Source organism: Podarcis raffonei, chromosome 2 (assembly GCF_027172205.1).
Source record: "Podarcis raffonei isolate rPodRaf1 chromosome 2, rPodRaf1.pri, whole genome shotgun sequence".
Lineage (NCBI taxonomy): Eukaryota > Metazoa > Chordata > Lepidosauria > Squamata > Lacertidae > Podarcis > Podarcis raffonei.
In genome coordinates, this window is record NC_070603.1 from 20557592 (window position 1) to 20674259 (window position 116668).

General features: G+C 44.9%; 1 protein-coding gene across 1 annotated transcript; it reads left to right on the forward strand.

Annotated features, from left to right (window-relative positions):
• Nucleotides 1-722: 722 nt before the first annotated feature.
• LOC128409655 (uncharacterized) lies at nt 723-53609 on the forward strand. The gene is made up of 4 exons (XM_053380219.1): nt 723-740; nt 898-948; nt 5432-6495; nt 52500-53609. Exons 1-3 carry the CDS (start codon nt 723-725, stop codon nt 6389-6391), a joined length of 1029 nt encoding a protein of 342 aa, XP_053236194.1. The 3' UTR covers nt 6392-6495; nt 52500-53609.
• The last annotated feature ends 63059 nt before the right edge of the window (nt 53610-116668 follow it).

Below are 116668 nucleotides of genomic sequence, written 5' to 3' on the forward strand. Positions count from 1 at the left end.
TTAAACCCACATTTAAAGGGAGAAAGATCTAGGACAATACTGGGATGGGGGAGAGTCATGTGGACATGAACAGAGAAGCCACACAAAACCACCCTTTGCTCTGTTGTGGATAAGTCCCCCAATTCATCTCTTTTCTCAGCTGCAACCCACTGGAGTAGCCAAGTCAGAAGCTAGTATCTGCAAAATGGGGATGGCTTTGATTCACAGAGGGATGGTGATGAACTGGGGAAGGGCTTTGCATTGCTTTGCATATGAGACAGAGCTTGATAAATCCTTCAAGCCACTAGTCCTTTCTCATAATATGTCAACAGATACCCAGATCTGTTATACAAATCTTTTGGCAAATGCGTGCAGACTTTCACCTCCTAAATCTGGGTACATTTCTCATTAAAGTCTTATTGACTTAAACCCCCTTTCATTGCCCAAGCACTTAACAATGTCACGCTTTCAAATTACCAAATATATAAAATGCGCAGGGCTTATTTTGGAGACTGAAGCTAATAACGACAGGGAAAAGATGTCACAGGCTCCAAATCCCCAACGGAGAAAATTTGAGTGTGAATAACATGAGCATGTTGAGTTAATCTCCAGGATGTGGGATTACCATGGGATAAAGGGCATTTCCCCACCAACAGCTGTTCACGTCTGTGCAGCGTTATTTGTATATGTAAATTGTTGCTCAAGCTATAATAATTTCAACAGCACACAGAACCGCGTCAACCATGGCCAATGTGTCAATTGTAAGAGCATCTGGCTGAGCGTGTCTGTTCTTCGAAGCAATCGCTGTGAATAACCACAGCTCAGGATGAGAGACCTATATCTTCACAGTGGGGCAGAATGAAATACACCAGGGACTCCCCCTCCCCCCACTTGTGTTAGTTAGTTTGTTCGTTCCAGAATCCTAAGGATATCTGCTCAGAAAAAAGTCCTGCTGGGCATTACTCCCAGGTAAGTGGAGTTAGGTTGCAATCCTAAACCCACATATCCTGGTAGCTTACCCACATAATTCAGTAAGACTCACCTTATTGAGTAGACATGTTTGTTATACTTGAAGGAGCGTCTCCACTCCCATCGTCCACCCCAGACACTGAGGTCCAGCTCTGAGGGCCTTCTGGCGGTTCCCTCACTGTGAATAGCTGTCAACTTTCAGATTTGAAAATAAGGGATCAGCAACCTCGAAAATAAGGGATCAGCAGCCTCACCTGTCCCGGGGACAGTCTACGTCATATCTAACAATCCAGAATAGCAGCGGGAAGCAGCGAGAAACGGTGCTGGAATAAGGGAATTTCCCGCAAAAAAGGGGAAGGTTGACAGCTATGTCACTGAGAAGTGAGGTTACAGGGAACCAGGCAGAGGGCCTTCTCGGTGGTGGCGCCCGCCCTGTGGAACGTCCTCCCATCCGATGTCAAGGAAATAAACAACTATCTGACTTTTAGAAGACATCTGAAAGCAGCCCTGTTTAAGGAAGTTTTTAATGTTTGACTTTTTATCGTGTTTTTAATATTCTGTTGGGAGCCGTCCAGTGTGGCTGGGGAAACCCAGCCAGATGGGCGGGGTATAAATAATAAATAATAATTGTTGTTGTTGTTAGTTAATTTGTTTGTTGCCTATCCTTTGCCCTAAGGTCTCAGGTCTGTTCCAACTAAAAATCAGGAAAAACTTTCTGACAGTAAGAGCTGTTTGACAGTGGAACGGTCTCCCTTGGGAGGTTGTGGACTCTCCTTCCCCAGATTGGGACAGTTTGGCGTGGCCAAAGCTCTACGTCCTGACCCGGGTTCAAATGGGTGGTACTTGGGCAGCAGACGTCCCCATGGTGCTCCAGATTCTACACACTCAGGTGGCCGTGCTCCAGGCGGAAGTTTGAGCCCTGAGGACGTCTGCCACAGCAGCTGCTGCTGGCGAGTTCCGGCTGAAAAAAAGCCCTAAATATACTATTTAGCTCAGAGAGGCTTCCAGCTTGACTTGCACACCTCTCTTTGCCCCATGATGTGGATATCAGGGATGGGCTTGCAGTATCTTGCAAAATCGAAAGATGCAGATAAGAGACAGGGCTCCTTTCCCTTGCTGCAAACTCATTTCAGCCGCAGACTCATGCAAGCCAACCCACTTTTGACACTGAATTGATGTCTGGATGGGAAAGGAGTTCCTGTTGAAGATCTAACCAGAGCCTCCCGTCGTCAGATTCCTGGGCTTAGGTGTGTTCCCCGTCCACACCTGTCAAGCTGCTATTTTCAGTAGCCGGCTAATCCATTGTTCCCTGCCCCTGGGTGTCAAGCAAGTTGCTCATGCGTTAGCCTTTGGACTGTCAATTTGGCACGAATGACATCTTTTTGGTTTTATTTTTAGAGACGTGACAGTGAAGATGTGTCACAACTTGCTGTGGTTGTGATTGCATCTGAAGTGAATGTGCAATTAATCCTGTCTATCATCACCTTCTCCATGCTCCCCTTTCTCCAGTGATCGCAACTGCCAACCTTGCCAACAAAGGTCCGTATAGTAAAAGCTATGGTTTTCCCAGTAGTGATGTATGGAAGTGAGAGCTGGACCATAAAGAAGGCTGATCGCCGAAGAATTGATGCTTTTGAATTATGGTGCTGGAGGAGACTCTTGAGAGTCCCATGGACTGCAAGAAGATCAAACCTATCCATTCTGAAGGAAATCAGCCCTGAGTGCTCACTGGAAGGACAGATCCTGAAGCTGAGACTCCAATACTTTGGCCACCTCATGAGAAGAGAAGACTCCCTGGAAAAGACCCTGATGTTGGGAAAGATGGCGGGCACAACGAGAAGGGGATGACAGAGGATGAGATGGTTAGATGGTGTTCTCAAAGCTACCAGCATGAGTTTGACCAAACTGCAGGAGGCAGTGGAAGACAGAAGTGCCTGGCGTGCTCTGGTCCATGGGGTCACGAAGAGTCGGACACGACTAAACGACTAAACAACAACAACAACATATCAGATGCATGAAGTGTTGTCCCTTCAATCAGCAGATCTCTCTCTCTCTCTCTCTCTCACACACACACACACACACAGACACACACAATGAGGAAGAGCAAACCATTGTCTCAATTCAGGTCCAACTGAATAGAATCAAACCATGTTAATTTGTACCTGCTGGACAGCCCAGTTGGTCAGAGCATGGTGCTGATAATACCAAGGCCGCAAGTTTGATCCAGTTGCATATTCTTACATTGCAGGGGGTTGGACTAGATGATCGTCAGGGTCCCTTCCAACTCTGTGATTCTATCATTCTAATATTCTTATGTAAATTGGTGGCTCATCTATGTATAGCTGCTGAAATCTATCTGAAACACTTTGAGTTGGAGAGGAGGGGCAGTGACAAAAAAAAAGTGGATAGATGTGTCCAGTGGTCATTTTAAACCCTATTTCCATTTCAAGGCTAGGCAATCACATCTGCTTGTATTAGCATTTTAATAGATGAAAGCATTCCCAGACTGGTTCCACTGAGCACTGACTTCAAATCAGTTTCTAGTTTCTAATCGGATTGGAGCTGTCCCCAGTTTAAGGTGGCCAACAGTGAAAATGGAAGGAATCAATGGAAAACAACTGCAAGAATTAAAGCAACTGGCACCAAGGTAAAAAAAGTGGGGGGGGTGTGTGTGTAAAGGACCCCTGGATGGTTTAGTCCAGTCAAAGGCGACTATGGGGTTGCGGCGCTCATCGCACTTTTCAGGCCGAGGGAGCCTGTGTTTGTCCACAGACAACTTTCCCAGTCATGTGGCCAGCATGACTAAACTGCTTCTGGCACAACAGAACACTATGACAAGTGCCAGAGCACACGAAAATGCCATTTACCTTCCCGCCACAGTAGTACCTATTTATCTACTTGCACTGGTGTGCTTTCGAACTGCTAGGTTGGCAGGAGCTGGGACAGAGTAATGGGAGCTCACCCCGTCATGGGGATTCGAACCGCCGACCTGCAGATCAGCAAGCCCAAGAGGCTCAGTGGTTTAGACCACAGCGTCACTGGTTCCCACAAACTGGAACACACCTCTTGACCCTGGTCGTTGACACCTGAGATGTGCGTTTTCAGGGGCCACCCTATTCTATGATTGCAATCTGCTTTATTAATTTTTTTAATATTGAATTATGCATTGTAACACTCTGTGGGACCTTGCTGCTGAAAGGCAAGTAATAAATGCAACAAATGGGGAGCCACTACAGAGAAGGCCCATTCCCATGTTGCCACCCTCTGGACCACACGCCGAGGAGGCACACAAAGAAGGGCTTCAGATGATGAAGGCAGAGTCTGGGATGGTTTATATGGAGAGAGGGGGTCATTGAAAATAAATGAATTCTGGGTTGGCTTGATTGACGATCAAAATCCCAGATGAATAAGACTCTGCCACGTGAGTCCGCCTTCTTTTTGAAGATACGATATGATATCTTTATTGTCATTCTCCCATACAGAACAATGACATTGAAAAATCTACATAAGATGTTAAAAACCCCTAAAAACCCCATTTTAAAACACAATATACTCCTATAGAGACTCCTTATACAGTGGTACCTCGGGTTAAGTACTTAATTCGTTCCGGAGGTCCGTTCTTAACCTGAAATTGTTCTTAACTTCAAGTACCACTTTAACTAATGGGGCCTCCTGCTGCTGCCACACCGCCAGAGCATGATTTCTGTTCTCATCCTGAAGCAAAGTTCTTTACCCGAGGTACTATTTCTGGGTTAGCAGAATCTGTAACCTGAAGCGTATGTAACCTGAAGCATATGTAACCCGAGGTACCACTGTACTGCGTTTAAAACCAAAATTGCATTTGGGTAGAAACTGTTTCTCAGGCGGCTAGTCCTAGTCTTTATAACCCTGTACCTTCTTCCAGAAGGAAGAAGCTGAAAGAGATCATTTCCAGGGTGCGCACTATCCTGCGCTATCTCTGCCGCTTTCTTATGGCACCTGGCAGCATAGATTTGATCCAAGGTGGGAAGAGTGCACCCAATTATTCTCTCTGCAGTCTTTACAACCCTGGACAGCATTGGTATTTTCCCTGGCCGTGCAGCTCCCAAACCACACACAGATACCATAAATTAATACACTCTCCACAGTACAATGGTAAAATGCCATCAACAGGTCCTTTGAGAGATTGTTTTTCCGGAGGATTCTCAGAAAATATAACCTCTGCTGCGCTCTCTTCATCAGGTCTTTGCTGTTTCCTCCCCAGGTTAGAATGCAGTAATATATGCAGGCTCTGGGCATGCATTCACACAACCTTTGTGCACGCCATAAACAAAAGGGGGGAGGAAGTGTCATATTGCACTCCGGTTCCCGTGATTGTCTGTGCTTTAAAAACATGGTGCATGAATCAATCAATCGCACGATATAGATCGACTTTGCTGCTGCTCAGAGGGCGGGGCACGCGATTCCGAGGAGAACCCTAGATCTCCGCAGCTATAACCACTAGGAGGCAACCTCTCCCCTTTCTTGCGACCAAAGCGCGGGTGGGGAGGGTGTGTGGAGAGAGAATCACCCTGCTCTTGAATGCTCAGATGGCAGCATTCAAAGGGGGGCGGGCGAGAGGCGAGAGCGAGCGAGCGGGGAATACTGGAAACACGAAGGTGGTGTCAAGATTCCGCCCTTGGGAGCGCGGCATTCCGACGCGACGGTCCTGCCGGATTCCTGGCGAGGACCCAGCCGTGCGTCTCGCGGAGCGCAGGGCGTGAGCGCAAAGAGGCGCTCCCTTCTTTTGGATGGCGGGCGGGCGGGCGGCTGGCTCCCCTTTGCAAATGTGCCCGGCGGAATTGCACCATCGGAGCGGGCTCCCTGCAGGGGGTGGGGACCCGAGGGCGCTTCCTTAAACAGGCACCAGAAGGAGCGGGCGGAGGCAGGCCAGGCACGCCGCGATCCTCCTTCCTCCTGGGCGGCTGCCGTCGCTGCTGCTGCTGCTGGATTTGCTGCTGTCGCTGCTGCCGTCGCCCAGCCCTGCCCAGCCCAGCCCAGCTGCAGCTCGGGCTTCTCTGCATGTGTCATCGAACACGTGGGGCTCTTTTTGCGCCGCGGAAACTTTCGAGGGATACTTGCTTCCAACTTGGACTCGCGCACGGGCGACATCGGAATGGGGAGGCGCGGGAGAGAGAGAGAGCTCTTAGATCTACTGCACCGATCCAGACGCCTCTTTCCTGGACGTGATCGCCTCGCTGCCTTCCCTTTCTGCTGGCGCTTGGAATTGCGCTCCTGCGTCGTGAAACCACGTCTGGACGCGCCAACCCGCTTCTTCCTCCCTTGCCCTCTTCTTCACGTGTGGGAAATGTGGCATGCGTGTCTTTGGAAGGAATGGGCTCTGGGTGTTGGGGTTTTGCTGCTGTTGTGTGTTTTTTTAGCCCAAGTGGCGAACCTCCGCCCTCCCTGCACCTCCCTCCCTTAGTTCCTTCCTGGGTCCGCTTCACAGTTTCGAGAAGATCTGGAAGGCCATGCTATTGACGGCCAGGAGATCCACTTGGGTTTGCTTCCACCACCCCCGGACCTAAGGTAAGCGGCGAGGGCTGGGGTGGAGGGACAAGAGAGCAACTCCGCCAGCGTGTTTTGCGTGCGCGTGTCAACTTTTCAGCTGCGTGCGCTTCGAGACTAGGCGGTCGCTGTCACCGCCCCGTCGGTCCGTTTCTTCGCTGCAGACGGGGATTAGGGAGACCGGGTCCCTTGCGAAGGGTTGGGCGATCAAGCGTGCGCACGTTCCGACGACCGGGGCGTGAGGAGCCGCGATCGAGGACCGGTGTCTCGTCGGAATGCTCAGGGCGTGCTCGGCGAACCCGCCGCGGACGCGGGTCCTCCTTTCAGAATTAAAAGGACACCAACACACGCCCCTCTCGGACTCTGTCGCAAGAGTGCTCTGCTTTGGAGAGCTGCCCGTGCCAATTCAATTTCGCCCCGAACGCGTTTCCTAAACAGGGAGCTAGCTAGTTAAAAATTAACACGCGTTTGAAACAAACCGAAACGAAAACAGAGTTGACCCCCATAACATCAGTGAGTGGCGCGCGGCTGGAGTTTGACTCAAGTTCTCCAGAAATATCTGGAGTTGGGTCTGTTTGTTTTTCTGGCTTGACTATCTTTCAATCATTAAAAAAAAAAAGAACAAACATGTCCCAAGCCCTCCTGAAGGTGCGTCACGTGTGAACGATCGAGCGGCGGGTGAAATGGGGAGTTTGGGGCTGGGTCTTTGCGGGCGAGATGAGAAGTTTCTGCCTTCAACTGGCCTACAAAGTCCCATTCCTCGGCTCCCAAGTCTGCGCCCTTTTGTGCTGCCAACCTGAGGTCCTCTTCCCTCAGCGGCTGAAAGTTTTAAACGTGCGGAGGTTCCCAATATTACAGGCCGGGGTGAGAGGTGTGCGGGGGGGGGGTGTGATCTAATGCCTCTTTGCAAACGCAGATCCCCAAACGAGATCTCCCAAAGCTGGCAATAGCTTGGCGGGTGTTTCTTCTCCAACCACCCTAACACGGTTTGGGGCAGGGCATATTGACCAAGGAAACGATCCAGCCACCGTGGAGCACTTTTGAGAGCACTTTGGTTTGAGTGAGAAAGCTAAGCTGTCTGATGGTCAGTGGGTTTCCACTGCGCTTCGTTTTTGACTCTAGTTTTAGCAAATGGCCGTAGCTGTAGTGACCGGTTCCAAACCAACATTGAAATCAAAGAAAGTATAAGAACAGATGCCAACATTTCAGAGGTTACACTTAAAACGTTTTTAAAAATATATTAAATTAAACTTGGTCAGAGACCAGACTTGTTTTTTGCCCTGTAATTTGCTATTTAAAATATTAAGTACAGTACCAACAGAGTGTCGCTGTCAATTGAAAGTTCGACGTTGTTTTCCGCTGAAACTGATTTCGCAGGCCCACGAGGAAAGATATTTATGTCTCCTCAATTTGCAAGTCATGCTAATCAAATCTGGTTTAAGGCCTTCATCTCTTTACCTATGCTTTTTTACTCTCTCTTTTAAAGAAATTCTTCTCCATATATATATATATGAAAATAGAGATTAATTACTGCACATGTTGCCTCCATATAGTTCTTTTGGCTTAAAAGCACAAATCAGCTGATGATCTGCACTTTTACGCCCAGAAAAATTAGGCCATCGTAACTTTATATACTGCCTGCGACAATGAATATCTTTTTGCTTACATACATATAACGTAAGTATTTCTAAAACGAAAAACCTAAAAAAGTTAAATTGCTTATTTTAAAGATTGTCTTCTTTTTTTAAGGTTGTCTTTTATCATTTCTATTAAGAACATAAAGACGACTTTTTTAAAATATGCGGCCTGTATTCATAATGATGGTGGCTGTTTCATTTAGGTATGTTTGTGTATCTGGTGCAATTTGGAAAATCTTTTCGCTGAAATGAAGTTACAGGCAACACTTCATTGCTAGGGAGGAAAGGGAAAAGCGGAGTCTATGTGTGTTACGCAGAAGTAAGCCTCTCTGAGTTCAGTAGGGAATAAGTAATTGTGCGTACGACAGTAGCATTTAAAAGCCTCTCTCCGAATTTAAACCCTGAAGCAAAAGCTCTAAATCAGCACAATTAATTATTCTTACCATAACTAATGTGGTCATTATGGTATACTTCTCCAAAGTCCCATGACATGTAACTTACGTTATAGCTTGCTCTTTTCTACATAAACAGGTAGATAGATTGATAAATAAATAAATTTCCTCAGCCTGGGAGTATTCCCTCACCCCACCCGCCTCTTCAGTTAAATATTTCAATTTCCTGCAGATTTAGTCTAAAACAATCTTGATGATTTTTCATTTTCTCCTATATCTTTATGAGCAATGGGGAAAAATCCTGGCCCAATTCCCCCAGATCTGAACTTGCATGTTCAGATTACGCAACGGATGAAATTTGTAGCCAGCCTTTGCTAATTAGATTTAATCTGGTGCGTTATGAATTCATCCACACCCCAATTCATGAATAAAACAAAATTAATGTTTCCCCAGCTTTTCCTCCTGTTTGGCCTTTGCTTACCGTGTGTGTGCAGCTGTTAATCTATTGTAGTCCCACATATCTTTGGGTAAATATATATTTTTTCAAGTCCTACACAGTTCAAGAGAGCCATTTATTGTTGTTATTATTATTATTTGCTAGGAAACGGTTTATAAATGTAAATAATAAATAATATGAACAAGTTAGTTTGCAAAGGCTTTTAAAAACCCATTGGGAGCTTGGGATATGATATTAAGAGTGTCCCATCTTCTGCCCCCCACCATAAGGCAGAGTTCGAGCCAAAGAGCCATAAACCTACAGAACGCCCTCTTTAATTAAGAGACCATCAATGTGACCTTAAGTGGACACGTTTGGAAGACTAGGCCATTGAAATCACAGCAATTTATTTCCAAGTGACACTTCGCCTTTAGGATCAAGGTGCCAGTTTTTGATCCACAGGCTGGAATTTAACGTTCTTGTAACGAAATCATGCCAAACGATTCAAAAGCTCTAGGTTCAGGTAGGCAGCCATTGTTGGTCTGACACAGTCGAAATATATAAAAAAATTGTTCAGTAGCACCTTAGAGACCAACTAAGTTTGTTCTTGGTACAGTGGTACCTCAGGTTACATACGCTTCAGGTTACGTATGCTTCAGGTTACACACTCCGCTAACCAAGAAATATGGCTTCAGGTTAAGAACTTTGCTTCAGGATGAGAACAGAAATCGGACTCCGGCGGTGCAGCAGCAGCAGGAGGCCCCATCAGCTAAAGTGGTGCTTCAGGTTAAGAACAGTTTCAGGTTAAGAACGGACCTCCAGAACAAATTAAGTACTTAACCTGAGGTACCACTGTATAAGCTTTCTTGTGCAGACACACTTCTTCAGATAACAGGTTCAAAAGCTGACTTGGATACAATTTCTACGCTGTTTCTTTGGGCTTCCAAAGAGCTCCATTTTTTTGCAGCTGTTTGTTTCAAGTAACTTCTTCTAAGATACAAACCTTTTACAGTATAACTTGCCATTACAGTGGCACCTCTGGTTACATACGCTTCAGGTTACAGACTCCGCTAACCCAGAAATAGTACCTCGGGTTAAAAACTTTGCTTCAGGATGAGAACAGAAATTGTGCTCTGGCAGCATGGCAGCAGCAGGAGGTCCCACTAGCTAAAGTGGTGTTTCAGGTTAAGAACAGTTTCAGGTTAAGAATGGACCTCTGGAATGAATTAAGTACTTAACCCAAGGTACCACTGTATATCATTACCTTTTTCAGATAAAGAATGCCAAATTGCTTGTAAAAAATTGCCGTATACCTGGGAGCTGGATGTGGCAGATACATGCTTGGAAGAAAACCCCCACTTTAGTCAATGGGACTTGATTCTGAGTAAACTGCCACAGAACGGCAGGCGTGAAGCCCAATTCTATGCATTTTTATTCGGAAACTCCCACCAAGTTCTGTAGGGCAAGATGCTGTCAGCTGCATTTAGGCTTCAATTCTAGCCCTCTTGCCTTGAAGTAAACGCCCTAAAAATTCAACAGGACTCGAGTAGACATGGTTAAGATTGTGCTATTCCTTTGGAATGAGCCCCACTGAATTTATTCAGAAGTTAATAGGCTGGAATGACATTGAAAACATTGCTAGCTAATATATGTTTTCGTCCAGACCCAGCGATATAGGTTTGTTCTTGTTCAGTTGCCGGTCTTCGGCATCACTGGACTGAAAGGCAGCGGGGAAATTTACTTAAATAAATAAATAAAAATATATATAAGTTGGATTTTTTAAAAAATCCAACTTATATACCAAAGCTAAAGCCACTCTGTTCCAGAGTGGTCTGGAAATCTGTATCTTATGATGTCCCAGACTTAAATTATTTCACGCAAGTCATCTTACAGACTGCAACCCAAACTTATTTTCAAAGCCGTTATCGGCATACTTTAGCGACATGATAAATCTGGTTGAAATAATGTGTGTTCACGCAGAGTGTCAATGCACAGAGTTGCATACCGCAAACTTATTGCAAAAGGGTCGCCTAATATGGCCTATGCAAGGATACATTCCAATGTGCATGAAATGTCGACTATTTCCATTCACAGGCCCCCAGCCTCTCCCTGTAGTATGGACTAGGCATACAGGAAAATGACAGGGACTTTTGCTGCTGTCCGAAATAGCCAGACAGCCTCGTAGCAAAATCGTAATAATAATTTCAACTTTAAAAATTCTGTTTCTCTTGCTTTCTTTCCCCTGATTTAAGTTTTGTTGCTTAACGCATAAGTGTTGCAGATGTGCAGAAAGGCAGGGAGTGTGTCAGAGAGAAAACAATACGAACTTGGGACACTGTTGCCGAAACACTTCCAGAAGTGTGGTTTATAAATTCTCTTTAAATCTTTAAGATTTAACATTTATTACATTAGGAATTCTGTTTGGTTCATGCTGTGGTCACAGATAGGGGAAATGTGCCATGGATTGGGCTATTGATCATTATTATTATTACTATTATTATTATTATTATTATTATTATTATTATTACTCAACAAAATAAGGACGTGATGCAGCACACAGTTACCTGTGTTTAAGTTTCTGTTAAAATCGCCTGCACCAAACAGTAGGATCACCAAGGCAAGGTACTGTAAACCACCCTGTGAGGTACATATATTTAATACAGAACACAGTTGTACTTTGGTTGCCAAACGCCTTGGAACTTCTACGTTTCGGCTCCCAAATGATCGAAACCTGGAAGTGAGTGTTCCAGCTTTCGAACGATTTTTGGAAGCCAAACGTCCAGCACGGCTTCCGATTGGCTGCAGGACACTCTTGTGTCCAATCAGAAGCCACGTCTTGGTTTTCAAACGGTTCCGGAAGTCGAACGGACTCCCGGAATGCATTCTGTTCAAGAACCAAGGTACAAATGTAGAATAACCAATAACTGGGTAGTGGTCCGGGGCTCCGCTCCGCAAAATGAGCAGGAGACATCCTCCTCCCCTCCCACCACATATGAAACAAGTCATTTAGGAACATTACCATCTGAGGAGGGGGAATCCTGACACCCAGAGTCGAAAATTTCCTAAGTGCATGACGGACACCAGACCAGAATTCTGTTTTGTGCAGGTTAAGAATGGACCTCCGGAACAAATTAAGTACGTAACCAGAGGTACCACTGTATTTTCTTCAGTGGCATACACACACACACACACACACACACACACATATATATATATATATATATATATATATATATATATAACGTAACCAGAGGTACCACTGTATTATCTTCAGTGGCATATATATATATATATATATATATACACACACACACACACACACACACACACACACACACATATATATATATATATATATATATATATATATATATATATATGCATAGAACTTGCATTTCCAGAAGAGTCAGGAGAAGTTTTGCCCCACCTATTTATTCGATTTCTGAAAGAGAAATAATGGCATTTCATTCCAGTCCTATTTTTCTCAGAAGCCAGTCCCATTGGTTTTGATGGAATGAACGAAGCATGCTTAGCTTTGCAGCCTTATTTTCATTTCCAGTTTATGAGTCAGTTATAATTTGTATGTGAAAAGTGCCTTTCCTTGAAGTCACCGCAGGAGTCCAGCAATGGAGGGGAGGGGGAGTTGCTTGCTAAACTTTAAAGTACTGTGGTACCTCAGGTTAAGAACTTAATTCATTCCGGAGGTCCGTTCTTAACCTGAAACTGTTCTTAACCTGAAGCACCACTTTAGCTAATGGGGCCTCCTGCTGCTGGTGCGCCGCCGGAGCACGATTTCTGTTCTCATCCTGAAGCAAAGTTCTTAACCCGAGGTACTATTTCTGGGTTAGCGGAGTCTGTAACCTGAAGCGTATGTAACCTGAAGCGTATGTAACTCGAGGTACCACTGTAGCCTCTGGTGTTTATACCTTTCCCACCTATGTTGTTTCCCCAGTAAAGATCACCCCCCCCAAAAAATGTATTAAATAGAAATACCGTATGTAGAATCCTCACTGTGAAAAAAATAACCATATTCATTTGGAGTGAAGTCCCTGAGAATGAGAGGACTTCGTGCATATACTATCACTGGATCAGGGCATTTAGGTAGATGGATGATCGATCGATCGATCGATAGATCTCACACGTACAGACAAACATCATTATAACCACCGCTCCAATCAATGGGAGACTCTCTGATGGTCAAAATTACAGAAGATTTATCCTTCCTCAGACCATGGTCTCCCATAGAATAGAAGAGGATCCTCTCCCCTCTCTCAATTATTTCTTTGAAACATTATTTCTTTTCTCCCCTCCAGCCAAAAAGTCTCTCCGGAGCAGCTTACATGAAATCAATAACACGGTCTTGCTCCAGGCTGCTCTTCAGTGTTGGAATCCCTGGCTGGCAAATTTCTCCCTCTATCAGTTTCACACAAGACTCTTAACTGGACTCCAGTGGGTGGGGGTTTTACTTTATTTTATTTTTTAACTTCAGACAGGACAAAGACTTTGGGAGAGCAGGATTTCTGTTTGAGAGAGAAAAAGTTGTCCCGTTCTTAACATGGATGGCATTGTCTTTTGTCTGCTAACGCTGTTGGGCTTAGTTCTTTTTCCGACGAACTGTATGTAAGTTCTGCTTCGAAGTTCTCCGTGTTATTGTTGCCATAGGCATTAAGGTAAAGGGACCCCTGACCATTAGGTTCAGTTGTGACTGACTCTGGGGTTGCGGCGCTCATCTCGCTTTATTGGCTGAGGGAGCTGGCGTACAGCTTCCGGGTCATGTGGCCAGCATGACTAAGCCGCTTCTGGCGAAACCAGAGCAGCGCACGGAAACGCCGTTTACCTTCCCGCCAGAGCGGTACCTATTTATCTACTTGCACTTTGTGCTTTCGAACTGCTAGGTTGGCAGGAGCAGGGACCGAGCAACGGGAGCTCACCCCGTTGCGGGGATTTGAACCGCCGACCTTCTGATCGGCAAGTCCTAGGCTATGTGGTTTAACCCACAGCGCCACCCATAGTCATTGGTTGTAGCTAAAACAGGCTGGTGAACCTGGTGGCACTTTAAAGACTAAGGGTGAGATCCAACGTTGCGCTAGTTGATCCCCCTCCCCTTCATCAACCCCTTGTGACCCCCCCATTCTATCGTGAAGGGTGGCCCCCAACTCTTTAGACCAGATTTTGGGAGCGTAAGTCTGTTTTTGTGCAAAGTGAGACACTACAAATGGACATTACCCTAACAAGTTTTAATATAGCATGAGCTTTGTGGACTGTGGCCCATTTCATCAGATACAGGTAGGATTATAGTTGTTTGCAAGTATAGTGGTACCTTGGTTCTCAAGTGCCTTGGTACTTGAACAACTTGGAACCCAAACACTGCAAACCCAGAAGTAAGTGTTCTGGTTTGTGACACTTTTTTGGAAACCGTACGTGGTCCTTTTTGAGTGCGAAACAACTGTTTTGAGTGGTACACTGAAGTCTGTCTGATTTGCTTTTTATTTTGCATTTTTGTGGCTTTTTTTGTGACTGTGACTGTGTGGAATGCAGTTCGGCTACTGATTGTGTGATTGCAGTACGTTTATTGCTTTCATTTTATGGATCAAGGGTCTCGTTAGATAGTAAATTCATGTTAAATTGCTGTTTTAGGGGGTTGTTTTTAAAAGTCTGGAACGGATTAATCCATTTTGCCTTACTTTCTATGGGAAAGCCTGCCTTGGTTTTGGAATGCTTTGGTTTTGGAACGGACTTCCAGAACAGAATAAGTTTGAGAACCAAGGTACCACTGTATGTGGTTGCAGGAAAGGGGGTTGTACAGAGTAAGGTTTGAAGGAAATTAAATACAGAAAAGGACAGAAGGTGACATTTATGTCATTATCAATGGTCTTCACAAAAGCCAGTTGCTGTTGATAACACAGGTATTCTGGCATCGGTATGTCCATTGACACATGCAGTTTGTGATTTAAAAACAAACAAAAGGCAACCTTTGTCACAATTCCATCCACAAGTGACAGAACTGAACTGCTTGACAAGTTATAGTGCAGTAGTTTCATACAGTAGCTTCATACAGTAGTTTCATACAGTTTTGCTGTTCCAGTATAGCCATTTTAAGATCTGTTACAGGATGGGAGGCTGAAATGTACGGTTCTGACATATCTTTTGATTCATGACATTTCTTTCTATTTCACACACAATATTCCTTTTGATTCGGATTTCGGGGGATAGTCAAACTATTTTTATTCGTCATGTAGTTTTCCTCGGTATACTTTGATTGCTTGTGGCACTTCGGCGTTGCCAAGGCCCAAATATTTTTAAGAAGTATTTTTATATCATGGGTTTACATGTGTTCTATATCACAAGCTGACTTGTCTGTGCAGACTGTGAATGTTTGGACAAAAGAGAAGGCTCTTTCTATTAGGCGAGGTTTGCATGGGGGGAAGGTGCCAAAGGAAATCTGTAAACATACAACAGGGGGCACGTTCCACACACACTGCAGCAACAGTGCTTGCCATAGCTAAACGGGGGTTAAATTAGCATTTTCTGCAGCCAACCGGCAAAGTGTGAAAGGGAGAAGTGTGTTTCTGAACGACTATTGAACATGCCGATTGGGGCAGATGAGAGACAAAGTTCAACTCAAACTAGAGGGCTATGGGATCCTCAACCCTGCAGCTAGCAATACTAGGCTAGATCTGCTTTCCCCAAGGTGACCTCTGTGTCCTCTGCGTGACATTGGACTCCAGGGCCTGTCAGCTCCAGCCAGCATGGCTGGTGGTCAGGGACAGTTTTAGAAACTCAGATATATAAGCCAGGCACCAAATGTCTTCTTAAACCAAAGTTACAGTCGCCAAAATGGAATGTCCAGTTGCCATTTTGGGGTAAGACAGCGGGTAAGACAGCGGGTGGCGCTGTGGTCTAAACCACAGAGCCTCTTGGGCTTGCCAGTCAGAAGGTCAGCAGTTTGAATCCCCGCAACGGGGTGAGCTCCCGTTGCTCCTTCCCAGCTTTTGCCAACCTAGCAGTTCGAAAGCACGCCAGCGCAAGTAGATAAATAGGCACCACTGCGGCGGGAAGGTAAACGGAGTTTCCATGCGCTTTGGTATCCATCATGGTGTTCTGTCGCACCAGAAGAGGTTTAGTCATGCTGGCCACATGACCCAGAAAGCTGTCTGTGGACAAACGGCAGCTCCATCGGCCTAAAGCGAGATGATTGCCACAACCCCATAGTCGCCTTTGACTGGACTTAACTGCCATGGGGTCCTTTGCCTTTTTTACCTTTAAGATGGTTCTAAAGTCTTATTTTTTAACTGACTGATTAATTCTCAGTTAAGCATCTGGCTAGCTCAGATGACAACCTTGAGTTAGGTTAAGAGCTTTGAGAACTTAAAGGAGAAAAGGTGTTCGATCCAGGGTCCACATATATATTGGCCTATCTTTTTCTTAATGGTGACATGGATCATTCATAACGTGAGAATATTCTTCACAACAGGGCAGTGGTGTGGGGGACGTGAAGACAAGCGACAACAATTAACTATAATATTGTTCACCGCTCCTGCTCAGGCTGCACAGAAAAAGTACTGTATTTTCTGGCATATAAGACTACTTTTTAACCCAGGAAAATCTTCTCAAAAGTCGGGGGTCGTCTTATACGCCGGCTACAGCAGCAGCTCCTGCAGCAACTCCCCACCAAAGGACAGAACGACAGCAAATTAAATCAGAGGACACCAAGCTCTCTAGATGAAGCAGAAATACGCTTGAAAACTGGCCCCAGAAGCCCCCCCAATCACCAGCAACAGAATGAGCCTAACCACTCCCAGTAGTAGACCACGTGGCCCAAAATGGCGGCCTCACGTTGCCCCAGCAACTAGACACGTGGCCACTGCCTCAGCCCCAGCAGCCCCTGCAGTAAAAGGAAAGGAAAGGCTCACAACAAAGTCAGGGAACCAACAACAGCATTAAGCGCGCCCCCGGTCACTGGGAAGTGGAGCGGATTTCCGAGCCGGACCAGAGACTGGGTTTTTTTAATTATTATTATTTGGTGTGCATTGGAAGAAGGGTAGTGTTATACGGCAAGTATATCCCAAACTGGAAAAGTTGGGGGTCGTCTTATACGCCCCGTCGTCTTATACGCCGGAAAATACGGTATTTTGGTTCCTGAAATTCTTTCTGATTGTGCAGATAAAATAGAACTGATAGAATTCTACAGGATGGGTTATTAGTGTGTAAAAACAATTGTGATCTAAGGATGCCCAGATGGTGGAGATTTCAGGTGGCATCCTGGCACCTGGGCATCTTCACTTGGTTGCAAGTGGGTGATACCCAGGTGCAAAATGTGCTTGACACCTGGCTAATTTTGAACACTGGTCAGAGGATGATGTGAATGCAAGGTCCACCACTATCTTGTGGGCACCAGGTTGGAGAACATTGGGCTACATAGACAAAAGGTCTGGCAAATAGATTCTTGTCTCTATATCATTGAAGCAATCCCCAAGTAAAGTTGGTGTAGCAGTTAATTTGTCTTTGGACTTTACGAGGCAAACACAGATCAGGCCAGGCTTCCTAGATCTGCGTGCAAGAGGGGTTTGCCTGGGCATGTCTCTCACAATTTCTATATTATCTCTGAGAAATATCAGTATAACACCAGCATGCATGCAGCAGTCATGTCTGCCTTGTAAACGGTGGAGCCATTCTGGAGAGATAGCTTCACTTTGGGTTTCCCTATATCCGGAATTCGTGTCGGTGTGTGTGTGTTGAAAAATTGGCAAAATGTCTGGGGTTTTGCCCACAGAACCAGGTGTTTGAGTATCACTCTTTGCCTTTGGGAGGCAATTTCCCCAAAAATGCTCAACAAGTTTTGGGGTGATTTTCCTCACCAAAATAACTTTTGTGTCTGGATTTTTACTTCTTGAAATGTGGCGACCCTATCTCAGCATGCTAGATGCAGGCTTTAGAGTCACACAGGGCTCTTCCTCAGGTTGCATGCTTTTGAAAGGGGGAGCTCTGAAAGCAGAGGGGATTGGTGGCGACAGTCCTGCTCAGCTATGCAGCATTCATAGATCAGCAAAGTGTCTTGTAGACTGTATAATGGAGAAGCAGCAGCCTTTTTTTAAAAAAAGCTATTCGTTGAGTCAATCAAGCCCCATCACCGGGGTTTCATTTAAAATGAAGCATACTGTGACTCTAGGATGGGGGAAGTTGCGCCTTCTGATATGAATGCCTTTCTGCCTAAGGCTTTAATTGAGACGATGTTTTGCAGGTAGGGGCTGGTTGCAATTTAGGATGGGCACTTTGATGCATGAGCAGAAAATTTGAGCATGCTCATTCGTAAGTACAGAAGACACTTTATTAGTAATAATTACTATAATTGAATAGAAATAAGTCTTTTGCTGTGATGCGGTGACCCATGTGTTTGCTCAATCTGCTCTTTAATCTGCTGCTAACCGTGGACGGGTAACATAAAGACGTCCTCAGCTTTCTCGCTTCTGATGGTTCTTTAGCAGTAGACAGGGACCAAACAGTCCCGCAGATAGAGGACGGTGCGTGGTTATTTGGCAGGGCTACCGACTGACCAGAAAAGAAAGCCATGCATGGCTTTGTTATTCTGCCTCTTGACAGCGCCTTGATGTGCAGAACTCAGCAGGGGGAAACTTTTCACAGTGCGGAGACGCACATTATCAGCGACCGGTGTCTGCACATCAAGCTGCTGTTAAAAGCAGAAGTTGTGAGGGCCAGCTGAAAAATGGCCAGCCCTCAGTCAGCACCAGTTCAGATATACAGTATTAGAAAACTCCTTCAGAGATAGCCGTCTGAGCAGAGCCACAAAGCTTTGAGGAAATGCATGAATATCGAGAGGAGTGGAGATCGGTACACAAGACGTGGCCAATATATGGGCCATGGGTAGGCAAACCAAGGCCCGGGGGCCGGATCCGGCCCAATCGCCTTCTAACTCTGGCCTGTGGACGGTCCAGGAATCAGCATGTTTTTACATGAGTAGAATGTGTGCTTTTATTTAAAATGCATCTCTGGGTTATTTGTGGGGCCTGCCTGGTGTTTTTACATGCATAGAAGGTGTCCTTTTATTTAAAATGCATCTCTGGGTTATTTGTGGGGCATAGGAATTTGTTTACCCCCCCAAAAAAAATATAGCCCACCCCCCCCACACACACAAGGTCTGAGGGACAGTGGACCGGCCTCCTGCTGAAAAGGTTTGCTGACCCCTGGGGCTGTTTGAGCTCCTGCAAACGCTGCCTTTGGGCGGCGCTGCCCTTTGAAATTTGGCTGCATCAGTACAGAATGATGACCTGCCTCTCCTCCTCCCAGTACTGTGCTTTCAAATACAAAATGTGTCATCCTCCAAGGGAATGCAGTCTGCACATGCTCAGAGTGACTTCCCATCATCTGATGAGGCTTCCGTCTTCTGTTTCCAGAACTCCAGCTGTTTAGCTTGAATGCCTTGGCGAATGTGGAATGTGGATCGTTCAGTTGGTTGGAGCATGGCGCTGATAACGCCACGGTTGCGGGTTTGATGCTCGTATGGGACAGCTGCACATTCCAGCATTGCAGGGGGTTGGACTAGATGATCCTCAGGGTCGCTTCCAACTCTACAGTTGCATTTTTCTAAGTTGCCTTGTCCTCTTTGTGATTATAAACAAGCAAACCAACAATGTGCCTGTAAGCTTGTGCAGGGCCTCTTTTCCTTCTGATAAGACGTAGCTGCTTAGCGCATGATGCATTTGAGCATGTGCAGAGTGCATCCTCAAGGTACCATGTTTCTCTTTACTTTAAATGCATCTTGTGGTGGGGGAAAAAAGAAATAAAACCACTAACCAAATTTCCCCCTGGTTCTTCATCTTCCTGGGTATGGCAATCAGACTAGAAAACTGGGAAAATTTAATCAAAATGTTTTATAGATGGTACTTAACACCTGCCAAAGTAGCTAAAATGTATAAAACAAAAGCAAACCTGTGTTGGAGGGGCAGTAAAGCAGAAGGGACACTTATACATATCTGGTGGAGCTGTGAAAAAATCAAAAGCTTCTGGGATATAGTATATGATGAACTTTAAAAAATGTTTAAATATAACTTTGTGGAAAATACAGAAGCTTTCCTATTAGGAATAACAGACACAGGTATAGCAAAAGAAGATCGGAAAATATTCCTTTGTGCCACAGGCGCGGCGAGGACCTTAATTGCCAGAAATTGGAAAGAAGAATTTGTGCCAACAAAAAAGGAATGGCAGGATAAATTATTAGATTACAGTGGTACCTCGGGTTACAGACGCTTCAGGTTACAGACGCTTCAGGTTACAGACGCTTCGGGTTACAGACTCCGCTAACGCAGAAATAGTAACTCGCGTTAAGAACTTTACCTCAGGATGAGAACAGAAATCGCACGGCGGCAGCCAGAGGCCCCATTAGCTAAAGTGGTACCTCAGGTTAAGAACAGTTTCAGGTTAAGAACGGACCTCCAGAACAAATTAAGTTCTTAACCTGAGGTACCACTGTATACTGAATTGGCCAGTTTAACAGAGACAATGAGGGGACAACCCAGATAAGAATTTCAAAAAGAATGGGGAAAATGCAGAGAACACTTTACCAGACAGTGCCCCAGAATATACACCTGGACTTGTTTCGATTAATTTCTACAGGAGACTTTGTGGTTTTTAAAGTCATAATTAGGAAAAATTGTAATAATCACATATTAAAGAAACAGTATACAAGAACTAAATAAGGAGGCCATGTACAGGATAAAGGAAGTCTTTTATTTTTATGTTATGTTTTCTTTGTTTAAGGGGATAGGAGTTTAATTTTGATAATTAAATTGTCGATGGTGGTGGGTTTGTTTGTATGTATGACTTGTTGTAGACCATGTTGTAAATAAATTACTAATAGACAACTGGGGTATTGGCCCTACTGGTGTTGAGCTGGGGATTTTGGAGTTGTTGCAGGGCAGAAAGCGAGGCCACAAACATCCCAAACAGCATCCTTTCCCCCTTCCCATCGTGCAACACCACTTTGGCCTTCTTGGGCAAGCTGGCCGTTCCAGACCAACCCCTTAGGAAATTTCCCTTGCAGGCCCCGCTTGTTTGCAAACATGCCCTGCCTTTTCATTTCCCCACTTGTTAAACAGATTCCAGACCTCAGCCCCCTATCTCAGATTAAGCCCTGTCATCTAGCTCATACAACAAGGGATTCTTTCTCTTGAGATAAAGATGCAACCCTGAGTCCTTGGATTGGACCCGGAATGAAATCTAAATACACAAATAACCTTGTGATTCTGCAGTTTTCCCCATTTTAGAGCCCTTACGCAACCCGGTCCTAGTAACAATGTGGCCCCAGTAGCAGAATGAATGCCGGCTGCTTGGCTCTCTGAACAGCAACCAGGAGAATCAGGCTATTGGCTATGTTAAGTGTTTCACAAAGGGAACAATCCTGAGCATATTTACTCAAAGAAGTAAAGGGGACGCCTGACCATTAGGTCCAGTCGTGGCCGACTCTGGGGTTGCGGCGCTGATCTCGCTTTATTGGCCAAGGGAGCCGGCGTTCAGCTTCCGGGTCATGTGCCCAGAATGACTAAGCCACTTCTGGTGAAGCAGAGCAGCGCATGGAAACACTGTTTACCTTCCCGCCAGAGCGATACCTATTTATCTACTTCACTTTGATGTGCTTTCAAACTGCTAGGTTCGCAGGAGCAGGGACCAAGCAACGGGAGCTCACCCCATCGCGGGGATTCGAACTGCCAACCTTCTGCTCGGCAAGTCCTAGGCTCTGTGGTTTAACCCACAGCGCCACCCGCGTCCCTAACTCAAAGAAGTAAATCTCACTAATAAGCAGGGGCGTAGGAAGGGGGGTGCGGGGGGGTGGGCCACCCCGGGTGTCACCCCTGAGGGGGTGAAAAAATGGTACACCGTGGGGGGCGGCACTTACCGCAGGGCCTGGCCTGTACCGCACTTGAGCCATGCATGTCTCCTGGGCGTGACGCAGTGGCTTGGGGTTCCGCGCTGCCCGAAACTGCAGTGTGGGGCTTGCGTCCGCCAGGTGGACTTTGTGGGCAGATCTCCACCCCGCCCCCGTGCGCGGATCGCCCCACCCCCGCCACTCTGGGTACCAGAGCAGCTAGCTAGGCCCCTGCTAATAAGCCCTGCTGAAGAATGCAGGCATACTTTTCTAGAAGTAAATGTCATTGAACTCTACATATTTTGGATATTAGCATTTAAAAAAAAAATGCAAAATGGATCGGCTTCTTGCACGACAACTGTGGGAACGAATGGATTGAGCACACAAAAGTGTGAATGTTAAAAGATTTATAATGGATTGATTTAAATGCAAAAAGGGCATGTTCTCAATGCCTCGCCCTCCCTGCTTTTTTAGCCCAGCGTGAGTCACCTGTGTGAGTGAGGGATAAAATGTAGAACTGAGACTTGTATGGATCAACTATTCAAGGGGCTGCCAACAGGATGAGTTCCAAATGTTGCAACTCTCATCATCACTGGCCATTCAGGCTAGAAGGTAAAAGACCCCTGGATGGTTAAGTCCAGTCAAAGGCAACTCTGGGGTTGCGGCGCTCATCTCGCTTTCAGGCCAAGGGAGCCAGTGTTTGTCCATAGACAGTTTTTCCGGGTCATGCAGCTAGCATGACTAAACTGCCTCTGGCACAACTGATCACTGTGACGGAAACCAGAGTGCACGGAAATGCCATTTACCTTCCTGCCGCAGTGGTACCTATTTAACTACTTGCACTTGGACGTGCTTTCGAACTGCTAGGTTGGCAGGAGCTGGGACAGAGCAACGGGAGCTCACCCGGTTGCGGGGATTCGAACTGCTGACCTTCTAATTTGCAAGCCCAAGAGGCTCAGTGGTTTAGACCACAGCGTAACCCGCGTCCCATGATTCTGGCTAGAGTCTAGGGCTGGGTGATATATTGATACAGTGGTACCTTCGGGTTAAGTACTTAATTCGTTCCAGAGGTCCGTTCTTAACCTGAAACTGTTCTTAACCTGAAGCACCATTTTAGCTAATGGGCCTCCTGCTGCCGCTGCGCCGCCGGAGCACAATTTCTGTTCTCATCCTGAAGCAAAGTTCTTAACCTGAGGTTAACAGAGTCTGTAACCTGAAGCGTATGTAACCTGAAGCGTATGTAACCCGAGGTACCACTGTATATCGTCCAAAACTGGTTTGAAGTCCATATTGTGATATCACTTTCATAATTTTTGACCTGGCAATATATCATGATGATTATTTTGTGTGTGTGCTGTACAGAAATCACAATGTGGGGAAAACCGTGAAGCCAGCCAAAGCTTCTCTCCATTCCTCCTGTTTCTGAGGCACCTGCACCAATCAGAAGTCACGCCTTGGTTTTCGAACATTTCGGAAGTCAAATGGGCTTCCAGAACGGATTGAGTTTGGTGCTTTTGTTTTTGCTATTTATTTTGCGTTTTTGAGGCTTTTTCGGTTAATTTGTTTTTGTGAATGTGTGGAACCCAGTTCAGCTACTGATTGATTGATTGATTGTGGGACTGTGGAAATGGATAAAAGCCCCCCCCCCATCCAAACAATGGCTATCATCATTGCAGGTTAGAAAATAATAATTTTATCATCTACAATACTGTCTTATTTATTTTATAGTACGGTACACTGATTATTGCTTTCAATTTATGGATCAAAGGTCTCGTTAGATAGTAAAATTCATGTTAAATTGCTGTTTTGGGGGTGTTTTTAAAAGTCTGGAATGGATTAATTTGTTTTGCATTACTTTCTATGGGAAAGCGCGCCTTGGTTTTGGAACGCTTTGGTTTTGGAACGGACTTCCGGAATGGATTAAGTTTGAGAACCAAGGTACCACTGTACAGTGGAATTGCAGATGTGGGGAATGCAAAGCCTGTGCAGCTGAACGTTGCTTGTGAAATTGGCCTTCTGTGGTTCTACGGTTTTGGATGCCAGTGGCTCTGGTTGAATTGCGCTCATGTGCTGCAGGCAGGACAAAAGCGCCAATCACCTTTGATGGCGTATCTAAAACTAGCTCCCCAACCCAGTCCTGTTCTGAGCGTCTGATTGGTGGTGCTGCTGATTATTGGCCTGAGGCTATGCGCATCCAGGTAGAAATGAAGAGAAGCAGTGTGAATGAATGCCCTCTGCCCATCCATTGACAGCAGCTTAATATCTAGTCCATACAATGCACGATTACAAATCATCTTCCAGCTTCCCTGGAAAGGGAGATTCACGCAATTCATCTTTGGATCTTGCAAGCAGCCCTGGGCAAGCTGATTTTTTCCCACGGGGAATTTTATTGTGAAGTAGCCACAACCTAGCTAAAGTTAGCGATTCCTAAAATCCCGAGGTACCACTGTATAGGATTGGTAATATGATCTCCCTACCAATTCACAGCTATACAGTGTTACCTCGGGTTACAGACGCTTCAGATTACAGACGCTTCATGTTACAGACTCCGCTAACCCAGAAGTAGTACCTCGGGTTAAGAACTTTGCTTCAGGATGAGAACAGAAATCACGCAGTGTCGGCACGGCGGCAGCGGGAGGCCCCATTAGCTAAAGTGGTGCTTCAGGTTAAGAACAGTTTCAGATTAAGAACAGACCTCCGGAACGAATTAAGTTCTTAACCCGAGGTACCACTGTACTTGAATGTTTTTTGCCCCTTAAACAGATGGCACGCTGTTATTTGCACTTCAGGCGGCCTTTATTCAGCAAGCTTGCAATCTTCTTTGCCTTTTGCTGTCCTTAAAGGAGTTTCGCTTTGTTTTCTCCTCACAACTTGACATAGCTTTTGCTAGTGAACAGAGAGGCAGGCTCCCTTTTAGCAGCCGGGACAGACAGCTGCCACATCATAATGGTAGATTTTTTTGGGGGGAGTGGGTCAGCTCGTCCTCTTCTCCCCACCTCCAAAACTTAAATGCTGTGAAGTTTTATTGTGCTGCAAAGGTGACATTTCCAACATTCTGAAAGGATTGGTAAATATTTGGCAGACCTGATTCACGGGATGCAGAAGGTGGGGTGGGGTGGGGGAAATGGTTGTATCTTATCTGCGATAAGAGCTGAAACAAAACTATCTGGAGCGATCCAGTGCTCAAATTGGCCACTAGGAACAGGACAGGGGGAGGAGAGGCGGGGGGGGGGGAATCAGGAGACAAAATACTAAGGAACATGGAAGTTTTCCAAACGCAGGAGAGCAATTTTAAATCTCTCTTTCTCTCTCTCTTTCTTTCTCTCTTTCTCTCTTTCTTTCTTTCTTTCTTTCTTTCTTTCTTTCTTTCTTTCTTTCTTTCTCTCCTTCCACCCCTCCTCTTTTTAAATGTTAAGTTACCCTTGAGCATTCCTCTGCTAAGTTCTGATTTTTAGAAAACTGAAACAGCAAAGGGTTTATTTATTTATTTATTTAGCCACAAGGTTTGAAACCGTTCCCCCGAGAAAGGGGGATTTTGGCCTCTTTTGGTATCTTTTGACGACACGGATAAAGCTTGGACCAGTCGCAGCTTCTGGCAGGGAAGCCCTAATTTTTTTAAAAAATGCTTTTGCATGAAAATAGCTTACAAACGGATTACCTCTTCAACTTTCGAAACAGCTCGGTTTGACAAGACGTTTTAAAAGAGATGCTCTTTATTCCAGGATCTCAAATATGTGTACGGCGTAAGATAATTATGGATGCCTCTCATATTGGGAAACGAAAAAGCAAAACAAAATCCCCATCGACCCCTTAGGTTTTGAATCTTTGTTTTGGAAAACTTCACAGTAGGGATGCTTCCAGACAACCTCTTGATTGAGCATTCATCCTGATTTGTTTTGAAGGAGATTAGACAAGCACTGGGTATTTAACAAGCATTTGTTCCGATTTGTTTTGAGGAGGTTAGGTGATGATGCCTGCAAGCAACTTTTCCAGGGTACCGCTCCATCACTTTCACCACTGCGAAAAGTTCAGTATTCTAGGAAGCAGGCTTGTTGCACAAGGCCCCCTGCTATAGACTCTAAACGTGCAACCTGAATTGACCAGTTTGCAAATCTGTTGCAAATCTGAATGTTTTATTGGCAGGGCATGGGTCTGAAGCAATGCTAGGCCAGCTGAACTTTGTGGGTTTCCACCTTTTTAAAGAATAATAATTTTATCTTAAAGTATGAGGAGACAAAAAGCTTTTCTTCTGTTCCCTCCCCGCCAAGCCTTGCTGCTGCTTCTAGTGTCTGTCTGCTTGTTCTTCACTGTTTCCTCTGGAAATGACGCTGTATCATAGCATTTAATTGTTGTTTTAATGTGCTTTTATTTTATTTCCATTGCATCATTTTACCAGCTTGGTGTCTGCTGCTGTGGGGCTTCTGTGTTTGGAAGGGTGGGGTATTTAATATGGGCAATGCCAGATTTACGTATAAGGTAAACAAGCTATAGCTTAGGGCTATCTTGGCGGCCCCCCAAAAGTATACGTCTTCTTAATTGTATTTCACTATTAATATACTTCTTCTTAATTGTATTTCAGTTCAAGAAATTACTTTGATAAAATACATATTTTGTTATGTTCAAATCGCTTTAGATACCTCTTAGGTACATAAATTACCATATAGCATATATTCAACACACACAAAAAACGACAATTTGTTGCTGACAAAGGACAGCTGGACATATAAAGGGCCCCATTACCTTCAGAAGCTTAGGGCCTCATCAAACCTAAATCCGGCCCTGGTTATGGTTGGCATTTACTCTTGGGAGATGCCTTGAAATTAATGGACATGGTTAGGCTAGGTCCCTTAATTTCATTGCTGCTTCTCTGAGTACAACTTAATTGAAAACCACCCTATTTATTTATTAAATTTCTACCCTGCCCTTCCTCACAAAGGAGCCCAGGGTGGCAAATGCACAAGTGATAAAATGATTCCTGTTAACATCTAAAAGCAATAGACACTTTGTTCTGGATCTTAGGCAATCAAACCATTGTTTATTTTCTGGCGCTCAACAACTCAACAATTTTGGGGTCTTCCTGAAACAACTTTTTGGGATGTGCTGGTTTTTATTTTTTGAAATATGGCAACCCTCTTTTGCCTTCCCACTGCGGTCACCCATCGTGTGGATTCAAACCGCCAACCTTCTGATTGGCAAGCCCAGGAGGCTCAGCGGTTTAGACCACAGCACCACCCGCTCTCTTATCAGCCAAGGGAATGCAGCCCTGTATAGGGAAGTTTTTAATGTTTGATGTTTTACTATGTTTGATGTATTAATTTGTTGGAAGCCATCCAGAGTGGCTGGGGCAATCCAGTCAGATGGGCAGAATAATGACAATAATAATAATAATAATAATAATAATAATAATAATAATAATAAGGCAATTCTGACCCAGAAACCCATGCCATTGCCAGTAGCACCTATGGCACTATTTGAAACTGCATCAATGCTTGGATCTTTTTTGGGGGGGGTATGTGTTAAAAAATGAAGAGCAAATCTAATAAAAAGCATTGACTGGCTCACATTTAAAGGTATGGATTGTTTAAATTTGCAGCCAAAAAACACTGACTTAATTTTTAAAAGACATGCAGCAAAACCCTCAGCAGATTTACTTGGCCTCAGTAGGGTTTTCTCCCTACTAACTGATGCCAGGAATGTCTAGAAGACCAAAAGGCAGATGTAAATTTATATAATTGTAAAAGTAAATTATGATTAATAATAAAGAAACTGCGACAGTCAATTAATTAACACACACACACACTTTGGAAGCTGATGCAGTGCACATTTATGCAAAATGAATCCAGAAAATAGGAGGAGAGAGAATAATTATTATTATTATTATTATTATTATTATTATTATTATTATAGAGTAAAATCTGTGGACATTGATAATTTGTATGTGAGTGGAAGTGTTGTAAGTACAAAATCTTATCCCAATTTCCACTGGTGAAATATTAGGAATAACAAATTCAACGATAATGTCTAACCTTATGCTGTTTTCAAACTGCTATAATAGCATTTCTTTATCTTTGGTTTATTTTGTTCAATAATTAAAATAAAAGTGGGGGGAATGTAATGTAGAAGATGCCCCAAAGTTATAATAGGCCCTGAGAATCCAACATCTCAGATTTTCATAACATTGAAAATTACCGTTTTTGAGCCCAGCGTTAAAAATCTCACTGTTGAAAAATCATAAATTGGATTGATGAATTCTTTAAAGAATTTCTGTAATGTTTCTTAGTTAAAAAAAAATCACCAAAAATGTCATTTATCCAAATGCTAGCAATTCAGTTCATCTTCTGTCTTAAAATGAAATTGTAACAGAGTTCAAAAAGTTTTTGGAAGTTCAACAATGAGATTACACAGCTTTAAAATAACACAATGTACCACATATAGGTTAGATTTCAATGTTTTCATTTTCTCTCCCCATAGAACAAGCTTCCTCTGAATACAGATTTCAAATTCAGAGGATTTCTAAGATAGAAAAAAACTTTATTAAATTCAAAGTTAACTACAGGGTTAAATTCAAGTATGCAAGTGCAATAATGAAAGGAATAAATTCCAGAAACTGCTAAACCCTCGGCATTGTTACAGAACTGTGATGGGTTTGCCTTGTGCAGGAACATCTGGAATAATATTGTATTTCCACCAAGCGGAATTTTCTTCAAAAAGAGCAATGGTAGGCTGAGATTTGAGGGATAAGAAATCCTGATTTATTACCCTTTTAAACTGAAGTACTTCAATTTAATCAGATTAAGGGTATATTCTCTAACCCCCCCTTGCATTCGTTAGTTTCATTTTAGCACATTTTCATCATCCGTTTGTATTAACAACCCTGGTGATGCTTAAATAGTTGTGAAAGGGAACAGTAGTTATTCCAGACTAATGAAACCTGGCTAAATTAACACGGAGTTGAGGCCATTGTCTGTGTCGTGGCAGGAAAAAAAAGTATTTATTCTTAATTAAGGCTGTGGGGTGATCATTCTAGGAGTTAGGGAAAACTTCTTACGTGCTATCAAGCATTGCACGATAGCGACGGTCTGATAAAATGCTCAGGAACGTTATTTTGTGTTATTAAATATGTGTTGCACATTGCCAAGACACCAATTTGGCAGAGAGCGTAACTGACAAGTCTCTGAATCAGAACAAAATTAATTTGCGCATAAAATCTCTTCGGTAATATCAGTGGATTCCAGGACACGTTCAGACGTAGCAGCCGAAAGGAAGATAGTTCCATGACTCACAATTCAGCAAGTCCTAAACCTAAAATTTCACTAATTTCAGCCGCATTGCCCTTTTCCAAATCGTCCACTGGCCTAATGAAAGCACTGATGCAAGAATAATGAAACTCTCCCTGTGGCAGGGGTGCCATCTCGAATAAAATATTGGGGAAGGGGGAAGGTAAGCCCCGCCCAGTGGCGGATTTACATATAAGCTAAACAAGCTATAGGTTAGGGCCCCACTCTCTTGGGGAACCAAAAAAAAAACTAAAAGGAAAAAAAACCTGGATGTACATTTCCAAAATATAAGATAACAAACAAATAAAATAAAACCTACATACAGTAACAGTGTTATGTGGGCTCCTATGATGTAAGTTCGAGTCCCCACAACGGGGTGAGCTCCCATTGCTCGGTCCCTGCTACTGCCCACCTAGCAGTTCGAAAGCACGTGAAAGTGCAAGTAGATAAATAGGTATCGCTCCGGTGGGAAGGTAAATGGCGCTCCTCTGGTTCTCCAGAAGCGGCTTAGTCATGCTGGCCACATGACCTGGAATCCCGGCTCCCTTGGCCGGCTCCCTTGGCCAATAAAGCAAGATGAATGCCGCAACCCCAGAGTCGGCCACGACTGGACCTAATGGTCAGGGGTCCCTTTACCTTTACCTTTTTATGATGTAAGTAATGGGCCCTGCCTGCTAGCCTGCTCCTAAAATATCACTGGTTTGCTCATTTCTATATATAGGATGCCTACATTCTGCATGTGCAAATGGCTTTAGATACCTATTAGGTCCATAAATTACCACATAGCATATATTCAACACAAAAAACAGCGACAATTTGTTGTTGACAAAGGGCAGCTGGACATATAAAGGGCCCCATTACCTTCAGTAGCTTAGGGCCTCATCAAACCTAAATCCAGCCCTGGCCCCGCCCCACAAAATTTATCACATGTCACAGTGCATGCACACCGTTTGAATTTTATTGGGGGGGGGATGAAGCCCTCTCAGAAGTGATTCCTATGGCCTGTGACAGGGGGCAAGCCCATTTAATTCAATGGCAGGGACAGCTCTGTGCATGCATTCAGATGGGAGCTGAGCCCTAAAATGTAAATGTAAAATCAGAGTCTACTAGATATCGGCTTTTGAACTGGCTCTTTTTTGCTGGAATCTAGACACACACACACACACACACACACACACACACACACACACACAACTGCTGTGAAAATGCTTTTTTTAAAAGTGTTTTGGAAAAAATATTGAATTTGTCATAAGCTCACCACCGCCATCTGGTGTCACATTTCTTTAATGCACTCAAAACGGCCTTAAAACATTATATTTGCAGCTCTATAGCTGAATCATTACCTTCTGTTCCTTAGGAAGAGTATTCACAAGACACAGATTACAGACTTAGAAGATTTTCTTACAGCCAGGCTACATGGTACATTATTGGAATATCTCATTGCCGACTAAGGTGTGGGGTTGAATGTGTGGAGGCCTCTCTGTCAGGGTAGTGTACACACACACACAGAGCATATCAGAGGAAAATCTCTACCCTTTGCTTGTCTATGCTTTGCTTAATGTACACATTTTTGTAAGCAGTTTCTCCCAATGTGCTTTATTTTTGTTTGCTATTTGCGCTGCTGTATGTGTAAGGTAAAGGTAAAGGGACCCCTGACCATTAGGTCCAGTCATGGCCGACTCTGGGGTTGCAGAGCTCATCTCGCTTTAATAATAATAATAATAATAATAATAATAATAATAATAATAATAATATATTATTTATACCCCGCTCATCAGGCTGGGTTTCCCCAGACACTGTGGGCGGCTCCCAACAGAATATGAAAAACACGATAAAACATCAAACAGGGCTCAGATGTCTTCTAAAAGTCAGATAGTTGTTTATTTCCTTGATATTTGATGGGAGGGCATTCCACAGGGCGGGCGCCACTACCGAGAAGGTCCTCTGCCTGGTTCCCGGTAACTTCAATTCTTGCAGTGAAGGAACCGCCAGAAGGCCCTCGGAGCTGGACCTCAGTGTCTGGGCTGAACGATGTGGGTGGAGACGCTGAGGCTGTTTAGGGCTTTAAAGGTCAGCACCAACACTTTGAATTGTGCTCGGAAACGTACTGGGAGCCAATGTAGGTCTTTCAGGACCAGTGTTATGTAGTCTCAGCGGATACTCCCAGTCACCAGTCTATCTGCCGCATTCTGTATTAGTTGTAGCTTCTGGGTCACCTTCAAAGGTAGCCCCACGTAGAGCGCACTGCAGTAGTCCAAGCGGGAGATAACTAGAGCATGCACCACTCTGGTGAGACAGTCCGCAGGCAGATAGGGTCTCAGCCTGCGTACCAGATGGAGCTGGTAGGCAGCTGCCCTGGACACAGAATTTACCTGTGCCTCCATGGACAGCTGTGGCCTTGGGCAGGTTACCGTCTCTCATTTTCGTTGTCCCATTGTTAACTTCCATACAATAGGTATATAGCTCAGACGAATATTCGTTGGAAATTTTAGCTTTTTCTGGACTGTCGTAATTATACAATCTGACACTTTCTCCCCAAACCTAGTAAGTACAGAGCACCGTACAAACATATGGTTCAGGGAGGCACGAGTTGTGACGTCAGACCGATACAACCACCTTTGCTCTCTGCTTCAGTTTTGCCAAAGCAGCAGCTCAAGTAATGAGGGCTGAAATCCATTTTCATTTTTCAACGGTCCACCCATGTGGTCTTTCTCTGGAGAAAGAAGCTTCTCTATCCATCTCAGGAACCATAAGAGCAGCTGTTTCACTTATTAAAGCCTTAGCAAGCCAAACATGGAGACAAATGACGGGTTTTGTCAGAGAACATATCGAGGAGTTTCCTTTTTTTGGCTGTTTTATTTTAGTAATGCAACGTTGTCTATTTTATATTTTCTTAACGGATTGTTTCAGGAGGTCCGGTGGGAACTTCATCACCCCAGATTTATTAGAGTGGTGCGTTACATTGTTTCCACTTAATATAAAACTGAAGTAAATAGGGGGAAAACCCTGCCGTGTGGGTGTGTTTGTGTGTGTGTGTTTGTAGGTGGTCGACTGCAAAGAAGGAATAATATGCTGAAATAAACAGATCGCTTCAGAATTTACTGGAGTGTACTAATATAACTTCTAAAAATGGGGTGTGATCTGTTTCCTTTAACTTTCGAGTTTCCCGTCTCCTTCCATAGCTGTTGCCTTCCACCAACACCCTGGCTCAGCCTCACGGGCAGCACAGGAAACTAATAATAATAATAATAATAATAAATTTTATTTATACCCCGCCTTCCCCGGCCAGAGCCGGGCTCAGGGCGGCTAACACCAATAAAATCACAGTAAAAACATACCGGTAATAGGGGAAAAGGAGAGAGGGGGGAAAAACCAATTTATAAACAGTTAGTGGACCAAAGCTCATTTTCATATTATTGTCAAGAAATTGAGCTGCTTTGTATAATTTTTTGTGAGTTCGGCAGGCAACATCCTGCCATTGATAGATGTATTTGGCCTCTGTTTGTATAACCTGTACGAAAATGTTGCCCTGAAAATGTGACTCAGCCCTGGTAGAATCTCAGCAGAATTTGTAAGAATAGAAAAACAATGGAAATATTTCTGCAAGGCCAGCTTTTAGACAGTAAGTTGTCATTTCAGGGAGATAGTGCAAAACCCCATTCTAAATCCAGTGTACAAGGTTTCGGTTGGAGTTGCAGATACAGGCAATGTAAAACAACATTCTTTTTACTTTATTCTTCTTGGTTGCCTTTTAGTGCGGCGAATTTTGGAGGAATCATGGAATTGTAGAGTTGGATGGGACCCTGAGGATCATCTAGTGGAACCCTCTAGACCCCCATCGGACTATAACGTGGGCTGCCATTATGTCTGGAAACACCAAGTGGCAAAGTTATTTTAACGTACTTTGCCACTTTTAGGTCACATCATGGATGGACGTATTGGTCCCTTCCAGCTGTTGGTTGCAACAGTGAGCAGCCTGTTGTTTCTGGGATTCGAAAGCCTACAAGCAGGGAGTTGAGGCAACAGCTATACCATCACAATTGCCCAGTGTATCTCTATGGTGTTTCTGGTCATGAGGGCTAGAAACTTGGAGAAAGTTCAAAAACAGTTGCACTTTTTGTTTCCCTGCAGTAGCTCAAATCAGTTAAGAGTGGGGTTATGGAAAAAGAGCTGGGGATTGCTACTTCAAAGTCTTCTGGACAAAGGACATTGCGGTATTGCACAAGACTTGGACCACTGCAGTAATTTGAACTCTGCTGATAACCTAACAAGAGGCTAAAGGTAAAGGGACCCCTGACCATTAGGTCCAGTCGTGGCAGACTCTGGGGTTGTGGCGCTCATCTTGCTTTATTTGCCGAGGGAGCCGGCGTACAGTCATGTGGCCAGCATGACTAAGCCGCTTCTGGCAAACCAGAGCAGCGCACGGAAACGCCGTTTACCTTACCGCCGGAGCGGTACCTATTTATCTACTTGCACTTTGATGTGCTTTCAAACTGCTAGGTTGGCAGGAGCAGGGACCGAACAACGGGAGCTCACCCCGTCGCGGGGATTTGAACCGCCAACCTTCTGATCAGAAAGACCTAGGCTCTGTGGTTTAAGTCGCGTCCCTAACAAGAGGCTACTTTGGTAGAAATATTTATTGTATATCACAAGAGGTCTTGTGGAAGCAGACATAAGCATTTGGAGAGAGACTCTGGCCACAAGGTTATTCTGCTTTGAAGAGAGATTGTTGATCATATAATAAGCAATTTAGAAATTAGGAGAAACATTAGGCTACAGTGAGCAATCTCTCTGGCAATGTGACCCCCCCCCCGCCCGCTTTCTTGGCCCTTATTTTCTTCCATGACTAAAATGTGCCTTTTCATGAATTTATTGGCAACAAACAACATGTGATTGCTTGGGGGATGGTTGTTTGAGGAGCTGCCACAATTTATCAATTATTTTCATTCACAACAGCCAATTGTATTAAAGGATGCGCCTTATCAGCCTGGGCAGTGTGTATGGAGGTCCTGGGCTGGCCAGACGACAAGACACTTGGCCTCATTGATGTGGTCTGAAGGAAAGCAGAGTAATGCATTTGGCATGAGCTGGGCTACAGGAGTTGCTGGAAAGAGGTATACAAGGTGCAATCCAACCGTTTTAGGAACTCTACTCTGGATGTGTATAGGGTTTACTCCTTAGGGATGCGGGTAGCGCTGTGGTCTAAACCACTGAGCCTCTTGAGGTTCGAATCCGCGGTTCGAAGGTCGGCAGTTCGAATCTGCATGACGGAGTGAGCTCCTGTTGCTCCGTTCCAGCTCCTGCCAACCTAGCAGTTCGAAAGCACACTAGTGCAAGTAGATAAATAGGTACCACTGTGACAGGAAGGTAAACGGCGTTTCCGTGCACTCTGGCTTCTATCACGGTGTCCTGTTGCACCAGAAGCGGTCTAGTCACACTGGCCACATGACCTGAAAAGCTGCTTGTGGACAAATGCTGGCTTCCATGGCCTGAAGCAAGATGAGTGCCACAACCTCATAGTCGCCTTTGACTGGATTTAACCATCCAGGGGTCCTTTACCTTTTTTACTCCTTAGCCTTTTCTTCTCCCAAAGATGTCCCACAAGGCAGAGGGTACAGGTTTTTCCTTGGGGTTTACTCCTGAACCCTTTCTTGAGTATAGGCATGAGGCAGCAGAGGTTTACAACCAGCATGTTCCTTCTCCTAGATGGCCTCCCTTCTCAGGTGGATGAGCCCCATCTGTCCTTCACTTCCCTCTACAGCACGTGCAGTAACCACTTTCTTGACCATGGGTAGGCAAACTAAGGCCTAGGGGCCAGATCCAGCCCAATCGCCTTCTAAATCTGGCCCACAGACGGTCCAGGAATCTGCGTGTTTTTACATGAGTAGAATGTGTGCTTTTATTTAAAATGCATCTCTGGGTTATTTGTGGGGCCTGCCTGGTGTTTTTACATGAGTAGAATGTGCCCTTTTATTTATAATGCATCTCTGGGTTATTTGTGGGGCCTGCCTGGTGTTTTTACATGAGTAGAATGTGCCCTTTTATTTAAAATGCATCTCTGGGTTATTTGTGGGGCCTGCCTGGTGTTTTTACATGAGTAGAATGTGTGCTTTTATTTATAATGCATCTCTGGGTTATTTGTGGGGCCTGCCTGGTGTTTTTACATGAGTAGAATGTGCCCTTTTATTTAAAATGCATCTCTGGGTTATTTGTGGGGCATAGCAATTCGTTCATATTTTTTCTTCTTCAAAATATAGTCCGCCCCCCCCCCCAAGGTCTGAGGAACAGTGGAGGGAAGTTTGCTGACCCCTGTTCTTGACGTTTGGATTCAGTCTTGGTCTCTTCTGCTCAACCCACCAGAGCCTGTCTTTGCATGCAGATCAAGCTGCTTTTTGTTGCTAAGGTGCAGAAGCGAGAGCCAGTAAAAATGTGGTCTAGTCTTCCGTCTTCCAGAGAACTGAGAGCGGCAAAAGATGACCTTCTCCATGTACCCCTTACGAGGAGAGGCATTCTCCCCAGTGAGATCTAAATTTTAGGTTCAGATGTTACTTTAGGACTTCTTCTTTTTAATTTACGCAAGGATTTCACTTGGCTTTGTTGCATGGTGGCAAGCTGGTGTTTATTTTGAATGACATTATCCCGCTTCTTTATAGTGTTGCTCTTACCCTTCTTCTGTTTGCTGTTTTTGCTTTTTCATATTTTGCTACGGTTTTAATCCCGCAGCTGATCTCATTTTATGAGTTGTGTTCAAATGCTTTTTTAATACATTTTTTATTGCTTGATTTGTGCAGGCATGTGGGGATGCACACAGGTTTTCTCTGCCTCGTACAACAACTTGGGAGTTTTAGAAAAGTGAAAAGGTGATTTCTACATTTTAATAACATAAAAATTCAAGGCAGCCCATTTAGGGCCAGCGCATGTTGGAGGAGGAAGATCCCTGGAGACTTATGGAGCCTTCAGTAATGATCTGTTTCAAATTTCAAACTTGAGCTTCTGCACAGGGATTCCACTTGTAAATTTCCCTGAAAATACATTTCAAAAATTAATAGTTAATGTGTGGGCGGTCAGAATTAGTGGACACAAACTAGGATCAGAACCAAGTTGCACTATTTTTACACGCATAATTTTTTAAGATTCAGTTACGATTTACAAATACAAATATAATTTGAATCCTAATTTGAATACATAATATCATGATATATGATTTTATAATGTGCCTTATTATACATTTGGATAATTGGAATTATATCTTTTTTGTACAGTGGTACCTCGGGTTAAGTACTTAATTTGTTCCAGAGGTCCGTTCTTAACCTGAAACTGTTCTTAACCTGAAGCACCACTTTAGCTAATGGGGCCTCCTGCTGCCACCGCGCCGCCGGAGCACGATTTCTGTTCTTATCCTGAAGCAAGTTCTTAACCCGAGGTAATATTTCTGGGTTAGCGGAGTCTGTAACCTGAAGCGTATGTAACCCGTGGTACCACTGTATTTGCTTTGCTTGGTGCAACACACACACACACACACACAACCCCTTAAGGGGCAAGGCAGTTGTTTTAGTTTGGTTTCACTTTTCTTTTTGCTGGTAGCAGTGAAGTGAACACCCAGGCAGGAATCAAAAGAAGCTTTGCCTGACTACAAAGAGCCAGTGAAGATTTGCAAAGGCTTTTTGCCTTGCGTTTAAAACTAGGCCGTCTAGTTAAGTGGTATCCCCATAAACTTCCCTGCCACCCTTTTACAGGAATCCCAACCCCTTCGCGCAACTGTGAGGTGGCGTTTAAAAAGTGTGGGACCACCGCCCGTTAAAGCGTTAACTTCACTTAAGCCCATTTATGTGAGCCGGCCTTAAGCACGCTTCACGACTCTGCGGCTGGGGAATTTGGAAACGCAGCCAGCCATCTGTGGAATAGAAATCTATTAGTGGTTTAAAAGCAATTTTTGCAAAGAGCTCAAATAGAGGGGATGGTGGGAGTTTTGTCTATTTGAATGTACAGCTGCCACTGTCGTGGAGAAAGAGGGGGGGGGGTTGACTTGTTTTAAGTAAAATGGGGTTAACTGTCCCTGCCGCCAGTTCCGTGGGACATTCACCTTCCCTTAGGAAGGTGAAGCAGGAAGATACAGTGGTACCTTGAGTTAAGAACTTAATTCGTTCTGGAGGTCCGTTCTTAACCTCAAATTGTTCTTAACCTGAGGTACCACTTTAGCTAATGGGGACTCTCGCTGCCACCACACCACTGCCACGTAATTTCTGTTCTCATCCTGAAGTAAAGTTCTTAACCTGAGGTATTATTTCTGGGTTAGCGGAGTCTGTAACCTGAAGCGTATGTAACCTGAAGTGTCTGTAACCCGAGGTACCACTGTATGGGGGGGGGCGCAATCTGTTAAATATAGTGGTACCTCAGTTTAAGAACAGTCCTGTTTACGAACTATTTGGTTTACAAACTCCGCAAAACTGGAAATCGTGTCCTGGTTTGAGAATTTTTCCTTGGTCTAGGAACGGAATCCAAACTGTGGAAGGGCACCGGCGGCGGGAGGCCTCATTAGGGAAAGCGCGCCTCGGTTTAAGAACGGTTTTGGTTTAAGAACAGACTTCCGGGATGGATTAAGTTTGTAAACTGAGGTACCACTGTAAAAGCTATTGACCTGGGATAGCTCAGTTGGTAAAGCATGAGACTCTGAAGCTCAAGATTGTGGGTTCAAGCCCCATGTTGGGGGAAAGATTCCTGCATTGCAGGGGGTCGAAGGCCCTCATGGTTTCTTCCAACTCTGCAAATCTATGATTCAATGACTACTTCAGCAGCCTGTTGGCATTCCATGGGATCAATGTAATGTCATGAGACCACATAACACCGGTCCTGAAAGGACCTACATTGGCTCCCAGTACGTTTCCGAGCACAATTCAAAGTGTTGGTGCTGAAAGCCCTAAACAGCCTTGGTCCTGTATACCTGAAGGAGCATCTCCATCCCCATCATTCAGCCCAGACACTGAGGTCCAGCTCTGAGGGTCTTCTTGCAGTTCCCTCCCTGCGAGAAGTGAGGTTACAGGGAACCAGGCAGAGGGCCTTCTCGGTAGTGGCGCCCGCCCTGTGGAACGCCCTCCCATCAGATGTCAATGAAATAAACAACTACAGTGGTACCTCAGGTTACATACGCTTCAGGTTACATACTCCGCTAACCCAGAAATAGTGCTTCAGGTTAAGAACTTTGCTTCAGGTTGAGAACAGAAATCGTGCTCTGGCGGCGCGGCAGCAGCAGGAGACCCCATTAGCTAAAGTGGTGCTTCAGGTTAAGAACAGTTTCAGGTTAAGAACGGACCTCCAGAACAAATACTTAACCCGAGGTACCACTGTATCTGACTTTTAGAAGACGTCTGAAGGCAGCCCTGTTTAGGGAAGTTTTTAATGTTTGATGTTTTATCACTTTTTCATCATCATCATCATCATCATCATCATCATCATTATCATCATTATTATTCTGTTGGGAGCCACCCAGAGAGGCTGGGGAAACCCAGCCAGATGGGCAGGGTATAAATAATAATAATAATAGTAATAATAATAATAATAGTTTATGAGGTAGCACTGTTCCCAGAGGCATGAGGGAGAGATGGAAGCCCTCTGTTTTTAATTGCAAAAGTGAAGCACCCATGCATACCACAACCAGTGCTATTTTTCTAGAAAAAGGAAGTTTCGGAACTCACCACAGATATTTCTCATTGCCTGAACTCTGGCAGTGTGAATGATCTCACTTGGGTGAAATGCCCCTTGCCAGAAGGGGATAAATGGATAAATGAGTGCCAGCGCTTCATTTTGTGTTAAAGACTGGGAGACACACGCAGAGATCCTCTTTCTGTAGGACTGGGTAGTTCTGTGTATAAACAGAGAGAATGTCTCTCCCATCCTTAATTTGGTCCTTCAATAGCTTTGCTGTTCATTCTGAAGGACAGGAGGACACAGTGACTTCTCCTGGACAATTAATGGGTTCTGTTTTGTTTAATGTAATCTGAGTCACACAGGTACAGTTTCTCCTTGATTTGTCTCCCCTCTCTCGGTCAGCGTATCCCCCTTGCACATAAATAACGGTGAGATAATCGCAAAGGGGCTGAAAGAATTCAACAAGTTGCTATTTGAATGACTGGCTCCGGCATTGTTTTTACAGCTACATGGAAAATCTGTGTGGTGTGTTTGATTAGCCATTCCTTCCAAGTTCAGAGATACCCTCTGAAGGATAAAATCAGCCCCACAGATAGAAATTGCTCCCCCTCCCCTCCAAAAAATCAATAATTAGGGCTTGAAAGCTTTGCCAATGCTGGGCAAATGTGAATCTATTGAATCTGAAATTTTAAATTCGTTTCAAAGGCTTTGTTGCTGTTGTTTAATTTGTTTAATTTTCTTAGTTTACAAAATACTGCATTATCTCTTTTCTTGGGTTGTACAGTCTTTTCTGTGTTGTTGAAACTACTATATTTTGTTCTAAAATACTTCTGAAAGAAAACATTTTCCCCCTTAAAAGGTCCAGTTTGGCTTACCAAAAGCAAATTTTAGTAACAATTCTCAGTTACCTATGGATGTTGAAAGTATACCGGTAGTTGAAAATGTTGACTTGTTCTACCATCAAAATGCAACTTTTTTTGTTTGTTTTATTTTTACTGTTTAAGTATTTTGTCGCAGAAGCTCCAAATCCAGCAAAACAGCAACAAAATAACACCAAATGGTAGGGTTTTATTTCAGAAATCTAAACGGCTTCCACTATGTGTGTGTGTTTGTGTGTGAATGCAAGTTTCATGGTTGAAAATGTTCAACAACATCTACAGTGTCCAAGTGGTTTGCTGAGAATGCCATGAAACTGAAAGATTACTTCCAAATCACGAGCTGTTTCCCGTTTCCTTTTTTAAAAAAATTCTGTTTGTTTTTAAGCATAGTTCATGTTTTTTTCCTGCACCCAAGTGGCCTAAAAATGTGATTTCCAATCTAACATGCTTTATGGAGACAGAGATGAATTCATCGCCTATGATGAAATGTGAAGCATTGGCCAATTTGTGAGGAGCACTTGGGTTGGTTGTGATTATTAATTTGGCCTTGAGAACTTGGTTTTGGCCCTCCTTAATGGGAGCCAGAGTTATAGCCTTTCTAGCAGTGATGGTGTCTTGCAGCATCCCAAGCAACTAAGTTGGAAGGATACTATGGCTCTCCAGACGTCGCTATTTTCATTGGAGAAATGTTCAAGAGAATGAGTGTGCGCACTTGACTTTCCTTCCAACCAGGAGTTGCAAAGCTGCAACGGCTTCCTCCTGTTTGTTTGGAAGAAGATGTTGAATGAGGAAGGCCGAGATGACAAGTTGAAGGTTTGGGGAGAGGGTCAGATGAGCATGTGAGGGACATGGGAATGGGGGGTAAGCAGCTGCGGAGCATCTCTCACATGCAGCAGCTTTCGGAATACACTCGTGCCTCGGAGGTCGGACGGAATCCGTTCTGGAAGTCCATTTGGCTTCCAAAACGTTTAGGAACCAAGGTGCGGCTTCTGATTGGCTGCAGGAAGCTGATTGGCCGCAGGAAGCAGCTTCTGATTGGCTGCAGGAAGCGGCTTCTGATTGGCTGCAGGAAGCTCCTGTTCAATCGGAAGCCACGGCGAATGTTTAGGTTCCAAAGAACATTCGCAAACCAGAACAATCGCTTCCTTGTTTGCGGCGTTTGGGAGCCAAAATGTTCATCTCACAAGGCTGATCGACTTCCGAGGTATGACTGTAGTACTGGGGCTAAGCCTGACAACCTGGGCTGGGAGCTCTGGTGTAAATGTGTGGACTACCACCCAGCCGAACATGCACGCCGAGTGAAAAACACACCGCTCGCTTCGAATCAAAACAATTCTGGAATCCAAAGCAAAACCTCTGGCTTTTGCACAATAAATTCTGGCAACTGGTCTGGACTGCGGGGGGGAAAATCCACTGGCTGCTTCTCTGTTATCCCCCCACCCTGGGCAGGGCTTGTTGGCAGATCAGCTTGTTCATTCTGCCACTAGAAGCTACTCTTTTGCTTAGTGTGAAAATGTTGCTTGCTTACTTGCTTTACTTTGACAAATCGTGAAGGGATTGTTTGCAGATGTTGCTCCTTTCCCCAAACCCACCCCTAATATGGTTCAGCTCAGGAACTGGGCACTGAATCCTCCTCCTCTTGCTATGTATTTGGTGCAACAGCCTCTAGTACAGTGGTAGCCAACAAGGTGCACGCCAGATGTTGGAGCCATCCCTGACTGCTGGCCATGCAACAACATCTGGGGGGCACCGTGTTGGCTGTTCCTGCTCTACTCGCTCCATAAGCTGTGGCTGTCACAGACCAGAGCTAGCCGGGCAATGCTCGTCTTTAGACCGAATGCTGGTTTTAATGTTTCCTTGGAGATGTGCAGTATAATTTTTAAGATGATGAGCCTGATTGAGTTTTTAAAGAACAAATCTGAGACAAGGCTCTATTCATAAAAGATAGTATGTTCTTCCAGAGGATAAATACCATAACTAACTGATTTTGGAATGCCTGCTTCACCACTGCGTCTCAGAATAGACGCAAGAACTCTGAGCAGAAACCTGCACAAATTCTTTCTTTACGTGTCTGCATGCATGTGCACAACCACACTGTTTTGATTATACAGTGTTACCTTGGTTCTCAAAGTTAATCCATTCTGGGAGTCTGTTCGACTCCCAAAACTATTCAAAAACCAAGGTATGGTTTCTGATTGACTTCAAGCAGAAGTTGTGTCGGATGTTCGGCTTCCGAAAAATGTTCACAAACTTACTTCCGGGTTTCCGGCATTCGGGAGCCGATTTGTTCGACAACTAAGCCGTTCAAGAACTAAGGCACCAATGTATTCTGGCTTACTAGGGTTGCCATATTTCCAGAGGTAAATATCCGGACAAAAAGAGTTGTTGATCTTTTCTGGGACGATCGCAAGAAAATATGCTGAGCTTCTTTGAGGCCATCGCCCCTCCCCCAAACTGGGTATTTGCTTAAAATTGTAAATATCCCTCCAGAGGGGCGGATAGACCCCTCAAAAGAGGACATGTCCAGGATTTCCCGGAAGTATGGCAACCCTGGTCTTCCAGTCAGGTAACTCTCACTGATTCTGTAGTTCCTCTTCCTGTGTATTTTGTAGGGAACAAACTGCATATAGGTTCTGTGTCAAAGTGTAAAAAATCAAGCGAGATGCAGCCCTCCAATACACCGCCTGGGATTGCTCTTATTTCTGGAGACCTTGCTGGAGTCAATTACAAAGTCTCAAAAGAAGTTAGTGTGAATGAGCAGAGCTGCGATTGGGTCAGAGAGGCCTGGCCTCAGCTGGATGGCCTAGGGCATTGGTAGGCAAACTAAGGCCCGGGGGCCGCATCCAGCCCAATCACCTTCTAAAATCTGGCGCACAGATGGCCCAGGAATCAGCGTGTTTTTACATGAGTAGAATGTGCCCTTTTATTTAAACTGCATCTCTGGGTTATTTGTGGGGCCTGCCTGGTGTTTTTACACAAGTAGAATGTGTCCTTTTATTTAAAATGCATCTCTGGGTTATTTGTGGGGCATAGGAATTGGTTTATTTTTTTCCTTCAAAATATAGTCCGGCCCCCCACAAGGTGTGAGGGACAGTGGACCGGCCCTCTGCTGAAAAATCATTGACACCCCATCATTAAAATAGTCTCCCAAGGCACTGTGCCATTATCAATGAGCTGGACTGCCTTCCCTATAGGAAAAGGCAAAAGAGCTTAGGACTCTTTAGTATACAAATAGACTTGGGATATAATCAGAATGTGCAATTTTCATTTTCCAAATGTTAGGAATCAGACAGGAGAAGAAATCTTGCCTCCAGCTGCAGTGAACCTTGCTGCTAATGGCCAAACCCAGATTTTTTTCATGGCTGTTGGGTGGCTGGGTTCTACATCCTCAGCTGTAATAGAAATGCATATTATTATGAAAGATGTGCATAGACTAAAGGTAAAGGTAAAGGGACCCCGGATCATTAGGTCCAGTCGCGGACGACTCTGGGGTTGCAGCGCTCATCTCGCTTTATTGGCCAAGGGAGCCGGCGTACAGCTTTCGGGTCATGTGGCCAGCATGACTAAGCCGCTTCTGGCGAACCAGAGCAGCGCACAGAAACACCGTTTACCTTCCCGCCGGAGCGGTACCTATTTATCTACTTGCACTTTGACGTGCTTTCAAACTGCTAGGTTGGCAGGAGCAGGGACTGAGCAATGGGAGCTCACCCCGTCACGGGGATTCGAACTGCCGACCTTCTGATCGGCAAGTCCTAGGCTCTGTGGTTTAACCCACAGGGCCACCCGCATCCGTGCAGAGACTAGATGGAGACAAATATCCTTTTGCTATAGCACCAGTTTACTTGCATGAGACAATTAGGTTAATGAACAATAGGTTCAGATCAGACAAAAGGAAGCCCTTTTGCATACTGTATACAACGGGATGGGAGGAACTTTGGCCTTCTAGATGTTGCTACAACTCCCATCCATCCTAACTGTGAGTCATGCTGTTTGGGGGTTGACCAGAGTTGGGGTTCAACATTATCCAGTTTCCCGTCCCTGGAAACAACAGAGAGACCAGGTCCAGCACCCAAAGAACCTCATACCTTGGTGACAGCTTCTGCTTATGGGTAGAAGGATTCCCAGTTTTGCATTCCAAATACAGCCTTTCATGCCGCTTTGAATCCTGATCAAATTTGCAGATGACACCAAACTGGGAGGGGTGGCTAACACCCCAGAGGACAGGATCACACTTCAAAACGACCTTGACAGACTAGAGAACTGGGCCAAAACAAACAAGATGAATTTTAACAGGGAGAAATGTAAAGTATTGCACTTGGGCAAAAAAAATGAGAGGCACAAATACAAGATGGGTGACACCTGGCTTGAGAGCACTACATGTGAAAAGGATCTAGGAGTCTTGGTTGACCACAAACTTGACATGAGCCAACAGTGTGACGCGGCAGCTAAAAAAGCCAATGCAATTCTGGGCTGCATCAATAGGAGTATAGCATCTAGATCAAGGGAAGTAATAGTGCCACTGTATTCTGCTCTGGTCAGACCTCACCTGGAGTACTGTGTCCAGTTCTGGGCACCACAGTTCAAGAAGGACACTGACAAACTGGAACGTGTCCAGAGGAGGGCAACCAAAATGGTCAAAGGCCTGGAAACGATGCCTTATGAGGAACGGCTAAGGGAGCTGGGCATGTTTAGCCTGGAGAAGAGGAAGTTAAGGGGTGATATGATAGCCATGTTCAAATATATAAAAGGATGTCACATAGAGGAGGGAGAAAGGTTGTTTTCTGCTGCTCCAGAGAAGCGGACACGGAGCAATGGTTCCAAACTACAAGAAAGAAGATTCCACCTAAACATTAGGAAGAACTTCCTGACAGTAAGAGCTGTTCGACAGTGGAATTTGCTGCCAAGGAGTGTGGTGGAGTCTCCTTCTTTGGAGGTCTTTAAGCAGAGGCTTGACAACCATATGTCAGGAGTGCTCTGATGGTGTTTCCTGCTTGGCAGGGGGTTGGACTCAATGGCCCTTGTGGTCTCTTCCAACTCTATGATTCTATGATTCTATGATTCTATGAATCCCGCTCTAAAGGGCTTCTCAGCTCTCAGCAGCTACATTTTGGTAGTTACGAAGAGCTTCAGCGGGGAGGGAAGGCAAGAACGTCCCATCATGTGCCTAGAATTCTTTGGACCTGAGCCATAATACATCTTTGTTTCGAAAATGTGGTAAAGCTGCAGATTGGGTTGGCCTTTCAAAAAGGGATTGGATACATCTACAGAGGGTCGGTCTAACAGTGGCTTGGTAGTGAAATAGGACCTCTGTGTTCAGAAGAAGTGGAACAGTGGCTGAAAATCACATGATTTTCTGCTTCTAAGCTTCCCAGAAACATCTGGCAAGGCCCGGCTGGAAACAATGTGGATTGGATGGTTTCAGACTGACCCAGGAAGCAGTTATGGCCTAATATCCTTTCTGCATTCAGAATGCTACAAAATTGTTTGATAGCAGCTCTTTCTGCAGTTACTGTTTTTGCAAGCTAGGGAGACTTGCTTGCCCTCAGTTTTGGGGTCACCACCTATTTTAGGGAATTCCTCATGTGCTCAGAACATCCTACCCACTCCCGTAAATCTGAACCAGGAAACGGTGTTAAGTTTAACCAGGCCCAGGCAAACTCGGCCCTCCAGATGTTTTGGGACTACAACTCCCATCATCCCTAGCTAACAGGACCAGTGGTCCCAAAACATCTGAAGGGCCGAGTTTGCCTAGGCCTGAGTTTAACCAATTCCTAATCCAGGATAGCAAACAATAATTTGATTGCTGGGTTTGTAAGTATTAGTTAAATCGAACAGTTTCCTGATTGTCGCAGGAGAAAGGGGTTTAACAAACCTTAGAAGTACAATGGAACCTCGTATTACATACCGTCCTCCTTGCAAACACTGTGGGTTATGAGCTCCGCTAACCCGGAAGTAGATGCCCCTTGTTGCGAACTTTGCCCCAGGATGCGAGCAGACATCGCGCACTGGCAGCGTGACAGCAGCGGGAGGCGCCATTAGCGAAAGTGTACCTCATGTTACGAGCGGTTTTGGGTTACAAACAGACCTCCAGAATGGATTAAGTAACCAAAGATACCACTGTACAGTGGTACCTCGGGTTAAATACGCTTCAGGTTACATACGCTTCCGGTTACAGACTCCGCTAACCCAGAAATACTACCTCGGGTTAAGAACTTTGCTTCAGGATGAGAACGGAAATCGTGCAGCGGCGGCACAGTGACAGCAGGAGGCCCCATTAGCTAAAGTGGTGCTTCAGGTTAAGAACAGTTTCAGGTTAAGAATAGACCTCCAGAACGAATTAAGTTCTTAACCCGAGGTACCACTGTACTGTGTTAGGGTGCAGAAGAGAAATTAGGCAGGGAAGGGAGGAAAGAGTCGGAAGCCTACACACATCACATGGTTCATTCCTGGTCCACTAAACCGTAGTTTGTTGGACTGGGATTCATAGAATCGTAGAATTGGAAGGGACCCTGAGGATCATCTAGTCCAACCCCTCAATGCAGGAATATGCAGCTGCCCCAAACAGGGATCGAACCTGCAACCTTGATACTATCAGCATCACGGTCTAACCAACTGAGCTACCCAGGCTGACAATTCGTTACAGTATGTCTGATCTGAACCAAGGTTTCATTCTTTATGAATCCGGTTATTCTGGTAGATGACAGCATATTGTATTGCTTCTCTTCACATGGCCTTTTTTAAAAAAAAAAAAAAGATAATATTCCACAGTGCATGGCTCAGACTGAAGTTCGTCAAAATAACTTTGTAGAAAATTTACACCATCACAAATTAATACTGATTTATACAACTATATAACACTTATTTGCATCTTTCTAGTGGGTCTGCACGGACACAGGTGACGCTGTGGGTTAAACCACAGAGCCTAGGACTTGCCGATCAGAAGGTCGTGGTTCGAATCCCCACGACGGGGTGAGCTCCCGTTGCTCGGTCCCTGCTCCTGCCAACCTAGCAGTTCGAAAGCACCTCAAAGTGCAAGTAGGAAGGTAAACAGCGTTTCTGTGAGCTGCTCTGGTTCGCCAGAAGTGGCTTAGTCATGCTGGCCACATGACCCGGAAGCTGTACGCCGGCTCCCTCGGCCAATAAAGCGAGATGAGCACCACAACCCCAGAGTCGGCCACGACTGGACCTTAATGGTCAGGGGTCCCTTTACCTTTACCTAGTGGGTCTGCACAGCAGTAAAGTATATCTAAACAATTCCATGATTCCTTTAATAACTAAATACTGCTACTACAATCATTTATTTATTTTTACAAGCATTATACTGCCCTGTCGTGGCACTTTTAAGGACTGTTTTCTCTCTTAAAGTGTGGTGTACTGGTTAAGAGCAGTAGACTCGTAATCTGGGGGACCGGGTTCGCTTCCCCGCTCCTCCACATGCAACTGCTGGGTGACCTTGGGCCAGTCACACTTCTTTGAAGTCTCTCAGCCCCACTCACCTCACAGAGTGTTTGTTGTGGGGGAGGAAGGGAAAGGAGAATGTTAGCCGCTTTGAGACTCCTTCGGGTAGTGATAAAGCGGGATATCAAATCCAAACTCTTCTTCTTCTTACCAGAAGCAATATAAGTGAGGAATAGTGGTGATAATCATGGGAGCAGAGGATGTGGTGGGTCTTTTAAAAGAATGTGGTCAGGAAAAGAACAATGGAACCCAAAAGATGCAATTGCAGCTGTGGCATCCCATTTACTTCAGTATTTGAGTCTAGCCACGTTCTGCCGCTACGCGTGCTGTTAAAAGCGTGTGGTGTTTAATGAAGCAAATTAAACTTGATAAAAGCACAGGTGAGCTTGATTAATTTATTCAGATGGTTGCATTGCAGCGATGGGCAAGGCAGGATTTCCCCGTGCCTCTGACACTAGCTTATATAGTACATATGTAATTGCAATATGCGTGCTCGCAGGAAGGGGGAGAAAAAAAATCAATCTGCTCAGAGAACAGTGATTAGCAAATACCCTTGACTGATTAGTATGCTCTTGAGCAAGAAACAAACAAACAAACAAAAATCTTTAAATTTAACTACAGTTTCACAGCTGATCAGCTGAGTCTTTCGGAACTCGCAACTTGGCAAGCTGAGTGCTCCTTTCACCAGGAAAGAGATCCACTTCTCCACTAAAAGGACCACCACGTTATAGCTACTGCAACAATATTCCTGGAAGCTGCAGTTTAACGCAATCTTTGCTTATAGAAGACAATAGACAGTGGTGGGTGCTTTGACATCATCATCATCAAAATTTGTATACCACCCTATACCTGCAGGTCTCAGGGAGGTTTGCAAGATAAAATCACAATATAAAACACAAATAATCAACGTAACAATAAAAACAACAAAATAACACCCCACCCCTTCTTCAAGCCGTTGGGCAAGCCGTGCTTAAAAACGTCTAGTTTTAGGGCAGACGGGGGTCAGGAAATTATATATCAAATATGAGATAAACATATGACAAAGAACCCAGATTTGAGGGCTGAGCCAAAATGGCTGCAAACACCACCACCACCACCCCCAAAAATGCCGCTACTATTTGCAGGTAGCAAAATTGAGGGGATGTCAGAGAATTCCGGCGGAAGCAAGGAAAGAAATTGCCGATGCTTGCTTATTCATTCCATGTCCAGAAGAGAAATCAATCCAGCAATTATTATTGATATTCACTTGTCAGGGACGGGCAGGGCTCCGAGGAGTGGGTGGATGAGGTCGCAGGGCCAGGGTCTAATCCCGGGGTAGTGATTTGTGGGATTTTGTGTCTCCTGCAAGGCAGAGCTGAAGGTTCTGGGGTGGAGTGTGAGCAGTCAGAGATGGGATAGAGATGCGGGACAGTGGAAAGGAGCAGGAGTTGGAGGAAGAATGATGGTGTGCGGTCAGTGGACTAGAGGGACTAGGGTAGTCCTCTATATGTTCCCCTGTGCCAGGCACGGAGAGTCCTTGTCTCCCTTCGGTAACTTCACAGATATGAATTAATTAATTTGATATATTTATAGTTCTTTTATTACAGCATCACGTTGCAAGCACAAATACAGTGGTACCTCGGTCTCCGTTCCAGAAGTCCGTTCTTAAACCAAAGCCGTTCTTAAACCGAGGTGCCCTTTCCCTAATGAGGCCTCCCGGCCACCGGTGACCTTCCACCGTTCGGCTTCCGTTCGTAGACCGAAGTAAAGTTCGCTAACCGGGACACTACTTCCGGTTTTGCGGAGTTCGCATACCAAATAGTTCGTAAACAGGGCTATTCTTAAACTGAGGTACCACTGTACACAGCTCTCCTCAAGGAGGCCAGTTGGCTACTCAAAATTCTCCTCACAGCAACAGCAACCAAGAGATTACATGCGCAGGAGAAAAGAGTGTAGTGTTTCCTAAGATAGTTCAGTCAGTAGAGCATGTGACTCTTAATCTCAGGGTCTGGGTTCAAATCCCACCTTGGGCAAAAGATTCCTGCATTACAGGGGGTTGGACTAGATAACTTGTGTGGTCCTTTCCAACTCTATAATTATATGATTTTATGATTCTAGTAGTCTACCTGTTTGTTTGCTTACTCCAAGGGACGCACACAGATATCTGCCCATAGCCCTTGAAATTAACTGGGTCAGGTGGGAATGTGCAATAACGCTTAAAACAAAATAAAAAAAGATCTTGAACTTTGCCAAGTTCCCCATGTTGCAGTTCATTGCTAAATTCTGATTCAGGCTGGCAGTTTGCAAAATGGCTGGGTAAATACCAAGCTCGCTGTCTCGTCATTGGCATGCCAAAAGAAAGCAAAATCTTTCAACTCTCCTAGCTCCTAGGGACAGGACGGACGGATGAGAGGCAGCAAGAAAAATGAGGGACTTTCAGGGGCAGCTGTGTTTTACTAACCCAGTCATAATGCCCCTAAAAATCCTTATTGTTCTTGCAATGTTCAGCTGTGATCGTCAGCGGAAAGAGGCTTTCAAAGGTGAGTATCCAATTTTGGTAAGAAAATCAAAGCCCGGCACTGGATGGCCCCAGGACGTCAAAGAAGAGCAGCAATCCTACCTTTAACAGCAAATAAAAGGCAAAAATGTTTCCCTTTAACCATGCCTTTGGCTGATTGAGATCCAATGTGGGGGTTTTTTTGGGGGGGGATTATTGAGTTGTTTCTGTTTTTATTTTGAATATGCATATTGTGCTTTTATATTGCGATTTCATTTTGCGAACCACCCTGAGACCTCTGGGTATAGAGCGGTATAGAAATTTAATAAATAAAAAATAAATAAAGATAATAAAAAGCCTCAAGTTTTGTCATTATGCTTTGCTGTTCTTGGTGCAAGTTTCCCATGCGCTCCCCAAATTGTTTCTCAAAACCTTTCAATTGTAGATAGATATAATATTGAAAGGCGTGTTCTTCTTCAGTGCCAAGTCAGATTGTCTTCCATAAACATGGTTTTAAAAACGAGTCCGTAAGTGACTGTGGAGGCCAATACTGGGTTCACACGTCCTTCCACAGTGGGGACATTGGTTCCTGGATGGGAGTTGATCATGGTGTGGATTTGCCAAGTGTGCCTTCCTCTTAGCATATTTTTCCTTGTGTTCTGAGTTCGAGTGTCTTCAAAGTCCATGACACCTTTGGTAAAGGCTGTTCTCCAATTGGAGTGCTCACAAGCCAGTGTTTCCCAGTTGTTGGTGTTTATACTACATTTCTTAAAATTTGCCTTGAGACAGTCTTTAAACCTCTTTTGTTGACCACCAGCATTACGCTTTCCATTTTTAAGTTCGAAATAGAATAGTTGCTTTGGAAGACGATCATCAGGCATCCATACAACATGACCAGTCCAGCGAAGTTGATGTTGAAGAATCATTGCTTCAACACTGGTGATCTTTGCTTCATCCAGTACACTGATATTAGTTCACCTGACCCACCTGCTCCCCAAATTCTCAAAACCTTTCAATTGTAGACAGATATACTATTGAAAGGAATGTGGTGCTCATTCGGTAGCATTCTTGTTGCATTTCATGCAAATTAGTCCTTTTCCCCTTTCAGGGTTCTTTTCTTTCTTTTTTTCTTCCTAAAACCAGTTTTTCAAGTTTCAATACTCATCTTTGGATATTGATGGTTGGCACGCACTTTGGTACCCAAATCCCCAGAGCAATGTTGCATTTTTAAAAAATGTTTCTGCGTTCTTTATTTAGCAAGGCACAGAAGGACCAGAAAAATGTGTACATGTAGCATTGTGTTTTGTTTTTAAGGCTTGAAGACTGCCAAAAATGTGGGGAGGAGCTGGATCAATGGCTAACCAAGGGTTCAGCTTCGTTGATGTATAGCTGTCACGCAAATTGGAAAGCTGGGGGGAAGTTCATGTCATAGATGAAGAAGACCCTGCTGTGATTTCTAAATATCACCCCTGCCTTCGCCCTTACCTTCTTTTCTTTTCAGCCAAGCAACACTAATTTCGTATTAATTTGGGCTGGTAGAATAAAATGTGACTCTTGGAGATGATAGATAGATAGATGATATAGATAGATGATAGATAGATAGATAGATAGATAGATAGATGATAGATAGATAGATAGATAGATAGATATAGATGATAGATGATAGATAGATAGATAGATGATAGATAGATAGATAGATAGATAGATAGATAGATAGATAGATATAGATAGATAGATGATAGATAGATAGATAGATAGATAGATAGATGATAGATAGATAGATAGATAGATAGATAGATAGATAGATAGATAGATAGATAGATATAGATAGATGATAGATAGATGATAGATAGATAGATAGATAGATAGATAGATAGATAGATGATAGATAGATAGATATAGATAGATATAGATAGATGATAGATAGATAGATAGATAGATAGATAGATATAGATGATAGATGATAGATGATAGATAGATAGATAGATAGATAGATAGATAGATAGATGATAGATAGATGATAGATAGATGATAGATAGACACACCCCTTTTCATACACATAATGCAGGAGACCACATCTCCCAATTGATTGATTATCATCCTGGATTTCCCCAAAGCTTTTCACAGATTTCAAAAGATTATGATGTGAGACCCCTTTGCTTACCAAGCCTTAAGTTTGCCAAGTGTGCTGCTACTCAAATAGTTACCCTGCTCTTAAAGGGTTCTGAGGCATACTTGGGCTGAATCTACACACACATATATATAAATGCTGTGAAAATTGTTTTTTTTGAAAAAAAAGTTTTAAAATATATATGGAATTGCCAGTAGCTCGCCATTGCCACCTAGTGTCACATTTGTATAATGCGCTTAAAACACACTTCAAACATATTTGCAGCTGTATAGTTGAGTCGCAGGAGGTCCATAGGAGAACGGGGGGGGGGTATCCCCTCTCCCTCCCCCTTCACATCCATCTTGGAGAATGCAGCATGGACCTCATTTCCTCATCAGAAGTCCTTGTGTGCCTTATAGCTACTGGGGATCAGGATTTATCACTTGCTCATCATGGAAACACTTTAATAAGTCTGCATATATTCAATTTGCATGCTTTCCCCCTGCTTCTACTAGTCATGAGGAGAGACAATGCAAGACATTGATGCTCTGCCCACTGACTGCTTAGAAATCACATGTCATTTCTTCCCTTGTGGCTTCTGCTTTTTGCCAGGCAGAGTCTGCATACTGTCATGCAATTTTGCAACCTTTGCCTTAGCATTTAAATGGTCAGATTCGTTATCCAGTACCATTTCTGGATTTGCATGGTGGCAATGCATATAGCCTTGTTTATGATGTAATGTTAGCAGGGAAGTCCCAGAAAACGCACATGATTTTGGGACGCTTCCTAGGCTTTTTCCAGAATCTAATCTGTTTTATCCTTTTGTTGGTCCACAGGGCTCATGAAACACGGCTGTCAATCTGGGAGACTGTACGGAGCGTCGTATCTCGCCTCCATGCCAGAGAAGTTACACTGCATGCGAGATGGTCTTTTTTGTATGCCATTGAATGTATATTGGGCTTTAATGTCTGAAAACTGTGTTTGGGTCCTGCAGTTAGTTGCAATGAGGGCATATCTGTAACAGAACGAATCCCGTTCTTCGTGGCTCATTCATCATTTAGCTGGCTGTTAGCTGGAGATGGGGTATTCCGATTTCTGTTGCCAGCTGACAGATCAAAGCAGCTCTATCCCAGAGGCATAACGACAGAACACCTCAGAACAGGTACTTTAGATTAGCCTAGAAAGCACTGCTGTCATTGGCCACCATCACGAACTGTTTGTGTATCATCTGATCAGAGAAGCTGCAAGGCTGTTCAGGTTTTTATTTGGGAGAGGCGTATGGGAGGGAGTACCCCACCATTCCTACACAACTGATCTGGGGACGCGGGTGGTGCTGTGGTCTAAACCACTGAGCCTCTTCGGCTTGCCGATCTGAAGGTTGGCAGTTCGAATCCCCGCGACAGAGTGAGTTCCTGTTGCTCTGGTCCGGCTCCTGCCAACCTAGCAGTTTGAAAGCACACCAGTGCAAGTAGATAAATAGGTACCGCTGTGGCGGGAAAGTAAATGGCATTTCCATGTGTTCTGGCTTCTGTTATGGTGTCCTGTTGCACCAGAAGCGGTTTAGTCATGCTGGCCACATGACCCGGAATGCTGTCCGTGGACAAACGCCGGCTCCCTCGGCCTGAAAGCGAGATGAGCATCACAACCCCATAGTCGCATTTGACTGGACCTAAGCATCCAGGGTTCCTTTACCTTTACTATATCTGATTGTCTGATAGGGCCAGACATGTGCAGCCCGGGCTGCTGGAAAGGGACTTGAGAACCACTTATGCAACATGACTCCCTATCGACTCAGGACACATGTGCAGAAACCGACTTCCTTGCATGTCTGACCACTAGACATAACAGGGCAATAACGTTGGCAATTGCCATGTGCCAAATGGCTTGAAAGTACAGCTGACAAAATAACTCTTTACTTTTTATTTAAAATAAATTTTATTTATGTACGCCTTTGTCCCGTGCATTTGTACCCTGATGCTCCTCCAAGAAGGTTGGGATCACATATTTGGGGTCATTCAGTGTGTTTTTTCCATCGCAACGACTACCCTGTGAGGTAGATTGGGGTTGCCAAGCTTTTGGGGCCAGTGGAGTTTTGAGAGAGCGCATCTCTTCTAGTTTCTTCTCTCGCTGCCCCTCGGTCACTTTCAAACCCCCCATCTCACCCTTCTGACACACAGAGAAAGAACATGCACACAAACACTGGTCCCATTTGCACGATGCATTTAAAGCAGGATCATACCACTTTAAGCAGTCATGGCTTCCCCCAAAGCATTCTGGGAGCTGTAGCTGGTTAAGGGTTAAGGGTGCTAAGAGCTGTTAGGGGACCCCTATTCCCATCACAGTGCTACACTTCCCAGAGTGGTTAATAATAATAATAATAATAATAATAATAATAATAATAATTTGTTTATACCCCGCCCATCTGGCTGGGCTTCCCCAGCCACTTTGGGCGGCTTCCAAAAAGATATTAAAATACTGTAATACATTGAACATTAAAAGCTTCCCTAAACAAGGCTGCCTTCAGGTGTCTTCTAAAAGTCTGGGAGTTGTTTTTCTCTTTGACATCTGGTGGGAGGGCATTCCACAGGGCGGGTGCCACTACTGAGAAGGCCCTCTGCCTGGTTCCCTGTAACTTGGCTTCTCGCAGTGAGGGAACCGCCAGAAGGCCCTTGGTGCTGGACCTCAGTGTCCGGATAGAATGATGGGGGTGGAGACGCTCCTTCAGATATACTGGACTAAGGCCGTTTAGGGCTTTAAAGGTCAGCACCAACACTTTGAATTGTGCTCGGAAACGTACTGGGAGCCAATATAAGTCTTTCAAGACCGGTGTTATATGGTCTCGGCAGCCGCCCCCAGTCACCAGTCTAGCTGCCGCATTCTGGATTAGTTGTAGTTTCTGGGTCACCTTCAAAGGTAGCCCCACGTAGAGCACATTGCAGTAGTCCAAGTGGGAGATAACCAGAGCATGCACCACTCTGGTGAGGCAGTCCATGGGCAGATAGGGTCTCAGCCTACGTACCAGATGGAGCTGGTAAACAGCTGCCCTGGACACAGATTTGACCTGTGCCTCCATGGACAGCTGTGAGTCCAAAATGACTCCCAGGCCGCGCACCTGGTCCTTCAGGGGCACAGTTACCCCGTTCAGGACCAGGGAGTCCTCCACACCTGCCCGCCTCCTGTCCCCCAAAAACAGTACTTCTGTCTTGTCAGGATTCAACCTCAATCTGTTTAACATTCAATCCCTCTTCGCAGCACTCCTAACAACTGTGACACAGCATATGATCCAATGGTGGTTTTGAGGGGTTCCCCTGTGAAAATTTTGAGGCTCCATAAGGATCTGTGACCTGGATCTGTGTTTTTGTGCCATTGTAGCATCAACAATTTTGACAGTGCTGTCAACGGAGACAGATGTGATCTGTCATTTGATGGCGGAAAGGGGAATCAATGAATCCCCCCCCCCTTATACTCTGTTGTCTCTTCCCAAAAAACTCCCCACTTCCCGCTCCCCTCTCCCAACCAGTCCATTTCCCTTCCTCCAGCCTCCCAGACCACTCCATTTTCCACAACCTCTTAGTCATTCCACTTTCTGTTCAGCCGATCTGAGCCTTGAAAAAACCCATTGAGCTGAAAGAGAAAATGGGACACAGCATCATTCTTCCAGCTTCCTTCTTCAGTAGTTTCAAAGGTGGGGAAAGGTAACCACTTTTGCCAACTCATGATGAAGATCCTCAGGCTTTGCAGAGGAAGATCTCAAGAACAGTTCAGAAACTTCAGCAAGGAGGTTTGAGCATATTACACTAATCCTGGTCCGACTGAACTGGCTACCCATTAGTTTCCAGGCCCAATTCAAAGTGCTGGTTTTGTCCTATAAAGCCTTAAACAGCTCAGGACCGCAATACCTCAAGGACCCCCTCTTTCCATATGAACCTACCCAGACCCTGAGATCATCTTCTGAGGCCTTTCTTCGTGTGCCTCACCCATGTGAGGTCCAGAGGGTGGCAACACGAGAACAGGCCTTCTCTGCAGTGGCCCCCCATCTGTGGAATGCTCTCCCCAGGGAAGTTCATCTGGTGCCTTCATTATACACCTTTATGTGCCTGGCAAAAACATTCCTTTAAACAAGGCCTTTGGTTGATCCGATTTACCTCCTATGCCCTTTTAAAATGTGGAGGTTTTTTTGAGGGAGGGCTATTGGGTTGTTGTTTTCATTTTTGTTAGGTATTTTGTGGTTTTATATCTTGATTTTATTCTGTGAACCGCCCTGAGACCCTCGGGTATAGGGCGGTATACTAATCCAATAAATAAATAAATAAGACATTGCTGCACTCCCATGTGCCCCAGTGGTAAACCTAGAATTGACTGGCTCAGCATGGTGAGATCTGATTACAAATTCCCAAGACCAAGCCAGAGAGAGAGAGAGAGAGAGAAATGAAATAATATACAAAGTTTCTTGGGAACCTTTCTCACTTGCTTGGGGACTGAGGCACTGGCTGTTGGGGGGGTGCAGGGAACATTCCCCACCTGACTCTGCTGCATGAACCCTATTGTACCTTGAGGGCACCTCCATATTTCACCCTCAGCCTTCTGACAACACACCATGGGAACTCGGCCTATTGACCAAATGTTCTCACTCTGAGAGCTTCTCCACCTACTACTGAATGGAAATGTCTTCTCTTGGTACAGAGGTGAGAGCCTGTTTTCCTTGGCAAGGCCAGTGGATATGATTAGCTTTATCTCTGTTTGGATTGTTGTCTTTAACACAGAGGAGAGGGCATTACCTCACCCTGGAGCAGGCTGCAGACCCAAAAGTGATTACGACGGAATATTTTTAGTGCTCAAAACAGGAAAGGCCTGTTGTGGCTAAAAACATTTTGCGATTCCACCCCCCTCCGCGCCACCCCTTTTCTTTCTCTCTGCATGATCCCATTTTTATCCTCTTGTTCTAAGGCATCATAATGCCACAATGACTAGTTGTTTGGGGCGAGGGGGTTGAAAGAGGAAATGCTTGTGTGCTGGTTTTTATGTGGGAATGATTTTCCCCGGCTTCCTCTTGACAATAAATCATGCACGGCTGTTAAGACGAGGAGGAATTCCTGTCATATCTCCTCTCAATCTAGAGCCTCCAGTTTCTCTCATGGCCTGTGTACTCAAGTCGCTGGCTTTATCTCTGAAGTGTGGATCAGACACAGAAAAAAAACCAGCAGACCTGGTGCATTCTTCCCTCCTGCAATGACTCAGTAGCAAGTCCTCTTTTTCAAAAGTGTGTTTTCTTGTATATGGGCCCACCATAGGGTTGCCATATTTCAAAAAGTGAAAATCCAGACACAAAAGTTCTTGAGCTTTTTTTGTTTTCTGCCAAAGTTGTTGAGATTTTCTGGCAAAATCTCAAAAAAGGGAGTTTTTGAGCTATTTTTAAAGAACTTCGCCAAAATCTGGACTTCCAACATCGGTTGCCATGCGTCCAGATTTCTTCTGACGTTTCAGCGACTGCTTCCAGCTGCTGTATTCTGGCTGTGTCCAGGTTATTCCAGACATATGGCAGCCCTATTATACAGTGGTACCTTGGGTTAAGAACTTAATTCATTCTGGAGGTCCGTTCTTAACCTGAAACTATTCTTAACCCGAAGCACCACTTTAGCTAATGGGGCCTCCCACTGCTGCCACGTGATTTCTGTTCTCATCCTGAAGCAAAGTTCTTAACCCGAGGTACTATTTCTGGGTTAGCGGAGTCTGTAACCTGAAGCGTCTGTAACCCGAGGTACCACTGTACAATGCAACTTTTGCATATCTCATTCCTCCAGGTTGACTGCAGCTCATATAAGCACAATGTCCTCTTTTGCTTTGTGGGCGTCTAAATTCGTTTCAACATGTCAAACCCATAGCCCCCTCCAGGCATTATTAACCCTCTGCTGCTTCTTGGCTCCAGCCCTGTAGTTCCTCCTTTGCCTGCTTCAACCTCCCATCTCCGCGCAGAGATCTAAATGGGAAGACAGCTATGCTCACATGGTCTTTCCCAGTCAATCAGGAAGTCTGTGTAAGCAAAGGGAGCCTACATCATGTGGAGCTTACATCCATGTTCACACCATACACTACGATACCACTTTAAACAATAACGTCTTCCCCCATGAATAAGGCAGCCTCTCAAATTTGCAAAAATACTAACTTCCTTTCAGAGGATGTGGGACAATTAAAAGAGGCAAATGCACAAACCACCAAGGTGGGAATGTCAGAGGGACGGGGTCTGAGGAAAATACAAGGGAAATAAGAGTGGTTCAAAGCAAAAGTGGTACTTCTTATGAAACGATTTGGGAGACTTTGACAGATAAAAATGGTACCTCGCGTGAAATGATCTGGGAGGCTTTGAAAGTGATTGAGCAGAAACAAGAAGAGAGAATGAAAAGTATAAGAGGTTACTATATATGGTGGCAATGTAAAATTATTTAAAAGGCCTGGGGGAAAACATATAAAGATTTGATGAGAATGTGGGAAATGAGGGTTGTTAAAAAAAAATTGAAGTTATTTTTTTGAGATGTACAGGACTTGAAGGACTTATTGAACGAAAGACTTGGTCCCTGTATTTGAGAGTGGATGCCAGGCCAAGACCTACTAGCCTATATAGAAGGAAGAAATCACACTCCTGTCCTCCACCGCCTCCCGCAGTTTAGTCAAACTCATGCTGGTAGCTTCGAGAACACTATCCAACCATCTCGTCCTCTGTCGTCCCCTTCTCCTTGTGCCCTCCATATTTCCCAACATCAGGGCCTTTTCCAGGGAGTCTTCTCTTCTCATGAGGTGGCCATAGTATTGGAGCCTCAGCTTCAGGATCTGTCCTTCCAGTGAGCACTCAGGGCTGATTTCCTTCAGAATGGAGAGGTTTGATCTTCTTGCAGTCCATGGGACTCTCAAGAGTCTCCTCCAACACCATAATTCAAAAGCATCAATTCTTTGGCGATCAGCCTTCTTTATGGTCCAGCTCTCACTTCCATACATCACTACTGGGAAAACCATAGCTTTAACTATACGGACCTTTGTTTGGCAAGGTGATGTCTCTGCTTTTTAAGATGCTGCTGAAAGTTGTTAGGAGCCTCCTATTCCCCTCACAGAGCTACAATTCCCAGAGTTCCTTGAGAAGAAGGATTGTCTTCTAAACTACGGCAGAACTTTAGTCAATATAGATAACTGCAACACCCCCACACCGAATCCCCAGCCCAAAGTTTTGTAGCTGGAGTCAGTCCGGGCCCTGTCCTCCCAGGCCAGGTGGAAAAAGCCATACAGGACAGGGAGTGGGTCTTCCAGGATTCACAGCCAAGGTGGCATGTGCTTGCTAGTTCTTTCTAAGCCGCTATCTTGCAGAGGGCTCGTTGAAACACATTTCCTTAGCTGCATGAGGATTTCAGCAATAATTCGTAAGGCAGGGCTTTGAGTATTAAGCAACACTTTGCACAAGCACGTCCGTAGGCTGCACACAGCGCTGATTAAATGATACGGAGGTGCCCTAATGTTCAGACCGTCATGTGAAATCATGGCACAGACACCTTGCTCAAGCCTAGTGCCGATTTAATGATTTCTGTTCGAGGCCGATGGTGAAAGCTGAAGGCGTCGATCTGCATGTCAACTAGCTCGCCACCCGATACAACTTGACCCCAGTGATCAGGACTACAGACCCGCCAAGTGTCCCTATTTTGCAGGGACAGTCCTGGATTTACAGAAACCATCCTGGTTTCTGATTTGATCCTGGAGTGTCCCACTTTCCCTTAAGATGTCTTTATTTTCATCGGAGAAAGGGTGAAGGGTATGGGACTCCGAGCCAAGGAGATAAATAATGAACCAACCTTTAGACCACCTCTGAAGGTAGGGCTGCCATACCTCTGAGATTTCCCAGACATTACCGGGATTTGTACAGTGGTACCTTGGGTTAGGGACACGGGTGGCGCTGTGGGTCAAACCACAGAGCCTAGGACTTGCTGATCAGAAGGTCGGCGGTTCAAATCCCCGCAACAGGGTGAGCTCCCGTTGCTCGGTCCCTGCTCCTGCCTACCTAGCAGTTCAAAAGCACGTCAAAGTGCAAGTAGATAAATAGGTACCGCTCTGGCGGGAAGGTAAACAGCGTTTCCGTGCACTGCTCTGGTTTGCCAGAAGCAGCTTAGTCATGCTGGCCACATGACCTGGAAGCTGTATGCCGGCTCCCTTGGCCAGTAAAGCGAGAAGAGCGCCGCAACCCCAAAGTCGGTCACAACTGGACCTAATGGTCAGGGGCCCCTTTACCTTTACCTTTTATTGGGGGGTGGGGGGTTATGTTGTGTTGTAAAAAAAATTCCAATAAAAAATTAAAAATAAGGGGGGGAATGAAGGCAGCCCCATATAGGGAAGTTTTTATGTTTAAGGTTTTATTTTATTTCATTAATATGTTGGAAACCTCCCAGAGTGGCTGAGGCAACCCAGTCAGTTGTTGTTGTTGTTGTTGTTGTTGTTGTTGTTGTTGTTGTTGTTGTTATTATTATTGAATAGGACGTCCCTATTTTCACCGGAGAAATGTTGGAGGGTATGGAACTACATAATAATAAATGCAACAGGTGTGTTCTGCTGCCAATGTACACATGGCAGAAAGTCTTTGCCAAACCCACATTTGCAAATATTTCTTTACTGCATTAATACACAACATGATTCCCACCTCATTACATCTTCCCCTTTGAAATGTAATATGCGAAGCTTTTTCATTAGAAGATTAAAACAAAACAAAAATACCCCACCCTTTCGTTGATTTAAGGGAGAGTAAGGAATGGTGAAGGGGACACGGGTGGCGCTGTGGGTTAAACCACAGAGCCTAGGATTTGCCTATCAGAAGGTCGGCGGTTCGAATCCCCGTGACGGGGTGAGCTCCCATTGCTCGGTCCCTGCTCCTGCCAACCTAGCAGTTCGAAAGCACATCAAAGTGCAAGTAGATAAATAGGTACCGCTCCGGTGGGAAGGTAAACAGCGTTTCCGTGCGCTGCTCTGGTTCGCCAGAAGCGGCTTAGTCATGCTGGCCACATGACCCGGAAGCTGTCTGAGGACAAACGCCGGCTCCCTCGGCCAATAAAGTGAAATGAGCGCCGCAACCCCAGAGTCGGTCATGACTGGACCTAATGGTCAGGGGCCCCTTTACCTTTACCTTTACTAAGGAATGGTGAATGGACTGAAATTTGTCCAGTCGAATCATTGAAGAAAGCAAAATCTGTGGCCTGCGGCCGTTAACAACAATGAAGAGGCAATTTGAATACTGCCTCCCCTGCTATGTATTTGAGCACAATGGTTACTGATGACAGTGAAACCCAAATAAAGGCATGAAAACCATTATTCTTTGAGTTGATTAGAAGCCCAGCACTATCGTTCCCTTTAATGACATTTCAGGTTATTCATCCAGTCGAATGGAAAATGCTCACGATGCCACATGATTTTAATTAATCCAGTGAGTGGAAATATCCAAATTTCACAGCAGAGACGGCTGGTTATTTCAAAGGAGCTCTTTATGATGAGGGCTACAGCATATGGTTACACGACAGAGGAAATGGGCTTATTTAGGAAGATTTAATGTCATTAGCAGCTTAGGCACTTCTTTCCTTGGGAGAGGGATGAAATCCCAGTTGCTTAATCCTTTGTCACTTAACTGCTAATGAGCTTCATCTCTTCATTTTTAAAACTGAAGCAGGCATGGATCCTCCTCAAAACAGTTGAATTTGGTTCACAAGGTGAGCATGGGAGAAGTGGGCCGGCCCTACTGTTAGGCTGGGTGGGATAGCTGCCTCAAGAAGCTGGTTTTTGGTGCTGTGCCACTGGCCAATAGTCCTTCCCCACATGAAGGAAGAATAGCAATGGCAATCAATCCCAGGAGCTGCATGCTCCCTAAGGTAATTCGACCTCTACACTGGATAAATTGTAAATATGCAAAGCACATTTATTGGAGAGTAGATAATACTGCTTGATTAGGGACTAGGTGTTTCCAAAATGTGCTCAGTGACATTAAGAGGCTGCGGCCAACAATCCACTTATTTTGAAGCACAGATAATACTACTCTGGAGCAAACAGATTGAACATTGCAGCCTCAGGCGATTATGGACAGGGCCGTCTTTACCCGGGGTGCAAGGGATGCGGTGCACCCGGGCGTCGAATTCTGGAGGGCGCCAAATGTATTGGCGGCAGTGAAAAGCATTGGAGTGAAAGTCCCTGCCCCCCTCCTCTATCACTCTGTTACTCTGTAGCGTCAAATATTCCTGGCGAGTCAGGAAACAAAGCAGCTATTTCCGTTGTGTCGTTGTTACAGATGAACTAAATTTGCGGGCGCTGGACGGATCTTTGTGTTGGGATACTGCCAGGGAGACAAAGTCCATCTTAGCCCCAAGCCGGCTGCCGGACGATCCATCGATCTCCCGTAGACAGGCAATATCAGCATTTAGCGACACGAAGCCTCAGAAAAACATTGCCACATTCTTAGGCTGGTGCACACTCTATCAGCAGAATTCACACAGCAAAAGATGCACAGCAGGAGAGCATATTTACAGTTTATTCAGCGTTGGTCAGAACAAAGAAAAACATGACCGTCTGCTTCGGTCTGCTCAGGCAAGAAGAAGAAAACGAAAGCAACTGAAAACATAAACATCCTGTGAACAGGAAATACGCAGGCTGTGACACAAACATCCTGCTCCCTTTTAAGGTGGAACGGAAATATCCTAACACTTTGCACCCTGGCGGCGCATATGCTAAAGACGGCCCTTATTATGGACTTCAGCAATAACACCTTCATCCATCTCTATCTGTATGAATACGGGCTCTGGAGGGGGAGGGGAGGAGGGAGGAGGAATTCCTGAGCAAGGACAATTTGTGCACTTTGGGTTGGTTTACAAATGCATGTGGTCTATCATCGGCATAGCCAAGTCAGGTAGGGGGCAGCTGCCCCCCCCCCCAGATCAAGTAAATCAATAGGACTGAATGCACATTGAGTACAGTTAAATGATAATGATTGGGATCAGAGCAATTAAGTCTTTCATTTCCTTCCCCTTTTCTAAATTAGCTTTTGCACATTACATATTAATAACTTGGTACCGCTGCTATAAAAGAACTTCAAAATTCTTGGCTCTCCAGAACCTCCCCTTTTCTGTGGAAAACAAATGGCAATTGTTGGCAATGATGGCAGCCTTCTCTGGAAGTGGATTTGCTGCTCCTTTTACTGTAGTAAGGCACCAGCTGTTCAAGAAGTGAACATACAATAATGGAATGAAGATGGAAGCTTAGCTAGAGTACGGCTTTCTTTTCTGAAAGAAAGCATACAACTAAGACTAACCACACCGGATGTGTTTGTAAATAAAAAATAAATCTGAAAATAAAAAAGTAAAACAATAGGAATACTAACTGACCAATAACGTCGGTTCTGCCTCCCCCCCCCCAAAAAAAAACTCCTGACTACGCCCATGTGTGCTATGATAGAATTTCAAAGCTTATAATATAACCAAATACTTTGGAAGTCATGGAGATTTCAGTGTGGGATGTAATCCTTGTAGCAGTCAAATACAACATTCCTTGTTTGCCTAGAGTGGACACAGACAGGGGGGTGTTGATCCAGCCAGTTGAACTTCCTGTTCCATCTGGTCTGGAGCATCCTCCCGCTGCATGTGACCAGGTAGGTGGGTGTGAGCTTTGCAGACCTAACAAAAGGTCCAGTCATGCAGCCATCTCTCTTATTGATGCCATTTCTTCTCTTGGGCTGCACTGCGGGCTCTCTGCCAGCAGCAAGTGGGCCTATCCTTACAAGGATGTAAGCCACACTATCTGTAACCACAAGCTAAAGCCTGCTTTCAGGGATCATACTGTGAACTGAATGTGAGTAAACTTTTCATTAATTATAAGGAAGACTCTTGCGTCTTTATTCTTTTAGGAGGGAATGAAAGGGGTCTTACCAGGAATATTCCTGTCAACCTACCAGTTCGAAAGCACGTCAAAGTGCAAGTAGATAAATAGGGACCACTCCCGTGGGAAGGTAAACAGCGTTTCCATGCACTGCTCTGGTTCGCAAGAAGCGGCTTAGTCATGCTGGCCACATGACCCGGAAGCTGTCTGCGGACAAACGCCAGCTCCCTCGGCCTATAGAGCGAGATGAGCGCGCAACCCCAGTGTCGGTCATGACTGGACCTAATGATCAGGGGTACTTTTACCTTTACCAGGAATATAGGGATGCGGGTGGTGCTGGGGGTTAAACCACAGAGCCTAGGACTTGCCGATCAGAAGGTCGGCGGTTCGAATCCCTGTGATGGGGTGAGCTCCCGTTGCTCGGTTCCTGCTCCTGCCAACCTAGCAGTTCGAAAGCACGTCAATGTGTAAGTAGATAAATAGGTACCGCTCTGGCGGGAAGGTAAACGGTGTTTCCGTGCGCTGCTCTGGTTCGCCAGAAGCGGCTTAGTGATGCTGGCCACATGACCCGGAAGCTGTACACCGGCTCCCTCGGCCAATAAAGCGAGATGAGCGCCGCAACCCCAGAGTCGGCCATGACTGGACCTAATGGTCAGGGGTCCCTTTACCTTTACCAGGAATATACTGCAATCTGGGCATGCCAGATTGAATTGCTTAACTAAAGAGATTCAAACGAATCCGCAACTAGCTTCTTGCTGTGTGAAAGGGGAATAAGCTCTGCTATATGTAACTAACTCACTAGCGTGAGTTAGGAAGGATGATATTTAATCAATATATCTTCGCCTACCACCCACAACATTCCCACATTCAGGAGATTGTACAGAAACTCGAGTGATGGGAAATCTGGGTGCTGATGCTGCATACAGGTCCAGCGGTGAGTTAAGGTGATCCTTGGCTCAAAGTAAGCCTTGCCTTCCCAAGAGCTCTGTCCTCCAGAGATGTGCAACATGTCATTGCAATGTGATGATGCTGTTTCCTGCTTGCTAACAACCCCTAAATATACTCGGAGGTGCTGACAATTGATCAGTGGGTGGTGTGTGTTCATCTGTCACCAAGCTTAAGTCTTTGTTCTGCAAATATGACACTCCCAGTGGTGCCAAGCGCACATTGCTATTGAAAAGAGAGATTAATATTTAAGTGTGTATCCATGTCCACACAGGGCCGATGGCCAAAATCTTTCCTTTAAACTCTAATCTGGAGGATCTGTTGTGATGGCCCTGATATATGAGCAGACCATTTTACCTTCCTTTTTTTCTTGTGCGAATTCCCAAACCTCACTCAAAAAGTTAAGTATCATTAGATGGGGCTGCAAGTGTGAGAATGGGGTCACTCCAGGCCACTTTTGATTGGGTATCTGATGCATGCATACCTAACAAATCCTTAATATCAAATCAAATGTGGGGGAGGGGGGTTTACACCTGAGGCTTAAAGCATCTCTACATTTGCCCCAATGCTTCTTCACCTTAAAAATTCCCCTTTCCCATGGATTTCTTTGCATTGACAATGCTAAGGCATTTGTATACAGTCGTACCTCAGCTCCTGAATGCCTTGGGAGTCAAACAATCGGGCTCCCAAATGATCGAAAACCGGGAGTGTTCCGATTTTTGAACTTTTTGTGGAAGGTGAACGTCCGGCACGCAATCGGAAACCAATCAGAAGCCATGCCTTGGTTTCTGAACATTTCGGAAGTCGAATAGACTTCCAGAATGGATTCTGTTTGACTTCCGAGGTATGACTGTACTGTTATAGATTTGGGAGGGTGAACCCCCACAAAAAACCCCATTTGAAATTAATAAATGGTAGGATTTTGGTTATTTGGGATGTGAAGGGAGAAATACAAGCTGCAGAGAAATTCCTGGGCTAAGCCTAGGCAAAACGACCTGGCCAAGTTAGGGCCATTAAGAAACAATACAGGGCCACTGAGGGCCATTGGCAATGTGAGAGAATTGTCTTCCCCTCCTTGCCCTGGGGTGTGAACAGAGACTGGGGGGGGGTTGGAAGGTTGCCAGGGTAATTGGGTGTGCCATGATAGGAAAAGAGAGTCTTGAGCAAGCGTTGTTGGGGGGAAAAAGAAGGAAGGATGATCAAAATCCATCTTGGATAGGCTGGCTGCAGGCTAGCCTTGGACTCCAGGGCTGCACTGCTGTGGTGGGGGATAAGCCCCTCTTGAAATGACTGTGCTATAAGATCTGGACTCCCTCCATTTAGGCTGAAGGTGTAAATAGTTGAATGAACCATAATCTCTGTCAATTGCCAGAACAGTTTTTCAGCTCTTTCCTGAAAGGGGGACAACGTGCTTGAAGATTGGGGGAGCAGCAAGACAGACAGTGGAGATCAGTGTTCAAACCACATCACTGATGCCGACATCGAAGTGCATTGTGAAGCTGAGGTTAGCTGGGCTCACGTGTCACAATGGGAAAACCACAGAGAGTTCTGTTAAAGGAAAAGAGAGTCTGCTATCCGTTAAAGGATAGCAGTGGGTGCTTAAGGAACCGAAACTTTGCAGATTCATGCTGGAAATCATCTGACCTACACATCTTGGATGAATGTGCAGAACAGAGCTTTCATACCCTCCAACATTTCTCCTATGAAAACAGGGACATCCTATTTTTATTATTATTACCGTATTTTCTCGAGTCTAGGGCGGCATCAAATCTAATGCGCACCTCAATTTTCAGAATCTCGAAGCCAAAAAAAGGATTTGCTGGCAAATGTAAATGTGCTATCAAATCTAATGTGCACCAAATCTAATGTGCACCTTAATTTTCACGTAATTTGGCCAAAAAAGGTGAGCATTAGATTTGAGTAAATATGGTATATCATCATCATCATCATCATCATCATCATCATCATCATCATTATCATCATCATCATATACTCTGGGCAGCTTCCAACATATGAACATAATAAAACATTAAACATTAAAAAAAAAACCTTCCCCTATACAGGGCTGCCTTCTTCTAAAGATTGTATGGTTACTTATCTCCTTGGCATAACTCCATCCTCTCCAACATTTCTCTGATGAAAATAAGGACATCCTAAGTGGAAGAAGAAGAAGAAGAGGGGGAGGAGTTTGGATTTGGTATCCCACTTTATCACTACCCGAAGGAGTCTCAAAGCGGCTAACATTCTCCTTTCCCTTCCTCCCCCACAACAAACACTCTGTGAGGTGAGTGAGGCTGAGAGACTTCAGAGAAGTGTGACTGGCCCAAGGTCACCCAGCAGCTGCATGTGGAGGAGCGGGAAAGCGAACCCAGTTCACCAGATTACGAGTCCACCGCTCTTAACCACTACACCACCACATTCCAGGATCAAACCAGAAACAGGGACGGCTTCTGTGAATCCAAGACTGTCCCTGGAAAATAGGGACACTTGGAGGGTTTGAGCTTTGCCGTCCATCCCATTTTGCACTTCTCTGTAGGACATTGCTCAGCTGTATGAATGCATCACAATACACATTTCAGCAAGGTATTTTGAGAGAGCGCTTATTTAAACTTGCATCCCAAACTCTTTGTTTAAATTATATTCATTTGCAGAATTAAGTAGAAACAGAACAGAATGCTGGGTAAAAAACAAGAACCAGTGATGTGGCACAGAAACAGACAGGTCTGTAGAAACCCATAGCTACCCCAAGTTCCGCAACCCCTTTCTAGAGAATTCCTCCTCATCTTCCAGATGTTTTCTAGCGGAACAAAACTGTTTTGATTACAAGCACTGAAGCATCTCTGGATTAATCAGAGTATTTCGGCTTTTGGGATAGTGTAGCTATCTTGGACGGCAAATGCGCTCACCCAGACGGTAATATTTCAGTACAAAGCAGGCGAACGCTGCATCATGTTTTGCACATCTTGCTGCTGTGGCTTCTATCGGATGTCTTAGATTTATCCTACTGGGGAGGAAAAGGAATGTGTGAGAGCGGGCCTTTCTAGCCGAAGCTTTGTGCAAATAATATCTTGGCATGGAATCGATGGCATGCTCAAGTCTGTGGCAAAAGACTAGAAACTGATATTATTATTACTATTTTTCTCATGTTAAATTCTTTAATAGAGGAACAGAAAAAGAGCAAAATCAGCCTTAGCACGGGTTCTAAAATACGACAAAGGTCATTGCAGGCTCTCTCCTTTACCCAACGATATCTCAAAGGACCTTTTATATACTTTATATTTCAGCCACTACCTATGTCAAACAGCTATTTCCTCAACCTATTTTCAGAGCCTCTTTTTTAAAAAAACGGGTTGGCACAATGTGCTGCCGCGAAAGGGAAATGCCAGTGGAATAGCTTTCAACTTCAGCCAATCCCCGACAATTCACTGGATGTGTTAAAGTTTCCTTTGAGACCAATGACCGTGTAAGTAACACAGCACGGAACTACTGTGACTCAGCAAGGCAAAAGGGAGGGTGTGAGAATTACTCACTGGGACGAAAGAGGGTTCGTTGCATTTAGCTATTTATAGGCAAAGGCAGCAAAAGGACCAATAGGATTCTGTGCTTTCCATCCGTGATTAATCCAGCCTGTAGATCCCTCTCAGAACCATTTTGCTTCCTGAATCCACAAACTGTGGAGTGTCTTGCATGGAGCTTAGGTGCCAGGCTGCTGGAGCTATATGGTGAGAAGGCACAGACAGAGGGAGGTGGGCAAGGGGCGACCCCAGCATGGCCCAGCCCGGTTCTCCTCTCCATGGATGTCGGAGGAATTTGCCTGTCAAGAGCCGCATTGACCAATCAGGTTCCCCCTTGTGTGGGCAGGCAGGTGTTGGCTCCGGGGTACCAGCAACCTAAGCTACACCACTGGGTCCCAGCATATGAGGAGGTGAAAGTTAACCCCTGTAGGGAAGGGGCTTTCTGTTGTGACACCCTCCCCTCCCCAAATGCTCCACTCTCACCAATTTGTCTTGGCTTCTATTGGCTCCAGTTGGCTCTAAGCCAAATGTTTGGGCTGTGTGGGATGTGAGGCAGGGGGTTTCTTCAGAGGGTGGAGGGAATTGTGGGAAAGTTGAGCAGAGGCGTGTCTGCCCCCTATCCCAGCCAACGAGTTTAGAATACACCCCCCCAATGTAATGCAAGGTAGTGAAATTTGCAAATAACTCTTGAGAACTATTATAATCACTTGTCAACCAAATAGATGTGCAGAGGAAGGAATTTCATTGGGGACTGCTTCCCTCTCTCTCCTCTTGCCATCTGCATATCATTACCATTATTTCGACTACTCACCCACCCTTCACTATAAGGTCCCAGGTCAGGTTACAGCAATTTAAAAACACAATATTAAAATCAGATGAGGACAAATTACAGTGAAGAGAATAGGGTGTCCAACGATAAAGAGAGACCCGCCTTTTGAAATTCCTTCTTCTACCCTGTTCCTTTGCCTCAAGATAATTTCTGGGTTCCTTTCCAGCTGTGTAATTCTGTGTTTCTAAGTCACCCTAATGTCGGCCTCTGATACAAAGTAAATAGTAGCCTCTTTTTTTTGGAACATTAACTGGGAAAAGTAGCGACTCTGTTGTTGCAGCCCTAAGCACACCAACCGGGGAGTAAACCTCATTGGATACAATAGGACTTCCTTCTGAATCAACAAGCAGAAGATTGGATGGCCCATCTCATAAAGACTCGGTTTTTCAGGGCTCATCTGTCAAATGCAGCTGGCGCTGTTAATGCCCAACCTGTCTCGCTTGGACATGGCCTTGGCCTTGGATTTTATAATAGGAGACTTCTGAATGGGGTTCCTGTTCTCTTGCCAAGAGCAGCACACACCCAGCTCTGCTTAAGAGTTGCAGCTGGGGACCATTAATTTAAAACTCCATCTATGGTGACCAAAGTGGCGAATACCCAACCCACTGAAGGAGAGGGCTGCTTACATGTCACGTTCGACATGTGCCCAACTTTCCTAGGGCTGTGATATCAGTGAGAGGCCCGGCTTCCAGCAGGACTTTCCTCATCATTAAATGCTTTTATAAGTTTCCTCATCATTAAATGCTTTTATAAGTTTACGCAAATGACCCACACCTTCATATCCTCCAACATTTCTTTGATGAAAATAGGGATGTTCTATTATTATTATTATTATTATTATTATTATTATTATTATTATCCTAGGCTCTATGTGGACTAGGACCCTTGTACCTACGGGACCGCCTCTCCTGGTATGCCCTGCGGAGGACCTTAAGGTCCACAAATAACAACACTTTGGAGGTCCCAAGTCGCAAGGTGGTTAGATTGGTCTCAGCTAGGGCCAGGGCCTTTTCAGCACTGGCCCCGACTTGGTGGAACACTCTGTCACAAGAGACCAGGGCCCTGTGGGATTTGACATCTTTCCGCAGGGTCTGCAGGATGGAGCTGTTCTGCCTGGCCTTTGGTTTGGACTCAGTCTGACCCTTATGTTTCCCTCTCCTTATGGTTTTGATTTATGGGCTACTACTAAAATGAGGGTAGGGACGCGGGTGGCGCTGTGGGTTAAAGCCTCAGTGCCTAGGACTTGCCGATCATCAGGTCGGCGGTTCGAATCCCTGCGGCGGGGTGTGCTCCCGTTGCTCGGTCCCAGCGCCTGCCAACCTAGCAGTTCAAAAGCACCCCCGGGTGCAAGTAGATAAATAGGGACCGCTTACCAGCGGGAAGGTAAACGGCGTTCCGTGTGCTGCGCTGGCTCGCCAGATGCAGCTTGTCACGCTGGCCACGTGACCCGGAAGTGTCTGCGGACAGCACTGGCTCCCGGCCTCTAGAGTGAGATGAGCGCACAACCCTAGAGTCTGGCAAGACTGGCCCGTACGGGCAGGGGTACCTTTACCTTTTACCTACTAAAATGAGGCTGCATTTTAAATTGCATTTTAACCTGTATTTTAATTAACTGATTTTTGTTTTTCCCTTCCTATTACCGTACGTCTTATTGTTATTTTATTGGTGTTAGTCGCCCTGAGCCCGGTTCTGGCCGGGGAGGGCAGGGTATAAATAAATAAATTATTATTATTATTATTATTATTATTATTATTATTATTATTATTATTATATTCATACCCTGCATATCAGACTGGGTTGCCCCAGCCATTCTGGGCAGCTTCCAACATATATAAGAAACATAATAAAACCTTAAACCTTAAACAACTTCCCTATACAGGGCTGCCTTCAGATGTCTTCCAAAGGCTGTATGGTTACTTATTTCCTTGGCTCAGGGGTCGCATAACTCCACACCCTCCAACATTTCTCTGATGAAAATAGGGATGTCCTAAAGAAAAGCAGGACATTCCGGGATCAAATCAGAAACCAGGGCGGCTTCTGCAAATCCAGGACTATCCCTGGAAAATAGGGACACTTGGAGGGTCTGCAGCTTTTCAAATGCTCCAGAAGTAATAAAACCTTTTTTTAAAAAAAATGTTCTTTGACCATTGTTCAAGTCATTCTCATTTTACTGGAATTCCGTTATTTTTTTCAAAACAGGGCATCCTTAAAATGCAAACATTCTCAAGGCGAACATTTCATGGAGACTGGCCAAAAGTGCTCTCTTTTCTCTGAATATATTGGGCACACCCAGTGCTATTTTTCTAAAAAAAAAAAAAAAGTTTAGGGGTACTCTCATTCTCCTACTGATATTGAAAGACTGCCCCTCAATGAGGCCAAACTTAGATTCACAAAATGTTTAGGGGTATGTGTATCCCTGCTTCCCCCCAGAAAAAAACAACGACACTGGGCACACCCAACTGTTTCACATAGCCCTGACCCCCCCCCCACCCTGAGCCCAGTCTTGGCTGGGGAGGGCGGGGTATAAATAAAATTATATTATTGTTGTTATTATTATTATTATTATTATTATTATTATTATTATTATTATTAATCAGGTAGAGAGATGCCTCTGTACGCCAACATACCAGCCATCATGGAGCCCATAACTACTATGGCTAGTTTGGTTTGCCTGGTCCTGAAGATCAAGCCAGTGGATATGGGAGGCACCATATTTTTCGCTCTATAAGACGCACCAGACCATAAGACGCACCTAGTTTTTGCAGGAGGAAAACAAGAAAAAAAATATTCTGAATCTCAGAAGCCAGAACAACAAGAGGGATCGCTGCGCAGTGAAAGCAGCAATCCCTCTTGCTGTTCTGGCTTCTGGGATAGCTGCGCAGCCTGCATTTGCTCCATAAGACGCACACACATTTCCCCTTACTTTTTAGGAGGGAAAAAGTGAGTCTTATAGAGCAAAAAATACGGTACATAAGGGCCCACAGCAAGTCATGTGCAAATATACGGTGATGTATACACATCCAGCTAAGGGTCAATGGAGAAGGGGCTCCATTAAGCCCGATGGCGACACCACCTTCCCTCGTGCGTGGGAAGATGGAACAGGCCCATTACTTTGCATTTCAAAAGCCATTTTAACATTTTCTGCGGAAATGAAGTCTGGTTTGTTGGTTTGTGGTGTCACGAGAAGGGAATCTGTGGAGCTTTGGGAATGAACGCTGTGTTCATTGGCAGCTGGAATATTATTTGCAGCATTGAACTGTGTCGAATTTTGGCAGGTTTTCCGCTGCCAGCCAGGAAGAGGACGAGGAGAAGGGGAAGACACACTCTGAACCCAAAGTGAATTAAGACAGGGGCGATGTAAAAAAATAATAATGGAAGAGCAGTTTGGCTCTTTTTCCCGTCGCATCCTGCGAAATGCTTGAAAATATTAAAGTGTGTGTGTGTATTAAGCTCTCTTTCCATGGCTTTTTGGCTTGCATGATTCGCACTACACCATCTCTTGACCTTGGGCTGTCACATTTCCCCAAATGAGAAATCTCTGCATGAGTGACAAGTCGCCCCTGCTGCAGGAAGCACAAAGCAAGCCCTGTCTCCCAGGTGTCCAGGGCTTTACTGCCGCACGGGCCTGTTTGTTTACTTCATAGCACACCACCACTTAAAGGGCCAGTGTTCAGTTCATGGAGCAATGCCTGGCTTTGAGAAACGACCCTTCTCCCTTTCCTCCTCCCCCCACAAACTTTGGTGCTGAAATAAAAAATTTAAGGTCTTAGATATATATATATATAAGATAAATGTTCATAACTGCATATATAAACCACATGTCTGAAACCCCACAGAAAAAGTCTTGAAACCATTTTGTCCCTCCCAAATTGACCTCAAATATTTCTCTGCAAGGTCAAAGGAAAATGGAAAAGCCTCTCCATTGTCTTTTCATTCACAAATCCTGTCTTAAGGGTATGTCTGTGTATGAATAGGATGAGCCTGTGACCTGGCTCAGGAACTTTATCATTACAAAAGACTGGCCAGGCTCCCCAGGGTATCCAATCAAGTGACCATTAACAGGTAACCTGCCAGACAGGAGATAAACAACGTACTCAGATTTCTGTTGTAGACCACCCTTTCTGTGATGTAGGTATGATGTATCTGGGGGGTGGTCTTGAGCTACACCCCTTCTGTGATGTATGTCTGATGTTTCTGGGGGTGGTCTTGGACTCCAGGGCGGGCAATTTAAAATGTCTATATAAGGGCAGGCACACCTTTGTTCTGGGTCCTCCTCCTTTCTCCTGCGTGTGAGGGGAGCACCCTGTTGCAACAGTTCAATAAAGATCAGGCTCATGAGCTGCTTTGCTTCTGAATATTCTCTGGTTGGCCTCTGTTCTTTTCTCCAACTGATGGAGAACCTACAAAGGACTCTATAAGGGCTCTTGTGTTCCCCATAGGGAATAAGGGCAGATTTTTGTTTATTACAGTGCCCTCAAGACATTGTCAGACAGCAACCCCCATCAGTCCCAACCACTGGCCATCCTGCCTAGAGCTTAGGAAAACTGGAGCCCAACCACATCTGGGGGAAAGACGGATTGGGGAATACTTTGGTATGTTTCGCACACATCCCCAAGAACCCTGGAAGCTTGATTGACCACTCACGGGGGTACAATTCCCAGGATCCTGTGCTTATTTTTGGGTGGGTGCTTTAAATGTATGCTGTGGATGCAGACCAGGCTGTTTTGCTTTTTACTCATTCCAATGCTGGGTGAAAATATTGCAATTTGTGATTGAACAGAACTCTGGGGATTTTTGTGGTTTCAGTCATCTCTGAAACTGCTGGTTTTCTGCGCGATCTTGCCTGTCACCCTGCATTCTTGTTTTCCTTAAGTGCTGCATGAATTTGTTGCTCTGGATAAGTCTTTAAAATAGAGACTCAACTAAATTAGTATAATAAATGAAAAAATAAGCTTATTTAAGTAAACAAGGGGAGGGGCGGCAGGGAGAAAGCAACACACAACAAATTTCCCGCTCTCTTGACAATGGTTAAGAGATGGAGACATATTGTACAGTGCTCTTGTTTATTCTTCTGGAATCGGACAGTTCTAAAGAACTGTGTTCAAAGTGTTTCACATGCATAATAATCCTTATAACAAGCTAGGTCAGTATTATTATCCCCCCATTTTACAGATGAAGGGGACTGGAACTGAGGATTGCCTCTCTGGTCATTTAGTGAATTCACACCGCTGAGGCAACATTTGAACTCCTGATTCACAGGCGAGTCTCTTCGCTGCCACGCAACACCGGCTCACATTCTTCCCCCCCCCCCAAAAAAAGGCAATTAGACAAGCCTTGTGATTATGGAAATCAGAGAGAGTCTATGATTCAACAGCAAATTTTACTTGCTGTCAGAGAGCCCCAACTCAGGGGGAAAAGACAGTTTGGATGATTGTGAGCTCACACTGGAAGAGGCCGTTTGCCAAGCCTGTGCTTCAGAGTGAGAAATCGGGAAGGCCAACCCAACCCTGTGTGTGCACAGAATTGCAAAGACACACAGAGAGGCAGCTCAGAGCAAGGCTGCAGAAGTCAAATGGAGATGCAAGACCAAAATCTCAGAAGTTGCGCAAAGCAGCCAGAGGCAGTCACAGGCTTGTGCAACGCTCCACATGGGGGAAAGGCTGCTACAAATGTGAAACGGCTTATCGTTTTTGCCAGTGTTTGCAAAGAGGGGTTGCATTTGCAACAGCATCAATTGACTATGCTTGTGTCACCACAGTGAGGAAAGGGAAGGAATTTTTAACTAGAATGATGAGAGAGATGTATCCCTGCAGGCGACCGTGCGTGCGGAAAATGTTCCCCTGTGCTACTGAGGGCCTTACAACTAGATTAGGGCTGAGGTAAAAATTTTCCCTTTTGAATTCTGGTGCTGGAGGAGACTCTTGAGAGTCCCATGGACTGCAAGAAGATCAAACCGATCCATTCTTAAGGAAATCAGCCCTGAGTGCTCACTGGAAAGACAGGTCCTGAAGCTGAGGCTCCAATACTTTGGCCACCTCATGAGAAGAGAAGACTCCCTGGAAAAGACCCTGATGTTGGGAAAAATTGAGGGCACAAGGAAAAGGGGACGACAGAGGATGAGATGGTTGGACAGTGTTCTCAAAGCTACGAACATGAGGTTGACCAAACTGCGGGAGGCAGTGGAAGACAGGAGTGCCTGGCGTGCTCTGGTCCATGGGGTCACGAAGAGTCGGACACAACTAAACGACTAAACAACAACAAAAAATTCCCAGAAATGCTTTTCTAACCCATTTTTGAAACATTTTCTGAACCGATGAAGAATATCAATCTTCCCATGGAAAATATTTGGCGAAACCCCCCACTACACACAGAGTTTCACCATCCATGAATTTGGGGCCCAAATGTGGATCCAGGTTTCATATTATTTAATAGCATTATTTAATAGCATTTTAAGATTGTTTAAAAAAGCAATGGGCTTTGCCTCTGTTCCTTCCATAGGAGCATAGGGAAAATAGTTAGACAACTGGCCCATCTAGCTTAGCATTGTCTGCACCAGGGTTTCCCAAACCTGGGTCTCCAGCTGTTTTTGGACTACAACTCCCATCATCCCTTGCTAGCAAGACCAGTGGTCAGATATGATGGGAATTGTAGTCCAAAAGCAGCTGGAGGCCCAAGTTTGGAAAATACTGGTCTAACACCAGTGGTTCTCATTTTTTCTTCTTCTGGGCTTGCAGGGGGGGGGAATTGCTTGCGCCACACCAAATTTTTTATCAATAAGAAATACATTGGAAAACAAAAAGAAACAACTCCTAGCAGTGCTTCATGTAAAACATATAACACAAGTACTTTATAATATAATCACTTAGCTTGTTGCTTCCTTCAGTCAACATTAAATGAGCTGAAATTTCTCACAGGAATATTTTCTGAGGAAAAACTGCTGGAGAATTTCACATCCATAATTTTTTTTTAATGGCTTCTCCATTTTCCAACAACAAACAGTGTGGAGTCTATTAGGAGGCCATTTTCACTCAGCCCTACTAGGGAGTGTTTAAGAAATGGTTTGTCTCCCCTGCTTTTCAGATTTCTGTTCCAAGCATAGTTTATGTATTAGGAAAGATTTAAATATGTTGCAATTGAGGTTTTTAAATGTCCACTTGGTTTTGGGCATGCTTCAGGATTTGGGGGTTTTCAAACAAGAAACCATTGCCATATCTCTGAAGTGTGTAACTAAAATCTAGTGTGTTTGTTTGCTTTCTGGCCCCCTACATCCAAAACCTTTTTGCTTTTGTGTTGTGTCTTGAGAACAAAAACTGTCCTATTGGTTGCTTTGGGAGACTTGCATACCCTCCAACATTTCTCCAATGAAAATAGGGACGCCCCATTCCACAATGACCATTTTACTATTTATACCCCACACATCTTACTGGGTTGCCCCAGCCACTCTGGGCAGCTTCCAACATATATAAAAACATAATAAAACATGAAACTTCCCTATACTGTATAGGATTGCCTTCAGGCGTCTCAGGGGTCAAATAACTCCATACCCTCCAACATTTCTCCAATGAAAATAAGGACATCATAAGGAAAAGTGGCACATTCTGGGATCAAATCAGAAACTGGGACGGCTTCTCTAAATCAGGGACGTTCCTGGAAAGTAGGGAGACTTTGAGGGTCTGGACTTGTTCAGCCTAAGCGTGAAGTAAAAGTAGATGTGACAATTGCATACAGGGGACAATAAGCTCAGCAAATCTGGGACTTCAGGATGCATGTGTAGCCTGCATGTTTTAACACATGCACACCAAGTGAAAATCCTGCTGCTGATTTTTATTTTATTTTTTTACATACCAAAGTCTGGCTTTCCTCAGTTCTGGCAGGAGGTTCACATTTCTGGCTTTAACACACCCAACTATTCTGTCAACAGTCCCGGGTCTTGTTGTGTTGTTTTTGTAAGTGCTGCCAAACCTAAATCCTACCCATTTAATGTTACGGGATTTGTATGTTTCAGCTGTAAAAACGTCTTGACTACTGGGAGAAATGGCTCAGGGCAGAGTTCCTTTTGCTGGAGAGTGACGCGCAACCTTATCTCTCCCTTCCCATTTCTTGAGAATGAACCATAATGCCACATTTAATTCATGCACCGAAAGGCAATGCAGTCATTGTAATGATAATGAAATGGAGAGCAGTCCATTAGTGAAAATTGGTTGTCTACAATAGACAATTCTCATTTCAAGTTTCTGTCAGCATCTTAATCATTTGGATCTGAGCCCCCCAACCGCCTCCCATCACCGTTTTCCATCAGTCCAATTCAGCGCCCTCTTAATTTACTAGACTGTTTTGGCTTTTCGCTAGTATTAACAGAATTGGAATCAAATCCACCTGAATACAAACACATCTTTTAGATCAATGTTTTGTATAACCTTGATCTTTAGGATGAGGAAAAGGCTAAACTAAATATTATTGAAGCAGGGAAGACCCATAGCAACAGGTGGAAGTGAAGTGGAATTTTTAAATACCGCTTTCATCTTTTTCTCTCACTCCAGGATGAGGTGCTGTATGTTAACGATGTCCTTTAAACCACATTGTAAAAATCAATTAGCAATGAAAGCTTCCACATGCCTGGCAGGTAATTTGTTGGAGATGAACTTCGTTAACATGCTGGGTAAATATACTTCCACATCTACTGGAGCGTGCTGAGGATCACGGATGTCGTTTACACGAGCCCTTTCTGCAGATTTAACATGGTATTTACCCCTCAAAGGAACATTTCCCAGTGGTAAGTACTGTGCTAAAAGTTGATTTAAGTTGGCACTTTAACAAACAGAACGGATTTTATGCCCTGCTTAGAATAATTACAGAGCCGTTGTCTGAACTGTTCGGTGCAATGCAGCAAGGTCTGCTTGCGTGGATCAGAATTGTCGGCTCGCATGAAAACGTCGTATTCAACCACACACTTATCTAGGGGTAAACCCTACTAGATTTAGAGGGGATTTTGTGTGGCGGTGCGTAGGATTATACTGCCAACCGCAAAATTACCAGAGCAAAATGGCTACTAATTGCACACTTCCTGTTTAGGATGGTTAGGTGCCTGCATTCTAATCAAAACAAATTAATTCCTTTTTTAAAATTGTCACTGCTGTTGGAAAGAAAACAATGACGAAAAGAAAATGGAGGGATGGGGGGAAGTGAGAAACCAAAAAGCAGATGGATGATTGAACATTATTAGAAAGCTTAGGGGTGTAGCTCTTCTGCAGATCATCATTATTATTATTATTATTATTATTATTATTATTATTATTAATTTCTATACCATCCTATACCTGAAGGTATCAGGGCGGTTCACATCAAATATCAAATACATAAAATCAAAACAAAACCAACAACCCAATAAAAAACAAACCCAAAACAGCCAGCATTTTTAAAAAGGGTATAGGTAGACCACGTCAGGCAAAGGCCTGGTTGAAAAGGAAAATTTCAAGGTGTATAGTGAAGGCGCCAGGCGAACTTCCCTGGGGAGAGCATTCCACAGACAGGGAGCCACTGCAGAGAAGGCCCCGTTCTCGTGTTGCCACCCTCCGGACCTCTCGAGGAGGAGGCACACAAAGGAGGACCTCAGATGATGATCTCAGGGTCCAGATAGGTTCATATGGAAAGAGGCGGTCCTTGAGGTATTGTGGTCCTGAGCCATTTAAGGCTTTATAGGTCAAAACCAGCACTTTGAATTGGGCCCGGAAACTAATGGGTAGCCAGTACAGTTGGATCAGGATTGGTGTAATATACTCAAACCATCTTGCTCTGGTGATCAGCTTGGATGCTGAATTCTGCACCAGCTGAAGTTTCTAAACCGTCTTCAAAGGCAGCCCTATGTATAACGCATTGCAATAATCTAACTGGTGATCCAAGGAAAGTTTATAATTTTCTCATGGACATTTCATCAGTATGTACAGAAGTTTAGGGGCCAAATTCAACTGATTAATCTCACTAGTGGAAGCCCTCACAAACACTTTCCGTCGTTGCTGCTCCCCACGAACAGCCAATGGGCAGGAAAAGACCCAGAAGGCCAAATGAAATCAACAGGCTAGCAGGTCCACATCCCTGATGTATCATACATTTCCCAAACATCTGGTACCAGATGCACACCTTTATCTGTATGAGAATTTCAGGCACAATGCGCTCTTACGCTTCCATAAGTTTTACATTTAGAGCGATGCATCAGTGTTCTCTGTCCCTGTTCAACATTCTCAGCATCTCCTGGGTTTAAGGGGGCCGGACCAGAGCAGTGACTCATACAGATATGCAACAGGCACACTATCTATTTTTTAGAAAGGGGATTTATTTAAAGATATACAAAACCACACATCCATTACAAAGTATCTTTTTATGATATACTGAGATAAACCAGTGACTTAGTCTGTAAGAGAACAATGTCAGAAGGAAGAAGATGCCAGGAAAAGAGAAACCTAAAGAAAGAGAAAGTGAGAAAAAAGGAAAAGAAAGAAATGAAATAAAGATAAAGAAGAAAATAATAAAAGGACTTCCGGGTCTCTGTCCTGCTGCTACATATGGCATTCACTCCATAAGATCCAACCATTCTAGAACCCAGTATTTTTTCAGTCTTCAAATCCAGATATTACAAGATCATTTTCTCTTTCATGCAAAAAAAGTTGGTAAGAATTTTTCAGCCCTTAACAAATGTTAGTTGTCATTGTTCTCTAATCAAACATGTTAACTCTGCCACCTCAGCCAAGTTCAATAGTTTTATCAGCTATTCTTCTATAGTGGGGTAGGGTTGTGTCTTTCCATCTTGGTGCATTGAGCAAGCTCGCCGCTTTAATCATATATTGGAGCAATCTTCCATAATCCTTTTCTAATTGTGTTTCTATTGGCCCCAAAAGAAAGAGTAACAGGCATTATCTTCCGAGGGTAGATACCCTGCTGACATCGGGAGCAATTGAATGATCCAGACATGCAGAAGAATCAATCCCATGCAGCAGAGGTTGCTGAGGAGGGAGAGGAGAAGGCGAGACCTGAAAGATAAATCATACAGAGCTGCAGCAGGCATCCTCCCCTGGGTGTTTGTGCTTGGACTTAAAGGAACCTCAGTTTATTTTGCTTGCTTGCTTATTACAGCAGCTGTTCTCACTACAGCGCTCTGGTACACAAACTGAGGAGGACTGTGCCAGCCCACAGGCATCTAAATTACATCAATCAGCTGCGATGGGCCATCCAAAACTCAGTGATATACTTCTGACATGACCTTCAGTGCTGAACCAGTTGCCCACTCCACCTGTTGATGACGTTGATCCAGGAGAATGAGAGCCACAAAACAGGTAAGTTGATACCTTCCATTGGCCCAACTTCTGTAAGCTCTTGGGCACTGAGGCTAGACCTCCAAGCACATCTCCTCAGTGCAGCAACTATTAACACCCCTAATAATAAACAGTCCCAAATACAAGGCTTCTCCACACACCAGTGTCAGTCCAAGTAGTGGTGAAGTTGTGAGGAAACCTTAGGCTTTAAAGCTCGGTGAGAAGCGAGGAGAGAGGGGTGAAAGAGAAAGAAAACAATTTCTGTGTGGGGTAATTCATGCCTTCTCTTGCTTTGGATGGGGAAGAATTGGATTCAGTTTACCTTTAAAGGAGAATTTGTCAAATTTGAACCAAAACCCGGCCATCCTTCGCAATGTGCACACCTCCAGATTTTGCAGTGCAGTTCTGCAGCCAAAGAACGTATACAAAAATGCATATCCTGAGGTAAAGTGTGCCTAAAAATCCATCTATTATCGGTGAAAACCAATGCATCTTATTAGGAACAATTGCTTGGCAAGAGTGTGTGTGCGTTAGGCAAAATTACATGCAAGCATGCGTGTATTGTGTGAAATTCACACTAACGTGCTGGTGGATGTTTGTGAGAACTTTTTAAAAGCAGCAACTAACTGAACAAAAATGTTATCTTCCCAAGGGTGGGGAGAAATGTTGTGTTTGCCTGGAAGTGTGGAGAAGTGAATCTAAGGCTGGAAAAAAAGAGAAAGCAATGGAAATTGAAAGCTTGAAACTGAAAGCCCATCCTTAAGGTTGAAACTGATGGGGAAGGATGAGAAGTTAACAGCCTGTGTTGGGAGAAACCAAACCAGGCTTCTGTCTCCTGGCAGAGGGAATGTGGAGTTTACATGCCACCAGAGCAGCTGTTTACAGCCACACCTTCTCTTACACCTCTGCGATAAGAGCTGCTGCAGCAAAACTTCTTTTCCTTTCCTGTATCGGTAACAGTCCTTTCGATCTGTAGCTGTTTCGGCATCCCAGCCATTGGTGGCCCTCTAAAGATGTGAAGTGTTGTTTGTTTTGCTTTCATCTCAGAAGCAGGCAAATGCCTTTTTTGATTTACGTACTTAAGTAGGATTTTTTTTTATTTTTTAAGCCTCCAGTTCATCAACAAGAGCAAAGTGTTTGGTTTTGAACTTTTCCAGTCCGGTTTGTTTAGCTTGGGTCTGGAGATGAAGCTGTTGTTGTTCTTAGAGCCAGCCATAAAACATACGAAATGCTAGAAATTGCATTAGAATAACGGACAGGGCAGCAGCCGTAAAGCACAGAAACAAACAAACAGAGATGATGCAGCCAAAATGTGTGATATATATAAAGACAGCTGCTAAGCTCAGGTTTAGCCAGGAGTCCCAAACCAGAGTGCTGTAAGAAAGAGAGACTCGAGTGCTTTCTTGTCACTACAATGATCAAATCATTACACACGTTGTGGTGTTAGTGTTTTCATTCACTTAGACTGTGGGTGAGGTGGGGAACCTGTGAGTCTCTAGTTGTTCTTGGACTCCATCAGTCCCAGCCAGCAAAGTCAATGGTGAGGGATGATGGGAGCTGTAGGAGGGTCACAGTTTCCCCACACCTGCCCCCCACCCCACACCATACCTATCATTTTCTAGTATGCGGGTTGCGCTGTGGTCTAAACCACTGAGCCTCTTGGGCTCGCCAATCAGAAGATTGGCGGTTCGAATCCCCGCGACGGAGTGAGCTCCCGTTGCTCTGTCCCAGCTCCTGCCAACCTAGCAGTTCGAAAGCACACCAGTGCAAGTGGATAAATAGGTACCACTGCAGTGTGAAGGTAAACGGCGTTTCCGTGCGCTCTGGTTTCCATCATGGTGTTCTGTTGTGCCAGAAGCGGTTTAGTCATGCTGGCCACATGACCCAGAAAGCAGTCTGTGGACAAACACCGGCTCCCTCAGCCTGAAAAGTGAGATGAGTGCCTCAACCTCCTAGTCGCCTTTGACTGGACTTAACTGTCCAAGGGTCCTTTACCTTTTACCTAGTACAGTGGTACCTCGGGTTAAGTATTTAATTCGTTCTGGAGGTCCGTTCTTAACCTGAAACTGTTCTTAACCTGAAGCACCACTTTAGTTAATGGGGCCTCCCGCTGCTGCCGCGCTGCCAAAGCACAATTTCTGTTCTCATCCTGAAGCAAAATTCTTAACCCGAAGTACTATTTCTGGGTTAGCAGAGTCTGTAACCTGAAGCATATGTAAACTGAAGCGTATGTAACCCGAGGTACCACTGTACAAGAAACACCACATAGCATTGCTTTTCTATGCCAGGGGTCCACATCTGGAAGCCCCAAGGTGAAATCCAGCCCTTTCCCCTGTGGTGATATTTGACCGCCTAGGCCCTATTTACCAGCCCTAGCAACCACAGCAAAAAAGTACTATGAATGAGTAGCCTCTGACAAGGTGTTGGAATCAAGCATTGGGGAGGGCACTGGAGTCTTAATCTGTGCCTTCAACTCCCTTGCCAAATTAGCTGCTTTACCTGTGGTAAAGATGATGATCTTCAGAACTGCATCCAGGGCCGGCCCTACCATGAGGCAGCTGCCTCAGGTGGCAAACATGCAGGGGCAGTGGAGAAACAGTGGAGAAAATGACCTGCCCAAGCTAGAGCCATTAAGAAACAATACAGGGCCACTGAGGGCCATTGGCAATACATGATAATTGTCCTCCCTCCTTGCCCTGACATGTGAACAGAGACTGGGGATTTGGGAGGTTGCCAGGATAACTGGCTGCGTGGTGATAGGAAAATAGAGTCTTTTAGCAAGGTGTGCTGGGAAGAAGAAGGGGAGGAAAAAAGACTGGAATCCATCTTGGGCAGGCTGGCTGAAGGCTGGCTGGGAAAGATGTCATGGACTCCAGGGCTGCACTGCTGTGTGGGACAAGCCCCTCTTGAAATGACCATGTTGTGAGATCTGTACTCCTTCCATGCAAACTGTAGGTGTAAATACCAAATTTTTCGCCCTATAGGACACACTTTTCCCCCTCCAAAAATGAAGGGGAAATGTGTGTGTGTCCTATGGGGTGAATGCAGGCTTTCGCTGAAGCCTGGAGAGCGAGCACCGACCCCTCTTGCTCTCCAGGCTTCAGGAAGCAATCCGCAAGCCTTGGGAGCCCGGCGGGAGTTCCCGCCGGGCTCCCAAGGCTTGTGGATAGCAGCCTGCATCCCGAAGCCTGGGGCGCAATGAGCAGCGCGCCCCGGGCTTCGGGCAGATATCCGCAAGCCTGGGGAGCCCGGCAGGAGTTCCCACTGGGCTCCCAAGGTTTGCGGACAGCAGCCTACAGCCCGAAACCCGATGAGCGCAGCGGAGCGCACCCCGGGCTTCGGACAGCTCTCCGCAAGCCTTGGGAGCCCGCGGGAGTTCCCGCCGGGCTCCCAAGGCTTGCGGATAGCAGCCTGTTCTGGGGGCTGGGGTCGGGGGAAGCTCAGGCTTTCCCCGCCCCCGCCCCGTGCCTGGGGGGGAAAAATATTTTTTCCCCTTTATTTCCCCCCCAAAAAAAACTAGGTGTGCCCTATGGGCCGGTGCACCCTATAGGGCGAAAAATACGGTAGGTGAATAAACCATATTTCCTAAAGCTTAAAAAAATAAAATACAGGGGGAGTTATGGAATACTCCCATCAGCCTCAGACAGCATGGGCTTTGTAGTCCACAACATCTGGAGAGCACTAGGTTGGTGAAGGCTGCACAGAAAGAAGGGAAGGAGTCACAGGAGCTGATCAAACATCCCACTTGCTGCAATCAGGTCAGTGCAATGAAAAACCAGGCTTATAACACAAACGGAGCACAGGAAGTTGCCTCCTGCCATATCCAACTCTTGGCCCATCTAGCTTAGTAGTGTTTACACTGACTGGCAACTGCACTGCCAAAGTATGCGCCTTGCTACAGAACTACATCCCCTCTCCAGAAATAAACCTGCAGCGACTGCTGTTAAACTCTTACATCTGCTTTCTCCCAAAGAGCCGGTTCCTATATGGAGCAGTTTTCCTCCGCACAAGAAAGCATGTCGAGGAATCTGCTTACAAAGCATTATGTCAGAATAAAGAAAGAATTTCATTTGTAGATGGGGTTTTCCCCCCTCACTCAGAGAATATCCATGAACAGGATTCGGCGGAAAGCAAGTCCCCAGTTCTCGAGCGTTCCTGCAAAATACGTATGGATTTTTGCATTCCAGACTAACATTTTCCACATGCATTCCTCAGTGGAGAAAAAAAAGAGAGAAAGTTATGCCAAACTGACTCAAATGTCTCCAAAAACACCCTACACCGCACAATGGATGTTCTCTTAACACAGTCAGTAGCAGAATTCCGATGTGCAACTCTAGGAAATTATGGTAAACAGGATATCGACAGGTCATGGTGTCAAAACATGTCCACATGTTGCTTGGATTCACATTTACTCTTCTTTCTTTCTTTCTTTCTTTCTTTCTTTCTTTCTTTCTTTCTATTCTTTCTATTCAAGACGGGTCAAGGTGGAATAGGGAGCTAATGATGCAGAAATGTTAAGGGAAGGCCTCTCTCTCTCTCTCTCTCTCTCTCTCTCTCTCTCTCTCTCGGGTTGTTGGCAAAGACCACACACAGAGGTGTGTGTATTTATGGATTCATGACCTCCAAGAAGCCCTGCTATTGTTTACCATTCTGCAAGAAAGCCAGCGAGAGCTATAATGTGATAATAATAGTGAAAGCCTCCTAACATATATATTTCTGGTGTGTCAGCAAAAAGTCAGCAGGGCTCTCCAGCTGGCACCGTCATTTGAGAGAGCTACACGGGGAGGCCATGCACACTGGCAGCTTCTGCTGCTGTATAGAAACTCCAGCTAAAGGAGAGAGAGAGAGAGAGAGAGAGAGAGAGAGAGAGAGAGAGAAGTGAGGAGCTATGGGGAGAGTGGGATTTGCAACTGAGAGCACTCCAGAGGGCTGCTTATTGTAGGCTCAGTGCTCCTCATGCAATAGGAATGGGGGAGAAATTCAGTTCAGTTAAACTGAAAGGCAAACTCACCAAATTCATACTTTCTGAAAACAATTAAATGAACCAAAACTCAGCCAGTCTTTAAAATCCGCACGTCTCTGAATTTTGCGGCAGCTAGACTGGTGGCTGGGAGAAGCCATCGAGACCACATAACACCAGTCCTGAAAGACCTACATTGGCTCCCAGTACGTTTCCGAGCACAATTCAAAGTGTTGGCGCTGGCCTTTAAAGCCCTAAACAGCCTCGGCCCAGTAAACCTGAAGGAGTGTTTCCACCCCCATCGTTCAGCCCGGACACTGAGGTCCAGCTCTGAGGGCCTTCTGGCAGTTCCCTCACTGCGAGAAGTGAGGTTACAGGGAACCAGGCAGAGGGCCTTTTCGGTAGTGGCACCTGCCCTGTGGAACACCCTCCCATCAGATGTAATGGAAATAAACAACTATGTGACTTTTAGAAGACATCTGGAGGCAGTCCTGTTTAGGGAAGTTTTTAATGTTTGAAGCTTTATTGCATTTTTAATATTCTGTTGGGAGCCACCCAGAGTGGTTGGGGTAACTCAGCCAGATGGGCGGGGTATAAATATATTATTATTATTATTATTATTATTATTATTATTATTAATATTATTATTATTATTATTATTATTTTCATTCATTTATTTATTTGCAATCCAGTGCTCCAGCCAACTATTGTGTAAAAAGGGGGCAGGATAAACTGAAATAAAGTGTGCATAGGCATGCATACATCAGCGAAAATAACATACCAAGCAAAGCATCATATTCAGGGAAATTGCTTGGCAAAACTGTATCTATTACGCAAAATTGCATACAGAAATGTCTATATTAGGATAAATTAAGACTAACCTGATAAATTTCAATTGGAACTTCTTTTTAAAGAAATCCATGAACTAATGTGGAAAGCTAGAAAAATGAATTTTGGATTGGGAAACTGGGAAACTGAAATCGACAGATTCAGCCATTCTTCCTCATGCATTCATGTTTTCTTTCAGCATCTACATGATGTCATTGTCATGCCAACCCACACCCCTCCCATTTAATCCAGAATTGCACTTTCTGGGGGTGGGGAATCCATTAAGTTTAAAAGGAATGTTGCAGAATGTAACCGTATCTCAGGGAGATCTTTCTCTCATAAGACCTAAAAGTCCTACTGTGGCATGAACACTGCTTTAGGAAATTTAAAACAGGAATAATCTCAAAAATTACATCTGTGTCTGTCAGCAGTCTGTTTACACTCTCACAGCTCATGGTGGTTCATAAAAGGTTGCTAGCATTTAGCACCTGACGGAGTTTCCATCCCACGCCAAGTGAACTGGGCTTGTCAGCCTCCGCGTGGTTCCTCCGTGACTTGCCTCAACATGAACTTGAGCCACCACTTCTGAATAATTGTATCTAAAAATACCTTCTGGCCACAGCCTGAAGTCCAGGGAGCCATTCCTGGTTTCTACGTAGATCTCAGTGTTTACCGGAGAACAGAAGCTTGGGGGAAAGAGTCCCTGCCATTTGGTTGTTTGTGTCAGGTTTCTTTGGGTGCCAATTTGCTTTTCAATATGACTGAATTAATTGAGAGCAGCAGTGAATATGGCCTGGCTAATGCTAAAGCATATTTTAGCATCTTCTGTTTCTCAGGCCCAGTTGCAACGAAGGAGGCACGCAGCCTTTTTTTTTAAAATGGTTGCTACTTCACTGCAGCCACCATGTCCCTAGTTAAAAGCAGAGGTGGGTGAGAGGAAATCAATATTTAGCACCTCCACCCAGAAAAAAGACTGACCTAAAGGCAATTACAATATCATCATCATCATAATCTCAGGGCAGTTCACAGGATAATATAGGCTATTAAAGGGACCTGACTGTTAAGTCCAGTCGTAGACGACTCTGGGGTTGCGGCGCTCATCTCACTTTACCAGCCGAGGGAGCCGGCGTTTGTCCACAGACAGCTTCCGGGTCATGTGGCCAGGATGACTAAGCCGCTTCTGGTGAACCAGAGCAGCACATGGAAACGCCGTTTACCTTCCCGCCGGAGTGGTACCTATTTATATACTTGCACTTGATGTGCTTTTGAACTGCTAGGTTGGCAGGAGCAGGGACCGAGCAACGGGAGCTCACCCCGCTATGGGGATTCGAACCGCTAACCTTCTGATCGGCAAGCCCTAGGCTCTGTGGTTTAGACTACAGCACCACCCATGTCCCGAGGCTATTAAAGAGGCAACTAATAAACTAGTCTTCATTAATTTCACATTCATCAGAAAGCAGCAGAACAAGCTGTCTTTTCAAGTGGGAAACCTTTAATTAACATTGATGGGGGCCTCTGCTTAGTGTGACTTATCTGTGAGTCACTGTTGGATAATATAGCAGTATACTTCTTGTGCGCAGGGGTGCCAACATGAATAAAATATTGGGGGGGGGAATGTCAGGTAAGTCTCGCCCCACATAATCAATCACATGACACGGCGTGCGCACACCATTTGAACGGCAATTCCCATCAACTTGGGAGGGGGGGTCTGGCCCCTTCAAATATTTTATTGGGGGGCGGAAGACCCCTTGGCCCCTAGGAATTGGCTCATATGCTTGTGCGGGAACTTCCATTTTGATTCCCATTCCAGTTACTTGCAATACAGGGATTGTAATCAGAACGTACCTTACAAAATTGCTGTCCCCTTAGCTCTCACTGAGGCCCAAGCCAGACAGGTGAATGTGTTTATTACACAGCTTTTTCAGCTATTCAGCAGGGGTGAAGTGAATTTTTCATACTAAAAGAAGCTCAGAAGGCATGAGAGTGAAGCCCAATCCTTTTCTGCCCTGCTTGTCCAAACTCGATAGCTGTAAGACATTCACCCACACAGAGAGGCAACCCAGCTCAGTGAACTGGGGTGGAGGAAACACACATAAAAGCAGTTGAGCACAGCGAAGTAAGTGTGTGGAGGGTTTCGCGGCTATTCCCTACCTGCTCCAATAAAAGAAAGAAAGAAAGAAAGAAAGAAAGAAAGAAAGAAAGAAAGAAAGAAAGAAAGAAGAAAAACATGCACCCACTTTATAACCAAACATGCACATGGTTTGGCCCGAAGCCTGTGGAGATATCCCTAAACCTGTTTATCTTCATCCTTTGTCCCTATCATCTCTCCTTCCTTCCCTACTTCTATTGTTTCTTTTGATTATTATTTTTAAAACCTTGGGATTGTAAGACCTCAGGGCAGCAATATGTCTTCCCCACCCTTATGCTAGTTTCAGGCACCATCCCCACTGAGGGTGCTATGTAATTTCGATAATAAACTGTGGGGTGGGGAAAGGCTTTCAGTTTTTTATGCTCCTTCCTTTGGGGGATATACCATCGTCCTCCACTGCTACTTATTTTTTTAAAAAAACTATAAATTAAGTGCTTTGTGTGATATATCTGAACATGTACTTTGGCGCTTATCTGCGCTTCGAATTCTGTTCTACACTTTCCTCTTCCCACCCAAATAATTGCCAGAGGCCCTCCTAACTGCCTGAATGCTAGGGTGTAATTTATCTAGGCCTAGTGCCCTATCAATTTTAATAGCTTTAATTACCCAACTGTCTGCTTTGATTAAACATAAAAACCTTTTAATATAACTCACCACTCCCTCTCAGTATACGCACACAAACAAAAGCGTTAGGCGCCCTGGTTAACCCTACAGTAAAGGGCATCATATGCTTTCTGTTCCTGAACCATTCAAGCAGTTCTGTCATAATCCTAGCAGTTTCCTCTGTCTTTTAATTTTATTTTCACAAAAGTGTCATGATCTCGGTTGCTTTGCAGATAAATTAATGCGCCCAAATACTGTAGCTACGAACACAGAGAGTAATTTTGATTACTTCCAGAAGGAGATGGAAAGATCTGCCCATTTTGCCAATCTAAAATTCAGTGATCCATATTCTGCAGCAATTTGTGATTTTTTTAAAAAAAATCAGCAGCAGCATTTTAGTGCAAATTTATCTTAATAAACACATTTTTGACTAACGTACACATGTTTACAAGCAATTTCCCTAATATGCATTTTGGTATTTTCTTTCCATGGATATCTTTATTGTTATGTACACTTTTACCTAATACACTCATTTTTGTAAACATTGGTTGGTTGGAGAACTGCATTACAAAATTTGGTTGAGTGTGAATTTCAACAGAGAGCTGTGCTTTGGTTCATCTCTTCGGAATGAGCAAATTTGAAAGATTCGGCTTTAAATACAAGCTGAATCAAATTCCGCCCTCACCCCTACTTCTAGATATTTAACTTTTGTTGTTGTTTAGTCGTTTAGTCGTGTCCGACTCTTTGTGACCCCATGGACCAGAGCACGCCAGGCACTCCTGTCTTCCACTGCATCCCGCGGTTTGGTCAAACTCATGCTAGTAGCTTCAAGAACACTGTCCAACCATCTCGTCCTCTGTCATCCCCTTCTCCTTGTGCCTTCCATATTTCCCAACATCAGGGTCTTTTCCAGGGAGTCTTCTCTTCTCATGAGGTGGCCAAAGTATTGTAGCCTCAGCTTCACGATCTGTCCTTCCAGTGAGCACTCAGGGCTGATTTCCTTAAGAATGGATAGGTTTGATCTTCTTGCAGTCCATGGGACTCTCAAGAGTCTCCTCCAGCACCATAATTCAAAAGCATCCATTCTTCGGCGATCTGCCTTCTTTATGGTCCAGCTCTCACTTCCATACATCACTACTGGGAAAACCATAGCTTTAACTATACGGACCTTTGTTGGCAAGGTAATGTCTCTGCTTTTTAAGATGCTGTCTAGGTTTGTCATTGCTTTTCTCCCAAGAAGCAGGCATCTTTTAATTTCGTGGCTGCTGTCACCATTTGCAGTGATCATGGAGCCCAAGAAAGTAAAATCTCTCACTGCCTCCATTTCTTCCCCTTCTGTTTGCCAGGAGGTGATGGGACCAGTGGCCATGATCTTCGTTTTTTTGATGTTGAGCTTCAAACCATATTTTGCGCTCTCCTCTTTCACCCTCATTAAAAGGTTCTTTAATTCCTCCATCAAGGTTGTGTCATCTGCATATCTGAGGTTGTTGATATTTCTTTCGGCAATCTTAAAAGGAAGTAAAGGGCACATCCCTTAATTTCATGATTTCAACAGTGCAATCTTTCATTATTTATCTAACAGTGCAATCTTATACTATCTTCTCAAAATCCAGCCAGTATCAACATCACAGGAGCTGGGGCTCATCAGAAAGTCGGCCATCCTAAATGAAAGCAGAGTAGGCAAACTTAAAAGACTGATGGCAAGGTATCGTCAGTATTATGAATATAAGCACAAATGGTGGGTTCAGTTCAATTGCTGAGTGACACTTGAGTGAAATACTGGAAGACCACTGTAAATGATACTGAGCTAGCTGGACTTATGGTTTCACTTAAAGCTAGTGTAGTAGTAGTAGTAGTAGTAGTAGTAGTAGTAGTAGTAGTAGTAGTAATTTATTTATAGCCCACCCATCTGGCTGGGATTCCCCAGCCACTCTGGGTGGCTCCCAACAGAATATTAAAAACACTAAAAAACATTAAACATTTTTTAAAATTCCCTAAACAGGATTGTGTTCTAAAAATCAGATAGTTGTTGTATTTCCTTGACATCTGATGGGATGTCGCAGGGCGGGTGCCACTACTGAGAAGGCCCTCTGCCTGGTTCCCTGTAACCTCACTTCTTGCAGGAGGGAACCACCAGAAGGCCCTCGGAGCTGGATCTCAGTGTCTGGGCTGAACGATGGGGGTGGAGACGCTCCTTCAGGTATACTTGGCTGAGGCCGTTTAGGGCTTTAAAGGTCAGCACCAACACTTTGAACTGTGCTCGGAAACGTACTGGGAGCCAATGTAGGTCTTTCAGGACCGGTGTTATATGGTCTTGGCGGCCTCTCCCAGTCACCAGTCTAGCTGCTGCGTTTTGGATTAGTTGCAGTTTCTGGGTCACCTTCAAAGGTAGCCCCACCTAGAACACATTGCAGTAGTCCAAGCGAGAGATAACCAGAGCATGCACCACTCTGGCAAGACAGTCTGTGGGCAGGTAGGGTCTCAGCCTGCGTACCAGATGGAGCTGGTAAACAGCTGCCCTGGACACAGAATTGACCTGCACCTCCATGGACAGCTGCTGGTCCAAAATGACTTCCAGGCTGCGCACCTGGTCCTTCAGGGGCACAGTTACCCCATTCAGGACCAGGGAGTTTTCCACACCAGCCTGCCCCCTGTCCCCAAAAAACAGTACTTATGTCTTGTCAGAATTCAACCTCAATCTGTTAGCCGCCATCCATCCTCCAACCGCCTCCAGACAGTCACACAGTATAGGGATTGAAGGAAGGGTACCATAGAATTGTAAAGTTGGAAGGGACCACAAAGTTCATCTAGTCTGAAATATACTCAGAGTCGCAAAGTGATTTCATGCTCTTTATTCAGCTCATAGTGGTGAGGAGGAATGAATGAATGTCCCCTCAAAGTACCTGCTTTATATACATTATTTACACAATGGGCTGCACATGATTGGCTAATTCCGGAATTCTACTGTAAGCCAATCAGGTTGTGGATTCACTTCTATCTGGAGCATGATTGGGTAGTTCCTGCCAACCAATCATACTGCTGCATTGTTCTAGGACCAATCAGACTGCTGCATTCTGAATCCTATTGTTCTAGGACCAATCAGACTGCTGCCTTTTGGATCCTATTGTTCTAGGACCAATCAGACTGCTGCAGTTTGGATCCTATTCAACTCAGTACATAACATAGTCCAAGCAACTGCAATGCAGGACACTTTTGCCCAACACAGGGCTCATACCCCATCTCATGCTTTACCAACTGAGTCATGTGAAACAGAAAATTGTCATCCGAATTTGGATTTCAGTAAATCGTAGAGCCACTTCCGCCCTGCAAAGGAGGTGGTGTTGCGGGGTTCACGCCCCCACCATGCGCGCGGCAGCTGGCACTTAGCCTCCACGCGATTGAGGGAATCCCCTGCTGCGTCAGACCCAATCGGCTGGCTCAGGGGGCGTGGCCTGCCCTATTTAACGCAGGCGCGGCTGGGGATCTCCCTCTTTTGTTACCTCCAGCTCCTCCTGTTTCCCACCCTCCCTCCCTTTAAGGTTTTCGTCCTTGACCATGCTATGGACCTTGGTTGGTCACTGTTGAGGGGCCTGGTAGGAATTTTTCCACTTGGCAAATTGGCACCAGCCACTTGGTTTTCGCCTACCTCGTAGCAAATCGTCACAACTTTCTTGGTACTGGCGGTTAGGCACTGGTATTGCTATGTAGATGGAAGAGGGGAGGAATCTCCATCACCTGCCCCACATATTGAAGGGTAGTCTGGTAAAGGATTCCAGGGGGTGTGGCCCTGTCCAAAGCCTAGGGAGGTGAGGGCCTAAGGCACGCCCCCAAGCAGTGACCCTGGGGGAGTTCCTAGTTGATATGCATCAGCAGGACTCCCCCTACTGGTGGTTAACTCTTCCCCGACTTCAAGTGGATGGGCTGAAGGAGCAATACCTAAGCCAATACTGCTCATCACCTGTAACCAATAAAGTTGTGGCCTTAATTAGCCCATTAACCTTAATAATTGTGCCATGTGTCTTTATTTCCACTGGGGGGGAGGGAACTCGCCATGCAACTTCATGTCTCAGAAGCAATATTTCAGCAACTCAAAATTGCTGTGAGAACTGGGCACAGGGATGCCCCTAAATGCCCAGTACACTTCTACAATCTACTCCTCCCTCCCTTCTGGGCTACATCCTTGCTTATGCTCAGATAGAACGTATCCCCTCCCCATCTCTCTCTTGATATTCAGAAGGCTGGATCTAAGTACAGTACATCACCCCTCAAGTCTTTCCTAAACCATGCCAGCCACAATCTATTCCACTCTCTCATTAAGAAGGTTGTTAAAGAGTCACTCTCTGCGATGATGAAAACCAAGCCGCAGTCTTGCACATTTGACACATTGGGCAAAGGCTGTGTTTGAAGGGAGCGTTTCATCTCCGTTCCAGGGCAGATTCCTGCATATAAATGTTTCATACTTTTCTGTTCTCTTGTGACATCTAATTGCTTTAAAGTGATAATCAATCCTTTTCATAGCACGCCAGTTTCGTCCCTGATCTGGCAAAGAACAAAGTGTCTTGCTTTGTGCACGCTGAGAGGACAAATCTGCTAGGAAGTTCTCGGCGTGTTGCGCCAGAATGAACCAGAATTGCATGCATTGTGATCCCTGTAAAACCAATAGGTCTAATCAAAGGTGCATATGTAAACTTTTCAGGTCTGTGGCTAGTTATTTTTCCCCCCTTGGGGACTGAACATTATCCGGAGTGAAACAGCTATTCCAACAGTTTCCCAGGCAGTAAAATTACATATTTTTCACCAACCACAAGCAAATATTTAGAACATGCAGTTTTAATTACATTCCTAGTCTTATTAGTACAGGAAATAATGTGCTATTCATTCATTAAATGGCCCTCACTCAAGCTAGGCTAGAGCTTTGCTTGGCCTGGTACGAAAGCATACTTTATAAACATATCAACATTTATTTACCAACACGTTACTAATAATAATAATTATTATTATTTATTTATTTATTATTTATACTCCGCCCATCTGGCTGGGCTTCCCCAGCCACTCTGGGTGGCTTCTAACAAAATATTAAAATATAGTAATGCATAAAACATTAAAAGCTTCCCTAAACAGGGCTGCCTTCAGATGTCTTCTAAAAGTCTGGTAGCTGTTGTACTCTTTGACATCTGGTGGAAGGGCGTTCCACAGGGCGGGTGCCACTACCGAGAAGGCCCTCTGCCTGGTTGCCTGTAACTTTGCTTCTCGCAGTGAGGGAACCGCCAGAAGGCCCTCGGCGCTGGACCTCAGTGTCCAGGTAGAATGATGGGGGTGGAGACGCTCCTTCATATATACTGGACCGAGGCCTTTTAGGGCTTTAAAGGTCAGCACCAACACTTTGAATTGTGCTCGGAAACGTACTGGGAGCCAATGTAGGTATTTCAAGACCGGTGTTATGTGGTCTCAGTGGCCGCTCCCAGTCACCAGTCTAGCTGCCACATTCTGGATTAGTAATAGTTTCCGGGTCACCTTCAAAGGTAGCCCCACATACCAGTGTGATCTGCAGAATATCCAAAGGCTAGGATCCAAAGGTGTATAAAAGCACACGTTCTGTGAACATATATATTTATCTCCCCATTTTTTCTCTTTGGAAGTTGCTCTGCTCCAGATTTCCTCAAATTTCTCTTCACTCACCTCCAAGTTCAAAAAGCGACCGGGGGGATTTGGCATGAGAGTAGGTTAAAGTGAAATATTGGGTGAGGAGGCAAGACCCAGCAGCAGATTCTCTAAACATTTGAAATGTTCTTGCGGCAAATCCCCCAACTGCTTTTTTCATCTGCTCTTTGCAGATTTTGGGAGGCACCTTCTGATCTGAACAGGAATTGGATGGCGGAAACTGGGTGCACTCACAGAAATTAGATGTACATCAATCTGGACTTCAGCTCAGTGGACAGATCTAACTGTGTCATCCTATCCTTCAACCCCAGTCTTCCATCTGTGGGGGGGGGGGAATAGATTTTTTTTTAATGAATTATGAATGACCTCACTGACCAGTTTATTCAATTTATATACTGCCCTAAACCCACAGGTCTCAAGGCGGTTCACAAGTTGCAGGTCTTGGCGAAAAGTGAAGGTAGAACTTCAAGGATAATTAAGTAATGTTCCACCCGGCCAATTTGGATGCCAATAAAGGTTGCCACAGACATTTCTGAGATCATGGTCTTTCCAATGAGTGGCTTCTGTCCAGGTTTGCTAATTGTCTTACTTTAAATGTTGTGAGGATCCTGTGCCCTTTTAAAATGTGTTTTTTTGGGCGGGGTTTATTGGGTTGTTGTTTTTATTTTGATTAAGTATTTTGCGGTTTTATATTTTGATTTTATTCTGTGAATCGCCCTGAGACCTCCGGGTATAGGATGGTATATAAATTCAATAAAGAAGGAGGAGGAGGAGGAGGAGCTCTTCTTGGAAGCAACAGAGCACACCGTCTCCACCAAGGAGGAGACAGGGGACTCCCCTGAGAAGGAGGCTAGTTCACCAACACAGGAGCCAGATATATGGAGAAACGTGACTCAAAGAAGTAGGAGGCCCAGGGTTCACTCTGATTGTTTAGAAATACACAATCACTTTGAGGTCCTCTCCCCTAGCATGGAAGACGAAGAGCAGACTCCATTTGAGGATCTCTCCCTCATTACAGTCGATCAGGTATATGAAGACGAGCAGCAAAGTCAGTCCTCAGGGAATGTGCAGGCGACCTTGGAACGGACAGCTCATGGAAGAACCCTGACCAGACCTAAGAGGAGGCGTGTAGTGGTGATAGGGGATTCCCTACTGAGGGGAACAGAAGCAGTGATCTGTGGGCCTGACAAGATGTCTTGGGAAGTGTGCTGTCTCCCCGGGGCTAAGATCCAAGATGTAACTGAACGACTGCAAGGAATCATAAAACCCACTGACAAATACCCCTTCCTCTTGGTTCATGTGGGAACCAATGACACTGCAAGCAATAGCCTCCAGAAGATCAAAAGAGATTACGAGGCTCTGGGCAGGAAATTGAAACAATTAAATGCACAAATTGTCGTCTCATCTGTCCTCCCAGTTGAACAACGTGGCCCAGGGAGAGAGGGGAAAATAGTGGAAGTGAACAACTGGCTTCGCAAATGGTGTAAACAGGAACGGTTTGGATTCTTAGATCACGGACTGCAGTTTCTTGAAGATGGACTTCTGGCAAGCGATGGGCTGCACCTCACAATGGTTGGGAGGAATGTTTTTGCAAAAAATCTCATAAACCTCATCAGGAGGGCTTTAAACTGACTAATGTGGGGGAGGGAGACAGTGCTCCTGAAGGTAGGAGTCTATCAATTGATGAAGATGATCATCCAAATGTCATAGACCGAATGGAGCAAACAGCACGCAGACCTAGTGGTGGGAGGAAAAAATCCTTAAATAAGAGACACGGGGGAATGATTAATGGACTTCAATGTCTGTACACTAATGTGCAAAGCATGGGAAATAAACAAAATGAGCTTGAGCTCTTGGTACAGCAAACTAAATATGACATAATAGGCATCACTGAAACCTGGTGGGATAAGTCCCACGACTGGAATGTAATAATGGAGGGATACAATCTATTTCAGAGAAACAGACCAGACAACAAAGGAGGAGGAGTGGCGTTATATGTCAGGGATGTGTATACCTGTGAAGAGATCCAAGATTTAGAACCTCAAAGCCAAAGTGAGAGCATTTGGGTCAAAATTAAGGGAGAGAAGAATAACAGTGACCTCATTGTGGGAGTTTACTATAGATTCCCAAGCCAAACGGAGGACATAGATGATGCCTTCCTGGAACAGATGGCCAAGCATGCAAAAGGAAGGGAGATAGTAGTAATGGGGGACTTCAATTACCCGGATATTTGTTGGATGTCAAACTCAGCCAAGAGCATAAGGTCAAACAGATCACTGGCCTTGCAGACAACTTCATTGTCCAGAAAGTGGGAGAAGCAACAAGAGGAACAGCCATTTTAGATCTGATCCTAACCAATGTTGAGGACCTGGTTAGTGGGGTAGAAGTGGAAGGATCATTAGGCACGAGTGATCATGCTCTTCTGAAGTTTACTATACAGCGGAAAGGAGCAGCCAAGCATACTAGGACTCAATTTCTTGACTTTAAGAAAGCCGACTTCATAAAACTTAGGGAAGTGCTGGGTGAGATCCCATGGACAGTAATACTAAAAGGAAAGGGAGTTCATGATGGCTGGGAGTTTGTTAAGAGGGAGATAGTAAAAGCACAACTTCAGGCAATACCAATGAGACGGAAACATGGAAGGTGCCTAAAGAAGCCAGGGTGGCTATCTAAAGAACTTTTAACTGAGTTAAGATTAAAAAAGGATGTGTACAAAAAATGGAAAAGGGGGGAAACCACCAAAGAGGAATTCAAACAAATAGCCAGCACGTGTAGACACAAAGTCAGAAAAGCTAAAGCACAGAATGAACTCAGGCTTGCTAGAGAGGTTAAAAGCAACAAAAAAGGCTTTTATGGGTATGTTCGTAGCAAAAGAAAGAACAAAGAAACAGTGGGGTCACTCAGAGGAGAAGATGGTGAAATGCAAACAGGGGACACAGAAAGGGCTGAACTCCTCAATGCCTTCTTTGCCTCAGTCTTCTCCGATAAAGAAAACAATGCCCGACCTGAAGAATTTGGAGCAAATGATTCAGCAGAGGAAACACAGCCCAGAATAACTAAGGAGATAGTACAAGAATACTTGGCTAGTTTAGATGTATTCAAGTCTCCAGGGCCAGATGAACTGCATCCAAGAGTATTAAAAGAACTGGCAGATGTGATCTCAGAACCACTGGCAGTCATCTTTGAGAATTCCTGGAGAACAGGCGAAGTCCCGGCAGACTGGAGGAGGGCAAATGTTGTCCCTATTTTCAAAAAGGGGAAAAGAGAGGACCCAAATAATTACCGCCCAGTCAGTCTGACATCAATACCAGGGAAGATTCTGGAGCAGATCATTAAGCAAACAGTCTGTGAGCACCTAGAAATGAATGCTGTGATCACCAATAGTCAGCATGGATTTCTGAAAAATAAGTCATGTCAGACTAACCTGATCTCGTTTTTTGACAGAATTACAAGCCTGGTAGATGAAGGGAACACAGTGGATGTAGCCTACCTTGATTTCAGCAAGGCATTTGACAAGGTGCCTCATGATATTCTTGTAAAGAAGCTGGTAAAATGCGGTCTTGACTATGCTACCACTCAGTGGATTTGTAACTGGCTGACTGACCGAACCCAAAGGGTGCTCATCAATGGTTCCTCTTCATCCTGGAGAAGAGTGACTAGTGGGGTGCCACAGGGTTCTGTCTTGGGCCCGGTCTTATTCAACATCTTTATCAACAACTTGGATGATGGACTCAAGGGCATCCTGATCAAATTTGCAGATGACACCAAACTGGGAGGGGTGGCTAACACCCCAGAGGACAGGATCACACTTCAAAATGACCTTGACAGATTGGAGAACTGGGCCAAAACAAACAAGATGAATTTTAACAGGGAGAAATGTAAAGTATTGCACTTGGGCAAAAAAAATGAGAGGCACAAATACAAGATGGGAGACACCTGACTTGAGAGCAGTACATGTGAAAAGGATCTAGGAGTCTTGGTTGACCACAAACTTGACATGAGCCAACAGTGTGACGCGGCAGCTAAAAAAGCCAATGCAATTCTGGGCTGCATCAATAGGAGTATAGCATCTAGATCAAGGGAAGTAATAGTGCCACTGTCTTCTGCTCTGGTCAGACCTCACCTGGAGTACTGTGTCCAGTTCTGGGCACCACAGTTCAAGAAGGACACTGACAAACTGGAACGTGTCCAGAGGAGGGCAACCAAAATGGTCAAAGGCCTGGAAACGATGCCTTATGAGGAACGGCTAAGGGAGCTGGGCATGTTTTGCCTGGAGAAGAGGAGGTTAAGGGGTGATATGATAGCCATGTTCAAATATATCAAAGGATGTCACATAGAGGAGGGAGAAAGGTTGTTTTCTGCTGCTCCAGAGAAGCGGACACGGAGCAATGGATCCAAACTAAAAGAAAGAAGATTCCACCTAAACATTAGGAAGAACTTCCTGACAGTAAGAGCTATTCGACAGTGGAATTTGCTGCCAAGGAGTGTGGTGGAGTCTCCTTCTTTGGAGGTCTTTAAGCAGAGGCTTGACAACCATATGTCAGGAGTGCTCTGATGGTGCTTCCTGCTTGGCAGGGGGTTGGACTCGATGGCCCTTGTGGTCTCTTCCAACTCTATGATTCTATGATTCTATGAGGAGGAGGAGGAGTGTGTGTGTGTGGTTTTCACAGCCAAATTGCAGCAGTCAGTGGGTAGATGTTAACTTCAGGGAAACTAGACATGTTTTCTAAGTAGGTATATGGTTATGACCAAGGCTATTTTTCCAGAAAAAGAGGTACCGGACAACACCATGAACACCTCCCTCGACAATGGCACCCACCTGAGAGGTGGTAGAACTGAGTTCAGTTGAGTTCTGGCTGGGGAAAAAAAGCCCTGGCTATAGAGACTCATTTGACCGCTCAGTTGCAAATGACAATGTTGACGAAGTAGGTTGTATTGTGCCATCAATGTTCCTGGTGCTTTATAGACTGGCCTCTGCCACAAAGAGATGACAATGAACTTTAGAAATTGAAGCGGCGAGAGATAACGAAGTCTAGATGTGATCAGGGAAGAGTAATGGGATATATATGCAAAGGGAAAGGTGGTTACATATTGCCATTAAGCTGGTGAATTTCTTCACTCCGCACATCATGCCTTGAAGATCAATCAGGGCACACAATAGAGTGACGATTCAGCAATCACTTGCCCACCCAGAAGGCTCCAGTGTGAATCTCCCCTTGAAAGGTCAAAAGGGGAAAGATCCTCTTGAGACATGTGTGTACCGGAGACCAAGCAAACTTTCACATAGACAAAAATAATTGATCCAGCACCATACAAAGCACTGCCAAGTATTATGAGTCTTCTCCAGTGGCATGCTTGCATTGATGTCAACAGCGCTACATTCCTTCCCTTGGAATCTCGACCCTTTAAAAAAGAAATAACAACTTTCCTGCAATTTTTAAAAAAGCTTTTTGGAGCCCCTTTGGCACTTCACATTTCACATGGGCTGCTCGAGAGGGTGAAAAGCAGTTCAAAGAGAAGAGCATACTCTGCCCTTTGAGATGTGCTCAGTTGACAGGTATCATTTAAAGGCTGACACTGGGTGCATTAAGCAAAGTCCACAGTGCATGAACCTTCGGCCTGTGCCAAAAGGGTTTACCACTCTCTTTGACTTCACAAGGGCTCTGTATTCTTGCAGGGCTCAGATAGCGGCAGATGACAACATAGCATTATAGCCAAGAACTTTTAGAGCACTCCGAACCTTAGTCTGAAATGTCTTTGCTTTGTTTCCTTTACAAGAGCGCACAAGTGCCTCCAGGTTAAGCATCTAAACCAAGTTCAAGTTTCCCAAACATGCTAGGAATGAGCGAATTGTGATGAATGACTTGAATAAGAGGGGCACTTCTCTCCCCCCAGTGAATTGTGTGGCAATAGTGAGGATATGGCTGGGGAGTGCAGGTGTGTGGATAGTTTGGGGAGAAGTGTGTGAGAAAAAAAGGAAGGAAACAGTATATTTTGTTCTGCCAGAAGCGCCACTTTACAGAACTCTCTCTTTTTGTCCTATAGCTAGGCACGGGGGAGAAATTTGAGTACAGTTGTACCTCGGAAGTCGAACATAATCCGTTCTGGAAGTCCATTTGAAGAAGAAGAGAAGAGTTTGGATTTGATATCCCATTTTATCACTACCTGAAGGAGTCTCAAAGTGGCTAACATTCTCCTTTCCCTTCCTCCCCCACAACAAACACTCTGTGAGGTGAGTGGGGCTGAGAGACTTCAGAGAAGTGTGACTGGCCCAAGGTCACCCAGCAGCTGCATGTGGAGGAGCGGGGAATCGAACCCGGTTCACCAGATTGCGAGTCCACCGCTCTTAACCACTACACCACACTGGCTCTTCAGTGTGACTTCCGAAACTTTTTGATTTCCAAAGCGTGGCTTGTGATTGGCTGCAGAAAGCTCCTGCAGCCAATCGGAAGTACCTCCGGATGTCCGGGTTCCGAAAGAACGTTCAAAAACCGAAACACTCACTTCTGGTTTTTGATCGTTCGGGAGCCGGAACATTCAACTTGCAAGGCATTCAGGAGCCGAGGTACAACTGTATTTGTTTATTTCATAAAATTCATACACAACTTGTTAAAACAAAAACTCAAAGCAGTTCAGTTCACACTGAGAGTGAACACTATGCCAATTCGCATTTTCCAGAACAATAGGAGCACCAAGGCAAAGCAGTTCTCCAGTCAAGAATATGTACGAAAATGCAAATAAAGTGCTCATAAATTTGCTGACCCTCTGTGGTGGATGCCGTTGTGGGCGCCCGTCACAATTTTGGTGGCAGAAGCCCCGCCTCTTCGGCCACTTCCTGAGCAGCAAAGGATGTGCTAGGACTAAGCTTGCCGCTCAGCGAGTGGATTCAGCCCGCTCACACAATTGGCCAATCACGACCAGGCTTGGGAGCGGGCCACTCCCAGGGGATTAAAAGAGGACCAGCTTCCTCCAGGGATACTTGAAGCTGCGTCACCTTTTTGAGGGCTGCGCCCCCCAAATTTATTGTAAATAAAATCCACGTGTTAGGCGAAATTGCGTGCAAATATTGGGGAAACCGTGCAAGAAAATGCATATTAATATCCATGAGAACTTGGGGGGGAAATGCAAACTGATATCAAAATCAGATTTCCTGGAAAAATGAACTAAGAGAAACGGAAAGCAAGAGATTTTCCCATTTCTAGATTGTATTGTATACAACAAACTGCAATGAATTATAAGCTGGAAACAAAGTAACTCTGGTAGAGGCAGTAGGAAAATCTCTGGAATTTGGATGCCCAATGCCTTTATACACTGGGATGTCTTTTAAAAACTCGGGCAATTGTTCTGAAATGTTGCATACATCATCGTCCACCACCACCACTTCCCAATGATTTGTTGTATGCGTAGGAGCTCCCAAGCTCCCTTTCTTGGACTGGCCACCTATTTGTTTCAATGAAGAGAAGTCGCAGTGCATGAACGTCCCTCTGCATGCACAGAGCAGCTCCTTCAATTGAAATTAATGGGCAATGTCATGGAAGGCTTAAAGGACACATCAGTCAAGAAGCAAGAGTTTCCCAGTACGTTTCCAAGCACAATTAAAAGTGTTGATGCTGACTTTTAAAGCCCTGAACAGCCTTGGCCCAGTGTCTCCCACCCCATTGTTCAGTCCGGACAATGAGGTCCAGCTCCGAGGGCCTTCTGGCGGTTCCCTCCTGGCAAGAAGTGAGGTTACAGGGAACCAGGCAGAGGGCCTTCTCAGTAGTGGTGCCCGCCCTGTGGAACGCCCTCCCATCAGATGTCAAGGAAATAAACAACTATCTGACTTTTAGCAGACATCTGAAGACAGCCCTGTTTAGGGAAGTTTTTAACGTTTGATGTTTAACTGTATTTTTACTGTATTTTGTTGTAAGCCACCCAGAGTGGCTGGGGAAACCCAGCCAGATGGGTGGGGTATAAATAAATAAATAAATAAATTGTTGTTATTGTTTCATTGTCGCTCTTAAACGAGAACAGACCAGCAACATGGCTCCACCACATACTAAGCTGTGACTAAGCTGCAGGATGACACGATCCATGCAGACATCCCTGCACAAAAGCAAGAGATTTGTGGGCAGATCTCAGCACACCTAGGGCACCTAAATCAGGGAACCCGTGCAGTCGAACCTGACACCAAGGCAGCGTTGCAGTGACGTTTCCCAACTCTATTCAAACAGCTTCTCAGAATAAGTACCATGCGCACATATGCAAACAATCACCACTTTGGTTTAATTTACATCCATCCTCAAATTATATAAAGCCTGGCTCGAATCCGACGAAACCCACTGGGAGCTTTATTATTTTTATTTTTCGCTCATTTCAGTGGATTCTGGACAGGGCCCTCACTGGAGCAAGCCAAAAACAGGAAACGCAAAGGTCAAGCTGCTTTTGAATTTTATAGAGAGAACTTAAGATTCCAGCAAACTTTCGGGAGAAAATCTGGTAGCAGAGGAAGAAACATGGCAACAGCATGCCAATCATTTTGGAGACACGATTAGGATAGCAGGGGCAGCCTTGACAGTTGTAGGGCAATGATGAAGCCTTAGCAATGTATCAATGGACTACTGATGTCAGTGCTCTTCGAACGCAGCCACAGCCACATGGAAGTCCTCTGCCGGTGGTGTGATCCCACACAGCTAGAGACTGTGTATGACTTGCACAAGCATATAGGTGGGGTCTAACACACTGGCTTTTCCCACGGTCGAGCCACACAGCCAGAAAGAAGTGAGTGGCACAGATTTCGTCGAGGTGGACTATTTTAGAACATAGCTGCAGGCCTCCACACCACAAACTCCCTCCCTAAAAAGCTATCATGTCCAGCTTCAAGCTTCAAGGCTTCCTTTCCCCCAGATGTGGTCATATCCTCAGGGAAGCAAGGGTTCTTTTTGACCCAGTACAAAGAAACGTTTGAGTAGGACAGGGGATAAATTTGTTTCAGTTCACATTTAAAAGCAAACTTGCTTTACTCACATTTTCAAACGTTATGAGAGCCATCCTTTGAAATGCACACTTCTGTGAATTTTGCAGCGCAGCACTCGAGGCAAGTAATATGTGCAAAAATACATTTGCTAGAGTGAAGCATGTGTATGCATTCCTGTATTGGCAAATGTGTGTGTGTGTGTGTGTGTGTGTGTGTGTGTGTGTGTGTGTGTGTGTGTTATAATTAGGGAAATTGCTTTGCAAAAAAAGAAGACAAAATTGCACACAAGTGTTCAGAATGAATCCACTGTCAGGGAACCAGGTGGAATCTACAGTGGTAGCTCGGGTTAAGAACTTAATTCGTTCTGGTGATCTGTTCTTAATCTGAAATTGTTCTTAACCTGCAGCACCACTTTAGCTAATGGGGCTTCCTACTGCCGCTGCGCCACTGCTGCACGATTTCTGTTCTCATCCTGAAGCAAAGTTCTTAACCCGAGGTACTATTTCTGGGTTAGCGGAATCTGTAACCTGAAGCGTATGTAACCTGAAGTGTATGTAACCCGAGGTACCACTGTACACACATATAAAAACCATTCTGAAATTGATTTATATCAAAAAGTGTTTTTAAAAATACATTGAATTTTCCATAAGGTTCATCTAGTGTCACATTGTATATTGCACTTAAAACACACTTAAAATGTTTTATTTGCAGCTGTATAGCTGAGTCCAAGGAGAACAGGTCATTCGCAGATCAGAGAAAGACCAGGAAACACCGACTAACTTAACAGATAAAAGGGACCCCTGACCATTAGGTCCAGTCGTGACCGACTCTGGGGTTGTGCGCTCATCTCGCTCTATAGGCCGAGGGAGCTAGCGTTTGTCCTCAGACAGTTCCGGGTCATGTGGCCAGCATGACTAAGCCACTTCTGGCACACCAAAACACACCAGAAACACCGTTTACCTTCCCGCCGGAGCGGTACCTATTTATCTACTTGCATTTTATTATTATTATTATTATTATTTTGACATGCTTTCAAACTGCTAGGTTGGCAGGAGCAGGGACTGAGCAACGGGAGCTCACCCCGTCACGGGGATTCAAACCGCCGACCTTCTGATCAGCAAGTCCTAGGCTCTGTGGTTTAACCCACAGCGCCACCCACGTCCCAACTTACAGATAGTTTCATTATTAAGGGAGCAGAACAGAGAATACATGGGAGATTTCCAAGGGTTGCTCCTGTCTAGGTAAAGCAGTTGCCCAGACTGGCTTGTAACCCGCCTATCCCTCTCTAACCCTCTGTTTGTCAGGCCCCTCCCTCTGTCTACAGCGAGCCCCAAGAGCCCCTCCCTGTTTTTTCCTGGCTCTCTGCTTGGTAACATGCACTAGTTGCCATGTTTGGCCGGGGGTGTGTGGCTTGCAAATGCCATTGCCAAGTCTGAGTCCTGTGGACTGGGGCACCTGCCTGTTTCCTCTTCTTCATCTTCCTCTAAGCTCTCAGCCTCCAGCACGTCCCAGCTCTTCATCTCCTCTGGGGTGTGGCCAGTTTCCCACCAGCAGGAGCCAGGATCCAAATTCTCTCCCTCTGTGCTTTCCCTGGGGCCTCTTGGTCAGGTGACTTCCACCGCTCCTCCTCACCCGGCCAGTCCCGAACAGCCACATGTGCAGAACTGAACCTGAGACTGGTAAATCAAGAAACAAAACTGACAGATTCACTCATCTCTCATTCCAAGCAGTTTAACTTTGATCAGTGTTAGAAGAAAAACTGCTCCCTTTCCCTTATGGGGTATTCCGGAGCCCGTATAGAGTCCTTAAGTGGGTTCCCTATCAGTAGGAGAAAATAACAGAGGCCAACCAGAGAATATTGAGAAGCAAAGCGATTCGTAAGCCTGATCTTTATTAAACTGTTGCAAGAGGGTCCCCACTCACCACACACAGGAGGGAGGAGAAACCCACAACAATGGTGTGCAAGCCCTTATATAGACTTTTGAAATTGCCCACCCTGAAGCCCAAGACCACCTCCCTGAAACATCATACATACATCACAGAAGGAGACGGTCTACAGCAGAAATCCTGCCTGCCAGGATACCTGATAATGCTCACTGATTGCATTACCTGGGCAGCCTAGCCATTCTTCTGTGATGGTTAATACTTTCGTTCCTGAATCCAGGTCACAGGCTCACCCTGTTGTTGTTGTTTAGTCGTTTAGTCGTGTCCGACTCTTCGTGACCCCATGGACCAGAGCACGCCAGGCACCTCTGTCCTCCACTGCCTCCCGCAGTTTGGTCAGACTCATGTCTGCAGCTTCAAGAACACTGTCCAACCATCTCGTCCTCTGTCGTCCCCTCCTGCTCACCCTATTCATACACAAATATGCCCCTAAGACAGGATTTGTATGCGAAAAGACAATGGGAAGGCTTTCCCCATTTGCCTCCCTTACCGCAGAGGAATATCTGAGGTCATTGGGAGAGTCAAAATGGCGTCAGGATTGCTCTCCCGTACTATTTCAGACACATGGTTCATATATTTAGATACATATGCATTTATGAATATTTATTCTATATTTGAGACCTTAAAATTCTTATAACACCAGACTGTGTTCTTGTTTGCTTGTTTCAAATTAAAATTGAACACTCAGGAGAATCTACTAGGAGCCCTGCAAGCCTCACTACCCAGTATGGCTAATACCATGCATGGATTCCCAGATGGTTTCACCTGTAGTCTATGCTGTTGCTGAAGAAGGGCTTGTATACGTTCAGTTTCCAGTTGCGTCTTGAGGCCCCAAGACCCACCCCCCAAAAATACACAGGGACCCTTATATTAGTTTAAGTTTTGGGGCAAATTTTGGCCACAACTTTATTGAAATACAATCATGTGAGCGGTATTGGCTTAGGCATGGACTCCCCACAATAACTGACTCCACCTCTCAGGGTGATCGTCCAATGGGGTAAACCAAACGAGGGAGCTAGGTCGATGAGGACCAACCTAAGCTCACCCCGGGGTTCCTGTGGTCCTGGCATGGCCCTAGCCCCTCAAGCGGACCTCGGACGAGATCCAGGACCCCCAGATTCCTTTAACGGAATTATTATTATTATTATTATTATTATTATTATTATTATTTATTATTTATACCCCGCCCATCTGGCTGGGTTTCCCCAGCCACTCTGGGCAGCTTCCAACAAAACACTAAAATACAATAACCTATTAAACATTAAAAACTTCCCTAAACAGGGCTGCCTTTAGATGTCTTCTAAAAGTTTGGTAGTTATTTTTCTCTTTGACATCTGGTGGGAGGGCGTTCCACAGGGCGGGTGCCACTACCGAGAAGGCCCTCTGCCTGGTTCCCTGTAACTTGGCTTCTCGCAGCGAGGGAACTGCAAGAAGGCCCTCGGCGCTGGACCTCAGTGCAGAACGATGGAGGTGGAGACGCTCCTTCAGGTATACTGGACCGAGGCCAGTATACCCAGTTCCTGGAAGGGGAAGGTGATGGCTGCACCTCCCCTCCCCACAATCCAACTGAGCCAATGCCTAACCGCCACCTCACAAGTTGTGATAAGTTGCTAAGGGGTAGGCGAATACCAAATGGCTTAATGCCAGTCTGCCAAATGGAAAAAATCCCTACCCAGCCCCTGTTCCAAAACAGGCGACCCAAACCAAAGCAAGGCCAAGCGACTCTACCTAAACTAGGGAGGGTGGGCGGGTGTTCAGCAGATGCGAAGCAAGTGCCCCACTTGCATCACACTGCCATTTTTAAAGCCCCTGGGATCACGCCACCTACTGGCTATTGGCTAAAACCCCTTGGCGTGATCCCAGGGGAATGGCCAGGTCTTCCTGCTCCTCCTCCCCCCCCCCAAATTTTAACCCTGTCAAGTGAGCTCTTGGGTCCTGAGTGCAACCAGGACCCTCTGTTATGAGGATCCCTTATATTGCAGGATTCCAACTCTTCTCCCTGGCCACTGGCCATCCTGACTGGGGCTGATGTGAGGTGCATTCTAGCAGCAGCAGCAGCAGGAACAACAAGTTCTCCAGCACCGTGTTAGAGCCACAAGTGAATTTACAGGCGAAGGCACAAGATATAGCCTGAAAATACAGTACTCTTCTCAATAAAACAGGAGAAGGCAAAACATATTTTTCACTCTCCCACAAGCTTTTAAATGATAGATTTATCTGTCTGCTCTGGTCTTCCTCCAAGCAGGACAGAGATGTAACATACAACAAATCAGTGCCAGAAAACATTTCCTTGGCTGCACCTGAGGTGCCCAGAGCTAATTTATACTGGAGGTGAAGGAGATATTAAATCTTCTGCAAAGTAGCAGACATTTTTCCAGCAACACAAGCCTGTTCTCAATTTTCCCAGAGCCTTGCGAAGCCTCTTCAGCCAGGAGACTCAAAACTCAAGGTTAGCTTTTCTTCCTTGTTTCATGTCTAACCTTGGGAAATTAACTCAGATCCTCCTGACCACCCCATCCCCATTGCCCCCAGTTTTAATGGAGATCTGTAAATTGAGGAGCTTGGTTTTTAAACATCCTTGAGTTCCTTTAGAAGCCTTCCCATTGCTCAAGCGAGTAGAAGGCTTTGGAGGTGCCTAAGCCTGCCAAATAGCCCCTTATATGAGTTGAGGAACACCGCTCCATTAAAGCAAAATAAAAATAAAAAGATCCCCAGCTGCACAATAGCCTAACCTTCTAAAAATTACGATCTGGCAACCATTATTCTGGTCCTTCCCTCCCTCCCACCGACCCCCACCCCCAACTGATTTAAGTGTGTTGACTATTCTAGGCTTTTCATGCTGACTTAGAAGAATAGAAAAATCTCATAGCAGTTCTTAAACGCCCCCCCCGCCTCTTCCTTCCATTTGAATGTGGAAAGATGCCAATAGCTGATTGCCTATAAAGCAAAGATACCACCTGGGGTTTCTGCAGTCCGGTTATCTGCTGTGTTGTGTGAGCAGCTGAACATCCCAAGACAGTGCTATGGTTAACCAGAAACTATTGTATTACTTTACAACATGCGGTAACAGGCTCCAGGTCAAAACCTAGCCCCGTAATCTTAACAATAACTTATCATAGGCTGTCTTCCTCTCTCGACTTGTAATTGAGTCCAGCACAGATCTATGTGCTGATGGATCTATATGATGGTGCTGCACCCAATATTGCCAGAATGGGGCATTTGGCCAGAAACTATTATTGCCAGAGAAAGGCTGTAAAACACAACACTATACTTGGTATCTTCATGAATTCCAGCTGCCCCTCTTTACCACGTGCAGACTCTATATTCAGGGCCAAAGCTGCTTTGCAATGTTAAAACAATCGGTCAGAATAGTATACCCTCCAACATTTCTCTGATGAAATTAAGGATGTTCAATGCTATTATTATTATTACCACACCCATCCGCCTGGGTTGCCCCAGCCACTCTGGGCAGCTTCCAACATATATAAATAATAATAATAATAATAATAATAATAATAATAATAATAATAATAATAAAATGTTAAAAACCTTCCCTATACAGCATGGGTAGGCAAACTAAGGCCCGGGGGCTGGATCCGGCCCAATTGCCTTCTAAATCCAGCCTGTGGATGGTCCAGGAATCAGCATGTTTTTACATGAGTAGAATGTGTGCTTTTATTTAAAATGCATCTCTGGGTTATTTGTGGGGCCTGCCTGGTGTTTTTACATGAATATAATGTGTGCTTTTATTTAAAATGTATCTCCGGGTTATTTGTGGGGTATAGGAATTCGTTCATTTCCCCCCCTTCTAAATATAGTCCGGCCCCCAAAAGGTCTGAGGGACAGTTGACTGGCCCCCTGCTGAAAAAGTTTTTTGATCCCTGCTAAACAGGACTGCCTTCAGGTGTCTTCTAAAGGTTGTATAGTTATTTATCTCCTTGGCTTGGGGGTCGCATAACTCCATACCCTCCAACATTTCTCTGATGAAAATAGGGGCATCCTAAGAAAAAGTGGGACATTCCAGGATCAAATCAGAAACCGGGACGGCATCTGTAAATCTGGGGATATTCCTGGAAAATAGGGACACTTGGAGGGTCTGGAATAGATAATTAAATGGTAAAAGCTAGAGAGCATTAAAACAGGCCAAACAGAGGCTAAAAGGAATTGGTGGCATCATGGAGACAGATGGGGATGTCATGGAGGCAGACAGCAGGGACAACCTGGTCATCTCCTGGAGGGCTATTTGGCAATCCTCTGCATTCGACATGAGCTTTTCTCAGCCTGAACCCCACCAAATAAGCTATGCAGAAGAAGGAGCAACTTGCTTTAGCATGTTGAACACCTACTTTGGGACAGCAAAGGATACAGGCGTGCCTCCAAGCTACGACCCTGGTCTTTCAGAGGAAGTGTAACCCTATCAAGACCAGGCAATCTCCCACCCATCCAATCTAGGGAACCACCCACTAGCAGTGCCTCATCTGGATTTGTGGGATGTAAAACACAGAGCAGTAAAGTACAACATCCCTAGAGTGGACATAAAAAGGGGATGTCTGGAACAACCAGTCGGAACTTCCTGCTTCCTCCTAGGCTGGGACAGACTTCCTCTACATGTGACCAGAGGTGAGCATGACCTCACCTATGTAGGTAATAAAACACCTCAGCGGAGGCCACCATCTCTCTCTCTCTGACCACATTCATCGAAGAAGCAACATCTGCTTAGTCTGAGATGCTCTCAAAGGAGCTATCTCCTTATGGGATAGTTTCCAGGTGTATATTACTTTTGTAACTCAAGCCTGCCTTCTGGGATCCATTTGTGAACAGAATGTGTAAGTAAACTCTTTTTATACTTTTATAGAAGACTGTGTCATGTCTATCTTTCTATGAGGGACTAAAGGAGAAATTACCAAGGAAACTTATTGTAGAGGCTTTAGCGAGCCTGAGCAAACGCATCCGCTGTGCAAGTTTAAAAAGGGGAATGTTACTCTGCTAAATTGTAGAACTTGTTAACACATGTTGGAAAGAATATAGTCAAACAATATATCCTCTCCTGCATCCCTGAACATTTCCACAGGATTGAGTTTGTTTGTTGGCTCTCATCCAGTCCATTACTGAGGCAAGACACTGGTCCAGCACTTCCACTGCCTCACCTGCAGACGCAAAGGAGAAATAGAGCTGAGCGTCATCCGCATCCTGTGGACAACATACTCCAAAACTCTGGATAACCCCACCCAGCAGTTCCATGTAGATGTTCAGCACACCTGCAACTCCAGGAATAACTCAGTAACCAGACCTTTTAATATTCCTTCTTTTCCCGCCGCCCCCTCTCCTTCAGTACTCTCAAAGCTGGTTTTGTTTTGCCAGATTATCACCAATCAGGGTGACAAAGTCCCAGCACACTCTGTAACTCGAATTATACCAACTAAAAGCCAGGCTAGGAGTTCTCCTTGCAATTTATAGACTGGAACATTTGGCTCAACTTACAAAACACTTTAAAAAGTGGAATTAAATTTTAATGGTGAAATATGTAATCACTATACTGTTTTATTATGCATGAGTAGGAAAAAAAGAAAAAGAAAAAACACACCAACGCTTTCAATTTAAATAATATCCAGCTTTTAAACACTATTAATGAACCTAGCGCACTCCAAATTAGAATTATGTACCCAAGTTTTCTAAACGTTTGGCTTATCCTAACAGTTTATCACCAGGGTCGCTTCTGCTAATGAGAACGGATAATTGGGAATTGATTGCTCTGGCAAATAAATGCATTGGTGTGTTTAATTTCTTAAACTGATACACAGCAGGGGAAATCTATGATGCACTGCTCTATTCTTGTTGACAAGAAATTTATGGGAAATTTTGTTCAAGGTCGACTCTAGCTTCCTTCTCCTATCCTGAGTTCACACATCACAGAAGAATGTCACATGACTGACCCTAGAAACACATTCACAGAGAGAAGTGAACCGTCCTCTCCACAGGTAAAATGGCAGGATGACATGCACATGCAGTAGCAGCTTTAAAGATGTGCTGCTGTAATACCAAATATTGCTACTAGGAACACCATAACTATATACAGTGGTACCTCAGTTTTAGAACGCAAATGCTTCCATTTTCGAACACACCTTGTAAGTCGAACAGCTTCCGCTGAGCATGTATTTCTCAATTTGGTTTTTCAAACGTTTCAAAACTCGAATGGTCTTCCAAAACAGATTACTTTCGAAAACCAAGGTACCACTGTATCTGGAAAGCTTTTGCATACCAGGCAGTATTCTGCATGAATGCATCCTCACCAGCGATGCCCTGTTCTCAATTCACAGAGAGCTGTAATGTAACATTTGAACCAGCCTTGTGCAATTTCTACTAATGACTGAAGTACTGTACTAAATGTTGACAATGGAAGAGGCAACTCCAAATAAAACCCAAAAAACCCCCACACCCTCTAATATCTATCCACCCCCATCATTCAGCCCGGACACTGAGATCCAGCGCTGAGGGCCTTGTGGCCGTTCCCTCATTGCGAGAAGTGAGGTTACAGGGAACCAGGCAGAGGGCCTTCTTGGTACTGGCGCCTGCCCTGTGGAACGCCCTCCCATCAGATGTCAAGGAAATAAGCAGCTATCTTCTCTTTAAAAGACATCTGAAGGCAGCCCTGTTTAGGGAAGTTTTAAATATTTAATACTGTATTGTTTTTAACACTTGATTGGAAGCTGCCCAGAGTGACTGCGGAAACTCAGCCAGATGGGCGGGGTATAAATATATTATTATTATTATTATTATTATTATTATTATTATTATTATTATTATTGAATAGGATTCTTGAGTTCTACAGGAGTCCTTCTTCATCCCTCCAGAGAGCCAGGCATAAGGTGTCCAGCATGTTGAATTAGTACTCCAGACTGAAACCTATAAACCACCAAGCATCTGAGCAGATTCTCATGCAGATCAAGCCTAGTTAAACAAGTTCCAATAAGTGCTGGAAGTGTAAAGAGAAAGAATGTACATTTTATCATATGTGGTGGAATTGTAAAGTAACTGTTCCCCTGTGAAAAAAAATCACTGTATCTTCCACTGGGGCTCATGATATCCTGTCTGAACTGGCACAGATAAGGCAGGAGATCAGCAGCACCATAATCTGTGAGTGTGTGCCGTACACTGATTCAGTGCGTTGATGATCTACAAAAAGCTATTTGTTTAGACGGGCCCTTTCTTTCCCTCTCACTTCAGAGATGGTTGATACCATGAGTGCTGCATGCTAAAATAAGGTTGCTAGACGTCCCCGTTTCCCGGGGACAGTCCCCAGATTTACAAATCAGTCCCCTGACAAAATCCATCAATTTAGTAAAGGTAAAGGGACCCCTGACTGTTAGGTCCAGTCGCGGACGACTCTGGGGTTGTGGCACTCATCTTGCTTTATTGTCCGAGCGAGCCAGGGTTCAGCTTCCGGGTCATGTGGACAGCATGACTAAGCCACTTCTGGCGAACCAGAGCAGCGCATGGAAACGCTGTTTACCTTCCCGCTGGAGTGGTACCTATTTATCTACTTGCACTTTGACGTGCTTTCGAACTGCTAGGTTGGCAGGATCAGGGACCGAGCAACGGGAGCTCACCCCATCATGGGGATTCGAACCGCCAACCTTCTGATCAGCAAGCCCTAGGCTCAGTGCTTTAGACCACAGCGCCATCCACGTCCTATCAATTTAGTAGGAAGTTGAAAAGTGTCCCTGGATTCATTGGAAAAAATCTGACAACCTTATGCTAAGAACACTTTCCTATATTTGTGCAGAAGAGTTGCTGAGCTGAGAGGAGTATTTCTTCCCTTCTCCAGGACTGAAGGAGCCATGCTTCTTTCTCCACCGACATTAAGGAAGAGGACACTTTGACAATTAGCATGCAGCAAACACCCAGGGCATCTTTATGACAAATGGCTCCCAATGTTCCCCCTGAAAGGTACTTACTAAGCCTCTTGAAGGAAGCTTTTCCTGCCTTCTCGTGTGAGGCTCGGGGACACGTGACTGGTGATGAATGATGCTTCAGCAAAGCTGCTGGAAATGGAGGGAGACATTATTGACAGCTCTTCCTGCCGCATCAATATGTCAACATAAAGCAGGTCTCTGGTGGTAAATCAACTGCTGTGGTGCACAGAACGACTGTGCGGAGGAACCATGATTGCTACAGCCACCGAAACTGGTAAAAAAAAAGGTAAAGGACCCCTGACAGTTAAGTCCAGTAGCGAACGACTCTGGGGTTGCGGCGCTCATTTCACTTTACTGGCTGAGGAAGCCGACATTTGTCCGCAGGCAGTTTTTTTGGGTCATGTGCCCAGCATGACTAAGCCGTTTCTGGCAAAACCAAAGCAGCGCACGGAAATGCCGTTTACCTTCCCACAGGAGTGGTACCTATTTACCTACTTGCACTTTGATGTGAATTCAAACTGCTAGGTTGGCAGGAGCTGGGGCCGAGCAACGGGAGCTCAACCTGTCGTGGGGATTCGAACCGCCGACCTTCCGATCGGCAAGCCCTAGGCTCAGTGGTTTAGACCACAGTGCCACCTGTGTCCCTGAAACTGGTAATAACTCAGGGATAATCCACAGGTGTGCACAATAAACCTTTCATCGAGTCAGAAGGCTGTATGGCACAATTCAGAGTGTTGGTGCTGACCTTTAAAGCCCTAAACGGCCTCGGTCCAGTATACCTGAAGGAGCGTCTCCACCCCCATCATCCAGTCCTGACACTGAGGTCCAGCATCGAGGGCCTTCTGCCAGTTCCCTCACTGTGAGAAGTGAGGTTACAGGGAACCAGGCAGAGGGCCTTCTTGGTAGTGGTGCCTGCCCTGTGGAACGCTCTCCCAGCAGATGGCAAGGCAATAAACAACTATTTTACCTTTAAAAGACAACTGAAGGCGGCCCTGTTTAGGGAAGTTTTTAATGTCTGATGCTGTATTGTTTTTAGTATTCGGTTGGAAGCTGCCCAGAGTGGCTGGGGAAACCCAGCCTGATGGGCAGGGTATAAATAAATTATTGTTGTTATTATTATTATGGCCAGTGCTTTTCAGCATGACGCACAGAAAAGGACCCAGTTAATCAGCATTTATGCCAGCATGGAGTATGGCTGCTGTTACAGGGGAGATCATAGAATCATAGAATTGGAGCGTCGGAAGGGACCCCGAGGATCATAGAGTCCAAACTCCTGCAATGGAGGAATATACCACTGTTCCATATGGGGATCAAACCTGCAACCTTGGTATTATCAGCACCAGGCTCTAACCGGCTGAGCTATCTAGTGATGTAGGATGCATTTCCACCAAGCTGCAGAAATGGATAAGATATGAGTAGGTTCTTCCCATCTGTTTTGTAGGGAGTCCACACATTCACTAAAGGTAATGGTAACATTAGTCACTTACATCTGATTTAATGGAGAAAACGATATTCCCTGTGTTCTCTAGGAGGTATTGCCAGCTGAGCTCCAGCCGACCCTATCGCTCCAGTTGTTTACGGAAGCCCCAAAGCAGCTTTTGCCAACCTGATGCCCTCATAAGGATGTAACCTGATGCCCTGCGGGACTTGACATCTTTCCTCAGGGCCTGCAAGACGGAGCTGTTCTGCCAGGCCTTTGGTCGGGGTTCAGTCTGACTCCCTCTCCCCTTTCATAAGAACTTGCATGAAAGTGGTCTCCCAATTTTTCTCACGGGCCCATATAAGTTCAGCACAAACAGTTGGGCTTGGTGAGCATTTAAGGTCCCCAGCCCTAATCTGCGGGTTGCCATCTGATTGGATTTTATTCTGATCCTGATCTGATTTGAGGATGTATTTTAATTGATTGTCTGATTTTATGTTAATGTGTTATACATTTGATGTTAGCCGCTCTGAGCCCAGCTTCGGCTGGGGAGGACGGGATATAAATAAAATTTAGTAGTAGTAGTAGTAGTAGTAGTAGTAGTAATAGTAATAGTAGTAGTAGTAAGAGCGTGCTGGATCAGTCCAATGTCTCATCTAGTCCAACATCCTGTTCTCACAGCAGCCAACTTGATGCCTGTGGGAAACTCTCAAGCAGAACCTGAGCCCCAGTGGTGTAGCGTGGGTTGTCAGCACCCAGGGCAAGGCAAGTAATTTGTGCCCCCACCCCGTGGATTTTAGCACTCGAGTCTCTTCCACTAGATTAGTGGAAGAGTGCGAGCGCCCCCCCCCAGATGTTGCGCCCGGTGTGGCCGGCCCCCCCTGCACCCCCCACGCTACGCCACTGCCCTGCCCTCCCTTGGTTTTCAGAAACCCCCTTCCGGGTGCTTTGATTCCAACTCCCATCACCTGTGATCATTCATCATGCTGGCTTGGGCTGATGGACATTGGAGCCTGGTAGCATCTTGGGGGGGTCACCATGTTGGCAAAGGCCTTGTTGTTGTTACTGTTCTTGCTATCTGCTTCTGATTTGGTTCTTCTGCTGATGGGTTTGTTCAAAGTCATGAAATGTATTTTTCGTAATTTTTTTGTGCCGGATGTTTGTTGTACAGTGGTACCTCAGGTTAAGTACTTAATTCGTTCCGGAGGTCGGTTCTTAACCTGAAACTGTACTTAACCTGAAGCACCACTTTAGCTAATGGGGCCTCCTGCTGCTGCCACGCTGCCGGAGCACGATTTCTGTTCTCATCCTGAAGCAAAGTTCTTAACCTGAGGTACTATTTCTGGGTTAGTGGAGTCTGTAACCTGAAGCGTATGTAACCTGAAGCGTATGTAACCCGAGGTACCACTGTATTTTTGACTAGCTGTCTTCCATCTTTTTTAAAAAAATAAAAATTGACAGCTGGTGGATAGCTCGGTCTGTAGAACATGAAACTCTCATTTTATTTTATTTTATTTTATGCTTTATTGAGATTAAAAAGCAAACAAACAGTCATCAAAAGAATAATACACCTTATCAAAAATTAATTACATAATTTCTATAGCGACTTCCGGTCACCCCATCATGGGTCCACAACATATTTGATATAATACACTTTTCATTTTCAATCATAACATATCACAATTGTCTTATTTTCCTAAGATTTTCTACTGTTCCACAGAAGTCATTCTGGGCCTGCCAACGTCTTCAGATTTTTACAGTGCTCCCTAAGATATATTTTTTACATGCCCCTTTCTTTAATAAATGTTTGTTCAGTGCAGTCTCTTAGTTTTCCCATCATCATTGCTAGTTCTGCATACTCTAGCAGTTTCGACTGTCATTTCAGTTTAGTCAGAATTGAATCACCTTTCCAATTTCTGTCTATTGACATTCTTGCTGCTACAGTAGCATATAAAAATATCTTCCTCACCTGTTTAGGAATATCCGAGCCCATTATGCCCAAAAGAAAGGCTTCAGGGTTGTTGTTGTTGTTTGCAAAGGAGATCTTAAACATCTTTTTGAGCTCATTATAAATTACTTCCCAAAATTCCTTTATT

Bases quoted from the DNA above. Each gene is read 5' to 3' on its own strand.
- LOC128409655 (XM_053380219.1), top strand. The intron at 949-5,431 runs GTAAGTGGAGTT...TATAACCACTAG, and splicing joins CTGCTGGGCATTACTCCCAG to GAGGCAACCTCTCCCCTTTC.